Source organism: Lethenteron reissneri, chromosome 43, assembly GCF_015708825.2.
Source record: "Lethenteron reissneri isolate LAM-NWPU_2019-01 chromosome 43, ASM1570882v1, whole genome shotgun sequence".
In the NCBI taxonomy this organism is placed as follows: Eukaryota; Metazoa; Chordata; class Hyperoartia; order Petromyzontiformes; family Petromyzontidae; genus Lethenteron; species Lethenteron reissneri.
The window spans coordinates 4125043-4269221 of record NC_083821.1 but is presented as its reverse complement, the minus strand read 5'-3'; the positions used below and the strand labels follow the sequence as shown (position 1 = coordinate 4269221).

Sequence of the window (144179 nt, the reverse complement as noted above, 5' to 3'; positions counted from 1 at the left end):
ATTATACCTGATGATGATTGCTTGTGTTGCAATCGAAACGTCGTATGCTATTATTTAATTTATTATTTTATTTTTATACGTGACTTTACCGAAAAAACCAAAGAATAATTCCTGCAGTCACGAAAGCTCCAAAATTAAGATTGAACCACTTCTACGGGGAAGTTCCAAGTTTACCTTTTTCTCTTTCTCTGGGTTTCTTGTTCTCTCTCTCTGCCTGTATATTTAGTGTAATTTTCTCTGTCTACACTCGTTTTGTATCGTTCTTAGGTTCTGCTCTGTCTGTGTGTCTCCGTTCCTCTTTTTTTTTATGTTTTGTCTTTCTTTGGAATTTTCACACTTAAATTCTAACTTAGCAATCTTTGAAATACGTAATCGACCAGGCAATGCGTTAATTGTGTGTTGACCGACTCTCTGTGTCGTTTTACATAACATTTCGATACTTTGCTAGGTTATTTAATTTAGTGTGTTCTGTCTCCCTCTAAGCCTGCTTACCTTACTCTCCTCCCTTCGTACTCATTGACATATAAATGTTTTCCCTACCCCCTCCCTCTCTCTGCCTCCGCCCCCCTCTGTCTATTTAAGGCCACCCCACAGAGACGATCACCTCTCTCTGTACCTGGGTTGCTCTCTCTATGTATCTTGGTGATATCTGTCTGCTTATATGTCTGTCTATAGTTTTCTGGTTATATTCTATGTCGCTATTTCATTATACCTGATGATGATTGCTTGTGTTGCAATCGAAACGTCGTATGCTATTATTTAATTTATTATTTTATTTTTATACGTGACTTTACCGAAAAAACCAAAGAATAATTCCTGCAGTCACGAAAGCTCCAAAATTAAGATTGAACCACTTCTACGGGGAAGTTCCAAGTTTACCTTTTTCTCTTTCTCTGGGTTTCTTGTTCTCTCTCTCTGCCTGTATATTTAGTGTAATTTTCTCTGTCTACACTCGTTTTGTATCGTTCTTAGGTTCTGCTCTGTCTGTGTGTCTCCGTTCCTCTTTTTTTATGTTTTGTCTTTCTTTGGAATTTTCACACTTAAATTCTAACTTAGCAATCTTTGAAATACGTAATCGACCAGGCAATGCGTTAATTGTGTGTTGACCGACTCTCTGTGTCGTTTTACATAACATTTCGATACTTTGCTAGGTTATTTAATTTAGTGTGTTCTGTCTCCCTCTAAGCCTGCTTACCTTACTCTCCTCCCTTCGTACTCATTGACATATAAATGTTTTCCCTACCCCCTCCCTCTCTCTGCCTCCGCCCCCCTCTGTCTATTTAAGGCCACCCCACAGAGACGATCACCTCTCTCTGTACCTGGGTTGCTCTCTCTATGTATCTTGGTGATATCTGTCTGCTTATATGTCTGTCTATAGTTTTCTGGTTATATTCTATGTCGCTATTTCATTATACCTGATGATGATTGCTTGTGTTGCAATCGAAACGTCGTATGCTATTATTTAATTTATTATTTTATTTTTATACGTGACTTTACCGAAAAAACCAAAGAATAATTCCTGCAGTCACGAAAGCTCCAAAATTAAGATTGAACCACTTCTACGGGGAAGTTCCAAGTTTACCTTTTTTCTCTTTCTCTGGGTTTCTTGTTCTCTCTCTCTGCCTGTATATTTAGTGTAATTTTCTCTGTCTACACTCGTTTTGTATCGTTCTTAGGTTCTGCTCTGTCTGTGTGTCTCCGTTCCTCTTTTTTTTTTATGTTTTGTCTTTCTTTGGAATTTTCACACTTAAATTCTAACTTAGCAATCTTTGAAATACGTAATCGACCAGGCAATGCGTTAATTGTGTGTTGACCGACTCTCTGTGTCGTTTTACATAACATTTCGATACTTTGCTAGGTTATTTAATTTAGTGTGTTCTGTCTCCCTCTAAGCCTGCTTACCTTACTCTCCTCCCTTCGTACTCATTGACATATAAATGTTTTCCCTACCCCCTCCCTCTCTCTGCCTCCGCCCCCCTCTGTCTATTTAAGGCCACCCCACAGAGACGATCACCTCTCTCTGTACCTGGGTTGCTCTCTCTATGTATCTTGGTGATATCTGTCTGCTTATATGTCTGTCTATAGTTTTCTGGTTATATTCTATGTCGCTATTTCATTATACCTGATGATGATTGCTTGTGTTGCAATCGAAACGTCGTATGCTATTATTTAATTTATTATTTTATTTTTATACGTGACTTTACCGAAAAAACCAAAGAATAATTCCTGCAGTCACGAAAGCTCCAAAATTAAGATTGAACCACTTCTACGGGGAAGTTCCAAGTTTACCTTTTTCTCTTTCTCTGGGTTTCTTGTTCTCTCTCTCTGCCTGTATATTTAGTGTAATTTTCTCTGTCTACACTCGTTTTGTATCGTTCTTAGGTTCTGCTCTGTCTGTGTGTCTCCGTTCCTCTTTTTTTATGTTTTGTCTTTCTTTGGAATTTTCACACTTAAATTCTAACTTAGCAATCTTTGAAATACGTAATCGACCAGGCAATGCGTTAATTGTGTGTTGACCGACTCTCTGTGTCGTTTTACATAACATTTCGATACTTTGCTAGGTTATTTAATTTAGTGTGTTCTGTCTCCCTCTAAGCCTGCTTACCTTACTCTCCTCCCTTCGTACTCATTGACATATAAATGTTTTCCCTACCCCCTCCCTCTCTCTGCCTCCGCCCCCCTCTGTCTATTTAAGGCCACCCCACAGAGACGATCACCTCTCTCTGTACCTGGGTTGCTCTCTCTATGTATCTTGGTGATATCTGTCTGCTTATATGTCTGTCTATAGTTTTCTGGTTATATTCTATGTCGCTATTTCATTATACCTGATGATGATTGCTTGTGTTGCAATCGAAACGTCGTATGCTATTATTTAATTTATTATTTTATTTTTATACGTGACTTTACCGAAAAAACCAAAGAATAATTCCTGCAGTCACGAAAGCTCCAAAATTAAGATTGAACCACTTCTACGGGGAAGTTCCAAGTTTACCTTTTTCTCTTTCTCTGGGTTTCTTGTTCTCTCTCTCTGCCTGTATATTTAGTGTAATTTTCTCTGTCTACACTCGTTTTGTATCGTTCTTAGGTTCTGCTCTGTCTGTGTGTCTCCGTTCCTCTTTTTTTATGTTTTGTCTTTCTTTGGAATTTTCACACTTAAATTCTAACTTAGCAATCTTTGAAATACGTAATCGACCAGGCAATGCGTTAATTGTGTGTTGACCGACTCTCTGTGTCGTTTTACATAACATTTCGATACTTTGCTAGGTTATTTAATTTAGTGTGTTCTGTCTCCCTCTAAGCCTGCTTACCTTACTCTCCTCCCTTCGTACTCATTGACATATAAATGTTTTCCCTACCCCCTCCCTCTCTCTGCCTCCGCCCCCCTCTGTCTATTTAAGGCCACCCCACAGAGACGATCACCTCTCTCTGTACCTGGGTTGCTCTCTCTATGTATCTTGGTGATATCTGTCTGCTTATATGTCTGTCTATAGTTTTCTGGTTATATTCTATGTCGCTATTTCATTATACCTGATGATGATTGCTTGTGTTGCAATCGAAACGTCGTATGCTATTATTTAATTTATTATTTTATTTTTATACGTGACTTTACCGAAAAAACCAAAGAATAATTCCTGCAGTCACGAAAGCTCCAAAATTAAGATTCGGCGCTTATTTTTTGTATACGCGCGTGTGCGTTTAACTCCAAAAATAAACAATCCTCCATCGATTAAGGCAGTCGCCGTCACTTGAGCGGGGTTGGTTCGCTTATCGTCAAGCTCGCATTAAGTCCCTTCTGTGCGTGGCTACAGTATTAGCCGATCCTTAGCACTCACGGTAGGGTCTGTAGTTGTGGCACGCGTTGAGCGGTACGATGTCGTTCCATCCACGTTCAGTCGCTTCTCGCGGGGCCTCCGGCAGGTGCCCATACCCCGGCTCGCCAGGAGAAGGCAGTGCAGCAAGTGGATCCGATCGCCATCTGTTTGCATCTGTACGGGGATGGGGGGTGGGGGTTGCTCCATCGCGTAAGGTGTGGGTTTTTCTCCGGGTACTCCGGAATGCTCCCACTTTGTAGCACGAACGCTCATCAATCATTTGGCTGCAAACATCCAGCCAAAACATGGCTGGGAACGTCCAGCCAAATTATTGCAGTGTTAATCAGGGCGGCCGCTGGGCTCGAACCGTGAAACTCTGCAGCAACAAGTGGTGAACGCGCTACCGCTGGGCCGTGTCACTGCCCAGTGGCTCGCGCACTCCTCTGCGAACCTGGCCACCTAAAGTTCGATTTGCCTGCCATATAGTTGGGGAGTCGTTGTTGTATTCAGTGTCCACTAAGTGTAACATCCCAACGATCTAAATATTGGGTTGTAGAACGTTTCATCACTCTGAGGTTTCTCCCCAACATAGCCGCAGAGTCAGCTGGGCACATGACCCATTCATGGGAAGGAGGAATTTGTCGTGGTTTGATTCGATAATAAACACACTGAATGCTTGGAGGAAACATATACTAATACGTTACTCTATAATACATACACATATGCCATGAAGAATGGCCCCATTCTAGAACGTCAGTTATTATATTTGTTTAATTTAAGGCCACAGTGTTACTGACAAACGTGTTGAGTGTTATTGTTAATTGTGCACCACTGCCAACGCAGCAGCGGCATCACAAATTAGTCCGATTAGAAAATTGATTAAATAAACACACGTTAGTAGCTGCAGGGGGCTTACACGCGAGCTTTATTTTATGAAACATAACGGCATACGTTGTATATTTTACATTACTTCCCACGATCGATTCGTTTCTCGGGAATCTTAAGAATCGGTTTTGACTGCTGCCGTATTCTTACAATTACAAGACACCTCCGAATTAGCACGACCGGTTACTTGCGGTGCGAAAGAAGTTAAACTAAAATGATACAAACCTTGTCACAGACGCACGCACGCACACACAAGCCTCCTAAATTACAATACGCACCCCCCAACTTTAGCTTTTTTTTAAATACAGGAGGGGGGGGGGGGAGTGTGCGTCTTATATTCGGGAGCATACGATAATTGACGAGTCGACGCATAGTTTCATAATTAAAGTACTAACTAACCACCCACTTTCAATTCATGGTCACTAACAAACAGTTACTGTTTGCCGTGAACGACATTCATTGATTCGTTCACCCGTGTTAAGGACTCGGTCTGCCACACGCTCACTGTGTCGTCTCATCCACCACTGTGTTCAACCACCACGCACAATGTGGGCCGCAACAACTCACCCTGTCACTCACTCAACCTCTCACTCACTCACCCTCTCACTCACCCACTCACTCACCCACTCACTCACCCACTCACTCACCCACTCACTCACCCACTCACTCACCCACTCACTCACCCACTCACTCACCCACTCACTCACCACACTGTGGGTTTCAGCAACTCACCCTGTCGCTCACCCTCTCACTCACCTACTCACTGCACTGCGAGTCCCAGCAACTCACCCTCTCACTCACCCTCTCACTCACCCCCTCACTCACCCACTTACCACACTGCGGGTCGCAGCAACACACCCTGTCTCTCACTCACCCTCTCACTCACCCTCTCACCCACTCACTCACCCACTCACTTACCCTGTCACTCACCCACTCACCACACTGCGGGACGCAGCAACTCACCCTGTCGCTCACTCACCCTCTCACTCACCCACTCACCCTCTCACTCACCCTCTCACCCACTCACTCACCCACTCACCCTCTCACTCACCCTCTCACCCACTCACTCACCCACTCACTCACTCACCCTCTCACTCACCCTCTCACCCACTCACTCACCCTCTCACTCACCCACTCACCCACTCACCCTCTCACTCACCCTCTCACTCACCCTCTCACCCTCTCACTCACCCTCTCACCCACTCACTCACCCTCTCACTCACCCACTCACCCACTCACCCTCTCACTCACCCTCTCACCCACTCACTCACCCTCTCACTCACCACACTGCTTCTTGCATCGGCCACTCTTCTCGAGTTGAAATTTCCCACCCACCTCGTCTGTCGCCCTCCTCCCCAGCCTCCCCCCAATTCCTTACAGACACCGTTGCTTCATTCGAGAAAGCGTTACACGTCTCTGTTCACAACGTACACGGTGCTGTTGGCTGCTGGCCGCTTGCCGTTTCGGAGCTGTGCTCAGCAAATTGCGATTAAGCGTAAAGAGGCAATAATCAATGTGTCGCGTGTTCAGCCGTCGCGAGAGTAGTCGCCCCACGTGTGCTCGACACACACACACACGGCGTGGTGTATATTATTATGCCCACGTTTATCTCGAGTGCTGTCTTATCGCTCGCAAAGTTATCATTTTCATAATTGACTCGCGTTTCTGAAAAGCGGCAATAGATGGTGATAGTGAAATCTGGCCGGTTGAAGCGGGGGGGGGGGTGATAGTGGGGGGGGGGGGTATACATTCTGTAAAACACCGTCTCCAGTGATACAGATAATCTGTATACACACACTACACACAGATACTACACCGTTTAGCCTTACGGGATCGGAGGAGAGGGCGCGTACGAGGTGGTTGGTTGGTTTCAGTTTCAGTTTTCATGTATTAGGTGTAGCCCTGTGAGCCATTCGGCTCTTGAATCGGGTGCAACCGCAACAAACAAAAACATGGACAAGAAACATCTTAAAGTGACTACGCGCAACATAAAAATCCAGGAAAAAACATGCAAAGTCTCCCAACTCAAAGCACTTTTTCTAAAAAGTGGAGGGGAAAACCCAGAGAACCCTGAGAAAAAATTATCACGCGACCACGGGCAGAACGCGCAAACGTACGACGGTAAAAATCACGTTGAGGCCAATCACCAAATCACGCGGGATTAGCGTTCAATCGTGGTGATGCTGGACGAGTCGGTCACAGCACTTGCCCCAGCCAGCAGCGTCTCAAATGTTTATACGGGGGATCTTTGTCTTTGTGCGGTGGTCGTAATTACCCCCCCCCCCAAAAAAAAACTCATCACATTCGTCGATAACACTCGCCGAATATGAGATGTGCGTGTGTATATATTTATATGTAATAATAGGCGACGTTTTAAGCAAGGTCCTTCTTCGTGGCACGCGTTTAACACGTGCTACATGAACATCTGGCCAGTGCGCTCAAACAATTGACAAATTACACGTGTTATTAATAAAGGGCAGCTGCCCGAAACGTCGCCTGTTGGATGTTTATTTTCCTTTCGGGCAGCGTTATTGACTCGCGCGTTGAGAGTTGGGGGTTGGTTTTTTTTTCGCGTGTGTGCTTAAGCGCCACTGCCAACACAGTATCGCAAACAAAATGCGTTTAATGATCTACAGCTCTTTGTCAATCCACTGCTGGATGATAAGCCTTGCCACGCCACGTCACTGGAGGCGCATGCTACACGTGGAACACGTAAAGAGGGTCATGTTAATATGCACACTCTCTGTATCAAAGACAAAGATCACCGGTATAGCCTTCAGACTGTTGGGGCAAGTGCCGTTAGCGAGCGGCACCCGTGAAGGCCGGCGCGGCACACGAGGGGGGGGGGGGCAGGACCACGCTTCCGTCCCCTTTGTCATCCTGGTGGTGATGTTTACACACCGCACTAGGTACTGGTTTTAAGGCTGAGTCGACCTAGGGGAGGTCCACAACTGGTGCAGAAAATCGTCACCGATGTTGGCCATGAGCGGGAATCGAACTCGGTCGCTAGGTTCGTAGCACAGTGCGCTAACCACTGCACCACCGCTCCCCACACTATATATCTGTAATACGTGAACACGGGATCTCTGCTTACCATAGAGACGAACGAATTTAACTTAATAACTAAGACATCAAATATATTAATTATCCAATTATGTGCTATGAAGAAGGGTCATTGCCCGAAACGTCAGCTATATTTTTAAAGCAAGTGTTATTGAAGAATGTGAGTTTTTTGTCGTAAATATCTCGCCCTGACCCACGGGCTCTTTACATTTGGATGTGGTTAGTGAACAACGCAGGGTCATTTGCGATGTATTATTTCTCGACACGATACGAGTTACAATTTCACGATTATCTCAATATCAGCTTTCCATAAATCACAATTGATTTGTGAGTTAGGCCATAAATTATCATTGGCACGTTAATCGGTGCCGCTGCGTTGGCTGTGGTACAACCAGAAGCAACATTAACTCACAAAAGACAACTCAACATATTCTACCGTAAAGTCACGTAGGTAAAAAATATAAATATAGTTAAAAATAAATAAATTAAATCACGACGTTTCTGAAGAAGGACGCTTGTGTTGCGCCCGAAACGTCGTGATTTAATTTATTTGTTTTCATTTTTAATTTATTTTATATTTTTTTACCTACGTGACTTTTGCCTAAAAAACCAAAGAGAGTCACGAAAACTTCAAATCTAGAAAGAATTCCACGGTAACACTGTGGCCTTAAAAATACATAAAATATACTAGCTGACGTTTCGGACAACGACTCTGTGTGTGTGTTTTTATTAATAGTAATTGGCGCGTCTCTTACCACTTCTGTTTTCACACCGTGAGCGTTTCATTTGTTTGGCTGTGTTGGGTGGCGGGTGGTTTTTACGACACAAATATTATCTCGATCATTCCGTGTGGCCTGACCCCAAAAAAAAATCAACCGTGAATCGTAATCCTGGCTGCGACGGCATCTGCGTTACACATATATGTATCTCTGGGGGTGACGTTCTGCTCTTCTTAATGTATTCATCGTAAAGAGCGCTTGAACATTCTTGAACTGCAAGTTTACTGAACTGAAATATTTTTTGAGACATTATCTGCTGGTGATGCTGCTGATGTTGCGTTGACATATTCTTTGGTTCTTTCGGTAAAGTCACGTAGATAGAAAATTTAAGTAAATAAAATATAAAAACAACAATCAACAACCGAACTCAACACAACCATCAACAGCACTGCGCAAGCCTTACAAGACAACACAATATATAAGGGACGACGTTTCGGGCAATTAGGGACACACAGGATTATATTCTTTTTAACGAATCGCATAGAGTAATATTTCACTTGTGTTAACAAATGTTCAATTAACGTTAACGCATGATGCACGAATTCTATTTTGGAATAAATGTATTACTTTAAAATATAAATTTACAGCTGCCTTCTTTAGCATACATAAAAACGAATTGAACCCGTTCGTCTTAAGTCTGTTCTTCCCATTGTTTAACGTCATCTGAAAACGAATAAGAAAAATAGGCGTTAACGGATAAAACATGACCTTAAAGAATAACAATTTAAATGTTTTAATGCCAGTGTTAAAATACCTACATGAAATAACCCTTCGTGTCCTGACTGTTGCGCCACGCTGTATGGCACGTGTGTTCTTCACGATAATTGTATCCAGGCCCCAGCCTGCTTAGCCTGCAGGGTCTGATGAGGCTGGGGAGCTTTGTGCGCGAGTTGGTCATAGGCAGCGTAACGCTACGTGAAGATCTTCCAGTTGAAGGTTAATTTATTGAATATATCGGCACGTAGTCGACGGATTATACGATGGAACCTGCCCCACATCCCTCGGTTTTAAAGGAGTGGAGGTTGTGGTGCGTCTTGTAATCCGGTGGGAGCACGCGTGTAATTTGTGAGACCATAGGTTTTTTTATTTTTGGAGTTAGATCACGTAAATATAAATGTGTCGTTAAAACCAACACCACCCCGACACACCCAATTAGTGAGGTTTGTCACGTAAACAGAACATGCCACTTCGTTACTAGCACAACAAAACACCGCTGTGCTGTACTAGTAACGAATTGGCACGTTTTATTTACGTGTCAAACCTTACTAATTGGCTGTGCCGGGTGGTGGCGGGGTTAACGACACGTTCATATTTACGCGAACTAACCCCCCCCAAAAAAACTACTTGTATTATGGAGAATATTTGGTCTCGAAAGCCGCGACTACTGTTGCTTGTCACCACTTGTGAGACAAGATTTGTCTCGATTCATCGACACACCATTTCAGGCGCGTCTCGCAGTCGGGGGCAATGTGGTAGAGATCGTGCGCGTGTGTATGTGCACGTGTGTGTGTGTGCGCGTGTGTGTGTGTGCGCGTGTGTGTGTGTGCACGTGTGTGTGTGCACGTGTGTGTGTGTGCGTTAGGGGACGCGCAGTGGGAGAATCGTCAGGGGCGAGCGGTTTTATAAAGCGGTATAAAACCCGGTCTCAGGTATAGAACCCGGCCTCAGGTATAGAACCCGCACTCAGGTATAGAACCTGGTCTCAGGTATAAAACCCAGTCTCAGGTATAAAACGCGGCCTCAAGCAGGTCGGGGAACGCGTGTAGACGTGGAGGGTCGAAGTGCACTTACCGTGCAGGCGTCACGGCGAGAGTCTGTGAGTGTGTACCTGTGTGTGTACTGTGTGTGTGTACTCTGAGTGTACTCTGTGTGTACTGCGTGTGTGTACTCTGTGAGTGTACTCTGTGTGTCGTACTGTGTGTACTCTGTGTGTGTCGTCTGTGTGTACTCTGTGTGTGTACTCTGTGTGTGTGTACTCTGTGTGTGTACTCTGTGTGTGTACTCTGTGTGTGTGCTCTGAGTGTTATGTGTGTACTGTGAGTGCACTGTGTGTGTAGTGTGTGTACTCTGAGTGTGTACTCTGAGTGTGTACTCTGTGTGTACTGTGTGTACTCTGAGTGTGTACTCTGTGTGTACTGTGTTTGTACTCTGTGTGTACTCTATGTGTGTAGTCTGTGTGTACTGTGTGTGTACTTTGTGTGCACTTTGTGTGTGTACTGTGTGTGTACTCTGTGTGTGTGTACTCTGTGTGTACTGTTAGTGTGTACTCTGTGTGTACTCTATGTGTACTGTGTGTGTACTGTGTGTACTCTGAGTGTGTACTCTGTGTGTACTGTGTTTGTACTCTGTGTGTACTCTATGTGTGTAGTCTGTGTGTACTGTGTGTGTACTCTGTGTGTACTCTGAGTGTGTACTCTGTGTGTAATCTGAGTGTGTACTCTGTGTGTACTCTAAGTGTGTACTCTGAGTGTGTACTCTGTGTGTACTGTGTGTGTACTCTGTGTGTGTACTGTGTGTATACCCTGTGTGTGTACTCTGTGTGTACTGTGTGTATACCCTGTGTGTACTGTGTGTACTCTGTGTGTGTACTCTGTGTGTACTCTGTGTGTGTACTGTGAGTGTACTCCGTGTGTGTACTGTGTGTGTACTCTGAGTGTGTACTCCGTGTGTACTGAGTGTGTACTCTGAGTGTGTACTCCGTGTGTACTGTGAGTGTACTCCGTGTGTGTACTGAGTGTGTACTCTGAGTGTGTACTCCGTGTGTACTGAGTGTGTACTCTGAGTGTGTACTCCGTGTGTACTGTGAGTGTACTCCGTGTGTGTACTGAGTGTGTACTCTGAGTGTGTACTCCGTGTGTACTCTGAGTGTGTACTCCGTGTGTACTGTGAGTGTACTCCGTGTGTACTGAGTGTGTACTCTGAGTGTGTACTCCGTGTGTACTCTGTGTGTACTCTGTGTGTACTCTGTGTGTACCGAGCCTGAACTCTGAGTGTGTACTGTGAGTGTGGTCTTATCTTTGCGTATTGTGTGTACTGTGTCCTTAGTGTTGTACTGTGTGTACTGTGTGTGTACTCTGTGAGTGTACTCTTGAGTGTGTACTGTGTGTACCGAGCCTGAACTCTGAGTGTATACTGTGTGTACTGAGTGTGTACTGTGTGTACTGAGTGTGTACTTTGAGTACTGGGTGTGTACTGGGAGTGTCTACGATCTATTGTGAGTGCGTACTCTGAATTGTGTACTCTGAGTGTACTGTGAGTGTAGCCTCGTCTTTGTGTACTGCGAGTGTGTACTGTGTACTGTGAGTGTCGCCTTGTCTTTGTGTACTCTGAGTGTTTTACTGTGTCTGTACTGTTTACTGTGAGTTTTGTACTGACTGTGTAATCAGTGTACTATGTAATGCACTGTGGGGGTGTACTGTGATGTGTACGATGAGTGTATGATAGTATCTGAACCGGTCTTGAGCCTCCCCTAGGTCGACTCAGCCTCAAATGAGTACCTGCTGCGGTGTGTAAACATCGCCACTGGGGAGACAAAGGCGGCCGGGCGTGGTGCCGGGCACCCACCTCCTCGTGTTCCATTCTGACCTTCATTAGATGCTCGCTAACAGCACTTGCCCCAACAGTCTGTTAAAGGCTACACGGGGGAGCTTTGTCTTAATTTTGTCTTGTACGTTCAGAGTGTTGTACCGAGGGTGTTGTGCAATTGAGTTTTGCAATATGACTGTTATATAATTGAGGCTGTTACGCGTTCAGTGTTGTGATATGTGTTTATACATTGAGCGCACGATACAATGGGTATCGTGCTCTGTAATGCAATGAGCGTTGTACTACGAGTGCCACATGCATTGACGCACTCACTGTGCTACAAACACGGAGATCCCACGCATCTCGCCGAGTTTGTATCGTAGGGAGCCGTTCCACCGCTCTCATATTGTATTATGTTTACGGGGAGAAATAAAAACCCTTGGTTTCGTAGAACGCGTGTTTCGGCTATACGCGGTTTACGTAATGAGCTCTGTTTTCCGAAAACACGACTGGGTGATGTTTCGGCCATACGCGGTTCCACGTTTGCTAACGTTAGGCTTCGCGAGACGCCAGAGTGCTACATCCGTTGTGTATACAAATTATATACAAAGATCCGCAATTATAGCATCAGTTGACTTGTAGGGCAAGTCAATTGAACTGTTAGCGAGCTCCTATGAAGGGGGGTCGGTTGCCAGCGTAACGCCCGGCCTCCTTTGCCTCTCTCTCCTGGCAATGTGTAAGTACCGCACCAGGAACTCATTTGAAGCGAAGGCTAAATCGACCACTGCGCCACCGCTCCACATACACACACACACATCATCCATACATCCAAACACACGATCTCTAGATGCCCGGCCGTAAAGACGCAGACTCGTCCTGCGCTGGCCCACACCGTATTTTACTATCGCATGTAACACGGGTGGATGTTATTGAGCGCTCATAAAACACGATGGTTAGTGTTCTTCATCATCAGCAGCAGCAGCAGCAGCATCGTCATTAGTGGCAGCCACGCATAGCGCACGATACTCGCAGTAAAACAGGGCTGGCCAATTACCATTGTCGACATTGGCCCTGGAGTTTACATGGATAATAATTGCAATTGAGAGCAATAGAGCCACAGTCTAATGCAGACTCTGCTTCGATTTAAAGCTTTCGTGACTGCAGGGATTCATCTTCTTGGTTCTTTCGGTAAAGTCACGTAGAAGGGAAATAATAAAAAAATAAAACATAATTAAATAAATTATATTATATTTTAAAATAACTAAAATAAAAAATCATTAAATCATTTTATTATGTTTTAATTTTATTATTTCCCTTCGACGTGACTTTACCGAAAGAACCAAGAAGCAGACTCTGCTACTAATTAATTGACAATCAAATCTCACTTCTTGGTCGTGGCTGCGCTATGGTTATAAGCTATATGAAATTCGTTTTAATATGCAATGCAATGTGCCAGCAACGTTGTAAAATGTTGTGTTTATTTCACACTGACATCGCGCGATGTTAGCAAAAAGTTTCGCTTGCTGGAAGGCGGGACAGAAGGACGTTCACTTCCAAAGGATGTGCTGGCTGTTTAATATAAATCAGTTTAATTAGTAATCATACTTCTTTGGTTATTGAAGGGGTTTGTCCCTTACTCAATAGCTTACTAATGCGAATTTCATTTCATTTTATTATGTTGAATTTGTATTATTTTATTATTTCCCTTCTACGTGACTTTACCGAAAGAACCAAGAATATAGCTTACTAATTGTGTAACTATTTACATGCCCATTAAAATATATATGTGTAAACTGGTCATCAGAAAATATTTTAAAGATGTAATTGTCACCAGGCCCCCAATGGTGTAAACAAGTCCAGTCTCCAACTCGTATCATACTTTCTGTCTCTTTTCTGGCCTCGATTACTTTTGTGCCATTAAGAAGGGCCGTTGCCCGAAACGTTGCCAATTTAATTGTTGTCTTCTTCTTAAAAAAGCCCACGGTGTTATTGAAGAACAAGTTGAGTTTAAAAACAATTGTATGCAAATGTGTATCATGTATGCTCCGAACTATAAGACACACTTTCGCCTTTCACGGGGGGGGGGGCTGCGGCTTATAATCCGATACTTGTGCGTACGCGACCAGATTTGTCTAACTTGATTGTGATACACCCGGCACAATGTTTGAGGTGCGTCTCACCTTGCGAAGCTTCGTCTTGCAATCGGGAGAATACGGTGAACGGTTGCGCGCACACACACACACAACATTGACTGCCAACGTGACATTACACAGCGGGTGGTTCGCGCACTGCGGTCTGAAATCCGGCAACTTGAGTTCGATTCCTGACCACGGCTAACGTGGGTGGCGAGTGATACTTGATACTGAGCGGAGTCCGCGTTGTGAAGTATGGTCAAGCAACCCCCCGAAACCGACACCATCCAACAATTTAATAAATTGTAATAAATTATATATATATACATTGACTTATAAACATGCGTGCCCATATATGTGTGTACACACATACATCAGTATTCATACACACGCAGACATCACAAATTATCATCTAATACATATATAGGCGATTGATATATATTACATAAAACTCAACATATTCGTCAATAACGCTGTGGCGCCTTAAACATATATCTGATAGTCGACGGTTCGGACAACGGCCCTTCTTCATTGCACACAGCGAGGTAGAGTGAGAGTATGCACCTGTATGAATGTAATCATAAATAGCGATTCAGTGCGTATATTTGCGAAATATTACTTCGGAAACATTACACGGAGTTACTCGCTCACCGGGGAAAGTGAACTCCAACACAAACACGGGAAGGAAGCCGCTCGCACGATTATTGTTTTTGATTAGCGACGCATTTCCATAAAGACAAAGCCCCCCCCCCCCCCCAGTATAGCTCACGTGGACCGCAGGGGCAAGTGCTGTTAGCGAGCACCTATGAAGGCCGGCACGGCGCACGAGGGGGTAGGTGGCCAGCAGAACCACGCCCGGCCGCCTTTGTCTCCCCAGTGGCGATGTTTAAGCGCAACGCACCATGTGAGCCAATTTTAGGGCCGAGTCGACCTAGGGGTGGTCCAGGACCGGTTCGGATGATGCGTCACCGGTGTTTGGTGGCCGTGAGTCGAACTCGGGTCGCCGGGTTCGTAGCGTAGCGCGCGAACTGCTACACTACCGCTCCCCACAATACAAACACACGCACACGCACATGCCGTATGTTAGAATTACGCGGGCCCGGCCGTATTTGTCTCCCCAGTGTTGCTGTAGCTCCAGGATGGTTTCAGAATTATTCGCCACTGATGTTTGCCGGGAGCGGGAATCGCTAACACTCAATTCGCCAGGTCTGTAGCGCGCAGTGCGCGGTATACACTATACACACACTATATATACAAACACACTACATTATATATACTACATTAAATATACAGTATGGTGTATATACACCCACTATATACTCTCACTGGCAAATTAACCGTACGTAAATGGTACCCATACGGTTCGCCGATTGCGAGTTGAATATTTAGTTTTTACAACACATATATTGCACATTTAACGATGTCTCTGGCCGTACGTTGGCAGGCACTGTATTTATTCGTGTATGCATTGTTTTACTATGGGTGTTATCAAGGTCCCCCGTGTAGCCTGTAACGGACTGTTGGGGCAAGTGCTGTTGGGGCAAGTGCTGTTAGCGAGTAGCACCTATGAAGGCCGGCACGGCACACGAGGGGGGGAGGGGGGGGGTGGCCAGCACCACGCCCGGCCGCCTTTGTCTCCCCAGTGACGGTATTTACACATCGCACCAGGTACGCGATTATAAGACGCACTTCCAATGATTATTTTAAAGTTATTGGGGGAATCGTTCACACGTACTGCAGAGTATTAATAGCGCGTTCTCTGTATCGAGAGAGATGCACTCCAAACCTGTGCCCGGTGTCAATGAAGTTATCGGGATTTGGCCACACACACACACATGGGTTGTAAAGTGCAGGTTCGAACACTCGGTATCTCTGGCCTCTCGATGAGCTCTGAAGAAGGGCCGTTGCCCGAAACGTCGAAAATTGCCGTATATATCTTTTTTACTTTAAGGTTACGGTGTTATTGAGTAATGTGTTGAATGTTCAGTCAATCACTCAGAACAGACCGTACAACAGCGTGTGACGACGCATTGCCCCGATCCACAAATACGCAGCGGTGATGATGCACCACTCCACTTGCTCCTTGACGCGGTTGTCTGGCTTCACCACCCGAATGTGAAATCGTAGTCGTTGCTCTGAATCTGCACCAGCAGCAGCCGCCGTACGAAAGAAGAAGAAAAGTAAGAATATTAAAACGTGATTGTCCGTTCTCCGGGCCAGTTCATGCCGTCTCGAAGTGAAGCGTGCATTTTGTAGAGAGAGAAAAAAGCATTCTCAACCCCGATTGTCTGTACGTTGCTCAAGCTTGTACAGTTTTTTGGGTTTTCGAATAATGCTCGTCTTGAAATGGGAAACAAACATTCAATATGGAGTACGAAAATCAATCGACACATTCGTCAACATCACTGTGGCCTTAGAAGGGAAAACAAGTATAAAATACAACATTTTGGGCAAATGCATTTCTCCACAGCGCGTATTGGCCCACCGTCGTTCATAGAACATAATGTATGTGCTATGTAGATAGGCCATTATTTGAAACTTCGCCTGTTTTACATATATGTAACTTTTAAGGCCACAGTGTTATTGACGAATGGTATTAGAGTGATAAGCTCTTGAGCTGTGTATATTTAGAACTTCTTCCGCACCGTACGTAGCCAACCGTCCTTATCAGACATGTACCTGCTGGGGAGATGATTGTCACATGGCAGGATCGAGCGAGGTTTAGGTTTTTAGTTTGGCGTAGGTAAAAAAAAAACATTGCAGCAATAAATGTTCACATTTTTGACGGGGACCTAGCGACAGAAACCTGGTTTGCTGAGGCAAAGAAAGCACGAACACAAACAATCCACAAACAACTGGGCACGGTCACGTTCCCAACGGCAAGGTTTTGCGTCGACATGGTTGATTGACGTGGTGGCAGCCTGGTGAGGCCTTTATCCAGCAGTGGATTGACCATGGCTGATGCTGATGATTATGACACTTGCTGTCCGTGCAGACACAACCACTCGCGATATTTATATATTTGTTGCATTCTTTCTCCGACAGATGGAAGAGCTGTGATTCTCAAGATACTCCAAACGCAAGTTGCTCTGTACATATATATTTTTCTATTCAAATCGCGGTAATGTTAACGCTTCCATATTAATCACCAGCCACGTACTTTGCGCGCTGCGTGGAAGCGATCCGAATAATCGTCACCATCATTGCCATCGTCACCACCATCATCACGCAAGTGGAATGACGCACAACGGAAGCCGAGTGAAGCCAGAGAACTCTCCCTACTCCATCCCCTACCCGGGCAGCAGCCCCCCGACCTTCTCCGCCTTCTCCGTGGCTTCGACCATCAAGTACGGCGACAAGCTCATCGGCGGCGGCGGGGGTGGCCTTGGCGGGATGGGCCCTTCCCGGGACGTCATCCCCTCGTCCCCTTCGCCGAGCTCGTCCGGCCCGGGCGGGCCCGGCGGCGACGCGGAAGGCCCGGGCAGCCCGGCGATGACGATGAAGGAGCGCTATGCCCACCACGCCACCCACTCCTGGATCCCCGCCGCGGTGGCGCCCGGCCACTCGCACATGGGGGCCTCCTCCCAGATCGGCGGCGGCGGCGGAGGAGGAGGGCACGACCCCTACTTGTTCGACCGCTCCGCCGGCGGCTACCTCTTCTCGGCCACCGGCGGGCAGGATCCGTCGGCTCCGCCCTCGTCCATCTACCCGGGGCTCGGCCTGCAGGCGCCGGGCGTCGCGCAGCCGGCGCCGCCCGCCTACTCGCACGGGGACGGGGCCTTCCTGCCCGGCTCGCCCTCGCCTGTTTACGTGCCGAGCGGCCGCGTGCCCGGGTGCATGCCCTCGGCCTTGCCCCCGGGCATCCCCGCCGCGTACCTGCAGAGCGCGGCGGCGGCGGCCGCGGCGGCCGCCGCCGCCGCGGCCGCCCAGCAGAACATGTGGGTGTCCCAGGCGGGGGACATTCAGGCGGGACAGTACGGCTCAGCGGCGTCGGTGAGCTCGGCTCACTCCTCGATGTCGCCGCGCTTCACCATGAGTTTCGCGCCCAGTCCCCCCTGCTCCATCGCCGGCTCGGTCGCCTCCTCCCTCGGCGGCGGCGGAGGCGGCGGCGGCTCCATCGGGGGCCACGGGCAGATGTCGGGCTCCGGGGGCGGTCCGTCTCGCTTGGAGCAGGGCGCCTACGGCCTCAACGCCCTGCACGCGCGGGGAGATCAGTACTCGGCGCAGCTGGGGGGCCGCTCCCTGAACGGGGGGTACGCGAGCGCGTACCCTTACGTGGGAGCGGACGTGGGGTGGCCCCCCAGCGCTTTCGACAGCCCCATCCTCCACAACCTCCACCACGGAATGGGCGGCCGGCGACCGGGCCCCATGGGTGAGTACCGCGGGGCGATGCACACAACAACGTCGTCACCCATCGCACATCGCGTAACGTCGCACATCACACAACATCATCCCACATCACCCATCGCCCATCGCGCAACGTCGCACATTACACAACATCGTGCCACATCACCCATCGCCCATCGCGTAACGTCGCACATCACACAACATCATCCCACATCACCCATCGCACAACGCGTAACGTCGCACATCACACAACATCATCCCACATCACCCATCGCCCATCGCGTAACGTCGCACATCACACAACATCATCCCACATCACCCATCGCCCATCGCGCAACGTCGCACATTACACAACATCGTGCCACATCACCAATCGCCCATCGCGTAACGTCGCACATCACACAACATCATCCCACATCACCCATCGCCCATCGCGCAACGTCGCACATTACACAACATCGTGCCACATCACCCATCGCCCATCGCGTAACGTCGCACATCACACAACATCATCCCACATCACCCATCGCCCATCGCGCAACGTCGCACATTACACAACATCGTGCCACATCACCCATCGCCCATCGCGTAACGTCACACATCACACAACATCGTCGTTGCACATCACCCATCGCACATCATCGTTGCACATGACCCATCGTGCAACGTCGCAACGTCGCACATCATCGTGTGTCAGTCACAGCGCTTACAACAAGAACGAATTATTTGCTGCCGCGTTGGCAGTGGTGCACAAGCACGACTAACAACACAACCCAACGCATTCGTCAATAACAACATTGTGCCAACTTAAAAGGTAAAATTATATAATAGGCGATGTCTCGGACACTTCGCCTTGCAACGGATTGCCGTGTCATGGCGCGATAGAGGTCATCGTCATTATAATAATAACAATAATTATATTCTTGGGAAAAATATTTGTATTATTTTATAATTTCCCTTCTACGTGACTTTACCGAAAGAACCAAGAATATGAATCCCTGCAAGTCACGAAAGCTTAAATCAATAATTATTATCTCAAAGTAGTTTTGGTCGTACAGAGCCAAGTAAGGATTAATTTTTACCGGAAGACGCCAGGGACTTACGCTATCGATTACGAGTTATGTACGACTGATGACCTATTTGACCTAGGTCAAAAAAATTGCGATGAGAATCTTAAGCGTTGCTGACTGATCGATCGCGATGAGTGAGTGAGTGTTGCACCTAATGTACAACGAGTGACGCTGGCGACGTGTCAGGGAATGGCCCTGTGATGTGCTATGAAGGACCATTGCCCGAAACGTCGCCTGTTATATTTCTGTATTTCTCTTTTAAGGCCATAGTGTTGTTGACGGATGTGTTCAAGGTTCCTTTGTTAAGTGTGCTTGTGCACAACTGCCAACGCTGATCTCGACAAGGAGAATAAAAGCGTCACGCAAACTCCGGTCATCCTCGCAGCGGCTTCTGGCTGGCTGTCGAACAAAGACGGTCGGCGCATCGCACGCTTTCATATGTGCTCCTGAGGCCGTCTGGAACGCTCTTCCGATATTAGGAAGCCACTGGAGCTATGCACTTTTAAATGTCGCTTGAAAACTAGTTTCTTGTAAACAGAATGTTGTGTATAGTTCGTTTTCATTCCCCCGCACCTCCGATTAGCGCGGTTGGCTACGTACGGTGCGAAATAAGTTCAACATCCATACAACATAATTTTGTCTTACGAGACCTCTCAGGTCGCTCATGCGATACGATTTTCAATAAAAATTGGGAGTGCGTCTGAGAATCCGGTGCGTGCGCGTGAGTGTGTGAGAGAGACCGGATTTGTGTAACTTCATGGACACCGGACCCAAATTTGGGGTGCGTCTTACATTCCCAAACATCTTATAATCCTAAGAATACCGTACTTGTTTGTTATTTTACCGAGACCAAATAACGTTCTGTACGTGGAGGGTTGAAAGAGTGCTAGATGAAATAACTCTTAATTTTTTTCGAAATCGTTTTTGACGCTAACGTTAATAGAGAGCTGGTATATTTACATATATACGCACGATTCCTCGGTAACGGAATTACAAGAGCACTGCAGGGCATATTTGGCCACGCACCCCACCCGCTGTGGGCGCACAATAGGCAACTACTAACCGCCAGTGCCCAATGTTGTGTAATTCCGTTACCGTGACGTTTACCCCGTGCCACGTACGCACCTTGAACTTCTTTTGCACGTACTTTGGTGGCGAATATTAGCACACACAGCATCGGCCGTTGTGTGTGCTAACGGCACCTGCTCCTCTCGTCTGTTAAGGCTATACGGGGGATCTTTGTCTTCATTTTGTGTGTGTACGTATTTCGTGCGGAGCGGTGGCTGCAGTGGTCAGCGCACTGCGCTTCGAACCCAGCGACCAGAGTTTGTTGACCGCTCACCACCGGTAATGGTGGAGAATGTTAACTGGTTCGTGGGCCTCCCCTAGATCGACTCAGCCTTAAACGAGCACCTGATGCGGTGTGTAAAAAGATCAGCACTGGGGAGACAAAAGCGGCCTTGATAGATCCTCGCTAACAACGCTTGTCCCTACGCATTTCATAAGTAGTACTAATCACATATCTGCATTTCCCATAAATATGCTAAATTCCTCTTGATATGCAAATTATTTTGTCAAGGCGCTCTTCCCCTTACAACCCAGCTTAAAAATACGCTCCAAGCGTGGTGGTGTTTCATTCAGACGCTGTCTCCCCGACAGACCTGGTGTTCACCTGAGGACGGCTGCTTGCGTTGTGGCCGAAACGTCGTGAGAATAATTTTATTTTGTTTTATTTTTATTATTTTATTATTTCCCTTCTACGTGACTTTACCGAAAGAACCAAGAAGATGCTTGTCCCAACAGTCTGTTAAATACTCTATGCTACATAGATGGCCACAAACAACACTTGCCTCTCTCTACAGTCTGTTATAGGCGATGTTGGTACCTGTTACTTTGCTGTGCTGGGTGCGCACGTTTGGACGTTGGAATTGTGTGGCTGCTCGCATGTGCCTTGCGCAGACCTTAATAGGCGCTCGCTAACACTTGCCACGACAGTGTATAGAAGGCAATACGGGGGGGGGATCTACGATATTTGCGGGCGCGTGCATGTGTGCGTGTGTGAGAGTATATGTGTGTGCGCGCCCGTGTGTGTGAAAGTGTGTGTGTGCCCATGTGTGTGTGCACATGCGTGTATATGTGTGTACATGCGTGTGTGTGCCCATGTGTGTGTGCACATGCGTGTATGTGTGTACATGCGTGTGTGTGCCCATGTGTGGGTGGACATGCGTGTGTGTGCGCCCATGTGTGTGTGCGCCCATGTGTGTGTGCACATGCGTGTGTGTGTATGTGCCCATGTGTGTGTGTGGGCGTGCGCGCACGTGTGTCAGTGTTCGCGTATGTACGTACGTATATGTGTTTGAACGTGCGTGTGCTCGCGTGCGCGTGTGTGTGGGTGTGTGCGCGCGTGTGTGTGTGGGTGTGCGCGCGCGTGAGTGGGGGTGTGCGCGCTCGTATGTGTGGGGATGTGTGCGCGTATGTGTTCTGTGTTTGCATTTGTGTGTGTTGTGTCTGCAAATATGTGTTTATGTTACCCGTGTGTGCGTGTGTGATTTCGTGTGTGTGCTTATATGTCCAAATGTGTGTGTACGCGCGTGCGTGTGCTTGTATGTATATGTGTGTATGTGTGTGTATGTATGTATTTGTGTGTGTATGTGTGTGTGTATTGTGGGGAGCGGTAGTGTAGCAGTTAGCACTGCGCTACGAACTTGGCGACCCTGGGTTCGATTCCCGATCACGGCCAAAACCAGTGACGATTTTCTGAACCGATCCTGGGCCTCCCGGAGGTCGACTCAGCCTCAAAATGAGTACCTGGTTCGATGTGTATACATCGCCACTAGGGAGACAAAGGCGGCCGGGCGTGGTGTTGACCACCGGACCCCCTCGTGTGCCGTGCCGGCCTTCATAGGTGCTACTCGCTAACAGCACTTGCCTCAACAGTCTGTTAAGTCTACACGACCGATTCACCGCCCTACATCCAGTGGGGGGAAAAAAACCCTCAATAACACTGGTTAAGAGGGGACATTTAGGCAACGTTTCGACCAATGGCCCTTCTTCAAAGAACACATCACGTGCACCCATCACGTACGTGCACATCGTGTTGACAGTCATTGTGTACAGACGTTCACATTCTCTTATGTGGTAGCGCAGAGTGAAGCATTGTCGTGTCCCGCCGCTGCTTTGCACTTGTGTCTGGGTCGGGTCTTTGAGGTTATTTGCCCATACATCACCACGCTGGTCAGTGGCGGGGAGGTGTGTAAAGTGGTAATGAAATGGTACGTGGGGGGGGGGGGTAAGATTTTGGTGGCAGTACGGGTTCAGTCCGGTTCAGTTATTCACTCGCCCAGCGATGTCAGCCGTGGGAATCAAACTCGCAGGGTTTAACAGCGCAGTGCGCTAACCGTTGCACCACCGCTCAACCCGCAGTAACTTGTACTTATTGCTACTGTAGTATAGACACAGGCACAAATATGAACTTCCATTTGGAAATGTGTCCACTGTAACTCGAAATGAGCGGATATAGTTCCCGTATTCGGATTAGAAGACACTTTTCATGAGATAAAAACGCGCCGCAAACTTGCGCCAAGTGTCAATAAAGTTATACAAATCTCAGGTCTTACACACGCACACATCTATCGGATTATAAAACGCACCCCCTACTATTATTGCTTTCTTTTTTAAATAATGGGCGCTGACACTGCCTCCGATAATCTGTAGAATGCGGTATTCCGATACAATTTGGTAACAACATCAGCAGGCTTGGTTTCAGGAGAGTCCGCCGTGCTGGCGAGGATGGCGACAAGAGTTTAAAGGACAAAATGTGCAATCGCCACGTGACGACGGAAGAGGCGATTCAAGTTTGACTACGAGAGCATTTACTGTGCCGATGAAGGGGGGTCCCCAGATCCTGCTGTGTAATCATTATCCACAGATCAATTCTTCATTAGGATTCACAGCGAAAACCAATGGTACCACGCGGTTTTCACAATTGCCTTCCTGCACATTACAGTGGGATCGGTGTGGCTAAGTGCTTTTGTTGCGAATGTCAAACGAGTATCAAACGCAAAAACAACTTCGGTGACCAAACGGTGTCTGACAGGCAGACTCCTACATATGTTGAACTTCTTTCGCGCCGTACGTAGCCAACCGTGCTTCTCGGAGGTGCGGGGGGGGGGACACAGGAAATCATTTATAAAGAAATGAGTTACCAATCTAGATTTTAAAAAGCGTATCGCTCCAGTCAGTAGCTTCTTAACATCGGAAGGAAGAGCATTCCAGACGGCGCAATCTGTGAGCGCGCGATGCGCAGTGAGCGTCTTTGTTCGATTCTCATGGGCGGTGGTGGTGGGGGTGGAGGAATCAGCCATGAAAAGTCCGCCTCTGTTATCGTGTAAACAACAACGCAGACACCATTGTCTCCCAAAAGCTGGCTTCTTGCCTTGGTTTGAGCGTTGAGCGAGAGATATCGTCCGAACTATGATGATGACCCTTTATCTCCGCGCCTGTTTATTTGTAACATCAACTTTTTCTTCTTCGCGGCTTCACCCCAAGTGTGGCAACCACGCGAATATACACACATATATACAAAGACAAAGATCCCCCATATAGCCTTAACAGACTGTAGGGGCAAGTGCTGTTAGCGAGCACCTATGAAGGCTGGAACGGTACACGAGGAGGTGGGGAGCCAGCGCCACGCCTGACCGCCTTTGTCTCCCCAGTGGCGATGTTTACACACCGCACCAGGTACTCATTTCAGGCTGAGTCGACCTAGGGGAGGCCCATGACCGGTTCAGATAATCGTAACTGGCGTTGGCCGTGAGCGGGAATCGAACCCGTGTAGCCGGGTTCATAGCGCAACGCGCTAACCGCTACACTATCGTTCTCCATATATATACACACACACCACACACATATATACAAAGACAAAGATCCCCCGTATAGCCTGAACAGACTGTAGGGGCAAGTGCTGTTAGCGAGCACCTATGAAGGCCGGAACGGTACACGAGGGGGTGGGTGGCCAGCACCACGCCCGACCGCCTTTGTCTCCCTAGTGGCGATGTTTACACACCGCACTAGGTACTCATTTGAGGCTGAGTCGACCTAGGGGAGGCCCGGGACCGGTTCAGATAATCGTCACTGGTGTTGGCCGTGAGCGGGAATCGAACCCGGGTCACCAGGTTCATAGCGCAGCGCGCTAACCGCTACACTACCGCTCCCCACACACATATATACACACACATATACACACACATATATACAGCACACATGCTGAAGCGTTATCGACAGAAATCTATTCTGGAAGTGTACATCCTTTAAACAACCGTGTAAGCTAGTTTTTTGTTGTTGTATATGTTTACCCGGTTGTATTATTTCAAGGACGTCTATCGCGCACATGTTGAGTGTTGCCGCGTTGGAAGTGATGAATACAGCACGCACAAACAACAACAACAACCAAAACTCAATACATTCGTCAATAGTACTGCCCTAGGAGACGTTTCTGAAGTTGCCCTTAATCTTGTTGGTACATCGAGAGGTCTCGTAAGAGTTTAGAGACTGTACCATACACCCTGGGTATATTATATATTGATACGTAGGACTTTCGCTGACTAATATCATCCATAATATAGGTTTTTTTTCAGGTTAGATTGCGTAAATATAAATGTGTCGTTAAACCCGCCACCCCCGACACAGCGAATGAGTAAGGATTGTCACGTATAACAGAACTTGCCAATTCGTAACTAGTACAGCACACCGGTGTGTTGAAGAGAAAAATCCACAATGTTGTACTCAGTTTGTAAATGTTGTGGGTTTGCTCTCCACAAAAATATAAAATGTACTCCGTCATAAAGTCATTGTTATTTAAAGCAAAACAATCTAACTTTGCCGATACATTGCATCCTGGGAAACCACGTGCCCTGGTCTGCACACCGCGCAGCCTGTAAACTTGTTTGGATAAAAGTTTTAACGAGTCGTAGACCAACTATATTCATGCAATTAAGTTATATTACCAGCGTGTTAGTAGCCATAAACACGATGTTTAACGTGTGTATACGTTTCAAGTGTACAACCAGATAACCGACTTATTTTTTCCATCGGTTAAAAAAAGATATACACACATACATGTATCATTGTGACTCCAGTGTTGGTGTTACACACGTTACATTGCAATAATCATCCGTATTGTCCGGATTATAAGACGCTTGGGAGAGTAAGACACACTCAAGACTTGCACTCGCTGCCAACCCAGCATCATTGTAGCTTGTTTAAGAGTGAGTGGTGGTGGGGAGTGCAACAGTCAATGTTAAACAAACTTTAAACAAATGTTTAACACGACGTAGAATGTTTAACTTTACGATCTGCGCGTGTCTATGGAGCTTTCTCCATCTCTGTCTCCCCTGCGACGACCAGTCGCTTCAGTTGTGCCTCTGTGTGAACTACAACGTCCAGATGTCCAGATTTGGGATTGTGAGCCATGTGATGATAGCTTCAGGAGTACGCGTTGGCGAGATGTTAACTACCTCGCCTGGTATACGGGAAGGTCGTGGGTTCGATCCCGACCCTGACGTATATTTGGAGTTTGCGTGTCTCTTGTCCCCATGGTTGCGTGGATTTTTCTCTGAGTCCTACGGGATCTCCCATGCGTTTAGAGCCGTTGGCTGCTATAAAGTTCCACACGGGTAAGCCACTTCGTTGAGCTATCATCTGTGGCCAGATCGCTTCTAAAAAAAGAGCTATACAGCTCAGTGGGCCTTACCTGGCAAAATAAAAAATTGTTTTAGATTATGACAGCTTCGGGAGTAGTGTGACTAACGCTGTGCAGTCCGCCGGAGACCTGGTCTCGTAGAACAAAGCAGGCGGTCACTGCGACGCGGTTCGTATGTACGTGGAGCTTCTTTCGCACCGTACGTAGCCAACCGTGCTAATCGGGAGGCTGTGCGGTTCACTCGCTGCGCCGTGGGTTCCCCTCTTCAATGCTGCTGCTCCAAAGTGGTTGATGATGATGATAATGATGTCGTCTTTCTTGACGGAGCGCAGTCGTGCGGAGCAGTGGTGGTGGAGGTACCCTCGATGAAGAGGGGGGGGGGGGTTCGTTTACGAATGCCGGCAACAGAACTCCCCAGGAGGGTTCGCCAGCCATCCCAGATTGGTGTCCGGAACCTCACACGAGGTTCGTGAAGGCGGCGAGTCAGTCCATAGTGGAGGAGGAGGAGGGGGGGGGGGGTGCGGGGCCCGGGGCGAGTCACTCCGTGTGGGTCTCCCCAACGCCATGCAACTAAAGCAGAAGTGTTACATCTGATACCGTGGCGTCGAAGCGCGGCCCTCCCCCCCCCGACCCCCAACGTGCGGGGCTCGGGGCGGTCGCCCCGATTCGCCGTACCCGAGGCACGGCTCTGGGTGGAGGGCCGAGCAAGGTCGGTGATTTTGGTGTAACGGGAGGACTACGCTTCCTCGGATGTTTTTTTATTACTCGGGAAAAAAAACTCCAATGCGCTAAACTCTGAATGTTTGTCTATCCCTCTCCGACTGCCGTGCTGCAGTCGGCTACTGCTGTGTTTAAACTGTACGAATTCAGACGTGTCCGTGAAACTGCACAAATTTACATAGTATGAGTCAACGTTCCGGGCCGTGGTCCTTCTTCAAAGCGGGCCGTGGTGGGGAGAAGGGGGCAGCTGTGGGCCGCATTGGCCCTTAGCACCTTACGGGGGTTTCCCTCCTTTACAACCTTGCACACTCGTCTCGCTTACGTTACATGCATACATCTATACATAGAGCGCATATCAATAGAACAACACAAAGTCGCGCAGGGAAAATTTCCGATTTAAAGCTTTCGTGACTGCAGGGATTCATCTTATTATGTTCTTTATGATAAAATAATAATAAAATAAACATAATAATACAATTATTTTATTATGTTTTATTTTTATTATTTTATTATTTCCATTCTACGTGACTTTACCGAAAGAACCAAGACGATCGCGCAGGGAACTTCCGCGGATTTCCTCGCTGCTCGGACCGCGCGTGTTTGTCTAAACTCCGCTCAGTAGCAGCCGCAGTGTGGAACAAAAGTTGGCAAACACGCATTAGGTCTTGTATGTCACCGGCCTCGTCCCAGTAAATGATTGAAAGGGGGTCCTTTTCTAACTCATATATATGCAAAGACAAAGATCCCCCCTATAGGCTTAACAGCCTGCGAGGGGCAAGTGCTGTTTGCGAGTGGCACCGAATGAAGGCCGGCACTGCGCACGAGGGGCCTCACTTCAGGCTGAGTCGACCTAGGGCTGGCCCAGGACCGGTACAGATAATCGTCACTGGTGTTGGCCGTGAGCGGGAATCGAACTGGGCACGCCGGGTTTGTAGCGTAGCGCGCTGAACGCTGCACTACCGCTCCCTCCTTGGCAAAGACAAAGATCCCCCATATAGCCTTAACAGACTGTGGGGGCAAGTGCTGTTAGCGAGCACTTATGAAGGCCAGAACGGCACACGAGGGAGTGGGTGGCCAGCACCACGCCCGGCCGCCTTTGTCACCCCAGTGGCGATGTTTTAACGCAACGTACCAGGGACTCACTTGAGGCTGAGTCGACCTAGGGGAGGCCCAGGACCGATTCAGATAATCGTCACTGGTGTTGGCCGTGAGTGGGATTCGTAGCATAGCGCGCTAACCGCTGCACTACCGCTCCCCATAGGCATATATATACACACACAAACACATAATTTCCGTAATATCCCGATTAAGAGACGCATTTCACGCCCCCTGACCCTGTATTGAAAAGCAACATTTGGGGGTACGTCTTATAATCCGGTACTGGAAACGGCCCTTCTTCGTGGCGCGTAAATGATGTGCATTCATGTGCCATTAAGAAGGGCCAATTGCCCGAAACGTCACTTCTATAATAGATGTTTTTTTTCTTTTAAAGCCAGGGTGTTATTGACGAATGTGTTAAATTTGTGTATTAATTGTGCTTGTTGCAACACTGGCAACGCACATATACATGTAGTACGACTAACTATTGCATGTTAACTCGGGTTGTGGAGCGGCGGTGCAACCGGTTATCTCGCTACACTAACGTACGTACGAATGTTGAACTTCTTTCGCACCGTACGTAGCCAACCGTGCTAATCGGAGCTGCGGGCAATGAACCCCCTGTGGTTCTTGAGTCCGATTCCCAGTCGTGGCGAGATACCGAGTGGCGTGATATCTGAATTGATCCACCGCACCCCTCCCACCCCGTAATAAATTCGCAATGACGGGCGGGGTGAAGTATGGCTGACAGAAGGGGCGGGTGGTCTCGTCGGAGCTTTGCAATGACTTCGTCGTCTCACTCCTCACGCACACGCGTGAACAAAAAAAAAATGCTCAACCCCCACAGACTCCGAGGCGACTTCGCAAAAAATCGACAACGCTGACTGCCGATTTTTTTATCATTATTACACGCTTTTTTTATTAACTCACTCTGTTGTTGTTCATCTTCTTGGTTCTTTCGGTAAAGTCACGTAGAATGGAAATAATAATAATAAAACATTATTATGTTTTATTTTTATTATTTTATTATTTCCATTCTACGTGACTTTACCTAAAGAACCAAGAAGATGAATCCCTGCAGTCACGAAAGCTTTAAATCGAAATCTGTTGTTGTTGTCGTTGTATCCTCAAATCTTGTAACTCAATTTTAACCCACTTCCCAATGTGGTATCCACTGCAAACTTGGTATACTTATGTCATACTGATGACAATACTATATTCTATCATAAAAAAGAAAACATATTTTTTTACTTTTTTATGTTATGTTTCGGCTTGGGTCTAATTGTCCACGCTCAACTGACGTTGGCTGTAAATCACCACGGTCCCTTACGTTATGGCAAGCTTCGGGGCCACTTCGTGGAGTCGTGGAGTTCTGCCATTACAGTTCTGCCATTACTAGTACGGTACATTTCATTAAAGCGTGTTTTAAAAAAAGTTTATTTTTTAATGTTACTTATTTCCAAATGCGGTGCTTCGGGATCCCAGGCGCGTCCGGTAACGCAGTGCAGCACATGGACCGAGGCACGCACGATGGATCACTTTGGTATTTAGAGAGCACACGCGGGCTGATAATGACTTCGTCCAAACTGTGCAACGTTTCTATCCGTCTACTTTACCAGGCTAAGGCCTCACTGAGCTATACGTTAGCTCGTTTTCAGTAGCGACCTGGCCACAAATGATAGCTCTACGAAAGTGGCTTATCACGTGGACATTTATGGCAGCCAAATGCTCTAAACCAGGGGTCGAAAAAAGTTAGAAGAATAATCCATTTATTGGAATTCGGTCGACAAAACTCAATATTTCAAGAGCCGCAATGCACTGTGGTGGTGGTGATTACAAGACGGCGTCACGAAGAAGTCCTTGAAGAGCCGCACGTGGCTCCTGAGCCGCAGGTTGCCGACCCCTGCTCCAGACGCGTGGACGTTGATTCTAAAATGCGGAGGGGGAAAAAAATCCGGAGGACTCGGAGAACAATCCACGCGACCACAGGGAGAGAGAGAGAGAGACGCAACCTCCTAGATAGAAAAGAAAAATAATAAAATAAAATGTATACATTTAAAATAAAATAATTATTAAAACAAAAAACCCACGACGTTTCGATCGCAACACAAGCAGTTTTCAACAGGCACCTGATGAAGACTGCTTGTGTTGGGTTTTTTGCTTGAATTATTTGTTATTTTTAAAAAACGTATTATTTTATTTTTATTTTCTATCTACGTTACTTTACCGAAAGAACCAAGAATACCATGACCTCCTGTATACCGGGCGAGGGAGATAACATCTCGCCACCGCGTTAAGACGAGTGAGTGGGCATGGGCAGGACGCGTCGTGGTTACAAGAAGCGATGAAATCAGTTCACGTGCTGGGGGGCTCACTTGGATTGTGACATCATCAAAGGATCGCCGGAGGTGGTCTGCGGCTCGTGGGACGTCTTCATCCAGCAGTGGATTGACCATGGCCGATGATAACGATGACGTTCAATCAAACAACGATTTCCATCCCGACTAAGAACATCGTTAGAATTGACATTAAGTCAGTCACGATGCTTTAACACTCGACAATGGCTATTCTCGGCCACAGCAGAGGGGGAATGAGGTACCATACAAGGGGGTATAAAGACAAAGATCCTCCGTTTAGACTTAACAGACAGTTGGGGCAAGTGCTGTGAGCGAGCACCTATGAAGGTGAGTACGGCACACGAGGGGGTGGATGGCAAGCACCACGCCTGACAGCCTTCGTCTCCCCAGTGGCAACTTTAACACACACCACACCACGTACTCATTTGAGGCTGAGTCGACCTACGGTATTCGTCACTGGTGTTGGCCGTGAGCGGGAATCGAAATCGGAACTCGGGTCGTCGTCGGGATAGTCGTGCAGCCCGCTAACCGCTGCGCCACCACTCCTCAAAGTGGTGGGCGGAGGGGAAACGCTCACACTCATATCCACATCCTGAGTGGAAAACTCCATGAGTGGGATGAGACCCAAAAGAGCAAAGCACGCGGACTACTCTCACGAGCCCCCAAGCCTTTAATAACCTTGCTCAATTCAAGGCAAATGAAAACCTTTTATCTACAGCGGCTTTGATAGGGCTATTCGTTGCGATCCGTTTGACGTTTTTGGATCTTCGGTGCTCAGCACAACTTTGTTAACAAACAAAGAAAACCCCCACGCATCCAAACGCACAAGCCCCATCCATTGCAACCCCAACGCACTGTCAGTGCAAGTGCTGTTAGCGAGCACCTGTTGATGCACGATGGAGTCGGTGCAGTTATCAGCACCGCGCCCAAACCGACTTTGTCTCCCCAGTACTGATCGTTTCTATATGTCGCACCAGGTGCTCATCTAAGGCCGCTGTTATAGCGGTGATGTTAGAGCCATAACTGCAGGTATTGTTTCATTGCATGTAACTTCTTTCGCACCGTACGTCGCCAACTGTTTTAATCGGAGGCGTGGCTTATTTTAATCCTTGATGGTATAAGGTACACAACTGTTCAGTTAAAACACCCACTTAATTTGTTTAAACCTTTGATTTCTGTTACTAATATCACTCGCCACTGATGTTAGCCGTAAGCGCGAATCGAACTCACGACATTCATCCGTTCATTCAGTCTTTTGTCCGTTCATTCCATATTTCATCCGTTCACATTCAATCATTCACCGGCCATTTAATTATTCGCCGTTTTATTCAAGAACAGCATTTCATCCGTTCAATCAATATTTTGTCCGTTCAATTCAATCATTCACCGGTCATTCAAACATTCCCCCCCCCCCACCACCAGTTTGGTTTAGTGACTGCGGCGAATGCGTGCGGAGTTTATCATTCAACCAGGCGAGATGCCACCGAGTCCACACGTCTCATTCGCGATGGATCTGTGGCTTTACGGAGTTGGAGGAGGGAGCAGGAGGAGAAAGGTGCAAATACAAACAGGCACGGTGTAAACACAGCCAAGCTATTTGTCATCTTACCAGGAGGGCCTTAGTCGGGGTGGCACGGCTACATTTGGATGAGTTAGCCAGTTCCAGCCAGAGTGGTTTGCTCTTCACGTTAGGATATTAACCTGAAGAGCACGAGTCATCAGGGAGGTTGGGAGTGACGGCGTGGAATTCAGTTTAAGTTGGTTTGGTAAATTATAAGACAGCGGACTCAAATTCGCCTCTTTGTCAGTCTGTCAGGGCAACAGTTCTGTTGAGGTATGCACCTTTTCATCGTCATCAACAGCAGCCATGGTCAATCCACTGCTGGACGAGGTGCCTCCCCCATACTGCTGCCACCTCTTACAATCCTGCAACGTCATAATCCACCCGGCACCTGCACACGAGCTGATTTCATCGCTCCATCTCCTCGGTGCATTTCCCTCTCGGGTGTGTTTCCCTCCATCAGCCGCCACTCCGCTATTTTCCTCGACCATCGGCCGTCAACCCCGACGTCTCCTGCCCAATGCCCCCTTTTTCCTTGTACTTCTAGATACGCCCTGCACCTACGTTTTCAAGTTTCAAGTTTTTTCAAGTTTTATTTATTAGGTATAGCCCTGTGAGCCATTCGGCTCTTGAATCGGGTGCAACCGCAACAAACAAAAAAACTAAAACATGAACAAGAAAACATCTTATATGTATGGTCTCTAAGCCACGTGTTCATCTTTTCATCTCTCTCTCTGAATGTAATGCCAAGCGTACATCTCTCCAAGACTGAGTTCATCACGAGAGTCTAACCTAAAGCGCGTCGCTGTCTCTCTCCTTCGCCCGTTGCAGCGACACGTGGTGCGCACGCTCGATCACTCGCTCGCGTGCGTTTCGTGCCTGGACGGGCGCCGTTGTAATTGACGGCGAGCTGACATCTGCCCGCAGTTCATCATTCGGCCGGCCACATTTGCCAGCGCAAGAGTTTAATTGTCCGAGAATTAAAACAAAAAAAATACAAACGACGTGGGCGGGACACGTGAAAGAGAGAGCTAGCGTGTGTGAGCCCATTAAAACCACACGGTTGCTGAGTCAGCCGTTTGCTTAACAAACAGAAGCAGAAACTCCATTCTGTGTCTCCACGTATTGGCCCAATGGCTCTCCGGTCCAATAGTATCAGGCAACGTTGGTTTAAGCAAGAGATATACGAGTACAAATTGCAAAGGTACATAAATTCCTGCCGATGTTTCAACACCTAATTAATGCCGACCCAAGAAGTTAGGTTCACTTACCGAATTGCCATTGGTGATGTGCATGGGTAGAATTTGGACCAGTGTCATAGAGATGGACATTTATCCATCATCATCATCATTTATCTAACCATAATGTGTCCATCAATTAACATCCAAATATCAGTGTCATCATTATCAGCTAGCAATCGTCCATCAATCTTGTATCCATTCATCATCATTCCATCCATTGTCATCATTAATGTTAATATAAAAAATACTAGAATTACATATGAAATATTTATAAACCAATGCAATTTAAGGAAAATCGTTTCAAATCAGTGCATATTGCCTCCCGCAGCAAATTAAATGTGAAACACAAGTAAGATTAATGAAGTCAAAGACAGCGTAGTGACTCAAGAAAAGTAAGTTGGCCCGGACAGAAACACATCGCTTGGAGGAGATGATGATCGATGGCAGGTTGGCAGCCAAAGGAAAGAACACACCCATTGGATGGTTGCCTGGTGAGTTCATGCGATTTGGACAATGATTGAGGCCAGCTTTCATCCCACAGTGGATAGATATCATGATTAGCAACATCACGATGATCTAATCACCATCTACCGCCATCTATCCATCCATTACCACCAATTCACTCTTATAATCATATTTTAACCATCTTCCATCATCTATATATCAATGTATCATCTGCAATAATCATCAGCCATGGTCAATCCACTGCTGTATGAAGGCCTCCACAAACTTCCACCACCTCTCACGATCTCACAATCCTCCTTGCACCTGCACACGAACTCTGATTTCATCGTTCCATCTCCTCCGTGGACGCCTTATCTTGCACGTTCAATCATCACTATCAACAGCACCATCATAAACCCATCATCATGATCTAACCTTCATGATCTAACCATCACGATCTAACCATCATCACCTAACCATCATGATCTAACCATCATGATCTAACCATCATCTCACCATCATCATCACCACCGTGCATCATTGAGTGTCCATGGGGACTTTGTATTTATACTAAAGTAATACAAAAGTGACTACAAATGATTTTAGAAGTTAGTAGTTTTTCAAGATTTAAGATTATACTGGAAATCACTTTCACGAATCAGCCCCCAAATGTAGTCTCCCATCATGTTCTCGTTAGACTGTCCTTGGTAGCGGCGTTCAAAGTCCAGTATAGCCTGGTGCAAGCGCTCGCCTTGCTCCTCCGAGTACACTCCCATGTTCTCCTTGAATTTATCAAGATGAGCATCAAGGATACGGACTTTGAGGGACATCCTACAGCCCATTGTGCCGTAGTTCTTCACCAGAGTCAACCAGCTCCACGTAGTTTTCGACCTTGTGATTGCCCAGGAAGCCAGTAACCACTGCGACAAAGCTGTTCCAAGCCGCTTTCTTTTTACTAGTGAGCTTCTTGGGGAATTCATTGCACTCCAGGATCTGCTTTATCTGTGGTCTGACAAAGAAACCGGCTTTGACCTTTGCTCAGACAGCTTAGGGAAGAAGTCTTGAAGGTAATTGAAGGCTGCCGACTCCTTATCTACAGCTCTGACAAATTGTTTCATAAGGCCCAATTTGATGTGCAGTGGTGGCATCAGCACCTTCCGGGGGTCCACCAGTGGCTCCCACTTGACGTTGTTCCTCCCCACAGAGAACTCGGTCCGCTGTGGCCACTCACACCTGTGGTAGTGCGCCTTGGTGCCCCTGCTGTCCCAAAGGCAAAGCTAGCAGGGAAACTTGATAAAACTGCATTGGAGACCCATCAGGAATGGCACCATTTTGAAGTCTCTGGGGACCTCCCAGCCGTACTCATACTTCAAGGCGTCCAGCAAGGTCTTGATGCTGTTGTAATCCTCTTTGAGGTGCACCGAGTGAGCCAGGGGAAGAGACGGGTACTTATTACCATTATTGAACAGCACGGTTTTGAGGCTCCTGGATGAGCTGTCAATGAAGAGGCGCCACTCATTCTGGTTACAGGCGATTCCGATTGCCTCGAACAGACTGGTCACATTGTGGCAAAAGCAGAGCCCATCTTGACGGGTGAAGAAGCTGCAAAAAGGTTGGTGATGCTTCCTCGGATCTGCGACTTGCACACTTTTATCCAACAAGTTCCACTGCTTGAGCCTAGACGTCAAAAGCTCAGCATTGGACTTTGTGAGACCAAGATCTCTGATCAAGTCGTTGAGGTCTCATTGGTTGGGGTAGTATGGGTTTCTCTCCTCAGCTCCACCTCTGAAATTGTCATCTGGATCTACAACGTCTTCCTTGCTCTCTGACTTGCTGCTCTCTTCTAAAGACGGCTGCTCTCTCTCCGGAGGAGTGGGTACGGGGAGCTCATGGCAGTGTGGCACCGGGGCGATGGATGAAGGAAGGTCCGGATACGTGATAGCAGGTGAATTCTTGCCAGTCCGACGTTTGGAAGGATCCACCATGCAGAAGTAGCAGTTGCTTGAGTGGTCACTGGGTTCCCGCCAAATTCTTAGGATCGCAAACTTCATGGCTCTCTTTTCCCCTCTGTACCATCCTACAAATATAAATGTACTTCACCCATGACTAATGTGTAAGAGATTCTCGCAATATTTTTCATATATGATTTATTTTTTCAATAACATTGAAAATTGTAAAACATTTTTAAATTATAAACTTTTACAATTACATTTTTTAAAACATATTTTATAACGTAAAATTCATAGCAACAAGTATCCATTGCTCGCAGGTGAAATGAGGTGCCCAGGGTTTGTCTTGATCCCCGACAGGCATGCCGAAATATGCCTTGTAGGCCTCGCACATCTTAGCAGACGCTTCCACAGAATACTTTTTCGCTCTTGTCTTGATAAATTGGCCGCAGACATAGAAAATGTGTCTGCCGGATGATTGTAGCCTCTTGATGACATCTCAGAAAAATGCAGATATGTATCCACTTAAGCATCTGGAACTAAACGGAACTGGTGGGCTTAAAGCCCCTGTATTTATACTACTATTTATATTACTGGAAAGTTCTAGAATTTTCTAGAAGTTTACTCCAAGTTTACTCAGCACTGAATCTATCTGGAATGTTCTGGAAAATAGATACATTTCAAAATATCACTGTCTTGATCACAAAAGCTAAATTTGTAGGGAATAATTGCAATTTTCGGTACTTTTGAGGCATAAGCAATTAGGAAATAACACTTACTACCCAGGAACAAAAAAAAATGTTACACAGTGAAATCGATTGGGCAAGCCTGGCTCATTGTTTACTCCTGGTGGAAACGCATTCCAACAGCGGGATGAGTTGCTAATAACGCGTGCTGCACTATATGCCCGTGTCTGTATGCATGTGTATCTATGCATGGATGCCACCCACCCCCTCGTGTAGCGTTCCGGCCTTCAAATCCGGCCTTCATAGGTGCTCGCTAAGAGCACTTGCCCCAACAGTCTGTTAAAGGCTATAGGGAGACCTTTGTGTTGTCTATGCATTTGGGAAGCAGTAGTGCAGCGGTTAGCGCACTGCACTATGAATCCGGCCACCCGGGTTTGATTCCCGCTCACAGCCAACACCAGTGACGAACCGGTTCTGGGCCTCCCCTAGGTCGACTCAGCCTCAAATAAGTACCTGGTGCGTTGTGTGAACATCGCCACTAGGGAGAGACAAACGCAGCCGGGTGTGGTGCTGGCCACCCACCCCCTCGTGTGCCGTGCCGGCCTTCATAGGTGCTCGCTAACAGCACTTGCCCCTAACAGTCTATTGAGGATATACGGGGATCTTTGTCTTTGCGTATCTATGTATGGGTGCAGTCGTATCTATAATAGCCACCATCTCTGTATATATATGCATGAGTGTATATATCTATGCGTGGATGTGTATCTATGCAGTAGTGTAGTGGCTATCGCACGATCTGAGTAATGCGGATAATAGGACGCCGTTCCACAAGGCCGGACAGAAACAACCGCGGAGAACCACGGATTATCGCGCATTATAGGAAGAAGAATATGGGACGCGGATAATGAGATAAGTATTCATGAAACCGACAGCTCCCGCGGAAAATAAGGGTCGCGGGTTCTAGGGTAGCAGATGAGCGGAGTTCTTCTCCGCGACCCTCAGCGCCACAGTCGCCACAATTGATATACTCTGTACGTGCTCATATAGATGCTCAAATCACGATGGGCCGAGGCGTGTAAAACTCTTGAAGCCTGTTGACGGACAGCGCTTTTGAGTGTCACTTGCGTGTAGAAGTCTCGTTCTGGCTGCCCACACCGCCCTCTCGTGGGACACGTGGGAACTTACACGCCGAAGGGGAAGCCGAATGAACTTTGATTAGAATCAGAGTACAGTTAAAACCTTGGATTGCGAGCGTAATTCGTTCCATAAACGTGTTTATAATCCAAAGCACTCGTATATCAAAGCACTGGTATATCAGTTGTGGTCACGTGACGCTCGGCAGACAAAGAGTACACGTGCTACTCGTATTGCAAGACCTCGCTCGTTTATCAACTTCATATTTATTTTAAAAATGTGCTCGTCTTGCAAAACACTCGCAGACCAAGTTACTCGCAATCCAAGGTTTTACTGTATTTATTTATACTGGAGGAATCCGATGAGCTATTAAGCTCTTTTTATCACAGAGGTGCAGTAGCTGGCGCGGGTAAGAACGTCACAACAACAAACACTAACAACAAACACCGACTGGTTCGCCGGTTGGACTTCCAGCGCGACAACAATTACCCAAGCACTGCAGCCCTACATGTGCTAAGATATTCTTGGTTCTTTCGGTAAAGTCACGTAGAAGGGAAATAATAAAAATAAAACAATAACATTCTCACGACGTTTCGATTGCAACACAAGCAATCATCATCAGGTGTGAAAACCACGGCAAGAAAATTTGATGATAGGCTTGTGTTGCAATCGAAACGTCGTGAGCATTTTTTTGTTTTATTTTTATTATTTCCCTTCTACGTGACTTTACCGAAAGAACCAAGAATATGAATCCCTGCAGTCACGAAAGCTTTAAATCGAAAAATGTGTCAAGATGTTTTCGGCCGATGAACGAGTGTTTGTACACGAGGGAGCAAACCAGAGCGCTCGGAGAAATACCCACGTGTGCGGACGGGGGCAACGCTGTGGGCAACTTTCTCGATTCCAAACCACCTCTGGGCATGCCATGTGTGCTGGAGAAAAGTGTCGGTACTCCCATCGCTTCCAAAACCTTTAGTCAGGGTGGAAGAGGAGAGCAAATGACCTTCTAGAGGGGCTCTATTGGGTTCTCTCTGCAGCAAGGAGGCCCTTCTGCCAGCAGTGACATGAGCAAGCAGTTGCAGGGCAGCGCCTTTACCTCTTATCACGAGCATGATGAATTGACGAATGCCGTCAAGGAGCATAAACCATCACGCGAACACCGATCATCCTCGCAGCGGCTTTTGACTGTGTTGTCTATATTTTTATTTAAAGTTGCGCATTTTGATGCGACGTCACATTTCTCACCCCCCCCCCCCCTCGTCACACATCGTCACAAATGTCTGACCACCCCCCCCCCCTAGGTGCGTGACGTCATTTATGGACGGCCCCTTAAGAAGCCGCTGGAGTTGTGCACTTTTAGATAATCTCGATTGAAATCTCATTTATTTACAAATGCTTTTTTGCGTTTCAGTTTGTTGTCCTTCCGCCGCACCTCCGGCTAGCACGGTTGGCTACGTACGGCGCGAAAGAAGTTCAACACGCACACAGTGCGTACGTATCCCCAACCACTAACCCCCGCCTCCCCCTTTTCCTGGACACACAGACATGTTGGACGAGTCCATGGAGGGGCGTGAGTGCGTGAACTGCGGAGCCATGTCCACCCCTCTGTGGCGGCGAGATGGTACGGGCCACTACCTGTGCAACGCGTGTGGCCTCTACAACAAGATGAACGGAATCAACCGGCCACTCATTAAGCCCCAGCGGCGCATGGTGAGTTAAGCGAGCACCTATTGAGGCCGGCGCTCTGCGAGGCGGCGATGTGGCGAGCGCCACGCCCGGCCGCCTTTGTGGCCCACTTGCCGATGTTTGCAAACCGCACTGAGAATACTCATTTAAGGCTGAGTCGACCTCGGGGAGGTCCAGGAGTCCAGAACAGATGTCAATTTACACCGATTATATCCATGGCCGGGAATCGTACCCAGATGCCCGGGGTCATGGTGCAGTGCGCTAACCGCTGCACCACCGCTCCCCGCACATGGAATGCATAATGTGACAACCCGGTGCACGGCGTTCAATAAGTTACACACAGCAAATGCCATACGCACACACAAATGACTTTACATGCAACATACATACATGGATGGAATGTGCCCACGTGGCCATATGCCCAATTGTGAAAATGCCCATGTGCCAAGGTGCCATGGTTACTTGTGTACCTGTGTGCCCGTGTGTCTGTGTCCATACATTCATGTGTCTGCGTGTCATATACATGTGTCTGTGTGTCATTCATCTGTGTATCCATGCATTAATGCGTCTGTATCAGAGGTCGCAACCGGGTACCCAATACCCGTACCCTACCCGATACCCGGCTACCCGTACCCGGCCGGGTACGGGTACCCGTTTGCGACCCTGGTGCGGCCGGGTACGGGTAAGGAATAAAAACCCGTTTGCGACCTCTGGTCTGTATCACATTCATGTGTCCTCTGTCATGTGTCTGTGTGTCCATGCGTTCATGCGTCTGTATGTCATATTCATGCGTCCATATATTCACATGCGTCTGCGTGTGTCTCCGCGCGCGTGTGCAGTCCGGCTCTCGCCGCGTCGGCCTCTCCTGCTCCAACTGCCAGACGAGCACCACGACGCTGTGGCGACGCAATGCCGAGGGCGAGCCGGTGTGCAACGCGTGTGGCCTTTACACCAAGCTGCACGGGGTGAGCGGGCTTCGCACCCACGTGCATGCACACGTGTGCGCGCGTCATTCTGCGCACTCGTGATAAACCTAGGTTACGAGAGTTGCGCGTTTGTACGTGTGTGTCTGTGTGTCTGTGCGTCCACGTGTCTGTGTGTGCGGGTGTCTGTGTGTCTGTGTGCCCATGTCTCCATAAGTCTGCATGTGCATGTGTCTGTGTGTCTACTTGCCCATTTCTTGTGTGTCCGTGTGTAACAATGCGTCCGTGTGTCTGCCTGTCCGCGTGTCTGTGTGCCCATGTGTGGTGTGCGTCTGTGCTTTATCTCACCCTTGACACCACTTGCTGATTGACTCTGTAACTCATTACCCACCTTCGTTTTCCCGCACCATTTGCAGGGTATTAAATATAACATCAACGGCATCCCGCTATCGGATCTGTGTGTTGCTAATGGTGACGAGGTTCAACATTAAGTCTAGACCTCTAGACATTTGTTCGGCAGCTTTCAATTGGAAAAGACTGGGCCTTGAGGAGGCTGTCTTCTATGATCTCCTCGTAATGCCATGCACTCGGTCCATTTGAACATGTAGGCTTTCGCGAATTATCTCTCAATTATCATCCATAAGATAGGTTTTTTTTGTTGGGTTATATCGCGTAAATATAAATGCGTCGTTAACTGCATGCCTATACAGGTCACTAGACATCAATGGGGATAACCTGTACGCAGACAATAACCCAAGTACTGCTATTTTACTGCACGCAAACGACAGGAGGTACATGAACAATGTGCATGCATAATGTGCATACATAAAGTACGTTGATTACCATGGTTCGATCATGATGGTGAGATGATGATGGTTCTATCATGATGGTTAGATCATGATGGTTAGATCATGATGAATAACCCAAACGGCAATGGATACCCATTGTAATTTATATGCATTCAATATCCCCCCCCCCCTTCGCACGTGAAGGCTCATAAGTGACGTCATCACATCCACCCCTCTATTTAAGGAACGAAACAAGAGGATTTCACAAATCTGGCTGTCGCCTGATGAAGCTAGTTATAATTACCGGTCGAAACGTCGTACTCAGATTGTAAATGTTGTGGATTTGGTCTCCAGCACACCGATGTGCTGTACTAGTGACGAATTGGCAAATCTGGCTGTCGCCTGATGAAGCTAGTTATAATTACTGGCGAAACGTCGTACTCAGATTGTAAATGTTGTGGATTTGGTCTCCAGCACACCGGTGTGCTGTACTAGTAACGATTTGGCATGTTCTATTTACGTGACAAACCTTACAAATTGGCTGTGTCGGGTGGTGGCGGGTTTAACGACACAGCATTCATTTATATTTACGCGATCTAAAAACCTTGATCATCCACTCGGTACATAATCGTCACCTCAATGCTTTCATCCTCACACGGGATACTCTGTCTCAACTTCTTAAACCACTTGCTCACAACTCATGGCTCCGGTGTCACCATATGTCATCACTTTTTTTTTTTTTACTGTCGAGACATATGGAAGACACCAGGGGCCAAGTGTGGTATTGTATCTCTCCAGATTTCTCTCGATTACTGTTCAGATATATATTTTAAGGTCTTTAAAGAAATTGATAATAATATCCAGCGCTTAATTTTAGCCGGAACTGTCCAGAACATCGTTCAAAGTAAATGATTAGAACCACACCACATCCATCTCGCCTTTATTTTGTCTTCGTTTTTTAATGAACATGTACACGGGATTATAGTAATAGAGGGCACAATGATGTATGAGCATTACGGACAAGCGTACTTGTGCTCTGGTGGTCATGCCTTAGGCCGACCATTCCTAGGCCAAACCAGCTTTTCAGTTTTGCAGGATATTTCGAGCAAAACATTTAATCCCTGGTTACAGCATACATTTTTTTTTGTTCAACAAAATTAATCTATGGCCGTCAAATTTGTGAAACCTTTTACCGAACGCTCAGATTTCGGTGCAGCTCCGCTCACATTTGAGACTGTGGACTTTTCCACCACCTCCCGTCAGAGGTCGCAACCGGGTACCCGATACCCGTGCCCTACCCGATACCCGGCTACCCGTACCCGGCCGGGTACGGGTACGGGTACCCGTTTGTGACCCTGGTGCGGCCGGGTACGGGTATGGGTAGACCGTGAGTCACTGGTGAGTAACTGTTTGTCACTCATTTCCCAACGTCTTTTCTCTTCTCACAATTCAAGTTCCTAGAATCAACCCACCCGCGCCTGCAACATGGCTTCATCCCAGAGGTCGCAATCAGGTACCCGATACCCGTACCCTACCCGTACCCGGCCGGGTATGGGTAGGGTACGGGTACGGCCGGGTACGGGTATGGGTACCCGTTTGCGACCCTGGTGCGGCCGGGTACGGGTAAGGAATCAAAACCCGTTTGCGACCTCTGCCACCCGTGCAGAAAGCGTCCCCATTAAAGGAGCAACGTGCCGACATCGTGAACAGACGAAATCTCTCAATTCGGAGTCACAACTCAATTCCAGCGGCAATTCCTTTTTTTTTTTGCCCGTCACATTTGTGCCGAGTCGTTGAGTTGTCGTCTGTCCTCTTTGTCATGCATCTTTCATATTTGTCTAATTTTACATCGTTTGCTATGCCTTTTTTGTATCGTCTGTAATGTCCACCTTGTTGTATTTTGCGGCTGAATTTCCACCGGCATACCCAGCACATCATCAGGCAAGGGTTGCCTGAGTGCAGGGGTGGGGGAGGGGCGAGGTGGGGGATGGGGTGGAGGGGAGGGATGGGGGAGACGTGGTCCCGTTGGCTATACGAACCTCTGGAGGCCTTAGGGACATGGCTCTTATTGAGGGCTCTTCTCCCTGTGTAATTGAATACTGCAGGGTCAGGCTGCGAGTTGAGGGAGATATTCCCCTGCATTGTGGGAGCACGCTCTGGCCGTAGTGACGCTTGCAGGGCTCACTGCAGTTAGAGTGAACACAGTGATGGTCTTATTGATAGCCCAACACATTAGTCAGTAAACTGGCGTAATAGAAAAAGTAAATGAGAGGAAATGTTCCAGGCAATGACACTTCGTCATAACACAAAAGAGCCATTGCCCAAACTTCACGGATTACATATTTTTCCTTTAAGGCCACCATGTTATTGAGAATTGCTTTGAGTTCTTGCTTATTATTGCTAGTGCACCACTGCCAACGCAGCAGCAGCAGCAGCAACACCACCACCGATTAATAATGTGTTTACTCTTATCGGCCACACGACCAAATCATCGCTGTCGAAATCGCGCAACTTAATCGCTGGCAACTGCTCGGTTCACATCTGAGTCGAGCAGTTTCGCAACGGGGAACTTAAATGGCGCATTCGGGATTGTAGTGACCAATGACATTTCGCAAACGCTGCAGCGCGACGAGTGAAAACACGTCGCTACAAATCGCCGAGTTGACCGAGTTTGGCTCCGATTAGCGCGGCTGGCTACGTACGGTGCGAAAGAAGTTCAAACATACATGCATAATAGCTTGCCCTGGGTGCAGGGAGTGTTGAGCAGTTTGGCTACCCCTGGGCCACGGAGGCTCGGAAGATCACGCTCACTGAGGCTGATCACGTCCACAGGTGCCGCGGCCCCTCGCCATGAAGAAGGACGGCATCCAGACGCGCAAGCGCAAGCCCAAGGGAGCTTGCAAGAGCAAATCTTCTTCCGGTCAGTGCCCACCTCATCATCTTCATCATCATCTTTATCATCGTCATGACCGACTGTGACGTCAGTCAGTACGCTTGTGGAGACACGGCGTCACGGCGTCGTTTGCACGCGACTCGGCTCATTCGCTTGAGGCGTCAGCGGCGCATTATTCACATGATTCAGTCTCGGTTTATTGTCGTGTGTGCGCACGTGCGTCCGCAGGGGTGGGCCACTCCGACCACTGCTCCACCCCAGGCCCGTGCATCCAGCCTCCTCCCCCACCCGAAGATCTGAGCTCCGTGAAGTCGGAGCCGAGGCTGAGCCCCCCGCTCTACGGCCTGCAGCACGGCACGCAGGTTCGGCGCACGGCGGCCGCGCGGGCATTCGTACCGGGGGCTGCCGTATGGTTCGGCGATACATTCCATTCTCCTATAGCGCCGCGTGTAGTTATCAAAACGCGAATTGGATATATAACGCGATGAATGTATCAGGGAGCACATTTTTGACAACGCGGATGCGGATTTGGATATAACGCGACTGAGTGAACGGAACTACGTCGCAGCGCGAGGAGGAATAAGCGGTCGTACGGCTGCCTCGGCAAAGCATCATCGTCGCACAGGGCATCGGGATGCTGCTGGAAATTTCTAGATGGTACCCACGCATCTCGGTCTTGTTTTCAGCCTGCGTACGCATCTCACGCGTTATCGCAGGCTGTGCTTCACCCAATAATATTTTTATTTCGCGCGATTTTCCATAATGCGGTGTTCTTCAGGAATGCAACTCCTACCGCACTATAAGAGAACAGAGTGTGCTGCGATCAGAGCCCAATGAGATGTGCAGCCTATGCAGGCACCGGAACAATGTGGTTCGTGCTGCGCTCCGAGCCTGGGACGAGGTCGCTCTCATACGAGATAATAATTCAATGCCTATGTGGCTGATGCAGCAGCGGGCTACTCTAGTCCAGCAGGTGCCTGGCAAAGATCCCAAAGCTGCTGTTGTTTTTGTTGTTGGCGTTGCAAAATAGTCAAACATGTCAAAGTGAGCAATGAAGCATTCTGGTTACAACTCTGAGCCAGTGCTGGGAATTATGCATTCCTATGGCAGGGGTGAGTCTTTCCATGTCAACACATCCTACAAAGTCGTACTTATTTTAACGACCCCAGGGAGGATGATGGGCTGAGACAACCCCCAACTAGGATGTGAACTCGCAACCTTGCGATTGTGAGCCACTCGCCCGAACGCTGAGCCGTGCCAAATTATGCACGAAATAAAGATCTCCATAATTACATTTCTAAACAAATAACTATGCCTAGACTTTGCACTCCTATCGCGAATTTTGTATTCTTTGTTGTTGTAACGTAGTGGATATCTGTAACAAAGAGCTTTATAGCTAATCGGATTCCTCCGGTATACAATAAATATTCTGAATCTGAATTAGTAGCCATCTTTCAGAGTAATTGAGGGCATGGCAATTATATGACATCATTGTTTTCTAACATCATTTGATTACGTAACTATTGCTTGTGTAACTTACAGCATGGTGTCATGAGACTTATAGGTTGTAATGACTTAGGTTGAGTAAACTGCAGTTGAAAAGGCAATCTTTATTCACGACAGAATTACAGTAAAACACAAAAACTAAACGAGGAAAATGCTAAATTCAATTACAGAGTTTTGGGGAAACCAGAAACTGACTCACATCAAGATAATCGGCATATTGTGAAAATGTTTAAATGTTTCTTGTCGTGAACATTTTATATCAGGGAATCCAAAATAATTAGCATGGCTAGTCTCGCGTGAGAGTTAAGGAAATGGAGTGTGGTACAGTGGTTCAAGTACTGCACCATAAACTTGCCAACCTTGGTGAGATTCCTGGCCACAACCAAAATTCGGCGGTAAGAATTCACGTGCGCAAACCACCGCGCCGCCGCTCCACCAGCGGCTCGAATCACCGAGCGAGCGCCAGCCGGCTCCTCCCCAGGGCAGAGTGGAACTCGGCACGCCGGCCCGTTGCGCCACTGACGCGGTGCCGGCGGCGTCGCCGCGGTTTGCACTCCCGTTTCAGGCGCACCACCTGCTTGGCGCTCCGCTACAGCTTGCGCTCTCGGGCCTCCGCCTGCCGCCTGAGCCTCTGCTCCTCCGCTCATCGCACAGCACCAGCAGCCCCCAGCAGGTAAGAGCTGGCACGCGCCACCCTTTGCATCCTCTCCGCACCAACCCTCCCACCTCACGGTGTCCGTTTAGGCCCGGTGTTTTTCACTGCAAGGCCCGCGGTCCACTGGCGGCCGCTGGTGGCCTTTAGCGCAGCCCCTGACGTGCGGCCCGCGACAAATACACAAATGGTGAAAACACCCCCCATCATCATCATCGTGCTGCTGACAAACCCCCAAAGGTTTCAAATGTGTGGTGCTCGTCACACTGGTGTCATATCGGCAGCAGTAATTATAATTACATTTATATAGTGCTTTTCATCAAGGCTCCCCTCCAAAAATTAGTGAAGAACACTGATTTCGGGGGGTGCCACGTTATTTATTTTATCCACGCCGTATTCTCCGGATTAAAAGAGCCTATTTATTTTTTTAATTTATTTTAGCCATTCTGCATTTTCTGGATTGAAAGGACACGTTTGAAAGTAAGACGAGCCCCTCCCCACCTCCACAAACTTTAGGATCACTTTGAAAAACAACAACAACGACAAGAATATTGAAAGGGGGTGATGGCGATGTGGGTAACCGTGCGGTAGCGTCACACAGATGTCGAGGGGGGGGGGGGGGCACGGTGCCCGGTACGGAGCGCAGCGCTCGCACCGCGACGGCGGCGGCGTCATCTCGCACCGTGGGGTGCAGCGCCGCTCGCAACGCACATGAGTTGAACTCCGTGCCATGTGTGTCACCACGTGTAACTAAATAACGCATATGTGTTGCGTTTGTGTACAACACCGCTCAAATGCTTTCTCCCTCCATTGGAACCTCGTTTGCCAATAAAAAATATGATAATTGTTTTTTTACCCTTCTATCTGGCAACAAAACTGACACATTTTTTTACAAGGAGTCATGTTTGCATAGACCGCAATACCTGCATTTGGTTGTTTGTCCATTCGCATGAATGAGTGTATGGGGCGCCACGGTGACGATATCTTAACTACCCCGCCTGGTATACAGGAGGTCGTGGGTTCGATTCTGACCCTGATGCCTGTATATTTGGAGTTTGTACGTTTGCACGTTCTCCCTGTGGTTGAGTGGATTTTTCTCCGGGTCCTCCAGTTTTTCCCTCCACATTCTAGAAACAAGCGTTTGGAGCATTTCGGTTATGTACTTTTCAACGTGATAAGCCACTTCATTGGGCTATCATTTGTGGCCAGAGCAGTATAGCTCAGTGGGCCTTACCCAGAAAAATAAAAAAAACAATGGGAGGAAACTGGAGTTTCACAAATCTTTGCATGATCCGCCGACCCTTGTCTCCAAAGCACTGGATGACCACCTCTGATATTCTTCAGCTGCCCGGCCACTCACGGCGTCTCTCGTTACCTCCTGCAGAGCAATGGCAGCATGGAGGCGCAGGCCGAGGCTCATTCGCTGTACGGAATGAACGCGGGAGCCCACGGACTGGGAGGATCTCCGCAAGGCTCCGGCCCATCCGCCGTCTCCTAGCAACGCTGTCGCCTAGCAACACCATCGCCTAGCAACGCCATCACCTAGCAACGCTGTTTCCTAGCAAAGCTGTCTAAACAGCAATGACGTCTCCCGGTAGCGCTGTTGCTCTAAGAATGTCTTTGTTTTGCTGTCGTTTAAAAATAAAATAAAATCCGATATAAATATGTATTTAAAGAAATAATAGAGAACGGTTAGTTCCGAAATGTAAGATGTAAAATATAATTCGTTTAAGAAGGTACGTTTTGCTTTGTAACAGAAAATACTGAAAAGAATAAGTGAAATTGTCAGATACGAACGAAAATTAAGTTAAAATCTATTTTATCCTCGTGCCGAACCATTAGTTTGGCTGTTGATGCTCAAGAAACTTATGCAAAGAAACATTCACGTGAATGAATAAACCAATACGAATGTGAATTGCAATACAAATTCTGGGTTGTACAGATACAATGATCGTGTAAGCACGTGCAGAGAACGCTCTGTTGGATGTTGATGTAAGGAGGACTGATCTAGCATCGCACCCAGCAGCAACTGTAAGGGGATACACCATATGCCACATGTTTAAAAAAAATCAGAAACCCACTCTCCTCTCATTTTAACCCTTTTCTACTGGAAGATCCGAGCTGAGTCAGCAAAGAACATATGGATCAGAGGAATGGCACATTTCGAGCTGATCCATGCCCATAATGAAACCAGCTTCTCAAGTGTAGCAAGTTGGTCGATCATATCAATTCGAGGCTCACCTACTGGACATCTGTGAAAAGGAGATTTATAGCCCGTTGGATTTCTCCAGTATAAATACATCACATTCTTCTCGTTCGCTTTATTTGGCCAAAATCCATCCCTGAGAATTAAATATATTGATCCAATTGTCTTGTTGCAAACTCGTGGCAGGGTGTATGGTAAAATGTGCCCCCATGCTCTGTAGAGGAAAACAGGACAATTGAAGAATGTTTAAAGTCCTGTCGAGACATTTCTTCCACAGCCATTATTCTAAAACACAGTGGGCAAACAACATGCTGCAAGATGTCGGCATGGATTCTTCATCTCGCGACGTTATGCGTGCAGCACGGTTGCAATCAATTGGGTTCAGGAAATCGAACGTGAAATGCAATTGTAACGTTGTGCTCAGAGTGGTAGCTCTAAATAATGGCCAAAGGTATATTTTTGTATATTATGAGGCAGTTTAAACGAAAAAAGTAGCGAGTTGTTTTTTGACTTGTGATTTTAAATATCTGACAATTTACGGTAAAATTATTGAAGGATTTGTGTTCATGCAGTCTCTAAAGGTAAAGGTAAAGCCCAGCAATTTTTTTCTACGCCACTGTTGGCAGAAGGACCTGCACCAGAGGCAGCTCTAGAGAGTCCCTGTGGGGAGTATTTGGCCTACTCTTCCATTCTGGCCAGGTATCTTGGAAGAGGTGGGAGTACCCACGCTTTACCCCACCTACATACGACCTACCGATCAACTAACCGTGGTGTGTCAGTTTATACTGCTGGGTGGACAGGAGTTCAAGAAACCTCCATTGTTTCAACTGCAGCGCTGGGAGATCAAATCGAACCGGCGACCCCTGTATTGCGAGATCAGTATACCAACCAGCTATTGCATCATATGCCTGTACATTCCCTGAAGTTGTGAAAATGATGGCCTCACGCTCGCTCACCGATGTTGGCGGGTTTTATTTTTTAATGCACAGGCGGATCAGATCACCCTTGGCCCTTTTTTAAAAATGGAATTTCCAGAGTTTTATCTTTAACCAATGTTTTTTGTGATACTGCATTGGCGGTGCTGCATGAGAAAAAACAAACTAAAAAAACTCAATACATTAATCTTATCGTGCAATGGCCCTTATTACACGTTTCAACGAATGACCATTGCCCGTAATATTAATGATTATATATTGTATGTCTTTTGAGGGCAGTTTTATTGATGAGTGTGTTGAGTTTGGGGTTTTATCCGCATCGCCCGACCAGCCACGTTCGGACTATCTCTGGCACGTGTGTTGCCAAAGCAAGTGAGCTGCCCCTCCTCAACTCAGGAATGTAATACTGCTATGCTTCACCATGCTGGGTCGTGTGATTCTGAGATACGGTTTCGAGCAAGTGATATACCATCCAGCAGAGCCTTCGTGATTTTATCATTTAAACTAGTGGTTATCAACATTTACGCAATACCCCCCTCCCTCCGAAACAAAACCACTGGATCTCCACACCTTCCCCCCCTCGTTAATAAGACCGCAAAACGAGAGAGAGAGCACGTGTCCATGTGTTCACTCATTGCCGTGTTAGTAAGGGATTTGTTTCAATTATATATCCGTGCGTTCTGTTGCATCGTCGCGCTGACGTTATCCCCGTGCATCGTTCAAAAACAAAGTCTCTTGCACGGTGACCATGCCCTAACGTGCACTCCCCCCTTAAAGGATTTCAGGAGGTGGGGGCTGACCCACGGTGTTGAGAACTGCTGGTTTAAACGCTAAACGTAAATATGCATTTATGTGTGTAGGTGTATGTTGTGAATTTGGGGAGCAAGATTCCGGTGATATGAGCCCATGCAAGTTGGCTCATGGCAGTGTTTTTCAGAGTCGGTGCGGGTCTGCACCGACACTGCGCCGAGTAGCATAGTTGACAATAATGAGCCAATGATAACACCCGTGCCACTGTGCACGGCTTCCAAGTGCCTAGGCCCTATGGGGTTACGCTTAAATTATTACAATATTGTGATTCGTGTATTATTGCCGAGTTTCCGGATGGGATGGTTTATCAAACACAATGTTCCCGTGGGTTTTAAGAGAAATAAACGTGTTTTTTTTTCTAAGCCGTGTTTGTTTGCTTATGTATCTTTTTTCGTCCTTTATTACAAAAAAGCTATTTAGTTTTTGGGCAGATATGATCACGGTGCAAATGTTAATTGTTACACCAAGACAAATCTGTGAAGACGCCTGCACAATATTAGTTGCTCAAACGTCTTTTTATTTCCACTTTGGACAACATTTAGTTTTGTCACTGGCAGTACAGCAATTGTATACACAGTGATGTAACTGTTTTATATTTAGCTATCAGGGAAAGCCTGAGTCCCTACTAATTATAATAAGGGTTCTGCATTGCGATCGTTGATCAATTTATAGTTGACTAGTTCATAAAGCCTGTCTTCGCCAAGCAAACTTATCAATAAATAGAATAATTAATTAACCTATGATTTTTTTTACATACGATCAGACACTAACAACTACGCCAAACATTTCTATTTTCAGCTAAGAAAAACCAGAAAAACAGTTGACTTTATTCAACTTCTTATATTTAAAGACGTACCCATCGAAAACCACTCAATTGAAATATTCCGTTCTTTTTTGATTAGAAAGAACAAAAATAATTAACGTAATACTCTGAGGGGAAGCCCCTATCTTTTACCGTTTTCGAATTAATCAGATTTGAACATCATAAAATTGCGTATTTTTTTGCTAAAATCTGCTTGAATCCTAAATATCTCAAAACAATAAAAATTTAGAACAAATGGTTATCGCTGTCATTTTATTTGCTGTTTAACGCTCGATCAAAGGGGAAAAAAACCTACAATCTTATATTTTTTACGGTTTCTGAACGACTCGAGGCACAAGCGTGTTTCTGGGGCACTTAAATCGATATTTGGGGGCCTTAAAATGAAAAATCTGGGATATTCAGATTTTGCCTGTTGTGTTCCAAAATCTGTGTACCAAATATCAGCTGTCTACCTTGTCGAGACATACATACAGATTAAGGTCTTTATTTAGATTGAAGGGGTGTTTACGAATGAAACAGGATTTCTCCACAAATTTGGCTGTTGGCTGAGGATGCTCCTGACGATGCTAGTTATAATTACTGGCGAAACGTCGTACTCGAATTGTAAATGTTCTGCACTTACTCTCCAACACACCGGCGTGCTATGCTAGTAACGAATTGCCATGTTTTGTTTACGTGACAACCCTTACTAATTGGCTGTCGGGTCGTGGCGGGTTTAACGACACAGCATTGATATATACGCGATCTAACCCCCAAAAAACACCTATGGTTAATACTGGTCGCGAAAGCCTACTACATACTCATTGTTTTTTTCGGTAAAGTCACGTACTGTATGTAGAAATAAAATTAAATGTAACTAAACTAAATTAAAATAAATCACGTTTCGAACGCAACACAAGCGCTCATCGTCAGGTGGAAATGGGGTAAAACACATAGCGAGGGAACACACAGAGGGACAACACGCACATAGCAAATAGAGAACGGCAAAACTGCACGTAGGCAAATAACGTCGTGATTTATTTTAATTTAATATGATTTAGTTAATTTTTCTTTTATTTATACATACGTGACTTCACCGAAAAATACTCTTTGGTTTTTTCGGTAAAGTCACGTAGGTAAAACAATCAATAGAATAAAATAAATGAAAACAACTAAATTATGCATTATTTTGCTGTGCCTTTTTTACACCTGGATGAGGGAGGCTTGTGTTGCCTCCGAAACGTCGTGATTTAATTTAGTTTTGATTTAAAGCTTTCGTGACTGCAGGGATTCATATCCTTGGTTCTTATCGGTAAAGTCACGTAGAATGGAAATAATAAAGTAATTAAATGACTGCTTTTGTTGCGGTCGAAACGTCGTGAGAACTTGTTATTGTTTTATATTTTATTATTTCCCTTCTACGTGACTTTACCGAAAGAACCAAGAATATTAATTTAGTTGTTTTAACTTATTTTATTGCATTGTTTTACCTACGTGACTTTACCGAAAAAAACAGAGTATGAATCCTTGCAGTCACGAAAGCTTCAATTCTAGCCTACTACATGTTAATCTGAAGGGGTGGTGTGTCTGCGTGAGTGGGAATAAACTAGAAGGTCCGTACACATAGGGTTTGTGTATAAATAAGCTAACGGCAGATGTGTAATATGAAATACGGGAGTGTTTCAGGCAAGTTATATTGTGTTAGGTGATGCTGCTACTGCGTTGGCAGTGGTGCACAAAGCACAGCTTAACAAAAAAAACTCAACATCGGTGTGGCCTCAAAAGGAACAAAACAAACATAAAAAGACGACGTTTCGGGCAATGCCCCTTCATTTCAGCACCCGCACGAGTGGACAACGCATTGAGTTTTAATTCCATAGCTCACATAAACAATGCGACGGAATCCCGGGCGAACGAGGACCAATCAGCGCGCGGGATCCCACCGCGCTGAGCCAATCAACGCGACGCGTCGCTCCCCCCTCCCTCCCTCCCCTTATCGGTATTGCGAAATCAAAACGGGTGACCGAAGACAACGTGATCGCGCCACTGGGGCTACGTCACTCGGACGAGGCCCGGGGACCAATGAGGAGACGAGGATCGCCGCGCGTGGGGGCGTGGCTTATGCTAGGACACGCCCCCTCCCGCTCGCCCCGCCCCCACCGCGTGTCATTGGCGCGTCGCACGCCCGGCGATTTAAAACAAAAATAATCAAATAAAGTCAAACTCTGGCATTCTCAAAGCACGCCGTGGGTATTATTTCTCGCAGCGATTTAAAAGCAGCCTCCCCTCCCCCTCTCGTTTTGTTAAACCTTTATCCTTAAAACGTTTATCCTTGAATCTTTAGCCAGCCGCTAGTCTAAGAGGCCCTGTCATCTCCGGGCCCTACTGTCTTGCCTGAACGCTGGTACCCGTCGTAGGCGACCCAACTCCGGACCAGACATGGACATCCTCCGGTCCCTGGGACATCCCGAGGAGGTGTTCAACCTCATCAAGTTCAAGCTGGGGGGATGCAAATCCGTGATGCCCAGTCTGGATTTGGTGAGTGGACACGATTGTTGTATCTGCGTATCGTCAGAAGAATACATCACCAGCCGAATATTAATTCATCCATCATCATCATCCATTCATAACGTCGTCATCATCATCTGTCATCACCACCATCGGGCAACTGGCAGCAGCATTATGCTGTTGATGATATATCATCAACAGCATCACCTGAATCATCACGTGTTCATTCATTCATCCATCAGTCCAACATCATCCATTCATATATTGTCATCCATTTTATAGATCATCCATTCATACGTCATCATCATCATCATCTGTCATTACCACCACCGGAAACTTGCAGCAGCAGTGTCAAAAGATCATCAGCAGCAGCACCTGAATCATCATCATGCATTCATTCATCCATCCATCAGTCCAACATCATTCATTCAAACGTCATCATCATTTGTCATTACCACCGGCAACTTTCAGCAACATCAAAAATAATTATCAGCAGCACCTGAATCATCATCATCATGCATTCATCCATCCATCAGTCCAACATCCATTCATATACTATCATCCATTCAAACGTCATCATCACCTATCATCACCACCATGGGCAACTTGTAGCAAGCAGCAGCATCAACATAATTATCAGCAGCACCTGAATCATCATCATGCATTCATCCATCCATCAGTCCAACATCCATTCATATACTATCATCCATTCAAACGTCATCATCACCTATCATCACCACCATGGGCAACTTGTAGCAACAGCAGCATCAACATAATTATCATCAACAGCACCTGAATCATAATGCAATCATCCATCCATCAGTCCAACATCATCCATTCATATACTATCATCCATTCAAACGTCATCATCACCTATCATCACCACCATGGGCAACTTGTAGCAGCAGCAGCATCAACAATTATCATCAACAGCACCTGAATCATCATGCATTCATCCATCCATCAGTCCAACATCATCGTCGTCATGTGATCATGAGCAGTAGCTGCATCAGAAGCATCAGCAGGCGCCTAATAATCATCATCAGCAATAACATCATCTTACATCCTTCATGTTATTACAAGCAGACGAGAGCCCGTTGAGACTCTGGCCTTTTTACAATCAAGCTCAAAATGTATTATGCAATCTCTTTTACATACAGTATTTTGAACTGTGTATACCTTTAACGCTTTTGCGTATCTCAGATGTTATGAATGCAATGTTACGTGCACACGTGAAGCGCTCAGTAACGATTGTATTGTGAAGGGGCGCTGGTCGATTGATTCAAGTGCAAGGCTTGAACAGCAGTAACAAGATTAACCATCAAGGCTTCTGAACACGGCATGTTAGCAAATGGGGACTGAGCTAAGGGCGATTGTGTGAAATGATCGATGTGGCAATCGATAATTGGTTAGGGCGGATTGTGTGACATGCTTTATGGATAATGTGACCATACTTCACCACAGTAGACAGTCCGGGTCGTTAAAGAAGGAGGTCTGACGCATTGCAGGTGAATTTTGGTCATGGGCTGGAATTGGGTAAAGCTCCAGCCCTGCAATGTCTGGCTCAAGTCCCTGCTGGTGGAAGGGCCTCCCACTCAAGGGAGCTCTGCGGAGAACCACTCTCGACTCGAGAGACGATATTGGCCTACTCTTCCACGCAAGCCAGACGTCTTGGGGGAGGGCAAATTCCGTGGGAGGGATCGAACCAAAAATGTTAAACAATTTAGTAGGATTTGAATTTACTTGAATTATATTCTCGAAAAAAATGAATCCGATCGCGTGTTTAAACGGTTGTATCAGAGCGGTGTTTGTTCACGAGAATTGTTTTGCTCAACTAGTGGCCGATAATTCAGTATTACCGTGAAATAACAAGATAATTGAATATTGAGCCCCGATTCGCTGGAACTGCGTAGATATGGTGCCGTAGTGGTTTTTGCAATCATTTATTTATTGTTGCAGAACGAGAGCTGAATGTGTCGAGGAATTACCATACAAAACCCCCCGTAGTATATACTGTATATGGAGTGTTCTTGGCAACAAGAAAGCTCATAGGCTGAAAGGACTATAAACCATGTTTATATTATAATGTGCAAAAATAGTGGATGTCTGCTTATACCGTGATGCGTGTCAGCTCCTTATAAGTGCCCTACCTTATCACAGACCAATTCAGACATTATTGGTCACGCCGTGCCCTTATAAATCTCAACATTTATCCTACAAATTCCCATCACGAGGAAGAAACACAGACAAATAGACAAACAAAAATGTTTGTGCCCGTATTGAAACGGCTGTACTTCGTATGGACCTGAAAACTAAATTTGCCTGTATAAGAATACGGGATAAACATGATGGGTTGACAGGTATGTTTACTGTACCCGAGGAGTTTACGAATTAATTACATACAGTACTCTGTGTACAGCATGTGACCACGATGGATTTGTAGACGTGAGGGTGGATATGCCACCCTGTACCGTACATGTGCTTTATTTTAACCGAGAAGATTTGGGGAATGTGGGGGAAACACGTATTGTGCTGGGTCGCCATGAGTCTTTGATATCACGTATGATTAAATATTGTGGATTATTTGTCTACTGTTGCTGGCTTGACCTATAGCGATGTGGCCTCTTGTGGGTTTTAAACTATCTACAAGGAGCTGTATGGGGCTGAGCTCAGGAAACGATGTAACCGGAGTCCATAGGGCTTCATATTGTGTGGGTTGGGGAGAAGGGTGACAGAAAATACTCCATGAGAAATGAATACCTTTTATACCCCAATACAGTTCAGATATACATTATTCACACGGGCGAAATTGCACGACAGTAATGAGTTTATTGTCAACCCCTTATAAGTGCCCTTATTACAGACCAATTCAGACAGTATTGGTCACCCCGTGCCCATATACATCTCAACGTGCATCCTAAAAAGCCCCATCGCAAGGGAGAAAATGTCCCCGTACAAGAATACGGGTAAATGGTATAGTTTGACAGGGATGTTTTTTCCACTGCTGGGCACGTAGTCATTTGGGAACGCTTAGACAAAGCGTGTCCCTTGTGTGCGTGATCACGAGAGCGTGCCGATGATGATAATAAAGGCAGCAAATTGGTGTGACGACTCAAAGGATAAACTATAATCATATTTAAAACATTTGAAGCACCTGCAATTACAAATGGCTCGCCAGCTATCGCTGTACACTAGTCTAGTTTGCTCTTTGATGATTGAAAGTTGAAATGCAACTTAATTGCCCATGAGCCAAGGGGCGTTGAATCAGTATCACCTGTGCATACCATCTGTTTTATATACAGTGCTGTACCTGTACACACTTGCTATTACTTTTCATATTTCCAAGATGTTTTCATATCACGTGATGGTATTTTTATTGCGAAATATTCCCCTTTAATTCGCCACGGAACCCTTCTGTAATGACATTTCCGCCCAATAAATAGCTACCAGAGTGACCATGCTTTTCATGGAAATTTGTGGCCCATAAAATAAAATGCCCCAATCTCCATGACTCCCGTCCCTATGCAATTAGCACACAGTCGTGTTGGGACACGTGTCGGCTATAGCCTCATAGGGATAAAACGATTAATCTCACCCTTTTTCTTTGCCCCAAGCGAATCCGTGAGAGCAGATTCGAGCAAAGTTATGTATAACTTTTAACGTTTTAACTCAACGACACTACCTTAAAATAGGAAAAATCGTAAAATAGGCGACGGTTCTGGTAATGGACCTTTTGCACGGTGTTATTGACGGATGTGGTGAGTTTGTTTGTTGGTTTGTTATTTGTGCTTGTGCACCACTGCCAACACGACATCACGGTATATATATTTTAAAAAACACGTTTTATTTTAACATTGCGGTGAATGGTAGCGCCCCTAGTGGCTATCGGGGAAATGCGAATCGGTGATCGGTACGAATGCAGTACCCTTCGATTCTTTCGGTAAAGTCACGAAAGCTTCAAATCAAGACTAATCCAGTAATTAATGCGTCATCGTTTCTGGCAAACCTGTTCGGACACACTTGCAACACACGTGCACCACACGTGCACAACTGCAAGTGCGTGTCCCAATAACGCAATTGTAACACATTCCTGCTGCGGAGGGAGCTGGTAGGAACGTTGGGTTGCTCGGTCAATGGCCAGGGTCAACGGCGGCGTGGTGTATTCCGCAAATATGCCCGACTGTGAGGGCGGGCACAAGCCGGCGTGAGTAGGTTAAACGTTGAGTTTTATAAGGGCACCACGGGGTGACCAGCCCCTCCCCACCCAGCCCCACCCCTCCCCACCCAACCCCTCCCCACCCTCCCCACCCAGCCCCTCCCCACCCTCCCCACCCAGCCCCTCCCTCCCCACCAGCCCCTCCCCACCTTCCCCTCCCCACCCAGCCCCTCCCCACCCAGCCCCACCCTCTCCACCCAATTAATTGGGGGAGGGGGGGTCACAAGACATCTGGACCATCCTATAGCCTGCATTGGGCAGCAGATTGCTGGCGTGTGGGTGATGGTGGAGATGCAATGGGAGGAGGCGGGGACATACCATTCTAGATTTGAAGCTTTCGTGACTGCAAGGATTCATACTCTTAGGTTTTTTCGGTAAAGTTACCTAGGTAAAAATAAAAAAATAATTGAAATAATAATAGTAATAAAATAGAAATATTTTATTTCTATTATTTTTATTTCTATTATTTTTATTATGTATTATAACAATAAATTAATGTTACTTTTTTATTTGGATTATTTATTAATAAAATTAATTTATTTTATTTCTATCATTATTTCTATAATTTTTATTATTTATTTTTACCTACGTGACTTTACCGAAAAAACCTAAGAGTATGGGACGTACCATGTTGTGCAACCCTCCCCCTCCACACACACACGCGCGTCTGATTTTCTGTAATAAACCCGAACACCCCCTCCGACTGGTGCCGAGTGGTTTTGTCCTCGTGTTTATTTTTCACTTTGTTTACTGGCCGGGGAGTGGTAGGCGGGGCCTGGCTCTGCCACTCCAGTGGTAGTGGTGGTGGTGTCTGCGTGTGAGGTCTCCCCTCCACGTGGTTACGCATTCTGCGTGGCTTTCTTCCTTTGCCAGTTCAACATAACCCGTAGCGAGTCCTTACCGCCATTGCAAGTCGTCCTTTTTTACTTACACAGCTGCTATAAAAAATGACAGGTTGAACGAGAAATGTCTCTCGGCTGTTGTAGTTTTATATAAAACATTTTTTTTTACACACAAATCTCTTGCGCCACGTGTGTGTAAGGGAGGAGGATGAATAGGCAAAGGGGCGCACAGGGGATTGCATTATCGGGTTCGTAGCAGTTACGAGAACATCCAACGCTAAGTTCACTTTGGCTTCTAAGACCAGCCTACGCAGCAACAATCGATTAGCATTAATAATAAATATATTATTTTATAGGGCGTCGCTACTCCGCCGTTGTCTCGTATCGTCCTACGCAGTCTGTGTGTGTGCCCTCCTTTGCTTTGCTTGGGCCTTACACTTTTTTTTATGCGCCGCGGATTCGCCCCGATGGTAATTCTCGCTGCACGAGGCACCACGGCGGCGAGGTGGCTGGCGCCGTGGTGGTTTACCCCGTAAAGAAAGAAAGGGGGCCTCTGGGTGCTGTCGTGGAGGCGAGTTGGTGAGTTGGTGAGCGGTGGTGGTGGTGGTGGCGAGCAAAGTTTGGTTGGCGGTGGTTGCGTTTTGGTGGTCGCGTTTTGGTGGTCGAGTGACTGGGTGTTGTCGTAGAGGTTAGCGGTGGTCGTGGTTAATTGTGGAGGTGAGTGGGATAGTTGAGCAGAGGTCTGCGATGAGGTTTAGGTGCGGTGGTGGTGGTAAACAAGAGGTGGGTGGATGTGGGCGAGTTGGTGGATGCGGTTATGCGTTAGTTGTTGGTCGAAGGTTCAGAGAGCTGCGGTTGCGAACGCGAGTTTGGTTGTCGGTGCAATGTGTGGTTGTGTTGGCTAGAAAGTGGTCGGTGCAATGTGTGGTTGTGGTGTCTAGAAAGTGGTTGTCGGTGGTGTTGGCTAAAGGGTGGGTGGTGGTTGTGAATGCTAATTCGGTTTCAGTCCAGTGTGTGTGTGTGAGCGACGTCGGTTGAAGGTTAAACGCTGATGAATGTAAGTTGATGCTTTGGCTTTTCAGTGCAACCCATGGCTTGTGTTGGAAGTTGCAATGGGATGGTGGTGGTGGTGGTGTCCATTTGAGGTTGCACGCTCAGTGGTTATAATGGGGGAAGGTGTTTGTTGATTTTGTTGATGGTGGGTTTAGTTGTGTTGGGTTGAATGGTGGTTGTCACTGCGTATTTTGTCTCGTGTGTGTGTGTGTGTGTGCAATGTTTGGTTGTGGGTGCAATTGGTGATGTGGTGAGTTGTGGACTGGAATATGTTGTGAGGCCAAGTTACTGATTGTGGGTCCGGATGGTGCTGGTGAGGTGAAGCGAGACCCTTCGACACTTGACGTGGCCTCAAAGTGCACCTGGCCTGGCACAGGCGCCTTGGTGACCTCACCGTCACTAGTGGCGAATGGCACGAGTAATTGGTGAGTGGAGGGTTAAAGTGGTGGTTGCACTCTCTGTCGTGGGTTTTGAGTGTCAGTTGTTGTGGGTGTAAGAATCGTTCAGGAGTGGAAAGTGATCGTGAATGTGTAAGATGTGGGGTTGTGAGTCTTGGTTGTGGTTGGTGGTGCTAGTTGCATGACGACCGTGACTTCATGTTTGTGATTTTTCTTCTTAGAAGATCGAGTTATGTTTGGGTTCAGGTGGTGGGGGTTGAAATGAAGATTTGCATGGTGGTTGTGAATACCTGCGCTGTAGTTGGTTGTGAGTGCAAGTTGCAGCTCGTGGGTTGTGGTTGCAGGGTGTGGATGGTGGTTGCGGGTGGAGGTGGTGGTGGTAGGAGGCGCGGTGTGGATCGATCTGGACATGCGACGGGAAGATATGGCCCATCTATACCGTGCACGGGGCCTCATGGCCGGCTTCTGCTGCTGTTGGGCCGGCGCATGTGTTCGCCGAGCTCGGCACCACCACCACAACAACCACCACCTCCACCAACAGCAGCAGCAGCAGCACCACCAGCATCACCACCAGCAGCACCGGCAGCGTAGGACCTCCCCAACGTGCATGGCTTGCACGCCCAGAACTCTTTCCACAAACGTGCCACCAACACAGCAGCCTCCGTCGTCGTCGTCATCATCTTCATCTTCTTCAACATCGTCAGCCCTGGCTTCTGTGGCGGTGGTCGCGTTGTCTCCGCTGGCGATGTCGGTGATGGCGGATGGAGAGCTGGGATGCTACAGGCCCCAGGCAGGGCACAACGAGAACATCCAGGACTCTGGCCTGTCTAACGATGGCTTTCCGGTACGGGCCCCGTGGCGCTGAACGTAGTGGCCGAGTTTGCTTTTTGTGGAGTAACCAAGAATTGTGTGGCATTGTTCACATGTTACAACAACGCCGTTGATGCCTACTGCGGAAGTGCCCTGAACGCTTATGCCGGATCCTCTTTTGGTTTTGGAAGCTAAGCAGAGTTGAGTCTGGTTCCTAACTTGGGAGGCAGCTTTGGAATGCCAAGTGTGGGGCAGGGACGTGACCAGTATAGAACAGTACAGCAATGGACTGTTGCATCTGTACGTACGCAGAGCTTTTGGTGTATTTCCTCCTATGCATGGGGGGGTTTTCGCAAGATGTTATTCCCTTCTACCTACGCAGTGAATGGGTGGGTTTTTAAAGGGATGTTATTCCCTCATAAGCATGGATGGGTTGATTTTCGCTGGGTCTTATTCAATCATATGCGTGGGTGGGTTTTTACTAGGTGTTATTCTTGTCTACCTATGCATGGGTGGGTTTTCTCCAGTAACTCATGGTTTTCTTTTCTACCTTGCATTAATTAACTTAGACCTCAATGAAAAACCTTTCAGAAAAACTCTTCATGTTAGATTTTATTTTTCAAAATGGGTACAATACTGTTTAACAGCTGTTATCATTCCATGTTAAACAAACTTTATTGAGCCATTTGTTTTGCAACAGTTTTACATCATTGCACCATTAAAACTAATATTGGCCTTGTGTCAAATATATGACTGTTGATCCTCGGACTCACTCAATCTAAACAGAGGCCTTCTTTGAAACAGACTTTTATTCCAAGTCGGTTTTCCCTTCTCATAAATGCCATGTATCTGCTTAAAATTAGGTTCCGTGTTTTAGATGTATGAACACAGTACAAGCAATTATAGTACTGGAATCTCTAAAACCTTAAGGCTTAATACTATAGTCAGACCTATCATTCTGAATGCAGATAATCATTAACTTTAAAAGTTTGATAACTTCGTTTTCGGAGGCTCCCAACTATTTTGTCGACCTTAATTGCTGATGGAATTGTTCATCCTTTCCCACAGTTGCCTGCTGGAATTGGAACGGCCCTGCCTAGATTATAAAAGTCTGTGACCCCCGAGGACCCGGGCGATGGGGCAAACCAAGCGACAAATCATAATTGGACACCCATGCCAGTTTAATGGCATTTTGATTGGTGGGTGAGGGTGAGCGGGAGAGAGAGAGAGAGATACGGTAGCTGGTTTAGGGGATAGGGTTGCGATCTAGCCAGTTTTAGAAAAAAGGATTCTGCGTTTAGGACCAGCTGTACATTCAAAACTTGCAATGCTCGTCTGCTACTGGATAGCGATATGATAGGACTGGTTCTCAACCTCTGGTATTGTCACCGCTGGTTCCCGAGCACAGATAACCAGAAAACTCGGCATGTTTATCATAAAATCATCATCATTGGTAGAATGTCATGAATTTGTTGTCAGCTTTTGGAATATCTGCAGGGTGTGTGCTGGTGTACTGTGTGTGGAGCGGTGGTGTCGCGGTTAGCGTGCTGTGCTTACGAAACTGGCGACCCCTGGGCTCGATTCCTGCTCATGGCAAAAACCAGTGACAATTATGTGAGCTGGTCCTGGGTATCTCCTAGCTCGATTCAGTCTCAAATGAGTACTTAGTGCGATGTGTAAATATCGCCACTGGGGAGACAAAGGCGGCCGGGCGTGGTGCTGGCTACCCACACCCTCGTGTGTCGTTACGGCCTTCATAGGTGCTTGCTAACAACACTTGCCCCAACAGGAGCTTTGTCTTGTTTTGTTTTTGGGCTGTGTACAGGCCTGCCTTGCACAGAGTGGTTCAGATCGGCATTGCAGTCGTGGTGGAGGGAGTGTGGTTGTTGTGTTCTGGAGAGAGCTGCCATGAACTTGACCTATATTCCCTTATGCTGGTGACTGCACAGTGCACAACCGCACCAATATTGGGAAGCTTGGATAATGTTTCCATTGGCCGAAGTGAACATTTCCACACAATGTATAGACACTCCGTTACTTGAAAACATCTTAATATGTAAGGGAATGGCTCCGTATACTACGAAGCATTATTCATCATCAGCCTTGACGCGCTGGCCACAAACAAGCCCTCGTGCGCTCTCCGGCCACAAGAGGTGCTCGCCAATGAGCAACTTTCCCACCGGAGAGTCTGTGTACCGGGGAATCCTTGCGTACAGAAACCACTTTTTGACTTGCAAGAAATTACTTTGAAATACAATCTCATCGCTCTCCGGTGCTGTAGAATAGTAAAAGGGATGTGACATTGATGGGACGGGAGGATGTACAGTATAACAATGGAGAGTACACGTTACATTAGTTCTAACTCGCCGCTGCATATTGCAAGAGCATTGGTGCACGCCAGAATTATTCTTGGCTCGTGACCAGATCACCTTGAATGCACCAAGAGCTTGTCGGACTGCAGAATGTCAGCAGGCTGGAGCCTGGAATGGGTCTTGGATGGGAGAGGCCGCCTGGGAATACTCCGATGTTGTCGACTTGTGTTGCAAGGTGGCCAGCAGACGACTACAGTAATGGGTTTCCTGAATCAATCTGCATGTTTTTTTTAAAAATAGTCTTTAAGACGTGGATGCGGAGATGGAGCTCCCCTTGATAATTTCAAACACTGGAAGCAACCTCGGGACTGATAATTGATAATTGTTTTTTTTACCCTTTTATCTGGCAACAAAACTGACACATTTTTTACGAGGAGTCATGTTTGCATAGACAACAATACCTGCAGTCATAATGCAAACAAAAAAACATAACTCTGATAATGTATGCACTGTCCTCGAAGTTGATTGGTCCACACCCGAGACAGCTTTCCTTAGAGCCTAGCCTTTTGGCGTCATCTGGTCCAACCCATGTGAGACTAGGCTCTAAGGAAAGCTGTCTTGGGTGTGGACCAATCAACTTCAAGGACAGTGCATACATTATCAGAGTTATGTTTTTTTTGTTTGCATTATGACTGCAGGTATTGTTGTCTATGCAAACATGACTCCTCGTAAAAAAGGTGTCAGTTTTGTTGCCAGATAAAAGGGTAAAAAACCAATTATATTTTTTACTGGCAAATGAGGTACCAATGGTGTAAACCTCGGGACTGTTGAGATGCCGTTTGCACGTCAACATAACCGAAGGGAGCTCAAAGCTATTGGCAGGAAAAACAAACCAAGTTAACATAAAAATATCGATCAGGTAGTGGAGCAGATGCTATAGTTGTATTACATCGCAGGATCGCAAGAGGGTGGCAGCTTTGGGGTGGGAGGTGGTGGCCTTCATCCAGCAGTGGATTAACCATGGCTGATGATTTGAACAGTCTCTTTTTTTTAAATGTTATTTACTGCCTTTTAGGTACGTAATGTGGGTTTTCTCAACTGATGTAGGAGTGCTCCCACATACCAACAACTCGTGAATGGTATTTGCTCAGCATTCCAATGCAGCACTATCATGGGAAAATAAAGTCTTTGGACTCTGGTGCAGATTTCATTGGCAAGTAAGTAAAGAGGGCTTTTTGTAATTATTATAAAAAAGGACAGAGGCAGAAACCAAAATGCAATGACAATAGCGGTGCTTACCTGCTGAATTCAGGCGCTTTGGAAGCCAAGGGTTGGCAGAACACGCAGTCAATTCGTGAAGCTTGCCAACTAACATAGTGACAAGTTCAGAAAGTAGGTGAGTTAATCTGTGTGTGCAGATCTGTTGAGTGTTCTCCCCTCGTAACGCTGGCTCATGGCCTTGGTACTAAGGGTTTTATCTGTTTGTTCCCATAATCAGAAACACGAATTACAAAGTAATTGGCCAAACATTATAATGCAGGATTAAGTTGAAAAGTTTCGGCTCGGTGAGGCTTTGTGAAGCTTTCTTAGATGGATTAATACCGTGATAGTTTCTGATTAGAGGCAGTTAGAAATGTGAATCCTCCGTGATAAAAGCCTTAATTTGTTTTGCACAATTCAACCCTTCATGTATTATAAACACATGTTTCGGTGGAGCGCTCAGTCCCAATAACAACATTGGCAGCATTTTGTACGGCAAGTCAGCTTGTGTTGGACACCCATGTGTTACCTGCTCAAACACATCCATGCTGCTTAACACGGGTCTGCAAGGACTAAGCTGGTGGGCTAAACTATTATGTGAAGCTAAAGTTCAAGAGATTTTGTAAGCCGCGTTTTTGTGGTATTGTCTGTTGGCGTATGCAATGATCGTTTGTGGAAATCTGTTTAATTTTTCCATATGTTGTATGTAATGGGTTCACGATTTTTATCACCCGCCACCCTCCGATAGCCACTGAAAAGGCACCGCGATACAAATAAAAGTTTTTATTTTATGTAATCGTGACCCTGAATCGGGTGGATTTTAATTTAATCGTGATGGGTGGTGACTTGTTCCAAGCCGAGTAATCAGTCAGCTGAGTTTGATCCCATCCATGAACATTATTGGCTTACTTCGTATCGTAGCCTGCCAAGAGCGTGACTTCTAGGGTCCGCTTGGTCCGACATGAATACCTGGTTTGTGAACGTGTTAAGAGCCATACTTGGGAGAGGGACCGCAGGATCTGGTGCTCGCACACATCACTCCTTGTTTCTTGTGCCGGCCTTAATAGGTGCTGACTAATTGGACCTGCTCTATCACCGTTTAAGACCATATAGGGGCTGAAAGGTCCTTTTTGCTTTTTATTATTACCATACATGCATATATTCATAATAGTTATTATTACCATACATGCATATATTCATAATAGTTTTTTTTGGGTTTGATCGCGTAAATATATAAATGTGTCGTGAAAACCCGCCATCGCCCAACACAGCCAATTAGTAAGGGTTGTCACGTGTTGGGTGGTGGCGGGTTTTAACGATACATTTATATATTTACGTGCTCCAACCCAAAAAAAACTCTATACATGCAAAAAAATGTCCACACAGTGGAGGTAATCGGGATGGCTCTGGCTTCAGAGCCAATGAGCCAGCACCGATGAGTACCTGGGTTCGAATCCAGCGTCGAGCCACCCGAGATTGTGAACCACGTTCTCGAATGTAGTGCCGTCGACCATATCGGCTCGGTCTACAAAATGACTACAAAAACTAAAACGTCGTTTCTCGCCTTTGTTTAACCTTTCCAAATTCCAGGATAACAAAAAAACTTTGAAAGGTGTGACGAACATTTCTTTGTCGCAGGGCCTGGGGGAAAATTGAATGTCTGTAGTACTTACTAAAGGATCCACAAAGGGATGTCAGAAGTGTACGTCTATGATACCTCAAGCGTAGCAAGTGGATTGTCCCAACCTGGCCACCCAATGACCGCCCGAAAGAAACTACCTTGAGAATGAAAATATATCCGTTTTGACTGCCATGCAGTGAGAATTTCTCTGTAGCAAGGTGTAGGGGTTATTTGCGTATACATTTGTCATGTGAGAACGTATAATAAATCGTTTTGGGATATCCCCTCCCGCACGACTTGCTCTGCGTTCCGAATGGGTGCTTCGTCTCGACAAGACAGTGATAGTACACTTAGGATAAATACTTGAAAAAAAAGCCCAAAATGTATTCTATCCATATAGTGTAAACCTATGACCAAATCGCCTTGAAGGTGCCTGATTTTGGAAGCTAAGCAGGTTTTGAGCTTGGATGGGTGACTGCCATGCATAGCAGGTGTTACAGGGTGTGCTCATGTGGGCAGCGGATGGCAGTGCATTATTTGTACTTGGCTTATTTGCTCCCTGCTTTCCCTAACCCACGCGGACCAAGGTGCTGAAGTATGGTCAATTAACCCTCAACATCTACATGGTAAGTGGAGGCCTTAATCCAGCAGTGCATTGACAAAGGGCCGTTTGTTTTACAGTGTAAACGGTGGCTCCTGATAGGGTGATAGATAGGTGGCGAGTGGTAGTGCCGCACTTTTAACCAGGGGTGACCCTCGTTCGAATCCCGCACACGGCTAACATCGGTGGTCGAGTGATCTCTGAATCTTTTCTCAGGACCCCCCCCCCCCCCTTTACCAACCCGCGCTGACTAGCACGGTGAAGAATGGTCAGACAACCCATACTTGATTGACCAATGGATGGCTTTCAATCATGCCAGGGGGTGGGGGGGGGGGGAGCTCTCAAGCACTTCCTCTATTGAAGGCCCTTCCACCAGGAGTGGCGTGGCCAAACACAAATTTCAGGGCTGCGCATTTTTACCTTTATAGCAGTGGAGGTACAACTCCAGATGGAACCCATCCATATTATGGTCCAACTGGCTTCATAACTTTTTGACCACGCTTTCCTCCCCGTGAAGGTTCTCCTAAATCCGGCGAAATGTTGGCATTGTGGTCTGGAGACCGAACGGATTCATTAATTTAAATATATTTTCTCTGTGATGATCATTTTCTTGTTATGTGCATTTTTTATCATTTTATATATACATCTTCTTGATTTGCCAAGTAGTGCGCTTTGTTTTTGCATCATCTGTGTCAGAGACTGGCTAATAGATGTTGCAGCTTTGTGGGGTGCAAATGCACGAATGACGCGATTTTTATGAAATTATTATTAAAACGACTCCGCTGTGCTCTCCTGTCGCCGTGGCCGTTGGTGGGTCAATTGTAATTCTGCAACGGCGTTCACCGTGGCACTTGCCAGGTTTTGTTCTGCATCCGTCCATGAGTGTCTATTTGTGGAAACAACCTTGGCTGTGGGGTCATTTGTGCTGAGCGCTGAGAAGCGAGCGAGCAGCGTCCAGGCCTCGACTGCCGCTGCTGCTACCGGACGTGCGCTGTCCTTAATCCGAGGTCTGCACCTGATTCGAGCAGTTGGGCAACTCTGGCTGGGTGCAACTTAAATCGCTTTCAGTGGACGTCTCTGCGATCATTTGCGCAACTTGGTTGTGTGCAGCTAATTCGCTTTTATGTAGTTGTTTCTCTGCAAGCACAGCCTCTCCGAAGCATTGATCTGTTTGGATATTTGTAGGGATGTTTATTTTTCGATTTAAAGCTTTCGTGACTGCAGGGATTGATCTTCTTGGTTCTTTCGGTAAAGTGACTTTACCGAAAGAACCAAGAAGGGGGGATGTTTATTATCACGTGACACACATAACAAAATATGATTGGTTGTTGCAATTCTGAACGTGCCGTTTATTTTACCTCTTTACACAACTCCTCGCTCGGCACGTGGACAAAGCAACTGTAGGTGATTTTTCTTTAAGTTGCGAGAGCGAATTGCTTGCGCAACAGATCCATTGGGCGTGGAGGCGACGTTTGCGTTTGGACGCCGCTCTGAGTGGAATGGTTCAAATGTCTGTCCACCCCTCCCTCCAGGAGTCCTCAAATATATGTCCTAGAAGAATGAGTTGACTGTCTAGCAATGTGAAGACCTTGAGCCAGATGGGAATGGTGACACTGTAAGGCTGTAAGCCATACGGAGGGATTCTGTAAGAGCAGACTTTGAAGGTCAGATGTCATTTTTGCAACAGCTGCAGGATCCTATAGGGGGTGATGAGGTCTGTGGGTGGTGAGGTGTAGTTGCATCACCCCCTTTGGCCCTGATGACCCCCTGACCTTGAAATAGCCTTAAGACTATATTTTGATAAATAAATAAAAACGCCACTTCAAATTTTCTTGCTGCGGATTTCACACCTGATGATGATTGCTTGTGTTGCAGTCGAAAGGTCGTGAGACTTTGTATTGTTTTATATATATATATATAATTATATTATTTCCCTTCTACATGACTTTACCGAAAGAACCAAGAATATGATGCCTTAAGACTGTTGAGGCAAGTGCCGTTGGTGAGCGCCTAATGAAGGCCTACACGGTATACAAGGGGGTGGGTGGCCAGCACCACGCCCCGCCACCTTTGGCTCCCGAGTAATGATCCGTACACATTTCAGGCCGAAGTCGACCCAGGACTGGTTCCGATTAATTGTCACTGGCGTTGGCTGTGAGCAGGAATCGAACTGTGGTCTCTGGATTTGTAGCTCCACGTGCTTGCAATGCAGAGGTCGCCGGTTCCATTCAGTCGCCGGTCACGGCAGTTGAAATAATGGTGCAAGGTTGTCAAGTCCCCACCCCTCCACTTTCTGTCCACTCGGCAGTATACATGAGTGTGTACACCCCTTCGAACACATCCGGCCAGTGTGGAAGAGTAGACCAACATTTCTTTGACGGAGCTCTATAGAGCTGCCTCGAGTGGGGAGGCCCTTCTGGCAGACGTGGCTTGAAAGCAATTGCAGGGCTGCACCTTTACCTGTTGTCATGAGTGTGATAATCAACGTGTGTGTGTTACACACCTGGAAAATTAGTCAAATCGAGTTATGCTCTCGTACGTGCTCGTGGACGTGTCTCCCAAGTCTTGTCAAGGTTAGAAATGTGTGTGTGTGTGTGCGCGCTGTTTGTTGTTAGTGAAGTGGAGCGTGTGATGGGTGCAGGAACGTGTTGAGGAGATGCCCAGGTCCCCCTCCCCTCCCGTGTATTGGTTCAACCCAGGTAACTGGAGGTGTCCCCTTTAAAAACAACTCAAAACAAGCTCGCGCAACCCCCTACCCCCACCACCCTGTTTATCGCATCCTCGACACTCCAACAATTGAGTTTCGTTGCTGTTTTAACTTAATTATCGTTATCATCAACCATCGTCAATCCACTGCTGGATGACGGCTCCCTATGCCGCCCCCGCCACCACCCAAATCTTGGAAGGATGAAATCCCCCACCAAGCACCCACCGCACGAGTCGATTCCATCGCTCCATCTCCTCGGTGGCCGAGCCAGCTACAATCCTGGTGATCCAAGTTCGGTACCAGGCCGTGCACATTGCCAGGTGGGAGGTTAAAAAGTGAACCTGGTGCAGACTTCCCCAGTGTCAACTCTGCCTGAGACGAGTTCTCTGTGGCGGTTAATACCAGCCGGGCATGGTGCTAACCGTCGCCACCACCGCCGCGTGTTCCTTGCCGGCCCTGATAGGCACTCTCTAATGGAACGTGACAGCCGCTGGTCCGTGAATCTAAACGGTGGATCTTTTATCTTCGTTTTTTAAAGTCTACGTGCGGGCAGGTTTGCGATGTCTCTGCGCGTTGGTGTTGCAGGAAGAGGATGGGGGGGGTGCAGTGCGAGTGCACGGGGAGAAGGGGGTTACGTGATGAAGGTCTTCGTCTCTTCGTCTTATCATATGGCTGATTGTAGATGCAGAGCAACAACTGCGATTTCACATTCAGGTGGTCAAGCCAGATAACCGCGTCGGGAGTAGCGTACGGCCGTGATGTCTCCTTCGTATTTGTGGATCGGGCATTGCGTCGTTATATGTTGAACGGTCTGTCCTGGACGACCACAGTCGCACACTGGAGAGTTTTAATTTTCCATTTGTCCAATTCTATTCTGTTTTCTAGCGCCCTTTCATGGATTGTATAAATGCGGTTTGGGGTGGACCCCAGGGATCCTTCTGCATTGGGTCTTTCACAACACAAAGTGTTTGAGGTCTTCTTGAACTTCATTCAGCTCTCCGAGCCTCAGCGGGGTCGAACTCGCATGGTGAAGGCGGTGGAACTTTTAAAGCGTCGCTGCCTGTCGCACTCGCCAAGCGTGCCATGCTTCGGATCCAACCTCGCTTATCCCCCCCCCCTCTAACTCGTGCACTCACCTCCAGTGGTAATTGAAATTATCATTGCATATCTAGTCGCAGTCGGTTTGGTCGACGACAAGTTGGAATTTTGAAGCTTTCGTGACTGCAGGGATCCATACTCTTTGGTTCTTTTGGTAAAGTCACGTAGGCAGAAAATAAAATAAATCACGACGTTTCGGGCGCAACACAAGCGTCCATCATCGGGTGGAATTTTGAGGTCAAGTCTTGCTCTGTCGTGGATTTAGATTTCATTGTTCACTTGGTATCGTCGATTTAACGCAACCTGGTCAATTGCATTCTCTCTTGGTCCATGTTATGGAATTGTATTCTCATCCACATGGTAAGAATTCACTAACTCAAACGGTAACCCGAAGTCATTTTATACTATTCACCGTCTTGGTGGGTTCTGGCTCGTCAAGTAGTAAATTAAAAGGACGAGCGTTTTTTCCCGTTTATAAAAATAATATTTAGTCTGTAAGCTGCAGGACATTTGGACAAACCAGTGTTCCGTTTCTGATAGCCCAATGAAGTGGTTTATACAGGTAGGAACAACAGTTCCACACTGCCCACCCAAACATGTACGCTCCCGGATTGGTTGAAGTGCGTCATGTGACCGCGAGCTTTCTGTCGTGCACGAATGCGCTGTCTGTCCAACCAAGTTCCTACCTGCCCACTCCGAAGGAACGTGTTCGTGTGGAAATGTACCGCAGACAATTACTCAACGTGTGTTTCTAAATGTGGAGGGGAAAATACCGTGCGAGTGCACGGGATGAACATGCAAACTCCAAATATACAGCAGGTGTCAGGGTTGAGATGTAACCCACGACCTCCTGCATACCAGGCGAGGTAGTTAACATCTCGCCACTGTTGGTTGTTAAAAGATGGCTTGCACATGATGTCGTGCGTGTTATTGTAAGAAGATTGTCTTACTGCATTATATGATTTTGCATCAAACCAGGACTCGTTGTAAAGAGAGAAGGTCGATGTCTGTGAGATTGGCAGTTCACCTTCATGGATTCAAGCAAGCTCGACTGCTCGCGAGATACTGTAATGTTGAAATAAATCCAGTGTTTGCTTGTATTGGATCAAGGCTTCTGATATGTAATCCTAGAAGGCTTTGCAGCTGATGGATTGTGTAAGAAATGCTTTTTACGTGGCGAGGCAGAAATATGAAGGGGCAATTGTTTGTTTATTTTGCCATCTCTTTAAAGAGCCTATTCATCTGAACTAATGGATCGTTACTTGCCTCGTAACCATTATTCACTTAGAATCCATTCCTATCCCGCCATTTACGTCCATCAAATTGTGACGGGGGTGGGGGGGGGGAGGAATCCACTCTGATCTTGCTACTTATATAAATTATGCCGAGGGAACAATCTATACGGGAGGGAACAAACGAAATCTGAACCTTCGAAAGACCCGACACAAATTAGTCGGCAGAAGCGACCTACGGCAAAAATTAACTCCCAAACAAATCCTGACCCCCCCCCCCCTCCGACAAAGAATAATCTCGTGGAAATCTCGTTGAATCGCACTGGTGACGAACCGCCACACGCCAGGTGAACGGGTTGCCTGCAGACGGTGACGCTGACGGGGTGGTGGTTGCCACCACGTGGTTTTTGCGTGTGCGTGTGCCCGGGCTGCAGGACTCTATGGCGCCTTCCCTGCGCACGTGCTACCGCTATCTCAACCAGACGAGCCGCTCCTTCGCCGCCGTCATTCAAGCGCTGGACGGGGAGCTCAGGTGATCAGCCGTGGTTTTTGTGGGCCAGAGCCGCGGGTGGCAAACGCCGGAGTCTGTTTCATCGTTTGTTCGTTCACGCTCTAGTTCATTCGCGGGCGGCTTGGTTTTTTAAAAGAGCTAACGGAGAACGGAAACAACTATCCTCCGTATTTAGCCTTGACAGACTGTTGGGGCAAGTGCTGTTAGCGAGCACCTAATGAAGTCTGGCACGGCACAAGAGTGGGTGGGTGGCCAGCATCATGCCCGTCCGCCTTTGTCTCCCTCGTAGGGTCAAAATGTACATGTTGCACCAGGTATTCATTTGAGGCTGAATCGACCGTACAGGATGAGGAAGGTACAACGCCACCCGCAACGTCTGCCAACGAGTCTGCGGCTCGAGGATTGGACTCCTTGAGATCCTGGGTTTGAATCCAGGTTGAAGCCTCGCAAGGGTTGCATAGAAGTTTTATAAACATGGCTAATAAACAACTATCAAGAAGATAATTGTTTTTTTACCCTTCTATCTGGCAACAAAACTGACACCTTTTTTTACAAGGAGTCATGTGTACATAGACCACAATACCTGCATTATGACTGCAGGTATTGTGGTAAACATTACTCCTTGTAAAAAAGGTGTCAGTTTTGTTGCCAGATAGAAGGGTAAAAAAACAATTATCATTTTTACTGGCAAATGAGGTTCCAATGGTGTAAAAAACTATCAAGAAGGTTGCTATGTTCTTTTGGGTATTTAGGCACCCCCACTTCTCCCCTTCGCCACCCCTCCCCCCCGAGGGTTATTCCATTCCCTCGAGAGTTATCGGAGTTATGGAAGACGACACCAGGGATGCAGAGTTTATTTAAACGCGCTGCATAGGCTGGTTCAAAATATAAAACGCCGAGTGATTAATCGTTGTAATTCCAATTGCGTCTATACTGCTGTCAATTCCCATACATCATGCCCCCTCTGTGCATCTGATTCGTTTGTTCAAGAAAATACTTCTGGGGAATAAAAAGGCTCTACGTAACTAATAAAATGGGAGGACTTTCATCATATTCGTAATAAACGTTTTTGGGTTAGATCGCGTTATTTATAAATGTGGTAACCCTTCCACCACCCGACACGGCCAATCAGCAAAAAAGTGTCACGTTGACAAAAGTGAAATCGTTCACTAGCTTTAGCCGACCGGTGTGTTGAAGAGTGAAACCACAACATTTCCAATATTTGAGTACGACGTTTCGCTGGTAATTGCATCCAGCATCATCAGGCAATTCGCCAGAATGGTGAAGCCCTCACTTGCTCCCAGTCTTAAATAGAGCAGCAGCAGGGTGGACGTCATCATTTAACTCATTCATGGTGCGACAATTCTGGTTAGTCGGCTGATGAGGCTGGTTTGTAATCGCCAGCAAAACGTCGTACTCCGTGTTAAACGTTGTGGGTTTACTCTCCCAACACACAACCGGTGGAGCTGAAGCGGTAACCAATTGGCACGTTTTGTTGACGTGACAAACTCTGTTGGTAGCGGGTTTAACGACACAAGTATTTTCGATCTAACCTAAAAACCTTTTTATTGTGGGTTATATTGGTCGCGAAAGCTGACGTGTTAAACTGAATACACGCACGCGTACTGCATAGCTGTCAACCCACACGGTTGTTCACCCGTATTCTTAGTACAGGGAAATTGAGATTTCGGGTCCATACGGCGTACAGCCAGTTTCAAGACGTGCAAAAAAAATGTTTAGTCTTATTGGTTTGTGTTTCTCCCTTCTGATTGGTATTTGTAGGATGAACTGTTGAGATTTATAAGGGAACGTGGAGCCCAATAAGGTCTGACTTGGTCTGTAATAAGGTAGGGCACTGATAAGGGATAGGCACTGCTTGTTTACGACGCGGACCGGAATCGTGGACGTTGATGAACACAATGTTTACCGACCGCCGCGTGGGGGTGTCGCGCAGGGACGCCGTGTGCATCTTCTACCTCGTGCTGCGGGCGCTGGACACGGTGGAGGACGACATGACGATCCCCAACGCCGCCAAGGTGCCCATGCTGCGCGACTTCCACAGCTTCCTGTACCAGCACGAGTGGAGCTACTCGCTGAGCAACGAGAAGGACCGCCAGGTCCTGGAGGACTTCCCTACGGTGAGCAAAGCGCGGTGGCGCGCGCCTGTTTGACAAATTTGTTAGTTCATTAATTCATTCGTTAGTAGGTTTTGGTGTTCGCGTTGTTCTTATAGTGCAGGACGATCGCGAAGACGTTACATTTCGTGGACGGTCTACAGTTGGCCCTTGTCCAGAGCCGAGCTACTGCAGGGCTGAGCCTTTATCTTTATGCTGCCCGGAACAGATCTCGCTGGAGTTCCGCAAGCTGGCCAAGATTTACCGGGATGTCATTGGCGACATCTGCCAGCGCATGGGAGCGGGCATGGCTGAAGTGCTACAGAAGAAAGTGGGCTCCATGCAGGAATGGGATCAGGTACGCGCAGATGTTCTCTTCGGTTACACACGTGTGTGTGTGCGCGCTGTGAACTTGGCGACCAGAGTTCGATTCCCGCTCACGACTTAAATGTCTGAACCGGTCTTGAGCCTCCCTATCGTCAACTCGGCCATAAATCAACATACCTGGTGCAGAGTGTATTAAGCATCCGCACTTGGAAGACGAAGGCTGCAAGGTGTGGTGCAAGCCACACGACCGTCTCGTGTGCCGTGCCGGCGTTCATGGGTGCTCGCTAACAGCACATGCCCCCATCGGTCTGTTGAAGCTATACGTGGGGATGGGGTGGAATATTTTGTCTTTGTGCGCAGTACTGTCACTACGTGGCGGGCCTGGTGGGGATCGGGCTGTCGCGGCTGTTTGCGGCGTCGGGTCTCGAGGACGTGGTGGTGGGAGAGGACGCGGCGCTCGCCAACTCCATGGGGCTCTTCCTGCAGAAGACCAACATCATCCGAGATTACCTGGAGGATACTCGCGACCGCAGGGAGTTCTGGCCTCAGGAGGTACGTCGCCCCACGCAACCCCCACGCAACCCCCACGCAACCCCCACGCAACCCCCACGCAACCCCCACGCAACCCCCACGCAACCCCCACGCAACCCCCACGCAACCCCCACGCAACCCCCACGCAACCCCCACGCGTTGTGGGCTCTTCACCGCACACGGTGCCTGGCTTTGTCTCTGGGGGGCCGTGATGCGCCGGGACAATTGCAGGACTACCCTTGCTGTGCAAGCATTGCTGGCGGTGCGTGTTCTGTTATCCAAGGCAATGATTTTGGCACACGGTGGTTTTTGGTAAAAAAAAAAATACGGCTGATGGGTGGAGGAAATTAAAATATTCACGGAATAATGTGTGGGGGGGGGTCCCCCTCCTTCCTTGCCACACCCTGGCGCGGTGTGTAAACATCGCCGCTCGAGAGACGGACAGCCGAGCGTGGTGCTGGCCACGCACTCCCCCGTGTGCCGTGGTGGCAGCCTTCATAGCAGCACTTCCCTCCCCCAAAAGTCTGTTTAGGCTATACGGGGGATCTTTGTCTTGTGCCCCGCGCGACCGACGACAGGCGTGGAGCAAATACGCGGGGAGCCTGTCGGACTTGGCACGCCCTGAGAACCTGTGCGCGGCCGTGGGCTGCCTCAACGAGCTGGTGACCAACGCGCTGGGCCACGTGCCAGACGTGCTCACCTACCTGTCGCGCCTGCGCAACCAGAGCGTCTTCAACTTCTGCGCCATCCCCCAGGCAAGAGCTCGTCTCCACGGAGATCCCACACCACCCACACACCATTCTTCCCCGAGTTCAATTCCCGGCCATGGGCGATATCGGTATGAGCCCCATTCACGCACAACACTAGAACATGTGCCTCCCCCGCCCCCTCCAAAGACAGACAAAGATCCCCCGATTTAGCATGTAACAGACTGTAGGAGCAAGTGCTGTGAGCGAGCACCGATGAAGGCCAGGGGGTTGAGTGGCCAGCACCACGCCCGGCCTCCTTTGTCTCCCTAGTGGCAATATTTATACACCGCATCAGGTACTCATTTGAGGCTGAGTCTACCTAGTAGAGGCCCAGGACCAGTTCAGATAATTGTCACTTGCTGGCCGTGAGCGGGAATTGAACCCAGGTCGCCAGGTTCGCAGCGCAGCGCACTAACTGCGACACTTCCGCTCCCCTGCACCACCCCCACTCCATCCGTTCAAGAACCCGTACTGAGCGAGGGGGTCAAGTATGGTCAAATAAACCGCGCGATCCGGATTGACAAAAGGCTGCGAATGATGATTATGATGAGAGATTTATGGAGTTGCTTGTTGAATAAGAAAAAAAAGACTTTACACATTCGTCAATAACACCGTGGCCTTAAAGGGAAAATGTATAATGGGCAACGTTTCCTGCAATGAATAGGCCTTCTTCATCACAGATACATTTTATGTTCCATGAAGGTCTCTCTAAGTAATGCCACAGTTGTTATTGACAAATGCGAGTTGTGGGTTTTTTTTTCTTGCGTGCCACTGCCAACGCGACAGCGTCGCCAAACAATTTTTTGGTTAAGAGAGATTTAGCGAAATACGTTAAAATCGCCAGCGGTGGTCACGAGAGGCATACAACAGTACGTCTGTGTTTGCCGCTGATTTAAAACCAACTGCTGCATTTCAAGCGCGCGCATTGAGTCGTGCGCATGTGAATCATTGTTTCCAATTTGTGCACATTGTAAGCACGTGGTCTGCTCGTGTCGTTACGTGTAAGGTTCACGGAGCAAACAAGACTTGCAAATAGAGGGAGCATATGGGGAGAAGATACAAATTACGTGATAAACAGTGAAGCCAAAGAGACTAAACTTGATTCTAATCTTAACTGTGGATTTTGACCGTCAAATCGCTGGCCGAGAGAATTTTGACGTGCCTGCTGTCCCAAGTGATCTGAAATACAACGAACACACATTCCTCTCTGTCAAGTTATTGCAGTTGTATTCGTGCACTAATTCGCGTGTTACAAAGCGATCCTCAAACTCGCTTTGCATGCATCGAACTGTGGCACAAGCGGGACTGTGCAAGCGAGACGTGGTAAATGAATACGGTACAGGTGAGACGTCAGAAACGTACCTGAATCTAACCGCGAGCCCCAAATTAGTCACCCCGTCAAATTTGGCTCTCCTTGTGTATACCACCCTAACCAAAACTACAAATCCTCGAGGATTCTGCGCTCCCAAATACTCTTCATTCACTCGCTCCCTCTGCCTGGGCACGATCGGACCGGTGTCACACATGTGGTGGCCCCTGACGCGGGGGGGGGGGGGGGGTCAGTTCTTGCGCACGGAAAATCGGGTTCATATCGCCCGTAATGACGAACAAAATCTACCCCTTCTCAAGTCAACCTCCCTCCGTATTTTAGTTCTAAAGCGGCAGAGATAAAAATGCGGTGTAATTTCAGGCGCAGCATGAACCGACCCATGCGGGGGGTATAAAGTTTCATCTCATAAAAATTGGCTGTTCTGGCCATAACAACAAAAGCCAGCCCACTGTAAGTGCGCACAGCAGCCGCTGATAAGGAGGTGAATATGGGAGAGCCGGGCGGGTTTCGGCGGCGTGTCGCTGGAGGGTGCGAGACACCGCTCGTATTCCCCTGGGTAATTAACTCGCAGGCCTGACCCGAGTGTCGGTGACGGGTCAAGTGTTGACGGACGCTGCGTTTGTGCTCTTTATCTGCTCATCGCTCCCCTCCGCATCTGCTGTCTGACCGGCCGTTTGATTTGTCCGAAAATATTGGCCCTTTCCTCCCCCCCCCCCCCCCCCTCTCGCACGTAGGTCCGTGCAATAATCCCGCCTAAACCTGTCTGCTCCGCTGCAGGGTTATTAAGGAAAACATGTGGAACTTGGAGATAGGGGTTCTCGTTTTGATGTTAGCGGGCAGGAATGTTCACGCGTTTGAGTTGTGGGTGGCGGAGTGCGCACGCTTTATTTTGCCAGGCCCACTGAGCTATACAGCTCTTTCAAAAGCAAACCTGAATGATGGCACAAGCACAACGAATTGGTCTATCATGTAAACATTTAGCGCAGCCAAATACGCTAAACGCACATTGATTCAAAATGTGTAGAGAAAAAACTGGAGGCCCTGGGGAAAAATTCACATCCCCACGGGGAGAACATGCAAACTCCAAATACACAGGCTTCAGGGTTGGGATCGAACCCACGACCTCTGGTATACCAGGCGAGGGAGTTAACATCTCGCCACCGTGGCGCCCCACACGTGCTAGTCATGGCGAGGGTGTTGCACAAGGCAGTCCTCCGTTCTGTGAGACCAATCAATAATTTTAAATGTAGTTTGTAACACGCACGGTGATTGTTCACTGTCGAGGGATGTGATAATAATTTAGATGTGCGGGGAATCTGCAGCGAGTCGGCCACAACCAGCGCCAGCAATTGCCCAAGTTCTGCGGTCCTAGTCAAGGGACGTTTGTCAACTCGAATGAGTGTCTACACATCAGGGCGAAACCAGAGTACTTGGGAGTCCATAGGTATGGGGGGGGGGGGGGGGGGTGGACGACACACTATCCCTGTACAGATGTATTTGTTGGTTTCTCAGCCCGTTTGTCCTGGTGAGGGTCTTGTATTAATCTTCAACCTACTTTCTGTACTGCCATAATACCCTGGCAAGCCAGGAGATGGCGACCGCGACGCCCAACTGTCAGGGCGCAAGTTTCTCACGGGTTTGTGTGACCCACGAACCCAACCCAGGCGTTGGAGCATTACCGCCAGCAAAACAAAAATCTCAAGACTTCTGCTCAGCGTCTTGAGAAGGCGGCCGCATTTTAGACGACTAGAAACACCCCGACGTTTGTTGTACATCTCTGGCGGAGGGCGATGGTGAATCGGAGCCACGTTCTCGCGTCCCCATTGGTGACCGCCGCGCACCTCCTTGTGGACACACGAGGATCTGCACTCGCGCTGCGCGAAAGGAACTGACCGTCCGTGTGTGTTTTAATCACGGTTGCAAAGCACGCCCCCCCCCCCCACCAAGCCTCAAAAAGCCAAGTCGTCGGCAACAACTGTTTTTTGTGTTTAGCTTGTTTCCCTTCGCCTCTGCCCGTACCAGCGATTTGGAATAGTTGGCAAGGCACTGTGCGAAGAAGTTCAACATGCATGCATACATACAACACACCGGCACTGTGAAGGTGGTAATAGGTTTCTTGAACTGAGCAAGGTTTATGTGATCCAGCGAAAAAGAGACACTTGGGGGTAATTGCAGAGTGGAGCGGTGCGAGGGGAACAAAGCTGAAAGAGAAGCGAGGTGGTGACCTGCAGTGTGGTGGCCGAACACGTTGTGGATGAGATGAAATAGTCTGGGGCAGGCAGAGCTGGGTCGACGTGAGTAGAGGAATCGACGCGTGACGCATTGTTATTAGCAAAGCAAGAGTGCTCAGCAGGCGACTGACTTCCGGTGTGCGGTGACTGCTGAATTGTCGGTCAACCTAACGGTTGTGAATTCTGTGCACTAGTGAGGCGTGAACTGGCTGTTCCACCCGAGATATGACAACATTGGCCAAATTTGTGCTTTGTAATATCGAACTAATTCGGAGTTGGAAAGCTTTAGCACAGAAAAGGAAAGCCCGCTTTGTCCACGTCTCTTTCGCCAGATGATTAATATAGCCGTTCCGTGACGGGTCGGCCGAGGTGGTTGTGCCGAGCAGATTAACTTTATAGCCCGCGGCTAAAATTAACACGCGCGCGTGCCTGTGTGCGTGCTCGCGCTCTGCACCGGCAGGTGATGGCGATCGCCACGCTGTCCGCCTGCTACAACAACCCGGCGGTGTTTGGCGGCGTCGTGAAGATCCGCAAGGGCCAGGCGGTCACGCTCATGATGGACGCTACGAGCCTGGCGTCGGTGCGCGCCATGATGCTGCAGTACGCACAGGAGGTGAGGTGGGCGGGCTTGGGCAGTGTTCAGAATCCCAATATTCAGTTTCTACTGGAGGAATCCGATGCGCTATAAAGCTCTATTTTGCAGATGTCCACTAAGGGCGGGTCAGAACGTCACGACGACAAGCAATACAAGAACACGATAGGAGTGCAAAGTGTAGGAAAGGTGACGTGGTGGCCTGACACGTAGTGCGCATGCTGCCGATTGCAGAGGCGCGCAGTTCATGCCGAGCGGCTACCCCGGTTAAACTTAATACAGTAAAGCCTTGGATTGCGAGCATAATTCGTTCCGGAAACGTGTTTGTAATCCAAAGCACTCGTATATCAAAGCACTCGTATATCAGTTGTGATCACGTGATGCTCGGCAGACAAAGCGCATACGTACTACTCGCATTGCAAGACCTCGCTCGTTTATCTAATTAATATTTATTAAAAAAATTTGCTCGTCTTGCAAAACACTCGCAATCCAAATTACTCGCAATCCAAGGTTTTACTGTACTTCCGTTGGAGTAACCGTAAAAATACCAGTTTAACACGTAGGCTTTCACGACCAATATTATTCATGAATTGTAAATGTTGTGGATTCACTCTTCGACACACCGGTGGGCTAAAGTAGTGAACTATTTGTCTTTTGTCAACGTGACACTATTTTTACTGATTGGCCGTGTCGGGTGGTGGAGGGTTACGACACATAAATAACGCGATCTAACCCAAAAACGTTTATTTTGAACGTAAAAATACCAATCGCCATTTACTGCACGGTGGACGTTAAAGGATCCCGTGACGCTATTCGTAAAAGAGTAGGCCATGCGTGTCGGCGTCGTGGTGATGACCGACTGTCCGCCAAGGAGCCAAGTGCGTCTATAACAAGATTAAATTGGCCAGTCTGAATGAAAGACGCAGACGGTAATTTTTTTAAATTTCTGAAATGCTCCCTCAGCCTTTGTCCCCATGCAACAGTATAAATGGGATCATCACCGTTGAATGATTAGCACAGGGGTGGGGGAACCTTTTTCTGCCAAGGGCCGTTTGGATATTTATAACATCATTTGCGGGCCATACAAAATTATCAACTTAAACATTAGCCTGTTATATTTCATCAAACATTTAATTAACTCGCCCCTAATGTGATGGCTGGAACAGACTAATTAATTTGCGGGCCTTATACAGCCCCGGGCCTTGATTAGCAGGTGGCGTGTCGTGGGATGAAGTGGGTAGATGGGCCAGCGTGGAAGTTGTAGGGTTTCTAGAGTGGGCCCCCCCCTCCTACAGCTCCCTTGGGTGGAAGCCCTTCTGCTAGCAATGGCGTGAGCAGGTAATTGCAGGGTTGCGCCTTTTTACTTTCATTACCTTTCACCTCATCGGAGATCTGTGCAGCTGCAACCGCGTAAACCTCCGTGGGTAGCCACGCATAACGTCGCTTCGCCCACAGATCCAGCGCTGCATCCCGCCCGACGACCCTTCGGCAACCCAGACGCGCAACATCGTGCTGCGCATCAAGGCCATGTCGCGCGCGGGCGCATCGTCGTCGGCAGGCGGTGGCGACAGCGGCGACGCGCAGGAGGAAGAGGAGGTTAACGGCCGCCATCAGGGGACTGGCTTCATATCGCCGCTGAGCCTCACCATGGGAATGGTTCTGGCCGCGTTGGGCTGGCAGTACTGGGCCACGGTGCAGGGGGTCGCTGCCAAGTACCTGCAGGGCCTGTGATGATGACAACGATTGCCCCCTCCGTCTTTGAACTGGTGGACCTCCTCGATGCGCCCAGCCAATCTGTAAATATATATCCCAAGCGCCCTGCCCGTACCATTGCTGTGACCACTGGTGATTCACGTTGCGTTTTTGAGAAATGCCCCTTCTCCCCCTTCCGAGAATTTGTTCCAAATGAAAAAGGTTGTCGTGATGGAAGCGGGGTGGCCTCCCTACGTCCGTGTAGGAAGGCGCGCACGCATGGCGGCTGATGGGGTTGTGCTTCTGCGCAGGGTTGTGGTTGTTGATATCCCTCTCGCAACCCCATGTTGGAAAAACCCTGGCTTTGCTTCTCGGTGTCGTGCACGTGTCGCGTCTTAACAGGGAGGCGAGCGGCAATGGGATTAGAAGTGCCGCAATATTTGTAGAAAGTGATGCGTTTGCTGGTGGGGAGGAAGTAGTTCTCTTGGCTGCCAGTTAGTGGCAGTTGAATTGCGCGGAAGTGGACGAATAAATACGTAAGATCCGTGCAGACTTTTAACTGATTGAGGGTGCTTCGCTGTCGTGTTAGTTTAAGAAACGTTTTAAATGTTTACAGACGACATGAGAAAAATTGGCAAACCACGTGGTTTCCAGTTGACCGCACAAATGACTTGGCCAGCTCAAGCCAGTCCGCGTCGTGTTCATTCTGAAGTGGTGTCGTGTTTGTCTCTTTGCGTTTGTTGCTTAATCTCGGGCGCTGTGGCTCGCTTGACCCCCTCTCCCTGTTGAGGCTTTGTACCATATCTGGAGCGCAACGACGGGGCTAGTCGCGTGTAAATTAACGACAGTAGAAATTATAAACAACTAAATATTTCTACGCTGTGCTTTTGCAGGTGGTAACTTCTATTAAAAAAAAGTTGACTATAAAACTGCAAGCTCTCCCCATGGGGGTCGGTCGTTACTTTAAAATGGGGCGAGCAATCTCTGATTTTAACGCGACGATTTGAACGAAATAAAGTATGACGATTATGACAATAAAGAATATTTTTGGTATGACATGTTTGCTGGTTTTATGTGCTCGAATAAATCTGAACACACGGCAATTAATGACCATCGTTTGAATATTTGAAGTTGTTAGCTGTGCTTGGCTGCAATTGGGGTAGAGTTCTGTGGCTCAATCCTCCGTTTTACCCTTCCAATTGAATTGGCAAAGTCCACATGGTTGTATATTACCGCCATTTGCAAAGTAATCTACAAACAGTGCAGTCCCATGGTTCCAGACAAGATATCACGCGCTTATCGCTACCACCTGATGTGGTGTCACTTTCTGTGGTTAATTTATGTGGCCAACGGTGAATTGTGATAACCGTGTGTGAAATGAGTGGGGGGGGGGGGTACCATATCATTACCTGGTATTCGCTGCGTACGTAAACTTGCACTAAAGCGTTGCTACATTAGTTGGCCACTTTGCGCTACCCCATGGTCTCTAATGTATGCGCGTGTGACATCTCGCAGCTGCGCCATGTAATCTCTTGCGCGGCTCCGCATGTGACCGTTCATCTTCGGCTGTGATAAATCTGCTGCTGGATGAAAAATGTGATTATGGTAATCCACCCAACGGCTTGCACACGAGCCAAATTCATGGCGACACCTCCTTGGGGGCGTGTTCCTTTCGCTATTATTTTCGACCGATGCCAAGTAAGTCGATTGTCTAATAACCTGTGTGGTATCCTTAAGTGTTCAACCGCCTTATTAAATGTAATTCTAAGGGTACACACATTTGTCCACGCTTCTTTGCATATTCCACGTAATAGCATGGTAGTCGTAACGCATTAGTGAATTAAAAAAAAACTTCAGGACAAACGCATGTTGGGGAAACGATGCAGAATACATGCACAGGTGTTATTTGTCATCAAATCTGCGTGGAATTTGCAGTTTCTAGTCGGCCTGGATGATGCTTGGTGTGGGTTGACCGAGGCTACTGTGGGACTGGTTGCAGGTGGGGGGGGGTGTTCATCCAGCAGTGGATTTACAAGCCCTCTTAGGTAGAAACGATTCAGAGTACACTGCATTCAATGCATTGAGCATTCTATTAGTAAAATACAATCAGGCAGTATCACAGAAATTCACAAATCAACTTTATTTATCCAGTACACCACTGGAATACAACTAAATCTTAGGAATAAAGCTTTTGGTGGTTTATATTTTTTGTTACTTTAAACCTTCCATTTAATTCCTCTGTTTTAACGGAATGTAGAAGCGCAAAAACGCACAACCCCTCACTTTATGAAACGAAAAGTGGTCACCCCTCCAACCACGAGGGGAAGGAAATAGTTTTTAATATGGGTTCTAAACCCCCATGCTCACCAAAGACGCTAACTCAACTTGGTACTCTTAAAACCAGGTGAGGGCGATATGGGTCGAACCATCAGCACCCTTGATTGAGGGCGGCGACTCCATTGCGGAAGAGATGTGTTTTTAACGTGGTGGTGAATGCAAGCAACCGGCTGCCAAGTCACATGGGCCCCATCACAAGGTACAACGCACACAATCGGGAAACATCGATTCTTACGCAAGAGATTTCATGCAAGTACTGTGATCTTAAAGCCAGGTTCACGCCTGAAAAATGCAACGTAATCGCCGGTGAACTTCAATAGGGAAATTGTAACTGCGTATTTGGGACGAACAGCCAATTCGTTTGCAATTGTCACATGCTGCTGAAATACATTGCGATAAATCAGAGCAGACTGCCACTTGAAAATAAGATTTTTTTCTTTTATAAATACAACCCGATGTACAAATGGTTGCTGAGACGTCCACACATCGGTTATGGTAGCAACCAACCACGTCTCGCTATTGATCGCTCACGTGTAGGGTTCTGTCTGAAGACGCGATATGAAGCAAAGAGGCATTGTTATGCCCCACTTCGCTGTTCGTCTGGCCCTGGCCATAACCTTGTCAAAACCCAGAGTTGGACAAGGCAGTTGAGGCCTCCCATCAAGAACAAGAAGCAGCCATGGTAAAAGACAAAGCAAACTTAGGACTCCATCAACAAAGATCCCACAACTGCTAACACGTATGCACATTTTGTGAATCCAAGTGCAGTGGTTCATCGCAAAGAACACTTTAAAGTTTACAATCACACACATGACTCGGTTTTTTTTATAACATGACCAAAGGCCTATGGGCTCCCTTGTTCAATGTGAAATGGATGTGTATAGTTACAGAAAATATCTGTCCACAGCAACACGAAGCTGTGTTTTATACCCTCTTGGGGGCAGAGGACCAAATATGCCCAAGGCATTTAAATTTGAGACCAACGGCACCCAAACTCCGGTCGTAGCAGCTCCCCACTGCCCATGTTTTTCAGCATTGCCAATCCAAATGGATGCTTTACACCATTACTCGATACCATTTCACCATAATCCCAATTCAACACTGACAGTTTCCCATTAGGAGGGGCAGGGGGGGGGGGTGCTGATAATAAAAGAGATATTTGGAGCAGTGGACGACTGCGATTAACCAGCATTTGGGAGATGCATTTCATTCGGTAAGGCACTCCACGTGAATCTGGAAACAACCAGAACACCAGCCTCTACTATCAAGGTTAAAAGTCATGGCAGGGGGATGCAAGAAAGCAAGTTTGGCTTTTCCTGGCCAAATAGGGGCAAACAAGGTGAGAGTACAACTCGAGTTGGATTTAAAGTGGCGAAAAAGCCAATGCTGGCTAGAAGCTCGGTCGACGGTGACCTGCACGGAGAAAGGACATTGATCATTTTCTGTATCGTATCACGTGGAGCTGGCAAGTATACAAATGATGGCTTAAAAAATGTTAACCCGGAGAAACGACACAATCGGCATTAAACTAAACCACGTAACTTACATCTCCAATGTGGCTAATTGCCCTCCGATCATTTACAACGTATGTTCATGTATGCGCGTGTCGTCCATTTTTCGAATTTACTGCTGGATGAGGGCCTTCCCACGCCATGCGGGTTTTACCACAGTTCACGCAGGTCAGGAAGTGGTAAAGTTGGCCACGTCTCAAGGTGGTGGGGGGGGGGGGGGAATTATACAAGTCCTCCACAACTCCTGTGCGGTTTTAAGCTTTAAAAGGTTCAGAGACTGCGTTGGCATATGTGCAGAAAAACGCACAGCCCTTTGTAAATGTACTGCTGGGTGAAGGCCTCTCTCTGTGCCGTGTCGGTCAAGGGGGTTGACCGCACTCTGTCACGCTAGTCAGTGCGGGTGTGGTGAAGTGTGGAGGGAGAAACGAGGCCCCAGGTTCAGCCTGTGGTCAGGAATCGAACTCGGGTGGCGGGATTCACAGCGGCGGTGGGGGAGATAACCACTGCACAGGGTCAACAAACTTTACCCAAAGCGTCACGAAGAAACAGTCGTCATAGAGTAACGTTGCAGGAAACGGCAAAAGGAAATACTGCGGAATACTGGAGCTCATGAAACATTTTCCTGTTGCAAGGCTCCGTTCAGTAATACTTGCAGCAGCTAGCGTTATCAATTCAGCATTTTAACGACTCACACCCCCAGCGATGTCATGAATTGATCAAATTCCATTAAAAAAATCTAAACATTTCAGTGAAGATAGCATCACCAGCGGCTGCAGGTGTTAGGTTGAACCCAATTACTGGTCGAATCACATGCCATGATTTGTAGTTCATACCTGATAATATTCTGTGTCCATCACACATGGCTGAAAAAGGCCCTTAACCGAGCAGTTTAAATTTGGCGAATACAAATTCTCAGTGGGCAGGGGTGCAAAACGTGCAAGGAATATTGATTTCACGAAGACATCGCCCCCTACGTCTGGCCTGCCACTAAAACTGGGTTCGCACCGTCACTGTCATGAATATTCCTTGTGCCGCTGGGACACGTCGTTCTATCAAGAGGATTTTCAAAACGTTTGGGCAATTCCACAAACAAGTGACGACTGTTCGGGGTATCGGCACCACCCCATCAAAACCTTGAGCGGCGGCCGCCACCACCACCGCTGCCTTGTTTCACTGCCAACAATTCTGCTGCGCGTCTAGGTGGCTGCCCCCCGTGGAGAGGCAGTGTCCGCAGCAACCGGCCCACCAGCCCCCTAACTCTTGCTATGGCATTGATGTTTATGTTGGCTGCAAATACACAACTATATCTGCATGATCCGTCCTTTAATTTCATTTCAAATTATTACTTGTTTTTGCCATGACTGTAACACGTTTGTGATCGTACTTTAAGCAAAGCAATCGTTTCGCATTATTTCTGTCGTACAGTCCTTAATTAGTGGCATGGCAGTACCGAGAGCGGCGGTTCCCAGAATTTTCTTGCACGACCAAGCGTCTCTCATCATCCTCCTCATCCCTCTGGGGGTGGGTAAAGTACGCACCGCCTGGACAAGACTGCTCCCATTGGTGGGAAGTTTTATGGACAGGCTGGATCACCACAAACACAAACTGTAAAAAAAAAATTGTAAAAGTTGCCGAAAGCTTGTTTCAAATTCCAATTAACCTTAATAAGGAAACACAAATCAGACAGTAGAATCTCCCCACGCCAGAATAACTCCTCAATCTTCAAGTGTCACAAACGGTGAACAGTAAGGTAAAGGTGCAGCCCTGCAATTGCTTGCTCACATTACTGCTGGCGGAAGGGTCTCCACTAGAGGGAGCTCGAGACAGCCCCCCTTCTAGGAGGTATGCTGGCCTTCTCTTACACGTTGGCCAGGCATAAATTAAAGATTTTTATTTGACCAGGTAAGGCCCATGGAGCTGTACAGCTCTTTTCGGACGTGACCTGGCAATCACAAATGATAGCTGAATAAAGTGGCTTATTAAGTGGAAATTGATATCAGCTAAATCATTAAACGCATGTCGATTCTAAATGCGGAGTGGAAAACCGGAGGACCCGGAGAAAAATCCACGCGACCACGGGGGAGAACATGCAAACTCCAAATATACAAGCGTCAGCTTCGGGATCAAACCCACAAACCCATGACCTGTATACCAGGCAAGGAGGTTAACATCTCGCCACAGTTAACATCTCGGAAAAGACAGAAGTACCAACACTTCGCCCCACCGCATGCGACCTAACAATCGACTGGCACGTACTCTTTATGCTGCTGGCGGGGGCATAGGATTTTAGAAACTTGCCCAATGGTTTTAACTGCCGCGCCGGAGGAAGTAACCGAACCGGCGTCCTCTGGATTACCAATCCAGTGGGCTGACCCATGGCTCCACCGCGGCAGCACCTGCCGGGGTCGTGGCGCAAAACCGTACCGTGACGAGCGACAGGGAATTGCGGGAGGCGGAGCCAAGGTGAAAGGACGGCGGCCAACTCGGAACGCGTAGCGAGCGCTCTTCAAAAGCCGAGTGAATGTTCCAACGATCTGCACAGGCGATGGTAGGTCCCCCCTATGGGCGATGCGACGCAGTTGCTAACACGGGTTATATAGGCTGCATCAATCCAAGTTGTTTGTGTTGCAATCGTGACGTGCAATGGGGTCCACAAAAGCATTCCCACAGATCGTGGGCAAATAGTATAATTTTTGCCACCTCCCGTGAACTCCTGTAAGAACGTTGCCCTTATTTCAGCCAAGTGTGACCACTGCTTGGCTCTAGTTTAACGAGACCCTTCCCTTTCAAAAAGTGCTTCACGATAACAGGAATGCAGCGACAGAATAAACGTAACCAGCTAGAGTACAGCAAGTCGGGCTGCTAATCACGTAGGCATGTATAGAAATGTCACCCATATATACACGCAAAGTACGATACACCCAAAGGCTACGTTAGGAAGCTTCGTGTATGAACACTGCACTTAAAGCTCCCCCCCGCCGCCCCACCCTGTTGAAAGCTCCGTAAAGATAATTACAACGATGTTTCATGGCAGTTCCTTTGCACTCAGTTATGGAATTTACCATCTTACGTGGAGCCACTGCGCAAGGATATTTAACAATGAAATGCTATGTACAAAGACAAAGATCCCTCCCTTATAGCCTTAACAGACTTGTTGGGCCAAGTGCTGTTAGCGAGCACCTATGAAGGCCGGCACGGCACACGAGGGAGTGGGTGGCCAGCAACAGGCCCGGCCATCTTTGTCTCCCCAGGGGTAATGTCTACACGCCAGGTACTCATTTGAGGCCGAGTCAAACTAGGGGAGGCCCAGAACCGGTTCAGATAATCGTCACTGGTGTTGGCCATGAGCGGGAATCGAACTTGGATCCCCGAGTTTTACTGCCCCCCCCCCCCCATATGTACACACACGCACGCGCACAACACAAGCCTGTCTTTAATTCCCACCTACGCAACGACTGCTAATCCTGCACTAATGGACGTGGAGGTGTTTATCCGTCTGAAAAATGATATAAACACAGGCTCAACTCCTTCATAATTTGCCGATTGCGAGGGTGCATGTAAATACCACGTACGAGGATTTCCTCCTGGCAGTGTTAATTTGCTGCGATGCTAATGAGCAGTACTTGCGTGAATTAGCTCAGCCAGTGGATTTACCTTAATGCGCACTACGCCCGGAGGTTGTTAAAACAACGGGGTTACCGCGGCTGGTTCTTGGGTGGTTCAAGAGTGGGCTCAGGAATAGAAACACCCCCATGAAAAAGAAATTGGTTGGCTCCAAAGGACGGTGTCCAGTTTGTCAATACAATACAAACTTAAGACGACTGCTCCTACAACCACCAGATACCAGCGGCTACAATGATGATGATGATGACGAGGACGATAAGGAAGACATTGAAACATTACGAGGTGTGAATTGGACCATGGCCACAGATGTGAATGGACCGACCACATGATCTAGCAACTGCAATCGTAATGAAGAAGACAATTACCACTTAGAAATCTATTTAAAAAAAATACCTACAACACATAAGGGTCCTCTCCACAGTTAAAACTTCACTTCCAAACCTAACAGGTGTTCCCGTAAAAGGAATGCAACACGGCTCCCGATTATTTAAATCGCCGAGCCAGGTATATAAATACAAACTACATAACCGTAACAACCACCAAACAAGAGATACACCTGTTAACAGCAGCATAGGATACCCCAACCAGAGACTACACCTCAAATATACCAGGGTTCTTTTTTCGGCTGGATGTCGATGCTTGGTTGGTGAGGAGAGGATAGGAGAGATTGCGATGATGAAGATAAGCGACTTACTAAATTATTGGCTCACTCTTTAGCTTGCTCAGTCATGCATAAACTCGCGTACTCGCTCACGCATACACACACTTGCACGCTCACTCGCGCTATCCACGATGTACGCAGTCTCACACTCACCCACTCTCTGGCTCGCTCGCTCACTCACGTGTTCAACTCATCTATCGACAGAACTTGCTGGCTCTTCACCCATGCAGGCACCCACCCACCGACCTGAACCACTCATTAACTCAAGTTACTCACACCATCACCCTACACATGTTCCCGCACTTGCCCTCTCACCCGTTCACACGCGGAGGGCCCCCTACTACTCTGCTAAGGCTCACAAATCCGGACCCCCGAACCCCAATGCCCGACCGGTGTTAATCTGCCGGCGATGCGGCGTTCTTTCGGGTGATGTCGGCCTGATGGAGGAGGATAGACGTCGGTGGTTTGCTCCTCCAGTGAGAGAGCTTTCCGGCTGAGAACATCAAGTTCACAGCCGGCATGGAAACTCCCTGCTCCGTGCTGGGGACTGTGGGAGGCGGATGGGGAGCGAGCGGTGTGGAGCTCTCCGTGGAGCCACCGTCCTGCGGGAAGGGGGGGGGGGGGTACAACAAGGGCAGCACATTTTTATTTGTGTACATTATCAGAATCAGAATATTAACACTGGAGAAATCTGATGAGCTATAAAGCTCGTTTTCACCAATGTCCAGTAGCCATCCATTCAAAGACTTTATGTGCAGACAGCGGCTCCTTCACCCATGTATCAGAATAAACATTGTTCATGTCACTATCACAATCACCATCATAATGACACCACAGCACTTGTGCCAGGCTATGTGCACTTTGGTCCAGAGACACAGCACAGGGGCAAGAGAGACAAGAGGCCTCACCTGGTAGTGACTGATGAAGTCCAGCAGCTGCAGCGAAAGCTTTCGGCTGAAATGCAGCAGCTCTTCCAAACTGGGGAAGGGAGCGCAAAATTTCTAAACGGCGGCAACTTGAAGTCGTACGTTCCTATGTCTGGATGTCGCTACGCGAAACCGAAACGTTCCTCGCTTTTATCCCGTGGAGGCAGTGAAGAGTCAATTCTCAAGCGCACGACGTGCGGACACATCGCGGGCCCAAAACTGTCGAATTGAAACCCGCGCGGATCGACGCGTCGTTACGTTGCCTACCGGCCGGGGCGGACCATCGTGTGCACGCGCTCGCGGCAGCGCTCACCTCTCCTTGCGGAACAGCGAGTGGGAGGCCACCCTCTCGCACACGCTCTTGTTCAACTCGGAGTTGAAGAGAGGAATCCCGAAGCAGAGTTCCAGCGGAACCCAATGATCCGCTGGCGACACGGCGGGGGGGGTGGGACGGAGACCAAGTGAATGGTAATTACACAGAAAACGGACGCATCGTCACTTGCAATTGGTTCAGCAGTTTACAGCCAAGTGTGACCTCTTGAGTGTTATCCGGTAAGTCCTCGCTTAACCTCGTGTATACACGGGGCATCTTCGCTATAGCTCGGTTCATAACGCGGAACGTGCCCGCAATAACGTGGTACGCGCAACGTTGTATCTGTGCGTTCGACAACCACTTTCTTGAGCTGCACGGGTGAGCGGAGTGATACAGTACGTGGAATGATATTGTAATGCAGCGGCGTACCCTCCGTTATTTCTCCCGTCATCTTACTAGTGTGCATACATCGTATCCCGCCAACCTTTAACGTGACATTATTTAAGGGGAAATTGTTTTCACTTAACGTGGCCCTTTTCAGGAAAGCATCAACCGCATTAAACGAGGACCTAACCCGTTGTTTGCATGGTTTTATAAGGGTGTTACAGTTTCCTTCCAATTGCAACTAATTCCTTAAATGGAAATGGCCAAACGTCTTAATGCAGGACCCTCATGAAAAGTCCTGAGACTCGGTAAAGTTTTAATGAAAACAATGAAATAGAAGATGAGCATTACACTTTATAACTGTGAGCTGGCCAAATGGCCACGCTACAGTTATCAATATTGCCCAAAACTATACAGAGATCTTCCAGGCATGGTCAATGCTAAGATATGTGCTGAATTTCCCAGCAATTTATACTCTGTGGTTCATTCGGTAAAGGCACGTAGGTAGAAATAAAATAAAACAAATCACGACGTTTCGATCGCAACACAAGCGATATTAATCAGGTGGAACAACCACAGCAAGAAAAAATTCTGAAGTAGGCGAGAGAGCTGCCGTGGCAAGAGGTTATATAGGTAAGAAAGGGGGGAGGAGCAAGGGGGGAGAGAGAGAGGGGGGGTGTGGAGCAGGGGAAGGGGAGCTGCTTGTGTTGCGATCGAAACGTCGTGATTTGTTTTATTTTATTTTATTTCTACCCACGTGACTTTACCGAAGGAACCAAAGAGTATGGATTCCTGCAGTCACGAAAGCTTCAAATCAAATATTTTCCCAGCAATTTGTTCAGGCGATTTGCAGTACAGGTAGTCCCCGAGTTACGATGGAGATGCGTTACGACGATCAAAAATATCGTAAGTCAAAGATGGCCCAGCCTACCCAGGAGTCTTAAAGAATGATAATTTAGCAAAACAGAGCAATTTACAGTATCGTACTGTTATAAACTATATACTGTATGTATTTATTAATTACAATACTGTATTGCACAGTAAAATGTAAAGTAAAAAAAACAAGGTAAATTCTTAGCCGACCTATATGAACTGCAATTTAATAGAAAGTTTTTTTCAGGAAACAATCCTATCTGCTATAAAAACTTTTAACATGCGTACATCCCGGCAGCGTCCCAACGTACAGTATCGTACCTCGTACGCTGCTGCGTTTGCCTGCCGCACGAAATTTAAAATATTTTACAATTTTGTCGTATCGCCATCGTAAGATCGAAATATCGTAAATCGGACCATCGTAACTCGGGGGCTACCTGTATTTGTGAAACCAATTGAAGCGGCCACTGGCAGACGTACGGACAGACAAACATTTCTTGGGCATAGCGACAAGTGCATCAGCTGCCTGAACAAGCAGATGACGAGCTGCAGGGCACGAGCGAGCGCGTGAACAACGACGAGGCCACGCGAGTGCGCGCGGTGGTGTGAGCGTGCGGCACTCACCCTGGGCTGTGGGAGCGCTCGGAGGGGCTCTCCTCGGCGCCGTCTTCTCGACCGCCCCCTCGGCGTCGCCGCCCACAATCTCAAACGAGTCGGCGCTGCCCTGCGTGTCCGAGTCGGCCGGCGAATCCTCCGCGGTGCCAGCAGGGGGCCCCTCTGTTTCATCGTCGGGACACCCGTGGCAAACGAGCGCAAGCACACAGAGGCACGCACCAGTACCAACGTGATGAACACTACAACACCCGCCGTTCGCCGCTAAGTGGCAGTAACGTCACCACGGTACCTATGCCAGGTGCACTTTGAGGCCACGTGAAGTGTCGATGGCTCGCTGACAGGAAGTCACGGGACAGACCCAGGTGTCATGGGTTGACCGACTGCTGTTCGCTCTCTCATCTCCCCCACACCTGTGCGCTTTCTCTCTCATCCACCCGCACCTGTGACCTCTCGACTCCTCGGTGTGACCATGGCGATGAAGCCGCACGAGTGCTCGAGGTCGAGCTTCTCCCGCAGTGCCTGCACAGCCGGGTGCCGGCACACGTGCTCCAGGCTGAAGTCTGTGGCAAAAAGTGAGCGCCAAAACAAACACAAAAGTTCAGATTAAGAGTCATAATACAGGCAGGATGCGATTTATAGACGGCAAGCACGCACTGGTGACTATAATGCCTCGCAAGCGTGTGACATCACCGCATCGCGTGTATAACAAACCCAGTATTTTCATTTGGTCAACCAACTCAAGTGTGAAAACTGTGGCAATGTTACTTGAGATAGGAGCGGGAGAATGTACGTATTTATATTGTATGTATGTTGAACTTATTTCGCACAGTACGTAGCCAACCGTGCTAATCGGAGGTGCGGGGGAAGGACAACAAACTAAACACAAAAAAATCAGACGAACGCTATACCGGTTTCAACCTTAATGGGATTCATCAGTAGAAGATAACCATCGTTGTCTACTGCTGCCTTATCCCTGACAGATATTCGTTCCCCTGGTGGGTACAAGTCTTCACCTCCGACACTTACCTCCCTTGATGATGGGCTCATCAATCGGGAATGGAACGTAAACGACTTCGCCGTCCGCCTGTGCCCCATGTCCCTGCCGCAAGTAAACACCTGGTTAGCATCATCGAATCGCCATCCTGTGTCGGAGTCATCGCAGCAAACGCTCATTAGGGGGCTCGTATTATCGCAATACACACACACACACACGCATGACCACTGCAACTAAATAAATAAATGTTATTTCATTACACAAAAAAAGCTTCCCCGAGTATCAAAGCACTTATTTCGGGAGGCTCCTTCTGCGGGCGGTTTGACCAATAAGATTTGAAGGAACGTTTTTGCATGTGGAGTACGCAGAGAAGACCCACCATCGGCTAAATCTAGGGAGATTTGGTCACGGGGTATGTCGGATTTAATTTTGTTTTACCCAGGACAGCCTCACTGCATCTCAAGACTTTTTTTCTGGAGGGTCCTGACAACGTTTTTGCAGTTGGGGGCAATGCTGTTGTTATCCTAATTAAGTAATTTGCAGGTAATTGTTTCAGCATTGGGATGTTTGGCCAATACCAGTTACATTGTAGGTTTTTTTTAGCTTACTGGTAGGAAACCGGAGAACCCCGGAAGAAACCCATTCAGAGCCATGGGGGAGAACGTACAAACTCCACACAGAGTCAGCACTCGAACCCATGTGCTTCTTGCTGTGTGGCACGAGTCTAACAACCTTGCCACCTTGCCGCCTACAAACACATGACGAGTAGTACAGATCAGTGGTTCTCAGCTTTTCTTGGCGACTGCACTGCCTTGATGAATTTTGCTTCAACCGAGTAACCCCTCTTGCCTGACCCAACATGGTTCTGACAAATAAATGTATGAATAATTAACATCAATATCGTTCTAAGTTACCATGTGGGTTTCAATTGTTATCGTAGTTATTTTATACTAGGTTGTTGGGGGGCGCCTATGGCCTGCAGCGTCCCCAAACAACCACAGCCAGCGGCGGGCCCGAACAACCACACGGCTCTCCCTCAAGCCAGCAGTGGAGAGCAGGGGAGTCCCCCTCAGGGCAGCAGTGGACGGAGCACGGCTCTGCCTCACTCTCACTCACCCGTTTCCTCACTCTCACACACCCGTCTGTTGCTCGCGGTCACGTGACGCACTTCAACCAATCGGGGGGCGTACATGTTTGGGAGGGGCTCGCCTCTGCCTGGCTGGTTGCTCGCGGTCACGTGACGCACTTCAACCAATCCGTGCCGCGTTAATCACAGGCGCAGAATGAAATAAAAAATGACAGCTCTGGGCTATTATATATGTGTATTGGCAGATTCGTACATGATTATTCACCAAGAAATCTGAATTTTGGGCAAAGACCATATAGGTTGGACAGGAGCCACGACGAAGAAGATACATTTATAAATCACCTCGCGTACCCCCAGGGATCCGCGTACCCCGGTTGAGAACCACTGGTATAGATGATCAAGGGGGATGATCCCGAGGGTGGCGAATACCTGAACGAGGACGGCAGAGTGGGTGAGCGCGTCGTTCAGCGTCATGAGGACGTTGGACGTGGCCACCACCCCGGGGTCATGACCCCAGGATGTAATGAGTAACCGCTCGTAGCCCTGAAATGCGAACAGACGCGATCAATACAAAAGCTCTTAACCCTTGCGTGTCGGTACCTGTGTGTGTGTGTGGAGCCCAAGTGTGCACCTACTATCCACAGTGTTCACTTCAGATGCCAAGAAGCTTCCGAGATGCGGGACACATTCACGCCGCTTTTGCCACAAATACGAATGCTAAAACTAAGCTCCATTGTCCGAGTATACAGTTAATTTGCACACGGTTGTGACATGATTTATTTTACATTTGCATTTGTATTTAAGCACTATGTATTGTCTATCGTGTTTGCAGTAAGTTCTGGTATGGGTGTTGGGAACAAAACTGTTGTTTTTGCTCTTGTTAGATTGCCCATTGCCACCCTGCAATGGCCTGTAACTGCCGCCACTGTCAACAGTCTTGGGCGGTGATCTATGAATCTGTATGTAACTCTATGAATCTGTAACTCTATGAATCTCTATGCAACTCAATCTAACTATGATGTCCTGTAACTGCGACCACTTTCGACGATCTTCGGCTGTGGTCTACGATCCTGTATGTAACTCTATAAATGTTTATGTAACTCTATGGATCTATCTTGATTTGAAGCTTTCGTTACTGCAGGAATCCACACTCCTTGGTTCTTTCGGTAAAGTCACGTAGGTATAAAATAAAATAGATCACGACGTTTCGGGCGCAACACAAGCGTCCGTTATCAGGTGAAAAAGCATCGCCTGCTGCTGAGGCAGACTGTTTTAAAAGGTTTGAAATGGGTGTAGCCCAAGGGTCATAAACAAGTGGTCGGGGCTAGTGATGTTAATGTGAGAAATTAGCAGTGTAACTGGGTACAGGAAGTGTTATGGATCTCTAAGTAACTCCATGGATCTCCATACAACTCCATGGATCTCCATACAACTCAATGTAACTGTGATGTCCTGTTACTGCCGCCACCGCCGATTGTCTATGTCTGCGGCCGTCCTCGTAACAGAGTTACTTATCCACAATGGGGCCATACCAGCGGATAAGATAAACTCCCGAGTTCCGATTTGCCGGATGGGCATTCGCGGGAATGCTCACAGGTACCTGGAATATAGAGGGCAGGCGCCGCAGCCGTGTGCCTTTGGAGAGGAGTAGGGAGGGCGGGCCCCAGCCGGTGAGGTGGTACACGTACAGCTTGAACCAGATGGAGCTCACCTCTGGGATCGCCGGACCCATGTGCTGCACACAAGATATATATCGTTATTTAAAGCAAACTCGCACAACAATCGCTACTGTTACAGCCAGAGAAGATTCTATATCAAGCAGCGAAGTGCTGCTTTTGCGTTAGACCACGGTGTTGATGTCCATCAATCAGCTTCAACAAACGTATACGAGTCTGCACATCCGACTACTACGGCTCCCAAGATTAGCCCAGGGCATCGTTGCCAAGCCTGTGCCTCCTAATGCCCGCCTTCCTTCCGCCCCCACCCCGCGGAGGGTGAGACCTGTGGGGTGCAGCTGCTGATGGGGCGGATCTCGTTGCTGAGCGGCGCCATGGAGACGAGCAGCGCGTAGTTCTTGTTCAGGACGCGGCTGCACGTGGCCGGGTCCAGGCCCAAGAGGCTTTCGCAGCGTAGCAGGTCCAGCGGCAGGCCTTGGCACGCGCGCGCGTCGGGCAGCAGCGCGATTGAGGGCAGCGGGAGATGCGCGCGACCACGGACGGGGCGGAGAAACGATGAAGTGTAGAGGACACGGGAGGGATGAGAAGAGATCATATAATTAGCGATAAAACCGGTGCTTGATTTCAGGCGGAACGGTCTGCAGCACTGTTATGTGATTTATTTTGGCGCGTCACGTGCATCTCGCCATATTTTATATTCACGGATTGTGATTATTGTAATTATAATAGGTATACACAGTAAAGTAATACAGGATTAATTATGGATAACCATACCCCTGTACTCTAGTGGAGTGCCTTATTCCAATAACCAGTAATCCACTCCCAATTCAGCCAAGCGGCATTGCATAAAACCGAGGGTGAAAAAATTACACCCGGGATATGATTCATGAACTAAATGACATTCTTACGCTCATTTTACGTGAACTAAAGTGTTTTTGCATAAGAATAAATTGTTCCCGATTAGCATGGTTGGCGACGTACGGTGCAAAAGAAGTTCAACATACATATATATGTATTAAAGACCGATATATATTCATATCGGTCCTGGGAACACCATTCGTCAACCCGCACTGCCCCGCGTGAAGTATGGTAAAAAAAAATCCTCAGTCCCAACACAAAGTGGGGAGGCATTTCTACAGCAGTAAATTGACAAAAGGCTGTACATTATTATTATAATACCACTAGATTCTATAGATTTACACCACAATGGATCATCTAGATTCTTACCACTATAGATTCTACATACACCGCACAGGGGCAAAGACGGAATGGATTAAAAAAACAACAAAAATAATACATGATCCCAAATTTTCATAATTTGTCTAATTGTAGCAGTAACGAAATTGTTACATTCATAATTAATTGCCTCCGCCACCTCCCCAACGATTTGCGAAACCAACTCTTTGTTTTGTCTCATTGGAACTTTATTTATCCAGATTGTGCTTTCGGCGTCACACGGTCCTGAGACGCAGAACCGATGCGGGAACCGTCGCAGATCAGCGCGTCGTGGCCTTCAAGGATCGCGCGGGGAGCAGCTACCGTTGGGATGCATCTCGGGGTCCGGCGTGAGCTCCCGGTTGTGCCTCAGGAAGAGGATGGTGTTGCGCAGTGTGAGCGCGTGGTCGAAGTACCTCTGGGCCTCCCCCTCACCCGCCATCTGCACCTGTACCCAACGTTAAGGCAACAGGAATTTGATAGAGAAGAATGAGCGAAGAGGACACCAGCCCGAACCAGCTATGATGTAAACGAGGATGCGCCGAACGGACAAATGTTTTGTAGAGGCGCACAAGGTCTGTGTGCCGCCTGCTATCAACGAGTTGAAAATTTGAAGTTTCGTTAATGAATACTCTAGCGATGTCACACAACTACCACACCTTTCAAAACTGTTAAACATGACATCACTGTTAAATCGAACACCAATGTTCTAGCGACACCAGAATAACAAAGTTTAACTGGGAATTTAAATTACAACTTTCGAAGCGTGAGTCAAGTTCTCAAACCAGAGGGCGGTGGTGCTCAGCAAAGGGGACCATAACCACAATCATTATGACCACCGGTTGTTTCTCGCCAGTGGCTGTGTACCTTGTCAAGCTCCTGAAGGAAACTGTCCAGGCTCTCGTCCGATAGCTTCCCCACCTCAAACATCGTCACCGCGTGGCTCTTGAGATTCTGCAAACGTCACGCTGCCGTGAAGGTTTTACGAAGCTCTACTGCCGTCACCAAATCAACAGGATTTGGTGAGAGACAGATACAGAGGTAAGGACAACTGCATTTAATGCAAATGTTTTAGACAGCAACAAACTGATCGAACAAATAAGGTATATTGAATATGCCAGCGGTTCTCAACCAATCAGGCATGTTACCCTGGGGGGGCCCCAAAACCCTTTCGGGGGGGCGGCGGGAGAAATTCAGGCTGCAGCATGGATACCATACAGGAGAAAAATGTCAACGTGCCCAGTAAATGTCAGCGCCACGTTTGGGTGGCAAAACAGGAATATATAACATGATGAAACAGATGCCTTACTAACACCGCATTGACTAGAGGCGTGGGCATGCAATCTCTGTGTATTGTGGCCTCAGTATCTTTAGTTGTGTTTTTTGGGCTTGGAGGAGGGGTGGGAGATTTGGGGACAAGTGGTCTTGATTGGGTGGTCCTTGATGGAGATCGGAAACCCAAACAGGTAGAGAACCTATGGTTAACACACTCCAGTTTCCTCCACTTATACAATGGCTTATTCCAACTATTTTACCAAATTATTGAACAATTTCAATAAGCAAATGATATGCCCTCTTCAGATGTTTTCACATAAATAATTAGCATATTCCTTACACAACACATCAGACACACGTCCTTCTGGGAGCGTACAATTTCAGAAATACTGATTCAACACATGAAAGATGGGTGGATTGGTTTCAGGCATTCAATATCTCATCAGCAGTCAGGCTTGATTGAAACAATGAAATGCCAGATATGCATTGGCAAGGGCCCTCTCTGAAAAACTATGTAATATATAACACAATAAAATCATGAGCATCATTGTGGAGCAAAATAAGAAAATTTTTTAAAGCAGACGAACACCAGTTGTATTCTCCTGCAATGACACCACTCACGACAATTTTGTATTTGGCAATTTTAGGTCAGGAAACTGAATCCTGCCGACCTGTGCATGTGCCGGTGCATACGTACGGGCGAGAGGTTCCCCATCATGAGGAAGGCGGTGAGTGTGGAGTCGAAGAGGAAGGCGATGCGCTTGCTGTGCGTCCCCGGAGTCGGTGCGCAGCTCAGAGTCAGGCTGCTCACGCTCGCCTGTGTCTGCGTGCGCGCAAGACGGCAAAAACATATCCCTCTCGTGTAGCCTTAACGGGGTGCCACGATGGTAACTCCAATGACTTAGACTGGCCAAGCCATCACTTAAAAGCCAAGAGTGGCGAGATTTGGCCCCGTGGTGGCAAGATGTTAACTACCTCGCCTGGTATGCAGATCAGGAACCAACCTCAGGTGGGTGGATTTGTGGCGAGTTATACTAACAACTGCGCCACTACCTCCGTATACACTTACACGGATGCATGCCGCTCCTCTGCAAAAGTCTCAGAAGATCTATCGATCTAGATGATGCTTTATAGATAATGATTGCATCAAGACGCATGGCAAGTAATGGAGCTTCTTAGGCAAGGGTATCATGGTTCATTTGTTTCAATAATGGTTCTAAACCAAACTGTGCTGGCCCATGAACAGCCCAATAATAGTTAAATAACAAAATGTGTGTAAAACAATCAAGGTGATCATATTGTTTACATTTCAAAAGACAAATTAAATCAGTGTTATCATTGAACCTTTCAATGTGGTTGTAAAAATAATTACAACTCGTGATTTATTTACCTTTACATTGTGTTGCCATGATGATCAAAGTGACCTCATCAAGCCAATCGCAACGCTACGGTGTGTACAAAATCAAGAGATTATATAGGACCTGCAAGCTGCAAACCCACGTGCAACCTTATTTCTACAGCTTTGCCGCCCATGGTAAACGACTCGGCATGGACAAGCAAAGAGACGTCGTTGCAAGACACCACCGCCATAGGGAAAAGATTGCCCCTTATCGTCGGCTTCGCTGTGCACAACCGTGGATATTCACCCGGATCGTCCTGGCTGGCAGTGTCGGTGTCGTTGGCGTCCTGCAAGGCTCCAAGTCCCATCGGGCGGCCTCCGTCCACTCCCTCGAAGCTCAGCAGCATCTTCTGTGGGTCCATCGTGGCCCTGGCGGGGTGAAGGGCGTGGGAGAGGAGACCGTGAGTGCCCACTGTGATCTCCACCTGCAGCATACTCTCCACGTGCAAGCTGCATCAGGCCGTGCCGGGCGCCAGCCTGGCGTGGCACCATTAATCCAGCTGTGCAACGAGTGATATCTGAACCAGTGCTGGGCCCCTCCCCCTCATCCAGCAGAGGATTTGCTAGAGTGCTATAATTCTTATTTTTAACTTTGGCATGAATAAGCTTACGTGACCACTAACTCACTAGAGACGTAAGAAAACAACAATTCTCGATTCCTATAAAGACGTACCCCAAACTTTTGCTTTAAAATACAGGAAAAATAACTGTGTATTATTTTCTGAGAGAATACGGTACTTCTGAATAATTAAAAGCAATGCGTAACGCACATACATGTCGAAAAACACACCAAACAGTTGTTTGATCAATGCTTCAATACACCCGTGGGACATCATCGTCGTGCTGAATGTTTCGTAACACTCTCAGTCAGCACTGTTGGAGCCACCACCTGAGCCTGTTGACTTGTGCCACCTCCCTCCAGCTCAGGTGCAGGGCCTCCTGAGTCAGCACCTGGACCTTCTTGCGAGGCGAAGCCCAGGCGGTTGTAGAGCGACACTGCGTTCTGTGAATGCAAACGACACAAGCGACACCATCAATTGCCGCGCCTGCCAGTATCCCGCTAGGCAAATAAGTAATATTTAAAAATACTTTTTATTAAAACACGCTTTAATGAAATGTACCTGTACGAGTAATGGCAGAACTCCAAGACTCCAGGAAGTGGCCCCGAAGCTTGCCATAACGTAAGGGACTGTGGTGATTTACAGCCAGTTGAGTGTGGACAATTAGACCCAAGCCGAAACATAAGATATATGAACTCAATGCCACTGAGAATTCAGTTGGTGGCAGAAACCTAGATTTGGACGCAGGATGTCAGCAGTGCTGGCTTCGTTCTCTGACACAGTACAGGGGCCCTGAGCCATCTGGCCACCACTGGAGCCAATAAAATGAGTACCACTTTGTTGAATATCAAACAGCGGTTACACAATGTTTCTACTCGTCACCGTCATAGGAATCTGAAATTTCCAACAGTGGTTTAAGGCTGTAAACCACTAGACAAGGGACACTCCGTTGTTCACTTTAGCAGGGAGATGGTGACTTTGTACCTAACTGACAGACAAAATGACCAACATTTTGCTTGTACTGGAGTGTGTTATTGAGGCCACTGCAGACACGAGAATTAAAATCCAACACTCTCTGTAAATAATGGAAAAAAAACATCGATGCGTTCAAGCTGCAAACTATTAGAAACAGTTGTCTCGTGTTTCAATGCTGCCTGAAGGGACAATAACACTTTAATTTATTTTGAGCTGGTGGTCTAAGCAAGGTGGAGGAGCATTGTACATGCAACGCGCGCGGTCGCAAGACAAACATGCAAGGCATGATGGGTGAGTCATGCCTGCACGAAGCACGCCTGCAAGTGTTGGTATTTCTTGGCACACAACACCAGTGTGATTACAATCACATGATGTTCTGTTGTTTAAACCTAGGGCACCAATTCAACTTGATTATCTGTGCTCACTCGTGCGTGACGAATGTAAGACATGTGGCTGGCGCAAGCATTTGCCAAGAGCGATGAGTTGATGCCAGAGCAGTTGTGGCATCATGTGGAAGTCGAGCAGGACATGACAATGAAGTGCACGTTTAATGCCAGAATGATTGAGGCTTCTGTTAAAGCTCGGAGAAGGGCCTACCTTCACCAGAGACAGATCGATCTCCAGCACGCTCGCCAGCTGCACAGGAAATTAAAGAAAGTATTAATAATAACAAAAACACTCTGACATATTTGTGCCGCAGAACAAACACAATTTTATTAGTCCGTAATCTAGGTCATTACCACTGCTGCATTATTGCTATTATTGTTATCACTTCTACTTTCATACGGCCCATACATAGCAAGTATTGGATATTTAAGTGATTTAGCCATTACATTGCTTTGTCTGACCCCGAGTGCAAATCCTAGCAACGGCTAACATAAGTGGCGAGCGATATATGAACCAGCCCTGTGCCTCTCACTTCACCAAGTTGCACAGACCAGCGTGTTGAAGTATCGTCAAATAACCTCCATGACCGACACGGCATGGGGAAGCCTTCGTCCAGCAGTGGCTTGACAAAGGGCTGATTATTATTACTGTAGAAGAATTTGGTGGGGAATACCAATTAATTAATTCACTCTAGGTGGGTGGGGCGGATCCCGACTTAAGACTTTAATCTGATGACGTAGGGAAGTTACCTGAATACAAAATGACATTGCGACCAGTGGAGGTGGGCTGCAGAGGTTTTGTGGCAACATCTACAACCAGACTGCTTCGAGACCTGGGAATTAAGGGCCAGAGCCAGCGTTCGGCAATCAGAGCTGTATCGGAGGCGGCAGAAGGCAGCAGTCAGTGGCTCTGGATGAAGAGGAAAGACCCCAGCTGGGCCCCAAAGTGAGAGGGCCAGGAGGTATGCAGTCAACAATGCTTGACTGAGGCAGGAGGACGCCCCTGCCATGCATAGTCCCATGGGCAACTCCTATGACTAAGTGGGAATGGGACGCAAGCGTAGGATTGATCACCCTGTCGCTGGCCGCCTTTGGGGAGGGTGTATAGTATGAAAGGCCGAAACACCCTAGGAACCAAAGGTTCACTACTGACGATGCGCTCCCCAAATTTCACCAGGCTCACTGTTCATGAACTCTTGGAAGTGCTTGCACAAAGGATAGTAACATCTCATCCTGTGTTCTTTGGAATCTGAAACTCTAGGTGGGTGGGGCGGTTCCCGACTTAAGACATTAATCTGATGACATAGGGAAGTTACCCGAATACAAAATTACATTGCTCCCATAACGTGACAAATGTCTCACAGCCCAGGTTTGTCTTTTGCCTAGGGAATCCCCTGGTGGCAGCGGCCCCTATGCGACACAACGTGATCACGTGATCAACACAAGTGGGCATGTCTGCCAATGAGCGATGTTGCTATTAGCCTTTCCAATTAAATAATTTGGCAGGAAATTTTTGTTTTACTTTGCCAAATTTGTAGCATGGACGTCATCGCCGGCAGCGCCCACCTCAGCCACGTTGGTGTGCTCGTCGATCGAAACGAAGATCTTGTAGAGCAGCGTCTCAAAGTAGTCTCCCTGCAGCCGGTTCATGACGAAGCCTTCGAGGGGTGGAACTGCAAAAGCAAGTGGGAGGGTGGACATTGCACCAACACACACACAGCTTGCACCCGCTCAGTCGCTCACTCGGTCCTTCGCTGTCTCATTCAATGAAATAGACAATCACTCCGTCAATCAGTAACCCACATTGCTCAATCTGGGTTCCATGATGGAGAGATGTTAACTACCTCGCCTGGTACGCAGGAGATCGTGGGTTCGATCCCGCTCGGTCGCTCAGTCGCTCACTCGGTCCTTCGCTGTCTCATTCAATGAAATAGACAATCTCTCCGTCAATCAGTAACCCACATTGCTCAATCTGGGTTCCATGATGGAGAGATGTTAACTACCTCGCCTGGTACACAGGAGATCGTGGGTTCGATCCCGCTCGGTCGCTCAGTCGGTCCTTCGCTGTCTCATTCAATGAAATAGACAATCACTCCGTCAAACAGTAACCCACATTGCTCAATCTGGGTTCCATGATGGAGAGATGTTAACTACCGCGCCTGGTACGCAGGAGATCGTGGGTTCGATCCCAACCGTGACGCCTGCATATTAGGAGTTTGCATGTTCTCCCCATGGTTGCATTGATTTTTCTCCGCTTCCTCCGGTTTTTCCCTCCACATTTAGAATCAACGTGCGTTGAGAGAACCTGGCTGCAATAATTTCCACGTGATAAGCCACTTTAATTGAGCTATCATTTGTGGCCAAGTCACTTCTAATAAAGAGCTATATAGCTCAATGGGTCTTACCTGGTAAAATAATTCTTAATAGTTTTTAGTTTTAATCTGTTACTCACTTGCTCACTCCATTCAATCTCTCAATAATTCACTAAAGCTTTCACTTACTATCTCAGTAATTCCCTTATTCATGCATGCTCACACAAACACAATCGTATGCTCACTCATTCAGTGACCAGTGTGGTAGTGATGTACCAGAATATCAGTTCTGAAACCTTGAATGTATGTATGTTGAACTTATTTTGCACAGTACATAGTCAACTGTGCTAATCGGAGGTGCTGGGGAAGGACAACAAACTAAACACACATCTACAAAACAGCCAATATAAATTGTATTGGAATCCCATCTTGCAGGCAATAATTACATAAGCAGTACAGCAAGTAGCTCTCTGAAACATATCTGTGTGAATGCTTCTCCTGTAATATACTCAAGTTTACTGTGATTAGCTCGAGGACTCTGTGTTACTTTCCAGGGTAAATATCTTGAATGTTTTCAATTACATGCATTCCGAAGTTTAACTTTATATTAAAACAAAACATCCCACCTAATGGATTAAGACTCGATTAGTTCCCTATTTGTTCAAGCGAGTTTAAAATAAATAAATAGGAATGCCGACTATACTCTTAAGACTCAACTACAGTAAAACCTTGGATTGCAAGTAACTTGGTCTGCGAGTGTTTTTTCAAGACGAGCAAAAGTTTTAAATCAATATTAATTTGATAAACAAGCGAGGTCTTGCAATACGAGTAGTAGGTGTATACGCTTTGTCTGCCGAGCGTCACGTGATCACAACTGATATACGAGTGCTTTGGATTACAACACGTTTACGGAACGAATTATGCTCGCAATCCAAGGTTTTACTGTATCTGGAAAATATCCGGCCAGGTGGCTCAGTGGTAGAGCTAGTGGACTCACAATCAGAAAGGTTGTGAGCTCAAATCCTGGCTGGTGGTTGACTCAGTCCACCATTCCCTCAATAAAGTAAGCACCACTTTGTGAGGAAATCAACAGTGACTGTTCAATAGAGAAACTCGCACCCCAGCATTAGAAAAGTAGAATTCCCACGACAGACTCATAGTATATGAGCATGTATGCGTGTGCCGTACTACTCCTCTACACGTGTATGTTTAACTTCTTTGCACTGCACGTAGCCAACTGTACAAATTGGAGGTGCGCAAACTGCTAATTTCTCCTTTAAACAAGAATACAATTTACTTTTTTTACTATGTGGCAGAAACAGCAGCTTATGAATACTTGCAAGGAATCAGGTGGGTTGTAGTGGGTCCTGGCTGCATTATCCACGTGAGCACTCAATTATTAACCAGTAAGCAAGCAAGCAGTGCATTACCTCCAGTGTACTCCCAGGAGATTACTACCTATCTGTAAGCAAGATGCACCCTGAACTTTAGGCACAGCAAAAGAGCATTGTATAACTCATGAGCAATGTGTAGAGACAATTGCATTTATTGTATTATAAAAATCAAAAAGTATGGGGGGTAAAGGTGCAGCCCTGCAACTGCCTGCTTCACACAACTGCTGGTGGAAGGGCCTCCACTAGAGGGAGACAAAAAATATCCTCCTTTAGAAAGTATTGTTTAGTGTGCTGGCCACACTTGATCCCACCCCACACACGACCTGCCTGATCGACCAACAGTGGAGCACCCATTTATACTGCTGGCTGGACAGAGGCATGGGAGGGGATTGAAGAAACTTGTCCCCATTGTTTTAACCGCCACCGCCGGGCCAGGACATTGTAAGCCGGGACACTGAATCGAACCGGGCGACACCTATGGAATGCAAGTTCAGTGTGCCAGCCATTACACCGTGCCAGAAATCCATCGGCAATGTTGACATTAAAAGATGAAATACAGGGCAGCGAAGAGTCGCTACAGCTTGCAGTGCAAACCAACTAGAGGACAAGAAGGTGAAGCAAGCGAGAGACTGTCCCAGGGCTAGAAAGCAAATATGGGAAAAAAATAGTCAAGGCAGAAACAGCTGGGCCAACAAGCGGTGGGTGCCCAGTCCACACCAAGCCCAACACATCCAAAGCAAACAAAATAAAAAATCCACACATCAGTTGGCTCTGTGGCTTTGGCATCAGCTCTCACGTTGGCTTTAGAACAGATGGGCCTCTGTTACCTATGGCTGCCTGGAGAGTGGTGGAAATGCCTTTTCCTCGATATGTAATGAACATTCTAAATGAACAGGAGACAGAGACAACGAATTGCGGTACACATCTTCCAAGTGACCGGCATACATTAGAGAATAATAGTAGTAGTGATGCCCCGAGCTGTAATCTAGGTGGTGAGGACTCTATGGTGAGCGAAAAATAGCGGTTCACCCCAACCTCACCATCCCACGGTGAATGACAATACGAGCCAGCCGGTCTAACGATAACATCACGACTGTACAAACCGTGTTATTGTGTAACGTCTGAGTATGGATACATCTCTAAACGAGAAAAAAATGAATGGCAAATGAAAAATAAACCCATTGTCATTTGTTTCTCAGTTTCATTTCAATTATGCTTTCTGTGTCATGCCATGAGACAAAGTGTCTATTGAGAATTCTCAATATTTAGGGAATCACTCTGTCTAAGAAAACGTCCAGAAGCAGGAAGGTGTTATCACAACTACTTCTTCAATGATCAATACTAGGGGCGATGTACTTTCCTTACACGTTCTGCTACAGATAAAGATATTTAACTTCAATGAAATAATACATGTTATTCTTTTTTTAGTTCTCAGGGCTAGATTGTTTTTGTCCAATCAAGTGAAAGCCCAAAATAAATTATTGACGTTTTTTTTGCGCAGTCATTGGTGATGGGGGTTAGGACCACCACGTCGCTACACGCAAGAAACTTGATTAATCGTGAGCAGCTGAAATCAAACCCAGGATCTCAGCGGTGTTGCCACAGTGGCCTGAGCCCTGAGTCACCCAGGCCAGCTCACCGGAGCGGTTTCTGGTTTACAGTGCTGTCAGCCAAGTGACTTACCCACAATGCAGTCGTCATCTGAAATGGGTACATCCAAGTATATGAAGCCTTTATTGTAGAGCCCTGAAAAAGAAAAACAGCACAATGCAAGCTTAATAAGTAACCTGCAAGAAATACCGCATCATTTTATTTATAAAAATAAAGTAAAAATGTAAAGGCGTAGCCTTGCAACTGCTTGCTTACGCTACTGCTATTGGAAGGGCCTCCCGCTAGAGGGAGCCCGAGAAAGCCCCTCTAGAGGATATTTTGGCCTGCTCAGAATGATTCCAGACTCCTCTGAATCTCAACACCGCTTATCCTATCCTGCTGTGAAATTGCTAGCATCCTTTGCATGCAACTCCCAAGTCTGTGGAGAAATAATAATGCGAAACCAACGGGCAGGTGGAGGTGCCCACAGTGACAAACAGATCGTGTGGACCGGAAAGCGTTAAGCCAGTGATTTGCGGAGCGAGCATCGTACGGTGGACCACGGCGTGTTCGAGCGAGCCCGCCAGCTGTGGCCCCGTGTCGATGATTTTGTCGATGGTGTTCTTCTCCACGATGCTGCAGACCTGCGCGTCGGGTAGGCATTCGGACACAGAACACAGGGGGTTAAAGAAAAAAATATATATCACAGCCCAGTAAACCTCTTAAGCCAAGAGCTCTTAACAAAAGTGAATGCTCAGTTTTATAAAACATTTATTGCGGATGCAGCCATTAATAATCAATTAAAAAAATCCATCATAACCTGAAAGTTTTTTGGTCTATGCAGATGTAATGCGGGCGTAAACGGCCCTCCGGAGGTGACGTCAGGAGGGGAGGAGTTAGGTCACGTGGGGGGGTGAGGGGTTAGGCTATAGAAGGAGGGGAACCGGAAGAGGACGGGAGTGACGGGGAACCAGGAACAGAGAGAGGCCACGAAGGGCGAAGCGGAGAGTGGCGAGATCGCCACGAACACGGGGGAGCGAGGATCGGCACCGTTGGCCAGCGGTGACCGACCCGAAGCAGCGAGGAGGCTGCAGTCAGCAGCGGGGCTGCACAGAGAGTCAGCAGCGGGGCTGCATACAGAGTCAGCAGCGGGTCTGCATACGGTAGCAGCCAGAGGGTCTGCACATAGGGGTAGCAGCGGGAGTCTGCATAGAGGTAGCAGCGAGTCTGCAGGGAGGAGGTTACAGTAGATGAAGCAGAGAGTCAGAGGGAAGAAGAAGCTATAATAGCAGTGAATAGCCGGGGGCTACAAATACAGAGTTATAACAGAGTGCCGTGTGGGTGAAGACGAGAACCCAATAAAAGACACGAAGACAGAAGGAAGTGTCCGAGTCCTTTTATTACACTGGAGTCAGAAGTGAAACGGCATGGCGAAACAACTGAGGAAAAAGAATATTCCATCCCCGGCGTCGGCTTCATCTTCGGACGACGACGATCTTCCTCCTGCGGTCGGCTTCACTTCGGCGGAGGGAGAGATCCGTGAGGGCCCGGGCGTCGAGGAGGTGGCCCCTTCGTCCGACCCATCTGCGTTGAAGGACGAAGATTTAAGATGGACCCGGATGGCGGAGCAACTGGCAACCCTAAAAACCGTCATCACAAAGTTGTGTGACCTTGTCACGCCAAGGGCGGCGTTGGAAGGTGATGGTGGTGATCGGCAGGAGCCCGGGTCGTCTTCGATGGCGCCGCCATCGGCCACGCGGCGTGAAGACGCCATCTTGGGCGTGGCGCACCACGGAAGGCGGGAAGCCGCCATTTTGGGGCCGCCGCGAGGATCGTCCGCCATTTTGGCGACACAGCGTTGCGACGCCTTGCTGAACTTACCGCCGGAAGAGTCAGCGACGGACGGAAGCAAGCCAAGGAGTCGCAGTCGTCACCTTACAACCGTCAAAGAGTTCTCCATCGGGGGCGATTGGAGTGCGTTCGCCTGCAGATTTTTGGCGGCGGTACGTACGGCAAGGTGGACGGACGCTGAGGCACTGGAGGTGCTCCCGACTCTTCTTGATGATGAGTCCGTTCGTTTTTTTCGCTCTATAAAAGCTGCGAAGAAGAAAACTCTGCGAGGGGTGTTCGAGGAAATGGCGGACGCGTACGAGCCACCGGATGACGCCCATCGCCGATTCGTGCAGCGGCAACGCGCACCTGAGGAGTCACCTGTAGCGTACAGGGGCGCCGTGTTGGAACTCGCTATGGCCGCTTACCCGGAGACGGAGCCTGACCTGCTGGAACCACTCATCTTGGGGAAGATGTTGGAGTTGTCCCGAGATCTCGGCATTCCTATGCCGGCGTGCGGTCACGAAAAACTCACGTCCCGGACCGCGGCCAAGTGTTTGGACGCCCAGTTCAATCTCCGCCGCTGGAAACAGGTGACGGCGTGGACGGGCGGTCCTGTCGTCGATGGGGGGGCCGTAGGGTGGGACCCTACGAAGGCCGTGTACGTGCCGGATGCGACCGGCCCAAAGGAGTTGTCGGCCGCCTCCACTCCGTGGCCGGCTCGAAGCGGGCCAGGGCCGCGGGCTCCGCCGCCGGCGCGGCCGCGTCGGGACGGGGTGCCCGCTGCGCGCCGCCCCGACGTCGACTGCTTCCGCTGCGGCCGTCGGGGCCACTATGCCAGGGACTGCTGGGCCCGGGTTCCGGGGCCGCCCCAGCAGGAGGCCTCGACAGCGGACGCCCCAAAGAAAGACCCTCCGGCACAGGCAAGTCGGTGCGCACCAGACACCCGGCAAGGCCTGACACCTCACTCATCGCCGTTGTTATGCGACGCGGATGTTGTAAAATACGGGAGGCCAGTATCTGAGCCTTGTCGCTCGATAACGCAGTGGCGTAAGCTGGCTCGGCGGGTTGTCGCGGCCGCTACCGGTTCGTCCACTGTACCTGGGTCCATCCAAGGGGTGGACGTACGTATTTTGGTGGATTCCGGTGCGTCCGCGACCATTATTTCGGATGTGATATTCCATCTTTTGAACATCCCACCGGGGGCCGTGAGGCCGGCTTACGCTTCCTGCATCGCTGCGAACGGGGGTAGTATGGGCATCGTGGGACAGGTGGACGCTAACATTTCTATCGGGGGTGTCTCGGCCTCGGGCGTTGTGTTGATTTCGAGGTCCCTGGCGGTTCCTTGCCTGTTGGGTACGGATTTTTTGGCTAAGATGCCCATTCTAATTAGAATCAATGAAAATTGCATAGAACTACCGGGGGGCCGGAAATTGGAATTTTTACAGTCCGCCTGGGGGCGACCGGCTCCTGTCGCCCAGGTGCAGGCGCTATCGGAAGTTTCGGTTGATATTCCACCTGGCTCTCAGATGCTCATTCCCTTACGATACCGGAAGCCGGTTCCGGGTCGGCAGGGTGCTTTTGGGATTTTGCTGTCGCCGTCCGCCGCGGTTACGGGCGGCTTAGCGCTGGTAGGGGCGCAAACTATTGTCCGTCCAGATCAGCGCCCGTTTTTGCAGGTGTTAAATGCGAGTGCTGAAAGCGTGTGTGTGCCGGCTGGTACCGTTGTGGCACATGCCACTACGGCGTTTACGGCTCAGAGTGACCTGCCGGACGGGGGGCTTGTGGGTGGTGTTTCACATGATGGAGGGGTTGATGATCGTTGGATCGCCGAATTATGTGGGGAAAATTCGGCCCTTTCCACCGAGCAGCGTTGTGCGATTCATAAATTATTATCGAGCTATTCCGATGTGTTTAGCTCGGACGATTTGGACTTGGGACGCACCTCGCTTCTCTCTCATCATATCGACACGGGGGACGCTGCCCCTATCCGTTTGAACTCGCGTCGGATGAGTCCGGCTGAGCGTGAGCATGTTCGAGGGGCAGTGGAAGACATGTTGAAAGCGGATATTATATCTCCATCTAATAGCCCATGGGGCGCGCCTGTTGTGTTGGTTAAAAAGAAGGATGGTAAATTGCGATTTTGTGTGGATTTTCGGAAGTTGAATAAAGTGTCGGTGGCAGATGCGTATCCCCTGCCGCGTATGGACGATTCTCTCGACGCCTTGTCAGGGGCTAAGTTTTTTTCAACGCTAGATCTCTCTTCGGGCTTCTGGCAGCTCCCCCTTGACGAGCCCTCGCGAGAAAAGACAGCTTTCCGTACGCCGCAGGGGTTATTCCAATTTAACCGTCTTCCGATGGGGTTGAATGCTGCCCCTGCCACTTTTCAGAGGTTGATGGAGTTGGTATTGACGGGGTTCCAGTGGGAGACATGTCTCATTTATTTAGATGATATTATAGTCTTCAGCCGCACATTTGATGAGCATTTACTGCGGTTGGAGGCTGTATTCGCCAGAATGCGTTCTGCTAATTTGAAATTCAAGCCTAAGAAATGTCATTTACTGCAACGCTCCGTTCGATACTTGGGACATATTGTTAGTGCGGACGGGGTGGCCACGGATCCAGAGAAAACTGCTTGTGTCCGGGATTGGGCAACCCCGGCCACGGTGGGTGATGTGCGTCAGTTTTTGGGGTTCGCCTCATTATCGGAGGTTTGTTCCGAATTTCGCTACTATCGCCAGGCCTTTGCATCTCCTTACTGGGAAGGGGCATAAATTTGTGTGGGGACCGCCGGAGGAGGCGGCGTTTCGGAGCCTGCGCGATTTACTGGCTACTGCGCCGACGTTGGATTATCCGGATTTTGAACATCCCTTCATTCTGGATACTGATGCGAGTGACACTGGTATTGGGGCGGTGTTGTCCCAGTCAAAAGGTGGTGTTGAGCGTGTGGTGGCGTATGGGAGTCGGGTTTAATCTCCCGCGGAAACCCGTTACTGCGTCACTCGCAGGGAACTTTTGGCTATTGTGTTTTTTCTCCGACAATTTCGACCGTATCTGTACGGTCGGTCGTTTATTGTCCGCACGGACCATGCGGCCTTGCAGTACGCTCTTAAGATGGACCAGCCATCCGGACAATTGGCGAGATGGCTGGACACGTTGCAAGAATTCTCCTTCCAAATTCACCATCGGAAGGGTGTGCGTCACGCTAACGCGGACGCACTGTCCAGGTTGCCGCAACGATCCCCTTGTGCGTGTGCGTCGGGGACGCATAGGTGTGGACCGACTCAGCCCCCCCTTCAGCCTGTCGCGCTGGCAGTGGATGTTCTCGAAACTCCGCTTACACCGGGACCGGTTGATGGGGGACCGGCTGACGGGATTTTGCGTCTTCCAAGGTCTGTGTGGATTCGGGAGCAAATGTTGGACGAATCTTTGGTGTCGTTGCGAAAACGAACGGAGAAGGCGGGTAAGGAAGTCGGTGCGGGTGGTATTTCGGAAACTGCTCTCCGAGATGGGTTACTGATGTGGAGGGAAGGGATACAGGAACACTGGCGTCTCGTTGTGCCTGCGTCATTGCGGTATGAGTTGATTAGATCTTTGCACTGTGACACACTTTTACACCTGGGGGTGCAGAAAACCCTATTGACGCTGCAACGAGACTATTATTGGCACGGCATGACGACGGATGTCGTCGGTCACGTTCGCGCGTGTCCCGATTGCGCCCGCCGTAAACCACCTAAACATCCATATGTTCCGCCGATACAATCGATTAAAGTATCTCGGGTTAATGAGCTGGTGGCGTTAGATATTTTGGGACCCTTTCCGCCATCCGCTAAGGGAAATAAGTATTTACTGGTGGGGGTTGAGTACCTCTCTCGCTGGCCGATGGCCTGGCCTTTGCCTGACCAGTCAGCGGCGTCTATCACTGACGCCTTTCTATTTGGGTATGTAATGGACAAAGGGGCGCCGGAGAGGCTCCTTACGGATCAAGGACGTAACTTTTCGTCCAAATTGTTGGGGGAGGTGTGTGCGGCTCTTGGAACTAAAAAGATACGGACGTCCCCCTACCACCCGCAAACGGATGGTATGGTGGAACGGTTGAATCGGACTCTGTCCGCCATGCTGTGCCATACAGTCGGGGAAAATCAATCTGATTGGGATTTGCATATCCCTGGGGTGCTTTCGGCGTATCGCATGACGCCGCACGCGGCTACTGGATACTCGCCGTTCTTCCTTATGTACGGCCGTGAGAATGTGCCGCCGATTAATGAACAGTTGGGAACCGGCGCGAGGGGGCCTGTTAAGCCTCTTCCTGAGTATATTAAGGACAACGTTCGGCGTGTCGCTGAGGCGAGGGAAAGTGCCCGCATGGCTACTGCCAAGGCTCAGGCCAGGAATGAGCGGTGTGCCCGACGATCAAAGGGGGAGTGCCCCTGGAAAAAGGGGGACCTGGCCTGGCTTCATTGCCCACAGGTGCGGCCAGGTACCTCTCCTAAATTACATAGACCTTGGCAGGGTCCGGTCCGCCTCATTGAGGTTCCCAACCCACAGTCGGCGCGTGTTCAGGTTGGTTCACGGCGCTGGTTCGTGCATACATCCCGGTTGAAGCCATACATTGCCCCGCGGCCGGATGCGTCATCTCCCGAAGTTGCCTTGCCGGGGTCTGTTGCTGCCGACTCGCCCTTGCCTGTGTCTGCTGACCTTGCGAGAGCGCCTGTCGTACCCTTCACAGACAAGCCGGCCGTGACAGCGCAGGGAGGAGGACGTTCCGCTCGTGGGACGTCGACTGGAGCCGCAGAACCCACGGGACCTGCAGCTCTTCCTATCCCTCCGCGGAAGCGAGTACGGGATGTCTCTGGACGCGAGCGGGACAGTGGCGGGCCTCCAATGGCGACGGAAGAACTTGCGCCCGTCGCCCCTAAAACCCTTCCACGTTCCCGCTCGGCGGGTGGTCTGCCGACCGTCCGGGACGGCCCGGCTGCCCGTACTCGCTCGAAATCCCTCGCGTTTCGTTAAAATTGTATTGTGTTGTGTTCTGGTTATATTGTTGTTGCATGCTTCGTGTCTTTTTACGTGTTGGCCCTTTACACCCGCATTTCTTGTCAGGTTGCAATTCAGCCGAGGTCGGCTGGATTTTCTTTATGGGGGAGGGTGATGTAATGCGGGCGTAAACGGCCCTCCGGAGGTGACGTCAGGAGGGGAGGAGTTAGGTCACGTGGGGGGGTGAGGGGTTAGGCTATAGAAGGAGGGGAACCGGAAGAGGACGGGAGTGACGGGGAACCAGGAACAGAGAGAGGCCACGAAGGGCGAAGCGGAGGGTGGCGAGATCGCCACGAACACGGGGGAGCGAGGATCGGCACCGTTGGCCAGCGGTGACCGACCCGAAGCAGCGAGGAGGCTGCAGTCAGCAGCGGGGCTGCACAGAGAGTCAGCAGCGGGGCTGCATACAGAGTCAGCAGCGGGTCTGCATACGGTAGCAGCCAGAGGGTCTGCACATAGGGGTAGCAGCGGGAGTCTGCATAGAGGTAGCAGCGAGTCTGCAGGGAGGAGGTTACAGTAGATGAAGCAGAGAGTCAGAGGGAAGAAGAAGCTATAATAGCAGTGAATAGCCGGGGGCTACAAATACAGAGTTATAACAGAGTGCCGTGTGGGTGAAGACGAGAACCCAATAAAAGACACGAAGACAGAAGGAAGTGTCCGAGTCCTTTTATTACACAAGCATAACAGATATCAACTTCCTTTAAAAACACACACAGAACAACCCAACTACATATCGACCTTGGTTTCCACTATTCAAGACCTTGTTTTGTCTCAATTGATGTAAACCCCCATCCATCTCCCTGGGCTGAAACTTCAGCGCCATCCTTACCTTGATGTCATCCTCAGTGATGAACCCGGCCTGGATGACCCACCATGGCTCCACGGTGATCTCCACGGGCTTGATTGGCAACAATTCCCGCACAGGCCGCCTCCGGAAGAATTTCTGCACACGTGAGACAGGCACGCATCAACAGCCCCAGCGTTTCAATTTAAACAATCGTCTGCCACTACGAGTGACTCAGAAATAGGGAAACGCCATCCATTTGATAGCATTTTTTATTTATATACATATAAAAGGCAATGTTTCGCCAAATGCACCTTTGCCATGGCAAAGAGAAAGGCCATTGCCAAAAAGTCTCTGATTATAATTGCCTTGAGAGCAGTGTTTTAGACGAATGTGTCAAGTTTCTGTGAATTGTGTGTGTGTACGTGTGAGTGGCAGAATCACGCGCGCACACTACACAGGTCCGGGCGAGCCGGCACAGTGACGGAAACGAGCCACTTTTTTCTCCAAACAGGAACACATGGAGTGCGTGACAAAGCCAGGAACGCTCTCGCCCGTACCTTCGAGGAGCGGCACTGGTTCATGAGGTCGATGTACTGATTCCTCCCAATGCCGAGCAGTCGCAAACCTGGAGGACCAAACAAGCGGCGATCCTTCACTGAACACGGTAGGACCAATACCTCAGATCTGAAACACGGTAGGACCAATACCTCAGCCGTGGCTGATCATTATTTTAACACTGTGGGCACACACGAAATTGATTTTGCCAAGACGAAGGTACTCTGCAAACCCACTGACTATCAGCAAAGATCCATCCATGAAGCCATCCAGATATATAAACACAGACACAATTTCAAACGAGAAGATGGGTACAAACTGAGCAATCATTGTAAGGACGTTATTAACCAGTTTGGGTCAAAACTGGCTGGGTTGTTCCCTTCCTACCAACATATGTTAGCAGTTACTTTCGACTCTCTGAGTGACATTCACTAACACAGCCACCGTTAGCTGTGTTAGTACATGGCGGGCTTGCCATCCTTTTCCACCTCCATGTGGCGATGTTCCTTTCCAAGTTCTCTCATTGTTACATTTACAAGCAAATTTCTCACATTGACATGTTAATCCCTCACAATACAATGGCCACCCCCACAGCGGCTTGCCATCCTTTTCCACCTCCATGTGAAGATGTTCCTTTCCGAGCTCTCTCTAGCTTACATTTATCAGCACATTCCTTACATTGACATGCCAATCTCTCACAATACAATGGCCACCCCCACATTTATATGCAAATTTCATCTCTAGCCCAACCCACTGACCCTTGGGCTACATCCATCTCAAACCTTTATAACTCCCTGCCTTAGCAGCACTCCCGCCAGATTTTTTTTCCTGCTTCAGCAGCTCTCACCTGATGACGATTGCTTGTTGCGATGGGAACATCGTGATATTGTGATTATTTATCTATCTACGTGGCTTTACCGAAAGACCCAAAGAATAAGACATGGTAAATTGCTCATTTGTATCTACATTGCATTACAGTAATTTTTTCCCCATTTGTGTTTTGCTCATTTCTGTCTGCATACTTTTAAAACATAAACACTACTCTGAAGCATGGGGGAGTGGCGGGACTGTGGTTAGCACAGGGGAATATGAACCTCGCAACCTGAGCTTGATTCTCAGCCATGGCTAACGCCAGCGGCGAGTGATATTTGACCGGGTCCTGGGTCGTACCAATACCAACCAACTTTGACCAGTGGGGTGGAGTACAGTAAAACAAACCATTAACTAATTTGGTGGGGACGGAGCTTCATCCAGAAGTGTATTGACAAAAGGCTAAACATTATCATTATTATTAATGTAGCGTCAATAACGGATTCCCAGCCACGGCTAACATCAGTGACGAGTAATCTGATCAGGCCCTCGCCCCCCTCCCCCCCCCCACGACCTCTCACACGTCACTAACCCACGCTCCTCATCTTCACTATCCTTGACACCTTCACCAAACTGACACTGGCCAGTGTGGTGAAGTATAGTCAAACAATGCAATGACCGAAATGGTAGAAGTTGAGGCCGTATCCTCAACGAAGAATTCACAACGGGATGTGATAATTATCATCATCATCATTCATGATAATGAATGTGGTGGATTGCTTAGTCCTATTAACTTTAATCTTTTTATAATCTCCTTGAGTAACCAGCAGAATGTTTTAAACAACACAGTAACCGTGTGTTTTATTCTGGGACGCCATGGTGGCGAGATGTTAACTACCTCGCCTGGTATACAAGGAGGTTGTGGGTTCGATGCTGACCCAGACGCCTGTATATTTCGAGTTTGCATGTTTTCCCCGTGGTGCCATGAATTTTTCTCTGGGTCCCCCGGTATTTCCTCCACATTTAGAAACATGCATTTTTAGTATTTGTCTGCAATAAATTCCCACATATTAAGCCACTTCACTGAGCTACCATTTTTGGCCAGGTTGCTTCTGAAAAAGAGATAAATAGCACAGTGGGTCTTACCTGGTAAAACATTAATATATTAACTGCGAGAACAAGTTTAAATACTACAAGATTGAATTACAGTCCTCATAACAAAAGCATAAACAAACTCGATAAAGTAAGTTTCTGCAACCCAAGCTAAGAGCACAAATTGTAAACAACCGCATTGGCCTTTTCCCTACTTTTAGCACTTACAGTCAGCTGCAGTAAAGTTGGGCAAGGAGTCATAACTTCTCTCATTTGACATGATGTCCTGTGAAAACCAAAACACGTGAAATCAATTAATTAGGAAACGCACGCAACAATTTTTTTAACAGTGAGAACTTGCTACGAAAAAAAAGACTCAGAGCTGAAAAGTACGCGAGGCTGTGCTTGCGGTCGTGAAAATTAAACGGTCCCCAATTGTGATGCATTTAGATTTTGGCTGCCGCGCAGTCGGGCATCTAGTTGCAAGATGGCGGTCCATTCCCGAGGTTCTAGTTTCTAACGGGGCCGCTGCCTTGAACCAGTCTCGATACGTTTACACATTGCATGAATCGTGCAATTAAAATAGCTGCTGTTCTGTCAACGCAACGCATTCGTCAATAACGCCGCCATAAAAGAGAGGGAAAAGAACAGGGTACACAAAGTCAATGTGTTGAAAAACAGAATGTGCTTCTACATCACTGCCAACGCACCGTCAAAAAAAATATGCGTTTAACCGTCAGTAAGTAGCACTCTAATATAAAAATTGCACTATGTAAAATATAAATATATAAGCTGAGATGACTGATTTTATTGTGCTTTGTATAGCAACCTTTTCATTTACACACGTCTTTTTTTTCAGTAGATTTGAAGAGATGGTAAAAAAAACAAAGACTGGTTTAAAGATACATTGTGTAGTTACAATTACACCTTGTGATAGAAGATGAGTTAGAACCTGTGAGGGATTGGGGGGTACACTACAAGATGACATGTAAGTATATAAAACACGGGGTCAATATCCACCATTCATTCTGCACGTAGACAGGCAAATTGAAGGTTTAAACATTATTCAATAGGGTACAAAGTGCTTGCATCACATGTGTCCTTGTGACAGCCCTACATAACATTAAAATGTACCCGACATCCAATAGAGGCACTCGGAGAAAGGGGCTTGTGCCAATTCAAGTGACCTGAAAAGCGAGGATCAAAGCTTTACATGTAAGGCTCACGCCATAGGAGTGAGCAAGGAGGGTATGCATGCAGGTGTATGACAGAGTAAGGCTTGTGTTGGCACCAATATAATAGAACTCCCATGGGCCTCCGTGTCAAACATGTATACGTTACAGATTGAATAAACTCTGATGGCTCATGATTCGATTGAAAATTTATTCTCTTTTTATTGCTCTTATTTGAACGTCTCATATTTCGTATCTCATGTGGTCTGTCTTGTCTGTTCAATTGCCATACAGTTGCATTGGAAAATAATCTGCCATCATGGTACACAATATATTTTGACATTCATTATTGGATGCATGTGTTGTGTCAAAATTTATTGCATGCCGTGAATCACTCTTCAATAAGCTGAAGCAAGTACATCACCCTGTGATGACAGCTGATAATCGTATGTATGTTGAACTCTTTATCACCGTACCTAGCCAACTGTGCTAATCGAAGGTGTGACAGGCCAACTTTGTGTGTGTGAACAAGGCGGAAGTTGGGCAACTACCTCCATCATGCTGCAGTAGTAGGCGAAAGGGGTGATGCGGAGTCCCTTGACCATAATGTCTGACAGGTGGTAGGGATAGAGCATGAGGTGCTCCCGGCTGTAGCGCAGGAGGTCCTCATAGTAGCGTCGCTCATCTTTCTTTATGTGCCTCACTGGAAACAAAAGAGGGCGTTCGCGTTATTATTCAAAGGTCAATTCATTTGCGTGTGTGGGACCCAATCAGAGGTCTCCATCGCAGTCTGAGTCATCACACTGTGTGGCTGTTAAAATGTATTCACGCCACTTGCTGCAGAGGTTCTTGGTTGGAATGCGGTAGGGTGCCCTGGTTTAATACTGTGGGTGTAGTTACCGCAAAACAAATGGGCGGTATGCTTCACAAGTGGACATTCAAGATGCTGCGAGGTCATTCGAAGTGTCGTCCATTGAGTGTCGGCATCACAGTCCAAATTAGAAAAAATATTGGCAAATTACTTTATTCAGAAACACGTCGACCCCTACTCTGACATGTATAGCAGGACCCTCCTGAAACAAATATTGAGACTCAGTAAGCCTTTCCAGAGTAAACAAATATAATAAAAGCAATTCAATGGAAATATTTTACCACAACGAAACAGCAGTGGGACCAGTTGCGAAGCTTTACTGGGAATGACAAATCATAATAAAATTTAAAAAAGCCTACGACTTCCCTACACTACCCGCTAATTAAGTACACAATGCACAAGCTCTTACCGGAATTGATTCACTTCGCCAATGTATTTGAGAAATCTCTGTATGTAAAAAGTAAAACACTCACAAATATATACTTCGGGGCAGCGTTTAGAATGGCGCTGTTGTTTTGCCCCTGGGCGTTACGATTGCCACAGCAAAAAGAAATGAACAACCCCGCGGTGTGGGCGCAATGCTGTACCCAGACTGCTTCGGTACCGAAGTTGGTTTCTGACGCTGTAATTAACAACCAGTCGCTCGTACTCGCGCTGAGAGTTTCCCAGGCTCTGCAATGACAAGCAAAACACCGTCCATCAACAACGCCGGCTGCAAACACTCACTGCAGGAACCACTCTATAAATCATCAGCACATAAAGAACCATCATTCCATACCCAATGAATTATTGAATACACTGTACGTCACAAACATTCAATCAATTTATAACTCAGCTTACATAAAAAAAAATGCATTAATAACTCTTCTTATTTCACGGGCCTACATGCTTTGGGGTTTAAACACAGATTAATAAATAGGTAACCTTCTTCATGAGAATAACGTTTTTTTTAATTTCCAAAATGAAATTGTTCTCTCGGTAATCATGAAGTGGAATCCATGTAGAACTCTCGCAGATCAAGGCATCATCATCACCCTGTGCTAACAGTGGCCTGCAGAAGGTGACATCACAAAACGACTTTGGAAATCCCTTAAAAGTGCCCCGCATTTACACTTGGAGCCAGATACTGCCCCACGCACTACGCTACGGAGATGTTTGTGGCATGGTAGTCAAGCTGAAATGTTATTTTTTTCTTACAGCTGGAATGTTTGCCAAACTACGTGCATCACCAACCAAACGTAATGGTATGTGATCGGAAATGTTTTGGGTAATAGTCCTTCTGTATAGCATATTAAGGGGTCATTGACCACGTCACCGATTCTATATTTACCATTTAAGGTCACAACGTCATTGACGAATGGGTTTACATTTTCCGTGATAATTGTGCACCAGTGCCAATGCAGCAGCAGCATCACCACCAAAAAACTTGTCACATTTAATGCCGAGTTTTTTTCAGCAGTCATTGGTGAGACCAGGGTGAATGCAGTCAATTCAAAGATATTTTACATAGCATCCAGATGCAACAATATCTCAAAGTGGGACAAATATTGTGATAAACCAGTTAAGGAAATAACGGGTAGCAAGTGTTTGAATAAAGTTGAAATATGAAATATTGAGACAGAGAGTGGTAACGGGGTTACTGCAACATAACAATAACACACAAGCTAAGACAAAAACATTATATCCACAATATACGGAATACACCTTTTTGGATATTGTAATTTTATCTTTGGCTCTCAAATTGTCACTTACATTATAAGTTCTACAGTGTAATCATAAAGGCAGAGGAGGGCAGGTAGACCTTTAAATCCCACAAATGTGGTAGAGATGTCAGTAACTTGTTTTCTTCACAAGTATTCCTGGGCATGGAACGCGTCTGAGATGATTGTGATGATGATGATAGTGATCAGCCGAGGAGATGGAGCGATTAAGTGAGTTCGGGTGGTACTGAGTTATTGCACTGCACGATGATGAGTTGGTGCCTGCATGGAAATGTCTTCATCTAGCAGTGGATATACCACGTATGATGATGATGATATCTAATCAAGCGTTATCTTGAATGCACATTGAACATCTTGGGGGGGGTGGGGTATGGATAGACATGTACAGCCCTTCTCACTCCACTGCTGGACGAAGACCAAGCCGTGCGTTGAAGGTAATTGTTTGACCATAGCTTGCACAGTGACGATTATCTGAACCGGTCCTGGACCTCCCCTAGGTCGACTCGGCCTCAAATGAGTACCTGGTGCGGTGTGTAAACATCGCCACTGGGGAGACAAAGGCGGCCGGGCGTGGTGCTGGCCACACACCCACTCGTGTGCAGTACCGACCTTCATAGGTGCTGCTCGCTTACAGCACTTGCCCCTACAGTCTGTTAAGGCTACACGGGGGCTCTTTGCCTTGCATAGTACTGTACAGTAGTACGACGAATGGATGTCACTGTAGCACTGCTGACAGCAGCAATAGCAAAGCGCAGCCTATAGCACCTGTGAAGCACATTGCTTGGTGGTCACACACAGGCTTAGAGAAGAAACAAAACAACCCTGATCAGCTTGCGAGATCTCTCTAATGAGTAATCAACCATCGCTGGTGGATGCATTATACTTTTTCCTATGGGAACGTAATATTGTTGTTGTACATTATACGGAAGCGCACACACACACTCGTTAAGAGAGATATATATGAATAAAATCGGCTTAAAATATACAGAACTGAGAGGGACGAGGCCTTGGGGGTACCGGGGGCCACCCCACCAAACCTCTCTCACCTGTCTCACGTTCACGGGCAGCTTCGCCCACGCGTAATTCTGTCGGATGTGAAACTCGGCGTCGATATTCATGTCGGCTTCTGACTGACGCGGCGAGAAAGTTATTCGGTTTTATTAAAAAGAAGGAAAAAAAAACAACCCCACCCACTCCCACTTCCCTCCGCCTACAACAATATCGACGAGGAAGCTGGATCTGAAATTAATAAAAACAACAACAACAACACGGAACCAGCACCAGAGGTGGCGGCCACTGCTGCTACAGGCCTCATCCCTTCACAGAAGCACCCGCATGATACATTGGCCCCATCGATTACAATACGTACAGCGCATACGCGCGTCGAGGTGTCTGATTGGCTGTGGCGAGCGCGAGGGCGGGCGCGTGCGGGGGGGGGGGCGCGTGCTGGAGCGGGTGGGGGGCGGGAGGGGGGGGGCCGTGTGGGCGTGGTCAAGCGCTTCAAGGCCGCATCCCGCGCGCCCGTTGGTCAGGAGGCGGAAAGGCCGCCAGCCAATGGTGAGCGGTCGCGCACGCATCGCATGTGCTTATGCGCGCTAGGAAATGTAGCGTGGCCCCCCCCCCGCCCCCCCGCCCCCTCGCCCACCCCGCCCCCGCCCCTCGCTGTCACCAACGCTTCCGGGTGGGTGGCAAGCAACGTGCGCGTCATAGCAAGCAAGCGATGAATTAACATACACTATCGATTAATTGCGTATTATTGGTTCTTAAGGTAAAGTCACGTAGAAGGGAAATAATAAAAATAAAACTATTAAATTCTCACGACGTTTCGATTGCAACACAAGCAATCATCATCAGGTGTGAAAATTTGAAAAAAACACCACTTTTTTCAAATTTTCTTGCTGTGGTTTTCACACCTGATGATGATTGCTTGTGTTGCAATCGAAACGTGAGAATTTTATTGTTTTATTTTATTATTTCCCTTCTACGTGACTTTACCGAAAAAACCAAGAATATGAATCCCTGCAGTCACGAAAGCTTTAAATCGAAAGATTAATTGCCGATTAAATAATGATATTTTTTTTAAAAACACGTTTTTTGGGGTTAGATCGCGTTAAATTTAAACCTGTCAACCCCCTGTCAGTGCCCTACTTTATTACAGACCAATTCAGACATTATTGGTCACCCCGCGCCCTTATACATCTCAACATTCATTCTACAAAGCCCCATCACAAAGGAAGAAACACAAAGACAAAACAAGTTTTGCCCGTATTGAAACGGCTGTACGCCATTTGGATCTGAAACATCAATTTCCCTGTACAAGACTACGGGTATACCGTGTGGGTTGACAGGTAAATAAACATGAATGTGTCGTTAAACCCGCCACCACCCGCCACAGACAATTGGCAAAGGTTTGTCACGTAATCAGCACCACCGGTTGTGTGTTGGGAGAGTAAACCCACAACGTTTATATTTCAAATACGACGTTTCGCTGGTGATTACAACCAACTTCATCAGGCGATCGTTCGCGCAGGGTTTTTTTTTGCTTGCCTAGGGGACCCCGCGTTGGCAGCTGTCCCTGTGCGGCAGAAGGTGAACAAAGCAGCGGCTTGCACGTGGGCCTAGGACTGCCGGAAGGGGGGGGGGGGGTATTATTCTAGTTAAGTGATTTAATATTTTTTTTATAATTTTTTTTATTTAATCATATTCAACCTGTAACGCAGCGCACAGTATTCATTCACTCTCGTGGAGAGATGACGACTCAGATGAGCGTGGAAGGCAGCAGCAGCCACCGCAGTGAGCACATGACAACGATTGCCCACGTTCTGCCGTCCTCAATATGTGAAGGTGTTATTGGCCAATTCATGGGTGGCTTACAAGTGGCAACACTCCATCCCCGTACAGATGGAAACAGATGGCGAACAGTCCACATGCACTACTGCCTTCCCCTGGCGAGCCAGGGCATATCAACGTCGCTGTGTGTACCAAGCGCGGTGTGACATCAACACTGGGAAGACAAAGGCGGCCGGGCGTGGTCCTGGTCTCACCACCCTATCATATTGATAGGTACTTGCACTTAAGTCAACAAATGATGTCACGCGATTTTGGACGATTTTTGACCCCCCCCCCCCTCATCACACGGCGTCACAAAAAGTCAGACCCCCCCCCCCCCTCAAATATGACGTCACAAAGCTTTCCCCCCCCCCCCCGCCCAAACAACATGCTTCAAATCGCTTTCAACTATTGTCATTGTAGCGCGTATTTAATGTGGCGCTGCACTCTGATGTTGTAGGAGTAAAACATTTATGAAAAAGTCTATTTAATTAAGTAGAACGTGTTGTCTACATGTATTTAAAGTTGCGCATTTTGATCTGACGTCACATTTCTCAAACCCCCCACCCCCGTCCCATATCGTCACAAATGTCTGTCCCCCCCCCCGCCTAGGTGCGTGACGTCATTTATGGACGGCCCCTCATATCAATGGTACGGCATGGCTGTGTTTGTTCAAACGCAAACTACTTGTCAGTCGCACACAAAAGAAAAAGGTCCCCCGTATAGCCTCCACACGCTGTCGGGTCAAGGTGCTGTTAGCGAGCGCCCAATGAATGAGCCAACAGCACACAAGTGGAATAGTTTGTTTGGCCAGAACCACGTACTGGACTCATTTAAGGCTGAGTCGACTTAGGGGAGCGCCACAATCGGTTCAGATAATCACCGCTAATATTTAAACTCAACAGATTGGTCAATAAAACTGCCCAAAAGAGAAAGAAGAAAAAACTTGGTAATATATCGGGTATTTGCCCTTCATAAAATATCTATGAATCAGGGCCATTAACCGAAACGTCGATTATATATTTACCTTCCTTCACGGCAGTGCCATGAACGAACGTGTTGAGATGTGTGTTCCTTGCGATTGTGCCTTAGCCGTGATAGGGAATAAAAACATTTCTGGACATCTGTAAAACTACCGGACATCTTTCGATTTAAAGCTTTCGTGACTACAGGGATTCATCTTTTTGGTTATTTTGGTAAAGTCACGTAGAAGGGAAATAATAAAATAATAAAAAGAAAACATTATACGTTTTATTTTTATTATTTATAAATAAAACATAATATGTTTTATTTTTATTATTTATAAATAAAACATAATGTTTTATTTTTATTATTTTATTATTTCCCTTCTACGTGACTTTACCGAAAGAACCAAAAAGATGAATACCGGACATCTGTGAAAAAGAGCTTCATAGCTCATCGGATTCCTCCTCCAGTATAAATAAATATTCGGATTCTCAAATACAGGACTGTACCACTACAAAGCTCCCCCATGTAGCCTTCAACGGGCTGTTGGGGCAAGTGCTGTTAGCGAGCGCCTCGATATCAAAGCCCGCACAGCGCACCTCTGAGGCAGTGGTGTGGTCAGAACCACCACGCCAGGCAAATCTCCCCAGTGCTGATGTTTACTACACACCGCACCAGGTACTCATTTGAGGCCGAGTCGATCTAGGGGGAGGCCGATTAACCGGTTCAGATAATCGCCACCGGTGTTGGCCGTGTGCGGGAATCCAACTCAGGTTTCGCTGGGGTCGTAGGGCAGCCGTAGCGCTAACCGCCAACCCACCGCTCCTACACACAGCCCCCTGTGTCTCTCACACAACACAAAACAAACAAGGATCCATACTCTTTGGTTCTTTCGGTAAAGGTGAATTCACGTAGGTGATTTTTTTTTAGTTATTTTCATTTTGTTTGTATTATTTTATTATTTATTCTTTTCGCCTACGTGACTTTACCAAAAGAACCAAAGAATACACAACACAAACACCACAACGTTTGCACTGCCACGGATCGGCAACGCCCTTCTGCTGCTGCTCGTGCCTGGGTTTTATCGACCGCCGATTTAAGCACCGCCCCGCCTCGGAGGGCAAGGAGACTCGAGGTGCACAAGCCGGCAGCCACACAATCTGCCAACAGAGATCTGGTGGGTCTCAGCGCGACACCCTCTCTTGAGCATCAAACCATGGGCAACATGCAGGTGAGTTCGGCAAGCCCTCCGTCGTAGTTAGTATCACTGCCAACGCCATTCGACGTGTGGCCAACATGATGGGGACGTTAAATCCGCACGCGCGCGCGTAATGTGATAACTGGGGAATATTCGTCAATACCACTGCCATAGAGAGGGAAAATAAATGTAACAGGCGACCGTTTGGACCAAATGGGTCGTATTCATAGCAGTCAGATAAAAAAATCCACATTAAATCAGTAATGCGAACAATCTCAAGCCTTTGTCAATCCACTGCTGGATGAAAACCTGGCCACCCGTCCGTCTCATGTCGTATCGGTCGTAAGGGTCGTTTGACCATACTTCACCACGCTGGTCATTGCGGGTTGGTGAAGCATTTACTTAAGCAATGGACTTTTATTGCAGGGTGTTAGGGGTAACAGGTTGCATGTTATGTAATGTGCAGTGACGGTGTATGATGGTCTGAGTGTATCATTATGGCAGAGGTGCAGTTGCAGATGTATACGTATGGAGTTTACGCAGTACATACAAATGTTAAAGGTCAAAGGCGCAGCCCTGCAATTGTTTGATCAAGCGACACTGCTGTTGGAAGGGCCTCCACTGGAGCGAGCTCTAGATTGCCTCTATGCACTAATGAATAATGCCTGTTGCAATGAAGACATCAGTTTGGAAATTTGTGTTACTTCCTCGTATATTTGGGTTTTCTCCAGGGTTTTCCTCCAGTTTCTTCCCACAATAATCTAAACACTCATTCGTGGAATGGGCCAAACATCCACATTGAAGAAAATAAAAAAAATCAGTCTTTAGCTGTGCGCCTGTGCTTTACTTCATACGGAACTGTCCGGAACACGGTTCAGGGAATAATGTTGACATCCAGTCACATACATCTCACCTTATTTTATTCTCATTCTACCCTACATTCCTATTAACCTGTTCATAGGATTATAGGGATGTTTTGGTTTTTTTAGAATAATATAGGATCATGGATAGGTGTATCTTGTGGCTCTCTCGTGGTAGTGCCTTACGTTGATCAACCCTACTCCAAGACGCCCTGGCAACGTTCCGGGAAAGAAAAAATATCGAGTGAGAAATCAGGCTCTTATCTGGTTTTTTTGCGGCTCAGTTAGGCTTTCCTGGGTCAAGGAAGGGAAATTATTAAATGTATTCCCTGCAGCAGTCGGCGCGGGAGGCAGAGGAGAGGGAGATGACATCATCCCACTGTACTATCCATTACTTGTAGGGCGTATGAAGGAGCATTGCGTATGGGTTTGCAGCTACACGCGAATGGAAAATGCTGATTGATTCCGATTAATGGTGGTCAGTGTAATGATAACAACGGTGGGATCAGTGACGGATTAAGCGAGTGCGGGGCCTGTAGCATCTGTTATAAAGGGGCCTTAAATAAAAAAACACGTAAATATTAATACACACATTTTTTAAACTTTCCAGTAAAGTAATTTTATTTTTTCATTTGCTATACAGCCAGATAATACGACAAATCGCTAATCTTAAACACCCAGTCGTTCATAAAAGTTGAAGGCAGTACAGTACTATAGTAATAGAGCAAGTGCAGAATCACTGAACCGAATATTGATAGCTTGAAAGCATTTAGCGCGGAGCCCTTGAAAGTGCGGGGCCCGTAGCATTTGTAGCTACTTTTGCTCCGATGATAATCCGGCAACTCAACGTTGGGGTGGCTATGCCCTTTGTATTTGGGTCATTTCAAAAATGTGGCCTGCCAGGGCGCAATCCAAATGTTGTGAGTTCAAATCTTGATTAGGTGGGGGGGGGGGGGGGGGTTGACTCAGCCCATCATCCCTCCGGGGTAGATAAATGAGAAGCCAGCCAGGTGGTTGCATTGGTGGAGAGAGTGGCTCGCAATCGGAATGTTTAGAAATCAAATCTTGACTGGGGGTTGATGCAGCCCGGTATCCCTCCGGGGTAGATACATTAGTACCAATTAGGACTATGTGAGTGAAATTATAAAGAATCGACAGTTTAGCAGTAAATTGTGATTTAGATTGGAGAGCAACTTCACATCTAAATAAATAAAAACATTGGACAATAACAGTGCCGTAAACGACACAATATATAATAGCAGACGTTTCGGGCAATGGCCCTTCTTTATAGAACATGCGCAACACTTCGCCTGTTATACATTTTTCTTCGATGGCAGTGTCACACACGTGTCACACACGGAACGCGTTGACTTTTTGTTGTTGTTAAGGAGCAACCCACACGTCTTTTGTACCAGTGACTGTCCATCCCAGCCAGCCAGCCAGCCAGCAAAACTTTTATTCTTACACCGAGCCCTGTCTCTGTTCACCATGCGCCACTGCAACGCAGCAGCGAGCAGCATCAACGAGACTTTTCATCGGAATTGTAAGAGGGCGGTGGCGGTGACCCTACGTGTGTGTTCACAGCCGACCGTGGAAGACTTTCCGGACTTCGACGCTGAACAAGATGCCAAGGATCTGTGCAAAGCGTGCAGAGGGATCGGTAATGATGACCAAAGAAAAAGATACCCCGTATAGCCTTAACACACTGTTGTGGAAAGTGCTGTTAGCGAGCACCTATGAAGGCCGGCACGGCACACGAGGGGGTGGGTGGCCAGCACCACGCCCGGCCGCCTTTGTCTCCCCAGTGGCGATGCATACACACCGTACCAGGTACTCATTTGAGGCTGAGTCGACCTAGGAGGAGGCCTAGAACCGGTTCAGATAATCGCCACTGGTGTTGGTCGTGAGCGGGAATCGAACTCGGGTCGCCAGTTTCGTAGCGCAGCGCACTGACCGCTACACTACCGCTCCACACACACACACAGACACACACACACACAGACACACACACCGTCCTGCCACCGCCGTCTCTACGCATGCGGAATGGGTGGACATGTCCCCCCCCAACCCCTCCCCCCGCCCAACATTTTTTGTCTCTCTCCATGTGCTTCTCTGCGGTCCTCTGGCTGTCCGTGTGTCTCTCTGCGTTTGTCTCCCTTTGTGTTTCTTGCTCTCTCTCTCCTTGTCTTTCTCGATCCAGTATTCACGTATTTCCGTGTGTCTCTCTGTGTCTGTCTCTCTAGCTCTCTATGTCTTTGTGTTACTCGTGTTTTGTGTCCGTTTCTGTCCGTTCCTTTCTGTGCGTTTCCTCGTGTCTTCCTGTCTCTCTCGGTGTCTATCTGTCGCTCCGCTTGCCTCTCAAAGCCCCTCTCTGGACCCATACTGTGCTTGTCTCCAGGGTGCATCTAAACACGATCTGCACAGCACTCCACTCCGGTGCTGAGATGGCTCTGACTGGCACATTAGAACGAGATTAAGAGGCAAGCCATAATGCTGAAATACAGGTTGATCGATATGAAGCAACAGACTATGGAGCTTTGAGGTTTGTGTGGTATAAACTGTGAACCTGTTCAAATACACGCCTTGAAACAGCCACAGCCACATGCGAAAACAAATATTCACCTTATAGCCTCCACAGGCTGTTGTGGCAAGTGTTGTCAACGAGCACCTAATGAAGGCGGCGTGGCAAGCTTTACACCCAACCACCTTTGTCTCCCCAGTGGTTTACACGTCGCACCAGGTACTCATTTAAGGCTGAGTCTATCTAGCGGAGGCCCATGATCGGTACAGATATATTCGCCACTCATGTTGGCCGTGAGCAGGATTCGAGATTAAGTTACCAGGTTAACCACTTACACTCCCACCGAACATAAATAAACACAAATGACACCAACATGCATACGGTACAAAGGCAAACGATACTCCCCCCCTGCACCCCCTCCGCTTTAGCCTCAACAGACTCTTGAAATGTCGGGGCTACACCGCCACTGCGAGTTTCTAGATCCGCCCATGCTCAGAGGTCATCCGAGCACGCGGCATCTCATTGCGAGAAAGGTGTTGTTTGGCTCCCGTGTGTGTCGGTGTATTTGCGGAACTGCGAACAGCGACTTTCCGCCTCGTATGAAGAACTCGCTCATTGCATCGCGCGGTGCTTTCAAATGCACTTCTGCGGCCGTCTGGAATGCTCTCCTTTGCGATATTGTGAAGCCGCTGGAGCTATGCACTTTTAAATCTAGATTTAAAATTCATTTCTTTGGAGATTATTTCCGTGTTTAGTTTGTTGTCCGTTCCCCGCACCTCCGAACAGTGTGGTTGGCTACGTACAGTGCGAAAAAAGTTCAACATGCATACATTACTTGAGTCTGGTTGCGAGATGTTTTGCTGTATCGTCTGCTCTGAAGAAGGGGCATTGAAACGTCGGCTTATGTACCAAAAGTACAACATGGTCGTCAATAACACTACTTTCCCAGCAAAAAAAATATTAATCAAATTGGCCAAACATCCCTAATGCATGACACTCCTCAAAATGACTCTTGAAAATCAGGCTTTCCTAAATAAAGGCTTTCATTATTTTACGTAGCACTCGTACGGTTAGTCAAGGGGCCAAGATCAGGTATCTGACATGTCATTACCCACCTTATGTGGCAAGACTTTACGTAAAAAAAAACCTATCCAAACAAGTGCTGAAACATGTTTACTATCCAAGTAAATAAATTGGTACCACAAACTTTTGTGACAGATTTATGCTTTCGCCCATGAGCTAAAAGCAAACAGTTTATTCTAATAATATTCACGGGAATATGTTTATCCGAGAAAGCCTCACTAAGTGTCAGGAGTCTTTTTCTCTCTCCAGAATATTTGGCCAATTCCATTTCGAGGATGAGTGTTTTGCACATCGAAGGAAACTGCCGCTAGCCGGAGATGACCCGTCACGCATGTGCGATCTGAACCCCCTCGCAGCACTGCCACGTCCAGCCGATTGACTTTGAGTCTCAATAATCTGTGCCATTCGCCAATGCTTACCTCCAGAAGCGATGGGGGTCCAGGCATGATCACTCCCAAGCGGTCATGCATGTTTTTTGTACCCGCCGGTTGCAGAGGTTTGTGGTTCAAGCCCCCCCCCCCCCCCCCCCCACCACCGGCCGCCCCGGTTAATACTGCGGCTGCATTAACGATTAATACGCGCCATCTGCATCGCAGCGGACGTTACGAATTTCCTGTGACGTCGTTCGAAAGAGACTAGGCCTTGTAACACCGGCAGTCGTGGTCCAAATATGTCACGGTCCAAATTTACGTGTTTCGCGAAACAACACTGTCATTGGGAGAGAAAAAAAACCGAGAGCAACATCGCCGTCCCCCCTCCTACTGACGGATGATTGCCCACCTGTGGGCTGGTACTGCGTCACCTTGTGTCACACAGCTATCATCAGGGGTCCCCCCTCCCCAGGATAAAAAAAGTAATAATACTGCAGATGGGCACAGGAATGATTGTGAAGTTTACCTGTGGGGAGCGGTGGTGCAGCAGTACCTGGTGTGGTGTGTAAACATCGCCACTGGGGAGACAAAGGCGGTCGGGCGTAGTGCTGGCCACCCACCCCCTCGTGTGCCGTACCGGCCTTCATAGGTGTTCGCTAACAGCACTTGCCCCACCCATCTGTTACAGGCTAAACGGGGGATCTTTGTCTTTGTATACCTTTAAAGTGCTTAGAGTTGCTGGTGCCATATGAATACAATTCCTTATCCGTGTGAACCGTGTGCTCGTTACGACAGTGAAACCTCAAGAGTAACTCTCCCTCGGCAGGCACGGACGAAGACGAAATCATCGCCATCATCGCCAACCGCTCGGCCCGGCAGCGGGAGGAGGTCGAACGAGCGTACAAGTCGATGTATGGAAACGTAAGTGGGATTTCCAGGAGCAAGCCGCACCAGAGCTGACGTTTCCCCACTCCTCCAGTCCTCCTCGGTGGCAAGATGTTAAGTACCTCGCCTGGTATGCAGGAGGTCATGGGTTCGATCCCCTGATGCCTGCTGTATATTAGGAGTTTGCATGTTTCTCTCCCTGTGGTTGTGTGGATTTTTTTCCCCTCCACATTTACAATCATGCATTTAGAGTATTTGGCTGCAATAAATGTCCACATGATAAGCCACATCGTTGGCCAGGTTGCTTCTGAAAAAAATCTTCATAGCTCAGTGGGCCTCACCTGCTAAAATCTAAATAGTTTCGTTTGTGGGTTATCTCATGGCAGGCTATAACACATGGAGCTGCCTTTCCCGACACACACCGTTCGGCTTTGACAGCGGCTGTACGCCAACAGTCGTCAGGCTCAACCACAGTCCGGTAGTATTTCTTGTTTCGTGAATGGAAAATCACCGCCGTCATTTTACCACTTGGGCAACGGGAGGGGTGTGCAGTGGGGGTGCCGGATGACCTTTGACCCGGAGAAAAAGGAGCAGCAGCAGCGTACGAGTTTACCAGGCACTGGCGCAATACGCAGCAGCACAATCTCCCAAGCCGAGGCTCGTTGTGTATACACGGATTAAACGGGCGATAACAGATCGTTGTGGCCGGCCCAGATGTCCTTTGCTTAGGTAAATGAAACGAGGCAAAGTCTCTGTTTTGAGCGTTGGTGACCCTGAAGCCGTAGGGATGAATTTTCATTCTGTGTTCTGTCCACAGACAGTGGGCTTTTCCTGGTAAAATAAAAATCAAAGTTTCGATATATTTGTAATTTTTTTGTGACTTTCTTACCTTTCCTGTACTTTGCACTCCTATCGTGTTGTTGTATTGTCTGTTGTCGTAACGTTCTGACCCGCCCCTATTGGACATCTGTGAAAAAGGGCTTCATAGCTCATCGGATTTCTCCAGGATAAATATTCTGATTCCGACGTGTTTGCACTGAATTCGGCGGCGATCTTCACCTGTCCATACGTCCTCGTCGAACATCTGCTAGCATCGTCATTCTTTTCCTTCCCTCAATCATCTCTTTCAGCTCATTCCCTCTGACTACCGCACATCCGCTCACCTCCTTCAACTCATTCCCTCTCACTACGCGGCCGAATCGGGGATCATCATGGCCAGGACGAGTAGACCTACCGTGCATATATTTGTACTTTTTTTTATTTGGCAAAATTCCGGGCCTCTAACACCGGCACACATGGGCTTCTTCTGTCGAGCAATGTCGCGGGATCTCACACGCGACGATGCAGAGTAGACGGTACCCGCCGTGCGTTCGTGGTCAATGTACCCGGGCAGCGTTCACCGCAGCCGGCAGCGAGCGGCTCGCGGTCGGAAGGTTTGCGATTTCAACTCGTGTTCGAAGTTGACCGAGCCGATCATCCCTCTGGGGTAAGTAAAACGAGTGCCACATTGCGGGGGAAATCAACAGCGGTTGTCCTACGGATAGACTCACTCTCACCATAGGAACGTGAACGTTCTTATAAAGAAAATGCCTCTTGGCCGTGAACAGGCCATGAGCGCCGCTATGAGTGCTCGATGCCTCGACCGTTAAAACTTTCAAACTATTTTTTTTTATTTTACCACATAAGGCCCACTGAGCTACTGTATAGGTCTTTTTCAGAGGCGACCTGGCCACAAATGATAGCTTAGCGAAGTGGCTCATCACGTGAAAATTTATAGCAGCAAAATACTCTAAACGCGTGATGTTGATTCTCAATGTGTGGAGGGAAAACCCAGAGGATCCGGAGAAAAATCCACGCGACCACGGTGAGAGAGACATGCAAACTCCAAATATGCAACAGGCGTCAGGGTCCGGATGGAACCCACGACCTCCTGCATACCAGGCGAGGGAGTTAACATCTGGCCACCGCGGTGCCGCATTAACCAGGACAGCCGCGGGGAGGGAAGGGGAGAAGGTGTGGGGAGGGCGGAGGGCAAACCTCAGCAACATGCGGCAACACGCGGCAAACGCGTCGCTTGCCAGTCACGTCGCGGCATGACGTATGCATTCTGATCTTTGAATGTACGAATGCATGAAACTTCTTTCGCGTCCGTAAGTAGCCAACAGTGCTAATCGGATGTGCGGGGGAAGTGACTCGGTGTGCGTGTATGCGCGTGTGCCCGCAGGACCTGGTGGAGGTGCTAAAGGGCGAGCTGCGCGGCGAGCTGGAGACCGTGGTGGTGGCGCTGATGGACCGGCCGTGCGTGTACGACGCCAAGCTCCTGCGCGGCGCCATGCGGGGCATCGGCACGGACGAGTCGCTGCTCGTCGAGATCCTGTGCACGCGGCAGAACGCGGTGAGACAACTTCCATGGCTGAAATGACCTGGAGGAGGCCTTCGTTCAGTGGTGGATTGATGAGAGTGCTGTGACCTAGTCCCTGCTAATTAACCCTTTCCCAAACTGGTGACGTGCATGTACGTCACCGCTGAAGCTCATAACGCGCGTTCCGAGATTCAGCGGTGAACGGGATCCATCCTCTAACTTGCAGATGTCTCGGAACGGGAAGGGGTCAAGGCAGGTCCAAACATCAGTGATCAGTTGCGCAACCAAATCTAACCTCAACCAAATTGCGCAACTTAAACACCTGCGACTGCTTTGTCCATTTCCGAGCAAGCAGTTGAGCAACAATGAATAATTAAAGAACGTGTTCAGGATTGCAGCAACCAATCATAGCGATGAATTACGTAACTATAAATCACTGAGCAGATCGACGCTTGACAGTAGAGTCTGTCTCAGCTGTGAGCAACCGGTTGCGCAACTGCTCGCAACCAATTGCAGAGACATCCAGGTATGAGCGATTCAGTTGCACGCAATGACGTTGCGCATAAAAATGAAGCTACAGAAACATTAAGCAGATATAGGGTGACTCTTGTACCAATATGTAAACGGACAAGGGTGTATGTCAAATTCAATTGCAAGTGCGGTTATTGTAAAGAACGAATAATTTTAAGATATAAAAAATCGGCACAAAAAATGTAATAATTGGAACATGGTTTTTTGCGTTGTTATTTTAACTGTGTTTACTGTGTTAAGAATTATAGTACCGTAATTCAAGTTTGTATCACTTTCCCGACCTGCACCTATTCAAATTAAACCGCCTGATTGCAATGCCCTAACCCGTGCTCATTCTGTGTTCTGCAGAATATCAACGCAATACGGATGTCTTACAATGAGAGTAAGTAAGAATTGAGATTTTTATTTATTGGGTGCTTAAATTCCCCAGTGTCCCACATCTCAGTCACTCCAATCTTAAGCCTAGGGGACCCCCCTGGTGGCAGCTGTCCCTGTGCGGCACGAGTTGACGCTGCACCGGCCTGCGAGTGGGCATTCATCGGCCACTAGTTCATTTGTAGCAAGCACGTTGTGTGTAATGAGTGCGACCTTACAATGTATGAGTTCGGCAACTGGAAGCCAACGCAGCTCAGCGAGCACTGGACGGACCACGGTCGGATCTTCCAGTACCCGTCACGACACGCGCCAACATTTTTTGTACGCGTCACAGCTTGGTAATGTTTTTTGCCAGACGCGCCCCGTAGAGTAGCGAGTTCAATATTTGAGCCTTATCGATGCTATGCTACGCTCCGCCGTGTTGGCCACGTCACGACTCATTCGTGGTCGGATGTGTCGTAGAGCCCTTATATGAAATCGCAGGACCTGGCTATATTTCGTGACCTGATTTGTTCGAGCACTGACACCCGGCCGCCCGCCAGTAGGGTGTTCCTAAGTGCCATGAAGTTGGGCTGGGGAAGAAGGGGGTTCTGGGACTGTGGTTTGGATAAGGGGGGGCGGCCGGAATGATGGGGGGGTGGTGTGGCTACGAGAGAGAGACGCTGCGTGTTGGTGTGGAGGTCACTTGTGGACAACGTCGCTGACCCTTTGCAGTTTTTGACCGAGACCTAGAGTCGGACTTGTCGAGCGAGACGAGCGGAGACCTCAAGAATCTGCTGGTGGCGCTTGTGCAGGTAAAGTTGCAGTCCCACTCCTCCTGCTCTCTGTGCCTCTGAATCATCCGACGCAAAATCATATTTTCCACGTGGCAGATCTTCCTATTATCTGCCGCATTTGCAGGGTATTGGCAATATTCGTATTTTGTCTGAGCCTTTGCAACCATAATGCAATAACAATGCAGGCACTGGATGGATTGTTGTCATCGCAGGATCGTTAGAGGTACCAGCAGCTTGAGGAGGCCTTCATCCGGCAGTGGACTGACTATAGCTGATGATGATGATCATGATAATGATGAGTGATTGTGATGATGATTGTTGATGGTGGTGGTGATGATGGGAATAATAAATGATAATTGATTCTTTTTGATAATGATGTTGTTGATAAGTAATGAAATTGATTGCTTGATGATTGTATGTATGTATGTTGAAATTATTTTGCACCGTACGTAACCCATCGTGGCAATCGGAGGTGCGATGATAGTAATAATGATACCGATGAATGAATGGCGATGACGATAATTGACGGAAGATAATTACTTACGATGATGAAGATGACGAAACTCCTCGTGTCCGCCGCAGGGAGATCGAGACTCGGGGTTCGACATCGATGAAGATCAGGCAGAGGAGGATGCGCGGGAACTGCATGAAGTACGCCTGACAGCCCCACGTTCTACGGATGGTGGCGACGTGGCCTCGCGTTCCGGGTTCACGGGTCAAAACCCGGTTAAACCGTTCCCGTTGCGATGACGTATGTGTACGTGTACGTCATCAGTTTTTCTTCCGATTCCGTTCCGATGACGTACGTTCCGATGACATGCGTACGTCATCAGAATGGAATCGGCAGAAAAAATAAAATAACTTTATTGGGACGTCATCAGGTGCATGGCACAGTTTGGCGTGCAGCTATCATAGAGTGCGGTTGTGTGGCTACAGTTCACCGATGACGTACGTGTACGTGTATGTCATCACCTTTTCTTCTGATTCTGTTCTGATGACGTACGTTCCGTTGACATGCGTACGTCATCAGAATGGAATCGACAGAAAAAAATTATAATAAAATTACTTCATCGGTACATCTTCAGGTCATGTGGGAGGGCGTGTGGCACGGCACCCCGCTATCGTAGAATGCCGTGGTCGTCTCGCTACAGTTCTCTGTCGTGAAAACAGCGGCGCCACGCCTCTCTGAATAAAAATTTACGCCGAGCCGCTAGTGCGTTCCTGAGATTCACCCTGCAACTTGCAGATGTCTCGCAACGGGAAAGGGTGAACACCGCCGTGGGTGAATCAAACCACAACAACGACCCGCGGCGTCCCCTTCACGGTGGACGTCACAGATGAACAATGCTTTGCGCTGCCAGTGGTCTGCATGCACATTCGTCAATGACACTGACCGAAAGAGGGAATATTAATTTATTTAAAAAAAGATATATAGTATAATTATCAAGTGAGAAATTAAGATCCTAATATAGTTAAGCCCCAAAAAGTCGAATTTATTGAGATTCCACATTCGTATGACGGGGGAAAGTCTATCCAGAGGACAACCGCTGGTGACTTTCCCACAAAGTGGTGCACACTTTATCGACCCCAGTAGAGATGATGGGCTGAGTCAACGCCCTTAACCAGGATGTGAACTCGCAGCCTTTCCGATGGCAAGTCGCTCGCTCTAGCGCTGAGCCAACCGGTTGGAGCGTGACGTAAAGAAGATGAGTTGCACTTGGAAATGTTAAACGTACTGCAGTCACTCGCCTCCTTATCACTCTGCTATCGCTACTACTACTGTGTGTGAGTGTGTGCGTGCATGGGGAGCGGTGGTGCTGCATTTAGCAGGCCCGAGTCCGATTCCCGCTGACGGCCAACATCAGCGACGATTATCTGAACTGCTTCCTGGGCCTCCCCTAGGTCGACTTAGCCTCAAATAAGTACCTGGTGCGGTGTGTAACCATCGCTACCGGTACTGGCCACCCCTTGTGCGCCGTGCTGGCCTTCATAGGCACTACTTGCGTATAGGACTTACCCCACCAGTCTTTTAAGGCTCTTCGGGGGACCTTTTGCCTTTGTGCGATCACAGGCCGGCGAGGGCAAGTGGGGCACGGATGAGTTCGTGTTCAACGCGGTGCTCGCCAAGCGCAACTACATGCAGCTGCGAGCCACGTTCTGCGCGTACGAAATCGTGAGTCTCAATTCCTACGGACAAGCTCCACTCCAATCGCCTCCTCGTGTCTCTGCCATCGATGCGATACCACGGTCGCCGAGTCGCTCGCTCGCTCACCGGCGGTTAGTCTCTTCCTTGTCACGCTACTATTGCTACCACGTCACTCGCCAACTCCACCAGCCCACATTGAGGACTCGGTCAAACAGACTGGCCGTTTCGTTTCAATCACACTGTGTTCATCCGCCACCACGCTGCAGGTCACTACTAGACACTCACCCACCCACTCACCTGCTCACAACACTGCAGATCACAACTACACACCCACTCACCACACTGCTTCTCTTTCTTTGCTAGCACCGCTCCACTTGGGAACCCCTCCCATCGTCTCTTTTCCCAAGTTATTATAATAACCCTGCTGAATTCAGGAAAATCATTAAACTCTTACCCATTACTACCGTTAACTATAACACAATACATTAGCCAATAACACATTACAAGGTTAATTTTGCTATTTGTTGCTGGCCACTTGGCGTTTTGTGCTTTTTGAGGGGGGGGTGCTTAGCAACTCCGATTTTTTAAAAAATGTATCACCCCACTAGAGCACCCCCCTCTCTCTCATCACATCTCCGACGCTCAGTGGGGTCGAGCCTGTGCCGTGCCGCACGAGTTGGGAGACGGGCCGGCCATTACCAGGCGCCGGTTGTGGTCTTGCTTTGCGGCCAGGAGATGGCAGCACAGAAGTGGATTATCGAATGGCCAAAGGCAATCAGAGAATTATAATTTTTTACCAGGTAGGGGGGCCGTCCATAAATGACGTCGCGCGATTTTGGACGATTTTTGACCCCCCCCCCTTCGTCACACGGCGTCACAAAAAGTCAGACCCCCCCCCCCTCATATATGACGTCACAAAGCTCTGCCCCCCCCCCCCCCCCAAAATAATGAAACATGCTTAAAATCGCTTTAAACTATTGTCATTGTAGTGCGTATTTAATAAGATGTTGTAGTAGGACACATTTATTAAAAAGTCTATTTAATTAAGTAGAACGTGTTGTCAATATTTATTTAAAGTTGTGCATTTTGATGTGGCGTCACATTTCTCAACCTCCCCCCCCTCCTCGTCACACATCGTCACAAATGCCTGACCCCACCACCCCCCCCAGGTGCGTGACGTCATTTATTGACGGCCCCTAAGGTCAACTGAGCGATGTAGCTCTTTGTCAGAAGCGACCTGGCCACAAATGAAAGCTCAACGAAGTGGCTTACCACGTGGAAATTGATAAGAGGCCAAATACTCTAAATGCACGTTTCTAAGCATGCCGAGAAGTCAGGGGTGGGGAACCTTTTTTCTTGCAAGGGCCATTCGGATATTTATAACATAATTCGCGGGCCATACAAAATTATCAACTTAAAAATTAGCCCGTTATATTTGGTAAAACATTTCATTAACTCACCCCTAATGCGATGGCTGGAACTGCTTCTCTTTGGCGAGGCGTGTGATGTTAGCTGGTATTGATGATGTTGCTACTCGCAATTGCTTTTCCAGGTTTGCTCCTAGATTTATTGAATTTCGAGTCCTGCCTACGGTTGCCTTGGCAGGGCCAGACCAAATGATGTTGCGGGCCTCATACGGCTATAAGTGGAGGGAGCGGCCGGGTAGGATGGCACATTTAAGTTATTAATCAACGGTTGAGTAGCCTCCTGTAGGCCACTGGCGTGTCACTACCCAGCTACACTGCGGCCTCCACCTGATCACCACCACACATGGACTTCGGTCTCAGAGCGACATCTCAAAACACGAGAGACTCTGTACGCAGCCACAGTGCCGCCGCTGTGTGTAACTTCATTCCAGAGCGGAAGCAGGTGGATCTCTTGACAATTCTGGCAAAATCGCTCGATGATGGTTGAATGTAATTTACCAGCGAAACGTCACGGCGCTCAAATTGTAAAGGTCGTGGATGTACTCTCCAACACGGCGGTGGGCTGAAGTAGTAACTATTGGCGCGTTTTGTTTAAGTGACAAACCTTACCGGTTAGCTGTGTCGGGTGGTGGCGGGTTACGATACATTTATACTCACGCGATCTAAACCAACAACCTTTATCATGAATTATATTGGTCGCGAAAGCATTACGTGTCAAATTCATTCAGAGATTTAACAATTTCACGACGCCCGCAGAACAGCTGCTACTGTTTTAAATTGTTACCTACAATGGACAAAACTTCCTCCGGGAAATAACTGGTACAGAGGGGGGTAGGGGGGGAGGTTGTACCCTCGCAAAAGTAAACAGCTGCTTTCCAAAGAACGGTCTGGCATAAGCCACAGGTGAGTTATATAGTTATTTTTCAGAAGCGACCTGGCCACAAATGATAGCTCAAACGAAGTAGCTTATGATCACGTGGAAATGTATTGTAGGCAAATACTTTTAATGCGCATTTATAACTGTGGAGGGAAAAACCGAAGGACCCCGAGAAAATTACACACGACCACGGGGAGAGAGACACGCAAACCTCCAAATATACAGGCGTCAGTTGGGATCGAACCCACGACCTCCTGTATATCAGGCGGGGTAGTTAACAGTTCGTGTGTGTGGCGCAAGGCTGTCTCTATATGAACGGCCGTCTCTTCTCTGCTGTCCTCTTCCTCCATGTGCGAGCAGCTCCATGGCAGCGACATAGAGGAGGTGATCAAGAGCGAGGTCTCAGGAATCCTGCAGGAGGCTTATCTGACAATTAGTACGTACGCACGTGTCTGTGTATGCATGCGCGGTATGTACTTCACTACAGCCACCACATTCGTGACTTGCACAGTAGGTCATGAGTGAGCGAATTAGCTATTTTTCCCCCTAGAATGGTCTAGAAAGCTGAAAATTAGCACGAGTATATTTTATTATCTTGATTTAATCACGTTTGCGGAGTGGTTGAGTTGCTGTGACCTGCAGTGTGGTGAGTAGTTGAGTTGTTGGGCACTGGAGTGTGGTGAGTGGCGATTGGTCGAGTCGTTGTGCCCTGCAGTGTGGTGATTGGTTGTGTTGCAGTGTGGTGAGTGGTTGAGTGGCTGTGACCTGCAGTATGGTGATGGGTTGAGTTGTTGGGCCCAGCAGTGTGGTGATTGGTTGAGTTGTTGGGCCCTGCAGTGTGGTGATTGGTTGAGTGGCTGCGATCTGCAGTGTGGTGATTGGTTGAGTTGTTGGGCCCTGCAGTGTGGTGAGTGGTTAAGTGGCTGTGACCTGCAGTGTGGTGATTGGTTGAGTTGTTGGGCCCAGCAGTGTGGTGATTGGTTGAGTTGCTGTGACCTGCAGTGTGGCGAGTGGTTGAGTGGCTGCGACCTGCAGTGTGGTGGTGGAACACAGCAGCACGCTCGCTTGAGAGCTATGGGCACCGCGAGACGCGAGCGTGGCGTTGGCGACCGTAACGTAAACGGGCGCCCTGGTTCCCGTGTCCCACTGTGGTCCCGGCAGTTCGCTGCGCTAAGGACGCTCAGGCCTACTTTGCAGAAAAGATCTACCGGTCCATGAAGGGCATCGGCACCGACGACGACACCCTCATCCGCATCATCGTCAGCCGGGCTGAGGTAGGGTGGCCTCGTGGGGGAAGGGGGGGGGGGTGTCTGGGGAGAGGCACGATTCTGGTCTGGAACAGGTCCGGATAGTGTGCCACCTCTTGAGTTTCAAAAGAAACCAATTACGTGCCTAAAGTCGGGTCCACACCTTTGGAATCAGCTGCTGAACTAAATCGTGAAATTGCCCGCAACTGCTTTGCGCAAGGGAATTAGACGACGCATTGTTCTGGATCGTAACGACCAATGACAGTTCGCAAATGCGTCACATGGTGATGACATACATTGCTACAAATCGTCTAGGTCAGGGGTGGGGAACAGTCCAGGCCCGTGGGCCTTATATATATTGGTGTGGCCCTGCCAAGGCAACCACAGGCGGGACTCGAAATTCAATAAATCTAGGAGCAAACCTGGAAAAGCAGTTGCCAGTAGCAACATCATCAACACCAGCTAACATCGCACGCCTCGCCAAAGAGAAGCAGTTCCAGCCATCACATTAGGGGTGAGTTAATTACATGCTTGACCAAATATAACGGGCACATTTTTAAGTTGATAATTTAGTATGGCCCGCGAATGATGTTATAAATATCCAAATGGCCCTTGTCAGAAAAAAGGTTCCCCACCCCTGGTCTAGGTGATCGACGCTTGACAGTTCGCAACCGGTTGTGCAACTGCTTGCAACCGATCACTTGGACGCTGCGCAACCCGGTTTATCGGCGAATTTCCACCAGCGCAAGATTCTGGATGGGGGGGGATGCTGACTGCACCTGCATGCTGCCACGTCGTGTGCCCTTAGGTGGACCTGGGGACCATCCGGGAGAAGTTCAACGACGAGTACGGGACTCCGCTCGGAGAGTGGGTCGATGGCGAGTGCGGCGGGGACTACAAGAAGATTCTCCTGGCTCTCCTCCACTAGGGCCGCCGTGGTGGTATACAGGTCGTGGGTTCGATCCCAACACCTGTATAGTTGGAGTTTGCATGTTTCCCTCCCTCTGTCGCGTGGATTTGCCTCCGGCTTTTAACTATTTGACAGCTGTAAAGCTGCATCCAGAAGCGATCCCTATCAGCAAACTCTTTGTGATCTCCGGGTAAAAGGTGCTTTGGAAGTATAACTTATGATGATTGTTTAAGGCTAATTGTTCTGCCCCAACGGGTTGCTGCCCCCCGGCGACGTGGGGGGGGGGGGGGGGGGATAGCCCTTTTCCCCCCAACCCCCCCCCCCCCACTTTGGCACTGCCCATGCCAGGAGCCAAGGATGTTCGATGTTCATCGCGAGGTGTTCACGATGCATGCTGGCATCCTGTGTTGGTGTTCGTGACGTGGTCCGGTGTGTAATCAACTGTTAATTCAGAAAGGCATGTGACTTCCAATGTGAAAACTGGGTGCAGTAAAAATAGCGTATAACGTCGATGGTGTGGATGGAGGTGTGCTCTTTTGTTTGTTTTGTTACGCGAGATATCCTTTGGATCACACCGAGAGACAGAAAGGGGAGTACAGAACGCATGCCAGGTTCAATGGCATTGTCCAGAATGTAAAGGAGACACCGAGAGTGCTTGGGTGGGACACGTCATGGCTGAAAGGGACGGTGACCGACCTGGACAGGAATACTAACGGAGTGTCGGCCAACAGAATTGAACGCATCCGAGAGAACATCCACCGTGGAGATGGAGTGATGAAAAACACATTCGCTGGTGCCGGGTGGATCATCAACATCATAGGATTGCAGGAGGTGGTGGCAGCAGCAGCGGATTTTACCATGGCTGCTGAGGATTATGAAACACCTAAAGTGACAATCTAGATTTGGAGTTTTCGTGACTGCAGGGATCCATACTCTTTGGTTCTTTTGGTAAAGTCACGTAGGTAGAAAATAAAATAAATCAAATCACGACGTTTCGGGCGCAACACAAGCGTCCGTCATCAGGTGGAACAACCACAGCAAGAAACAATTGCTGAAGTGGGCAAAAGGGCTGCTTGCTCTTGTGACAAAGGGCTAATTGCTTCTGTTACAGCAGCCCCTTTTGCCCACTTCACGAATTTATTCTTGCTGGGGTTGTCCCACCTGATGACGGACGCTTGTGTTGGGCCCGAAACGTCGCGATTTAATTTATTTTATACCTACGTGACTTTACCGAAAGAACCAAAGAGTACCTAAAGTGACAATTGCCCCCTTTGTCACAGCTTTAAACGGCAAACCAGTGTGACCCGAGGAGTTTCGTGCCCCATAGGATTCCAAAATATGGCACAGAAACCCTGACTGCAGAGGCTTCACAATCTCCATTGCAGGGTGGAGTG

The 144179-nt window shown here is 48.0% G+C and overlaps 4 protein-coding genes across 7 annotated transcripts in view; 3 read left to right on the top strand and 1 right to left on the bottom strand.

Moving 5' to 3' along the window:
* LOC133353324 (transcription factor GATA-4-like) overlaps positions 1–50242 on the top strand; it is a 63033-nt gene extending 12791 nt beyond the window's left edge. Inside the window, exons 2-8 of one of the 2 annotated variants that reach the window (XM_061569467.1) lie at positions 17242–18568; positions 39047–39213; positions 40029–40154; positions 43733–43820; positions 44022–44155; positions 45865–45972; positions 47336–50242. In XM_061569467.1, the coding sequence (XP_061425451.1) occupies positions 17434–18568; positions 39047–39213; positions 40029–40154; positions 43733–43820; positions 44022–44155; positions 45865–45972; positions 47336–47449 (1872 nt within the window). In that variant the 5' untranslated portion in view covers positions 17242–17433 and the 3' untranslated portion in view covers positions 47450–50242. Of the gene's footprint in view, positions 1–17241; positions 18569–39046; positions 39214–40028; positions 40155–43732; positions 43821–44021; positions 44156–45864; positions 46102–47335 lie in introns of those variants that run through there. The other variant, XM_061569466.1, reaches the window with a different exon arrangement.
* Positions 50243–52885: 2643 nt separating this feature from the next.
* On the top strand, positions 52886–82492 carry FDFT1 (farnesyl-diphosphate farnesyltransferase 1). 3 transcript variants are annotated; one of them, XM_061569333.1, is made up of 9 exons: positions 52886–53242; positions 60066–60565; positions 71797–71894; positions 73828–74011; positions 74217–74345; positions 74675–74866; positions 75424–75600; positions 79616–79768; positions 81203–82492. In XM_061569333.1, exons 1-9 carry the CDS (start codon positions 53212–53214, stop codon positions 81476–81478), a joined length of 1740 nt encoding a protein of 579 aa, XP_061425317.1. In that variant the 5' UTR covers positions 52886–53211; the 3' UTR covers positions 81479–82492. The 3 variants fall into 3 exon arrangements, with proteins under 3 accessions (XP_061425317.1, XP_061425319.1, XP_061425318.1); XM_061569334.1 differs by lacking the exon at positions 52886–53242 and adding an exon at positions 58205–58841; XM_061569335.1 differs by lacking the exon at positions 60066–60565 and having other exon boundaries at positions 52891–53242.
* A 1063-nt stretch (positions 82493–83555) lies between these two features.
* FAM91A1 (family with sequence similarity 91 member A1) lies at positions 83556–122736 on the bottom strand. The gene is given in 25 exon segments (XM_061569659.1): positions 83556–90174; positions 90481–90550; positions 90812–90923; positions 92693–92845; positions 93124–93243; positions 93710–93782; positions 95194–95307; positions 96365–96499; positions 96766–96914; positions 97980–98103; positions 98523–98609; positions 99628–99747; positions 100554–100698; positions 101219–101295; positions 101297–101332; positions 102462–102500; positions 103817–103923; positions 107640–107702; positions 108100–108190; positions 115243–115356; positions 115758–115825; positions 117886–117943; positions 119381–119532; positions 120288–120372; positions 122468–122736. Coding segments are annotated over 25 exon segments (2571 nt in total). The 5' UTR covers positions 122540–122736; the 3' UTR covers positions 83556–89967.
* Positions 122737–126143: 3407 nt separating this feature from the next.
* Positions 126144–143291, top strand: LOC133353349 (annexin A13-like). The gene is made up of 11 exons (XM_061569522.1): positions 126144–126447; positions 128859–128934; positions 132076–132170; positions 134359–134529; positions 135376–135409; positions 136117–136196; positions 136761–136829; positions 138250–138351; positions 140989–141064; positions 141790–141902; positions 142684–143291. Exons 1-11 carry the CDS (start codon positions 126433–126435, stop codon positions 142801–142803), a joined length of 951 nt encoding a protein of 316 aa, XP_061425506.1. The 5' UTR covers positions 126144–126432; the 3' UTR covers positions 142804–143291.
* The last annotated feature ends 888 nt before the right edge of the window (positions 143292–144179 follow it).

Bases quoted from the DNA above. Each gene is read 5' to 3' on its own strand.
- FDFT1 (XM_061569333.1), top strand. From the start codon at position 53,212: ATGCAAATCCGTGATGCCCAGTCTGGATTTG. The intron at 74,867-75,423 runs GTACGTCGCCCC...GACCGACGACAG, and splicing joins GGGAGTTCTGGCCTCAGGAG to GCGTGGAGCAAATACGCGGG. The intron at 75,601-79,615 runs GCAAGAGCTCGT...CTGCACCGGCAG, and splicing joins ACTTCTGCGCCATCCCCCAG to GTGATGGCGATCGCCACGCT.
- LOC133353349 (XM_061569522.1), top strand. The intron at 136,197-136,760 runs GTAAAGTTGCAG...TGTCCGCCGCAG, and splicing joins TGCTGGTGGCGCTTGTGCAG to GGAGATCGAGACTCGGGGTT. The intron at 141,903-142,683 runs GTAGGGTGGCCT...GTGTGCCCTTAG, and splicing joins TCATCGTCAGCCGGGCTGAG to GTGGACCTGGGGACCATCCG.